The following is a 129,636-nucleotide window of genomic DNA, read 5'->3' as shown; positions in this document are numbered from 1 at the left end:
AAGCATGTGGACGTCAGCAAGTTAGACTGGCGGGAAGGATTTAAAAGGAAGAGAGTTTTATAGAGTGGGCAAGAGAGTAGAGGGAGACAGGGTAGAACGGCTTTGGCTCATTTGGGCTTCGGTGATAACAGGCCAAGGCGAGGTAAGTCACCTGTGAGGTATAGAAACAGAAAGTATATCCCCGAAGGCCAGCGTTCTGTACCGGGTGTCAGATGTGGGATGCCCGGGAGACTCCCAGCCTCCGGGACAGCCATATCTGCACCAGGTGCATCAAGCTGCAGCTCCTAAGGGACTGGGTTAGGGAACTGGAGACGCAGCTCAATGACCTTCATCTGGTCAGAGAGAGTGAGGAGGTGATAAAGAGGAGCTATAGGCAGGTAGTCACTCTGGGGCCTCTGGAGACAGATAAGTGGGTAACAGTCAGGAAAGGGAAGGGCAGGAGTCAAATACCAGAGAGTACCCCAATGGCTGTCCCCCTTAACAATAAGTACTCCTGTTTGAGTACTGTTGGGGGGAAGCGACAATGGCCATGCCTCTGGCACAGAGTCTGGCCCTGCGGTTCAGAAGCATAGTGCCTTTGTCAAAGGCAGGTCATGCCTTACGAGCCTGATTGAATTTTCTGAGGATGTGACTAAACACATTGATGAGGGTAGAGCAGTAGATGTAGTGTATATGGATTTCAGCAAGGCATTTGATAAGGTACCCCATGCAAGTGTTATGCCTGCAGCCCCCTCCTTTGTGAGAATCGCAAGATCACTGTTGGGTTGGGTCAGGGGGCCCAGGAAATGAGAGAGAGAGACGTGCGGAATGTCTCGTTCCCCGGCGATGTAAAGCTACGGGACATGGCCATTGTCTCTTGGAGACAAATTTGTGGATTGAGATACTATGCTACGTGAACGCCCTCAGGCAAAGTGGGCTGGTTGAGGGAGAGATTGCATCACCCCAACCTGATTGACATCTACGACCCTGCGAGTCAGGATAAAAGAGGGTCTGTAGGAACAGCCCCTCAGACGCACCAGAAGAAACGCTAGCGATCCCGTAATAGCGGGAAGCCATTTGAAGGAGGCCACGTGCGTTCAGTTCCGTTGCCTGGAACTGGTGGCTGGTACCACGGAAAACGGCTTTTAGCTAACAACGGGGAAACCAACTCCCCCGACTCAAAGGATTGGCATCATAAAAGACCTGGGCAAGTTTAAAACCGTTTCTCTCTTAAACCCAAAACGCTGCAGCTTGAACGAACTAACAGTGACTGTTATATTTCCATCGGACAATACATTATCCCCTAGACAACGATAGAGCTATTTCTTATTGATTATTATTATATCCGCGCTTTTAGATTTAGTATTGACGACGTATATTATCTGTATGTTTGCATTAATCTTATTTTTGTGCCCCTTTATCAATAAATACTTTTAAAAATAGTACCATCAGACTTCAATGGACCTCTCTATCTTTGCTGGTAAGTGACACAGTTACGGGGTACATAACAATTGGGGTTCTCGTCTCGAGATTTGATACCAAATTGGGGAGCCAGTGAATCGGGCTTGTAAGTCCAAACTTGGATCTGGTTACGCGGGTAGCCAGACGGGAAACCAGCAAAGATGGACGTGGGGGAATTTATAGAAAACCCAACTCTGGAGGCTCTAGAGGCGGCCACCAAATCAGAAGGAGTTAAACCTCGCAGAGGTGAGGTTGTCAATGAAAAAGCGGGAGGTGCGAAGGGCAATAACTCAGTATTATATTGGGAAGAATGTGTTTACAGCTGAGGTATTGGAAAATATCCCTGAAAAGGTACCAGCTAGTGGGACGGCTCAGTTAGAGTTGGAGAAATTAAGGTTGGAACATGCAATTAAGTTAAAGCAGCAGGAAAGAGCTGAGAAGGAGAGAGAAAGGGAGCATGCACTCCAGCTAAAGGAGTTAGAGGTGAAACGGGAGCAGGAAAGAGCTGAGAAACAAAGAGAGCACGAAATTCAGTTAAAACAGCTGGAAGCAGCTGAGAAGGAGAAAGACAGAGCCGAGAGAGAGAGAAAGAGAAGGAAAGGGCCGAGAAGGAGAGGGAGGCAGAGAAACAGAGGAAACATGACTTGGAGATGGAGAAGTTAAGGCAAGAGCAACGAGTTCAGGGGTCAGACCGAGAGGAGTGGTTTAATGTTAGTCGGGAGTTGAGGTTAGTACCTCCGTTCGAGGAGACGGATGTTGATAGTTATTTCTTGCTTTTTGAAAAGGTGGCCGTGAATCAGAAGTGGCCCAGAGAACAGTGGGTGGCGTTGTTACAAAGTGTGTTAAAAGGGAAGGCACAGCGGGCATATATGGCATTGTCCATGGAGGAGGAAGAGGAGTAGAGTTATGACAAAGTAAAGGCGGCCATTCTCCGGAGTTATGAGCTAGTACCTGAAGCATATAGACAAAAGTTCAGAAATTTAAAGGAAGGGTAGAATCAGACGTATACCGAGTTTGCCTATGAGAAGAAGGGTGTGCTCTTGGACCGTTGGTGCACAGCAGAGATAGTGGAAGAGGATTATTGGCGTCTCAGGGAGTTAATTTTGATTGAGGAATTTAAAGGTTGTGTTTCGGAGGATACCCGGATGTATATGAATGAGAAGCCGAATAAGTCCATCTCAGAATTTGCTAGGTTCGCAGATGAATATGCCCTAACCCACAAGACAAAGTTTTCCTCGAATAAAAGTTCCCAGAGAGACCGTGGGAACGATCGAGAAAGTCTGCCGGCTGAGGCAGAGGTCCCGCCGGGAGCTAGTGGTAAGGTTGAGGGGGAAAGGCCAGACGGCCAGAGATGTCCGGGCTTGACCTGTTTTAATTGTGGAAAGGGGGGGCATATTGCATCTAGGTGCTTTGCTCCAAGGAAAGAGACAGGAAAAGGGAAAGCAGCAGTCCCTATCGGATGTGCCGTGGTAATCAGTAAATCGACAAGAGAGCCCCAGGTAGACAGAGTACGAGAAGGGTCTGAGACTTGTCTGTCACACGGAACCATGTCTGTGAGGGAGGGAGACACACCAGTTCCCGTACGGATCTGGAGAGACACGGGGGCTGAGCTGTCGTTGATCAGCAGTAAGGTACTAGAGTTTGGTCGCAAGACGAGAATGGTAGCTGTGAAAGGAATAAGTAAAAGGACAGAAATGGTGCCCTTACATAAGGTCATTATGGATTGTGAGCTGGTGTCTGGACCAGTTGAAATAGGGGTGCGATCAGAATTCCCGAGAACTGACGCGGACGTCCTTCTGGGTAATGATTTAGCCGGTGGTAAGGTTTGGTCAGCAATGATGCTGACAAAACAGCCTGTGAGTGTTGAGGCTCCGCCCCTAGATTCCAAGAGTTATCCCGCATGCGCGGTCACTCGCAGCATGTCGAGAAAGGCAGCTGAGAACGAGAACAGTTTAAATCTGGCCAGTATTGATTTGGCCGGGATGTTTTTACCAACCCTGTACCACGAGGGTTTAGAGGGTGGTAAAACGAAGAGTAGTAAAGGGAAAGAGGGGTAAGGGAGAGGAGGTAGATCCTCCCTTAGCGAGGAGAAAGGTTCTAGAGGCAGAAAATAAAGATGAGGAACCATTAGAGCGGTTAAGAGGTCCAGAGTTGGACATGGATGATCTGTCTGGTTTGGCAGAACTGTTTGAGGAAGTTGAAAATTCTAAAGGTGTTCCCGATAATGAAATGAGGGCAGTCCTAGATGAAAAGGATGCCCTTGCCTTGAAGAAGTCTGCTGGGTTGGCAGATGAGGTCGTTTCAGCCCGTGGGGTTGAGTTTACTCCGGAAGGGAGTTGCCCAGAGAGTAACTGGGAGGATCAGGGGAATTTAGAATTTGAAAAGGGTACGGGTATTGAAAGCCTGGAAGAGGCCAATGTCCCGTTTGAGTGTGTCCAAGATGGGGATGCACGTGGTACTGAACCTAGTAACGGAGCTCAGAAAAAGTCTGAGGTATTTGATTCAGTTGAACGAGACGGCCGTCCTTGTGGGTCAGATAGACTTGGTTCAGTGAAGAAAGGGTTAACCTTGGTAATAGTGGGAAGTGAGAGTTCCCAGGTGTTTGTGCTCGAAGGTGTGTTAAAAGTTAATGCAGAGCTCAAAAATGGGGAGATAAATATTATTATTGAAGGAAACGGGAAATCTGTGGTTCCCAAATCGAATGAAGAAATTTTAAACCCTGCGGATCGCTTACAGATTAAGCCGGGAGATGACGGGGCCCCCCGTACTATTGTTATTTCAGAGTGTGGTGTGAAAAGGCAGAATTTGAAATGCTGCTTGAACAAAGAGTTCGACCTGAAAACACCTAGCCTGAAGGGTCCTGACGAGAGGGCTAGCCTCCTGTGTAAAATTAAAGAATTGGGTGGAAATTCAGAAGATGGTTTAAGTTTGGGACACGGTGTTGATAAAATAATTCCTATGGAAAAAGCGGGCGAGAGTTTATTTCGCCAAAGTACCCAGGCTCCCCACGTGGGAACTAACCGGAAAAAAGGCGACGATTAATGGGGACGCCATTTTTAAATAGCAAAGCCGGTTGTACGGGATTTCGACAAAGCATGTGAATAATAAAGACAACCCCATGGAAGCCTGCCTGTTAAGTTTGAAAACGACTGAAAGATTAGTATTTACATAAACTTTTGTAGATGCACGTAAGCTAAGATCACAACTCCTTAGTTTTGTTGCTGAGGGGAGGAAATAAAAATAGGTGGTTATTAAACTGAAGTCTGATGCTACAAGACGTTAAGATATTAAAGGAAGTGACACTGTAATCATTAACTGTTTAGATGCTGAATTGTCTGTATAACTGTATTCCTCGGTAGTGAAAAGGAAAAGCTTTTGTATTGTGTTAGATTCCACAATCCTGTAAGAGTCTGTACTACTTCGTTTTAACCGCTGGTAAAAACGCGTTGAAGAAGGGAGGTGTTATGCCCGCAGCCCCCTCCTTTGTGAGAATCGCAAGATCACTATTGGGTTGGGTCAGGGGGCCCAGGAAATGAGAGAGAGAGACGTGCGGAATGTCTCGTTCCCCGGCGATGTAAAACTACGGGACATGGCCATTGTCTCTTGGAGACAAATCTGTGGATTGAGATACTATGCTACGTGAGCGCCCTCAGGCAAAGTGGGCTGGTTGAGGGAGAGATTGCATCACCCCAACCTGATTGACATCTACGACCCTGCGAGTCAGGATAAAAGAGGGTCTGCAGGAACAGCCCCTCAGACGCACCAGAAGAAATGCTAGCGATCCCGTAATAGCGGGAAGCCATTTGAAGGAGGCCATGTGCGTTCAGTTCCGTTGCCTGGGCCTGGTGGCTGGTACCACGGAAAACGGCTTTTAGCTAACAACGGGGAAACCAACTCCCCCGACTCAAACGGATTGGCATCATAAAAGACCTGGGCAAGTTTAAAACCGTCTCTCTCTTAAACCCAAAACGCTGCAGCTTGAACAAACTAACAGTGACTGTTATATTTCCATCGGACAATACATTATCCCCTAGACAACGATAGAGCTATTTCTTATTGATTATTATTATACCCGCGCTTTTAGATTTAGTATTGACGACGTATATTATCTGTATGTTTGCATTAATCTTATTTTTGTGCTCCTTTATCAATAAATACTTTTAAAAATAGTACCATCAGACTTCAACGGACCTCTCTATCTTTGCTGGTAAGTGACCCAGTTACGGGGTACGTAACACAAGGCTTATTAAGAAAGTAAGGAGGCATGGAATCCAGGGGGACATTGCTTTGTGGATCCAGAATTGGCTTGCCCACACAAGGCAAAGGGTGTTTGTAGATGGGTCATATTCTGCATGGAGGTCAGTGACCAGTGGTGTGCCTCCGGGATATGTGCTGGGACCCCTAGTCTTCGTGATTTTTATAAATAACCTGGATGAGGAAGTGGAGGGATGGGTTAGTAAATTTGCTGATGACAAAGGTTGGGGGTGTTGTGGATAGTGTGGAGGGCTGTCAAAGGTTACAGTGGGACATTGATAGGATGCAAAACTGGGCTGAGAAGTGGCAGATGGAGTTCAACCCAGGTAAGTGTGAGGTGGTTCATTTTGGTAGGTCAAATATGATGACAGAATATAGTATTAATGGTAAGACTCTTGGCAGTGTGGAGGATCAGAGGGATCTTGGGGTCCAAGTCCATAGGACACTCAAAGCTGCTGCGCAGGTGGACTGTGTGGTTAAGAAGGCATACGGTGCATTGGCCTTCATCAGTCATGGGATTGGGTTTAAGAGCAGAGAGGTAATGCTACAGCTATATATGACCCTGGTCAGACCCCATTTGGAGTCCTGTGCTCAGTTCTGGTCACCTCACTGCAGCAAGGATGTGGAAACTATAGAAGGGGTACAGAGACAATTCACAAGGATGTTGCCTGGATTGGGGAGCATGTCTTATGAGACTAGGTTGAGTGAACTTGGCCGTTTCTCCTTAGAATGACAGAGGATGAGAGGTGACCTGATAGAGGTGTATAAGATGATGTGAGGCATTGGTTGTGTGGATAGTCAAAGGCTTTTTCCCAGGGCTGAAGGCTAACACGAGAGGGCACAGTTTTAAGGTGTTTGAAAGTAGATACAGAGGAGATGTCAGGGGTAAGTTTTTTTTGTGCAGAGAGTACTGAGTGTGTGGAATGGGCTGTCGGCGACTGTGATGGAGGCAGATATAATAGGGTCTTTTAAGAGACTCCTGGATAGGTACATGGAACTTAGAAAAATAGAGGTCTATGGGTAACCCTAGGTAATTTCTGAAGTAAGTACATGTTCAGCACAGCATTGTGGGCCAAAGGGCCTGTATTATTTGTAAGTTTTCTATGTTTCTAAGCATGAGTGGATTCATCATTGACAATCTATAAATTGGCAATGTGTAATTTTCAGAAGAACACAAGAAATTGGAGCAGAAGTCAGCCATCTGGCCCATCCAACCTGCTCCGCCATTCAATAAGATCGTGGTTGATCTGACATGGACTCATGTCCACCCACCTCCTTTTACCCATACTCTTTAATTCCCTTACTATCCAACTTTGTCTTAAATATATTTACTGATGTAGTCTCCACTGCTTCATTGAGCACAGAATTCCAGATTCACCACTCTCTGGGAAAAGTAGTTCCTCATCACTGTCCTAAATCTACTCCCCCAAATTTTGAGGCTATGTCCCCTAGTTCTAGTCTCACCCACCAGTGGAAACAACCTTCCTGCCTCTATCCTATCCATCCCTTTTATAATTCTATGTTTCTATAAGATCTCTTCTTATTCTTCTGAATTCCAGTGAATACAGTCCCAGGCGACTCAATCTCTCCTCATAGTCTAAATTCCTCATCTCTGGAATCAACCTGGTGAACTTCCTCTGCAGCGCCTCCAAAGCCAGTTTATCATTCCTCAAGTATGGAGATCAGAACTGCACAGTTCTCCAGATGAGGCCTCACCAGTACCCTGTACAGTTGCAGCATAACCTCCCTACTCTTAAGTTCAATCCCTCTAGCAATGAAGGCCAACATTCCATTTGCCTTCTTGATAGGCTGCCGAACCTGCAAGCCAAACTTTTGTGATTCATGCACATGCACTCCCAAGTAACTCTGCACAGCAGTTTGCTGCAATATTTTTTTACCATTTAAATAATAATGTAGTGTTCTCGCACAGGTGTAAAAGAACTCTGAACTAAACACCAAGCATAAACCAGTCAATGAGGCGGTCCCAGTAAGATTAACCATTTACTGTTCACTCTTCCACATTAACGTATGGTGAAAACTGTTGATAAAACAATACAAAATATATACAGTATTTGTTTCCTTCTTGACATCACATTTACATCATAAATACTTGCAAAAGTAAAACTACAACAACTATATTACATTAAAGTGCAACATACAGTCAGAATCTACCTATGCCATTGACTGGCTTTAAATACGCTTCAACACAAACTATCCGCAATTCTTTAAATAACAAAAAACATAAACCTTATCAACCGTCATTACTTTTAACAGAATCAGCGTTAACATTTTTAATTCAACATATTGATTATCTCATGAACTTACGGCATTGCTTCACTAATGTTTCTAGTGCGTAGAAAGAAAACTTTTCTCGCGCTGATCCTGCACACATAAGCCCCCTCCTTCCCATTTCTCCAAACCGGTATCTTCCCACAAGACGCGGCGAAACCGGGTGTGACGTCATTGCATGTCGTGATATATCACAGACAACGAATTTACTTTAAACAACCTTAACTTTAACTAGAAAACAATAACTAATGAATTACTAAAGCGAAAATATAATAAACTAAACAAATGCCTTAAAGGCAACACAAATAATCTACTTTCATTTTTCCTTCCAAAGCGGATGACCTTGCATTTGCCAACATTATACTCCATCTGCCAGACTGTTGCCCATTCACTTAACCTATCTATATCTCTCTGCAGACTCTCCGTATCCTCCACACAATTTCATATAATCAGCAAGCTTAGATATACTAGACATGGTGCCCTCTTCTAGATTGATAATGTATACCGTGAACAGTTGCAGACCCAGTACCGACACCTGCAGCACACCACTCACCACTGATTGCCAACCAGAGTAATACCCATGTATCCCAATTCCCTGCTTTCTGTTAGTTAACAAATCCTCTATCCACATTAATACATCACCCCCAAATCTATGTATCCTTATCTAATGGATAAGTATTTTAAGTGGCACCTCATTGAATGCCTTATGGAAATCCAATACCATCCATTTGTTCCCCTCTATCCACTGCGCTCGTTATATCCTCAAAGGACTCCAGTAAATTTGTCAAACAGGACCTGCCTTTGTTGAATCCATACTGCGTCTGCCTGATGGATCCATTTCTTTCCAGATGCCTCGCTATCTCTTCTTCAATGATAGCTTCAAGCATTTTCCCAACTACAGGTGTTAAACTAACTGGCCTACAGTTAACTGTCTTTTCTCTACATCCTTTTTTGAATAGTGGCATAATATTCACCTTCTTCCAATCCACCAGGACCTGTCCAGAGAATTTTGGTAAATCATCACCAAAGCCTCTAGTATATCTTCTGCCATTTCTTTCAGTACCCTGGAATGCATTCCATCAGGACCAGGGGACTTGCCCACCTTCAGACCCACAAGTTTGCTCAGTAGTAGCAGTAGTACTCTTTGGTGATAGCTATGGTATCGAGGTCTTACCTCCCATTGCATCCATAACATCTCTCTTTGGCATGTTAGATGTGTCCTCCACTGTGAAGACTGACACAAAATAGTCATTCAAAGCCCTTGCTATTTCATCATTACCCAATATCAATTCCCACTTCTTGTCTTCCAAGGGACCTACGTTCACTTCAGCCACTCTTTTCCATTTTATATAATAAAGTTTTACTGTCCATTTTAATATTTTGTGCTAGTTTATTTTCGTAATCTAGCTTCCCTGTCTTTAGTGCTCGCATTGTGGTTCTTTGGTGCTTTTTAAAGTTTTCCCAATTTTCCAGTTTCCCACTACTCTTGGAGCATTTAGTTTGATGCTTTAACCATATAACAATTACAGCATGGAAACAGGCCATCTGGGCCCTTCTAGTCCGTGCTGAATGCTTACTCTCACCTAGTCCCACCTACCTGCACTCAGCCCATAACCCTCCATTCCTTTCCTGTCCATATACCTATCCAAAAGACAAAATTGAACCTGCCTCTACCACTTCTACTGGAAGCTCATTCCACACAGCTACCACTCTGAGTAAAGAAGTTCCCCCTCATGTTACCCCTAAACTTTTGCCCCTTAACTCTCAACTCATGTCCTCTTGTTTGAATCTCCCCTACTCTCAATGGAAAAAGCCTATTCAGGTCAACTCTATCTATCCCCCTCATAATTTTAAATACCCTTCTTTTACTTCCTTAGTTATCTGAGGTTGGCTCTCCCCACCCTTACTGTCCTTGCTTTTAACTGGAATAAAAAATTTTTGAGCACCGTGAAAAATCTTTTTGAAAGTCTTCCACTGTTTCTCAACCATCCCACCATATAGTCTGTGTTCCCAGCCTACACTAGTCAAACTCTCCCTCATCCCATTGTAATCTCCATTGTTTAGGCTGATTCTTTATGTCCTTCAGTTTCTCATGGCAGGCAGAATTAAATGGTTTCAATATCTGTATGGTCCAGCTGCCCTTGGTAAGAAAATTTGGTCTTAGCTAAAAGGATGTTTCAAGTACAGTAAACTCCATTTGTCTGGCATGCTTGGGACTTGGTGCAGGACTTGCAAATTTTCCATAATATTGCATGTTATTCCAATTAATACCCCAGAAAACCTCGCTTTATTCTAAATAATACACAATAGTATAATAAATCTGCTCATCAAACTGGTAGGTTTGAAGGGAATAGATGAACCAGGGGTTCTGAGATCTTTGTGGGGGAAAGGGGTGCAGAAAGATGGAACCCAGTCAGTTTCAGGGGAACGTAGGAATAGGGGCAGTGCTGTGTTAAAGAGAACATTTGAAGCAGGTTCTGGGTGTGATGAAGTGATCACATGAATAAGAACCTGGTGGATCAGAAGGCCAAACTATCAGGATTTCCAAACAATTGATAGTGGATTATCCACATTTTTCTATATTATCAATATAATAGGAAGTTAGAACTGGTAACAATTTAAAAGAAAGACATCCATGCACAAACAATGAAAATAATCGCTAAATTAAAGAGGCTATTTGGCATTTACATCTTGAGTGCCAAGAACCACCCACAATACTCCAAATATGTTTGACTATTTAGTTGTAAGTAAAACATGTTTGGAGTATTGAGAGTAGTTCTAGGCACTGCACCTTGGCTTTGGACACTGTGCAGAATAATTTGTCGGCAATGGTGACAGGATGCACATTGTATTTCCTGAAATTTATCGGGTCAAGGGGTGCTTTAATATAATTCTAATATGTACCAAGAAGAACTTGATGTATAGATAACATCTCCAATGATTGGAGTCTTAAAAATTATAGTTGGGCTGGATGCATTAGAAGGGGACAGGCAAATTCTAAAAGTTAGAGCTAAGCCTTGCAGGAGTGAAGATATTAAATACCATCAGACTATAAGATACAAGAACAGAATTAGGCTATTTGGCCCATCGAGTCTGCTCCACCATTTCATCATGGCCGATCCAATTTTCCTCTCAGCCCCAATCTCCTGCCTTCAGCCCATATCCCTTCAAGCTCTGATCAATCAAGAATCTATCAACCTCAGCCTTAAATATAATGACTTGGCTTGCACAGCTGCCGATGAGTACCACCCTCTGGCAAAAGAAATTCACCCTCATTATTCTAAAAGGATACACCTCTATTCTGAGGCTGTGTCCTCTGGTCTTATGACTCTCCCATCATAGAAAACATTCTCTCCACATCCACTCTATCAAGGACTTTCACCATTCAATAGGTTTCAATGAGCTCACCCTCATTCCAAATTCTAGTGAATGCAGGCTCAGAGCCATCAAATGCTCTTCACATGACAAGTTCTTCATTTTCGTGAACCTCCTTTTAACCCTCTCCACTAAGGGACCCAAGCCTGCTCACAATACTCCAAGTGAGGCCTCACCAGTGCTTTATAAAGCTTCAACATTACATCCTTGCTTTTTTATTCTAGTCCTCTTGAAATGAATGTTAAGATTGCACTTGCCTTTCTCATCATTGATTCAATCTGCAAATTAATCTTTAGGGAATCATGCACAAGGACTCCCAAGTCCTTGTGCACCTTAGTTTTTTTGTATATTTTCTCTCCATTTAGAAAATAGTCAACACTTCCATTTCATCTACCAAACTGCATGACCACACACTTCCCAACACTATTACATCTGTATTTTTTTACTCCTTCTGCTAATCTAAGTCCTTCAGGGTCTCTCTACTTCCTCAAAACTACCTGCCCCTCTACCTACCTTTATATAATCTTCAAACTTTGCAACAAAGCCATCAATAAATTCCTTCATCTAAATCATTGACATAAAACATAAAAAGAATCAGTCCCAACACAGACCCCTGTGGAACACCACTAGTCACCAGTAGCCAACCAGAAAAGGCTCCCTTTATTCCCGTTCTTTGCTTCCTGCCAGTCAGCCACTGCTTTATCCATGCTTTAATCTTTCCTGTAATAGCATGGGATCTTGCTTGTTAAGCAGTTTCACTTGTGGCACCTTGTCAAAGGCCTTCTGAAAATCTAAGTATACATCAACCGATTCTCCTTTGACTGTCTTGTTTGTTATTTCTTCAAAGAATTCCATCAGATTTGTCAGGCAAATTTTCCCTTGAGGAAACCTTGCTGATTACGACCTATCTTATTATGTGCCTCCAAGTACCATGAGACCTCATCCTTAATAATAGACTCCAACATCTTCCCAACCACTGAGGTCAGACTAACTGGCCTATAGTTTCCTTTCTTCTGCCTCTCTGCCTTTTGAAGAGTCGAATGACATTTGCAGTTTTCTAGTCTTCCAGAACCAATCCACAATCTAGCGATTCTTGAAAGATTACTAATGCCTCCACAATCCAGACATCCCACCCTGCAAAAACTCATTTCATGGAGGTAGCACCACCACCCCCGGTCGACCTCCAAGTGTGTATGTATACAGGACATTTGATTATGTAAGAACACAATTTATTTGATCACGTATTGAAGCTATTTACAAATCCATCTCATTGGCATTCAAAAAACTCAAGATCCATTTCCAACCTGTTTCTCTCCAATCAACCTGCATGTTGAAATCTCCCAAAACTGCCCTTTTGATACGCCTTTTCTATTTCCCGTTGTAATCTGTGGTCCACATCCCAGCTACTGTTGGAAGGCCTGTATAATTGCCATCAGGGTCATTTTACATTTGCAGTTTCTTAACTCAACCCACAAGGATTCATTCAACATCTTCCAATCCTGTGTCATGTCTTTCTACTGCTTTGATGCAAGTCTTTACCAGCAGAGCCATCCCACCCCCTCTGCCTACCTTCCTATCCTTCCAATACATTCAGCTCCCAACTACAACCATCCTTCAGCCAAGATTCAGTGATGGCCACATCATACCTGACAATCTGTAATCGTGCAACAAGATCATCCACCTTGTTTCTTGATTAGCATACATTTTAACCGTTGCTTTGCTGCAATTTCCACAATAATGCATATTCGCCCATTAATGCAATTGCAGAGAACAGAGAAGTTGCTCCACGTCTCTGTTATTACCATCTGCATCTTAACGTAGAGACACACAAGGGTCATAAGTACTTCTCTTAGTGGTGGGGTGGAGAGAGACTAAAGAGGAGTTATAGTTGGGGATTGGATTGGCAAGAACAAAAGCTTCTGATGATCCAGTCACCCTTGCCCTCAGCTGTCACAGCTGACACCAGATTCTCAACAAGGAGATTCATTATGTCAGCTCACTCTCATACCAAATAAGTTGTTCCAATACAACACACACTGACGTGCTGATTGTATAATTCTTGGAAATTTCATTTTTACACTTGCAGCTGATTAGTTGTAATGTCATACTTGGAAAATAGTTACAGCCCAAGAAAGGATCACATGTAATACCCTCCACTCTCCCCCCACCACCACTGGTTAACATATTTCTCTTTTTTCTCTGCTCTGAAACTAGTAACAATGAAAAAATATCAAACACCACTAAATAGTGGTTCTGCCTTATTGCTCAACACACACCAGGGATTTTTGGATTGGCTCTGAGCCGAACTGGTGTCAACCATAACCAGTTGAGAGGCAACGTGTTTTCAATCTAATAGTCTTAAAAATAACTTAGCAATCTTTCTTTCTGCTCATCCCTTCCCCTTTTCAGAGTGGGCTTTGACTATTTTATCAAGTTAAAAGTTTTCTCAAGTTTGCAGGAGAAATGTCATGACTTTTTACAAAATATAGGCAAAGTCGACTTAAGCTTATGTAAAATTGGCTTCAATTTAACAAAGACCACATTAAACAACTTGTACACATAAGACAATATTTTCTTTAGTCAAATTGTCATTGTTATTGTGGCCAGAATTCAGCTCAAAATGAAGGTCAAACAGCCACAACTAATTCCCATCATGAACATTTCTAAGACAGATAATCTTGCTCAAAATCAGATCAATATTTAGCTTCATTGAATAATATGAATTATATCATGTTCACACATTAGAGCTAATGCAGTAAGAAAATCTTACTTTGACCCCTCTGATGAAAATGCATTCAAATGTTTCCAAGGCTATTGCCACTAAAATATGCACCAGTAGTGCTGACCCACTGAAAACTGATACCTTAGATTCTGAGTGTGCTCAGAACCAACTGAAATAGTGGGCTGGGATGGATAGATGTGTCATGGGTAAGTATGCATCTCAAGAAGCCATGGCGGGGATGAACTGGTGTTTTCAGGAAGTTGCACAAGAGATGACACTCAGGTACTGAGAATGCATTGGACAAGAACCTCCTACCCAAATTCACTGATATATGGTCCCTGTGGATTTCATTTATTTTTACATAATCAGCTCTTTCTATGCCATCTAAGCTGGTGTCTGTTCATAATGAAAAGGCACAACAGTGGAGAAACGTGGAAGCTATGTCCTACTCATTTAGGACATCTGTTGAAGTGATAGATCTTTCTTTGTGTTGTCCACCAATGCTGTCTCTGCTCTAACAAATTTATCGTACCTCAGTAATCTTCTTGTGAGTGGGAGTCCACAGCTCAGTGAGGAGGATTTAGTTTCCTGCTCCCATGGAGCTTCAGATTGATTTCATGCAGCAGAGACCAAACCTCTACTGGGTTGAGCAACACAACAGCAGATTAAGTTAGAGCCACTGCCCCTCAACTCCAGTGGCCTAGATTCAATCCCAACTGCAATAGCTGTCTACATGAAGTTAGCTCATTCTCCCTGTGACTGTATAGGCTTCCTCCCAGATCCAAATGATGTGCAACTTGTTCAGTTAATCAATTACCATAAATTGCCCCTGGTGTGTAGACGAGAACTTGAAAGTAATGTGGGAAAAAAATAGGATTAGTGTAAAGTCCTTAAGGGCAGCATGAACTCTGGGCTGAAAGACATGATTCCATGCTGCAGGAAAATAATACTGCAGAAAAGTCACAGAAGCTAGTAGGCACCGTGTGACTGAAATGTTGCCAATCCCTAACAAAGTACGTTTGACCTGCTGTGTGGAGGTTGCTGGATCCAGTCAGTATTGTGAGGTCGCAAGAGATGAACTCAATGCTCCTCCTCACTTCCTGTATTCACTTTGACAGGCTTGACAGCTTCTGACCTTCCTACTGCACATTCACACCAATCTTATAATACAGAATCCCTACCGTGGAGTTTATCCATGGGCTATAAAACCATGAGTTCATACACAAACCCTTTTACCTCGTCATTCCCAAACCCGTAAACCCTCGCACCATACTCCATAGCTGGTGCCACCCCATTCCTCAGTCTAATATGCTTGTCCTGTGCCAGTCTTTGACATCAGAGTCAATAATGCAACTATTGTTATCCTCATTCTCTTCTCCCTTCAGTACTAGAGAGGCAAGTGTGTGTGTGTGTGTCTCTCTCTCTCTCCAGAGATCTACAAAGGCAAAAAACAATAACTGTAAAATGTACCCAGAACACCTTTATGGTAATGAGGGCATTTAATCACTGATAAAACCAAAGAGGTCGTAATCAATGAGACATTAGTAATTAGTGTACCTAGAACTTATATCCCCTTTGCTCTTGAGATAGCCATTGGATGAGGATAAGGATGGTCTCATGCATCTCTGTAAAGCCCTGAATGCAAAAAGCCTCATGCCTTTGCCTCCTTCCAGTTTTCCCATTCTACCCTAAATGGAGGAAACAAGACAAAATCACTTTCGGATTATGCTATATATAAAAGGTTAATCTGTGTTTAGTGATTATGGATTGAAGTCGGTGCTGGACAGAATAAGAAATGGTTGGAGTAGAAGTGTGTGTGTGGTGTACAGCTCACCCTGGTATCAGCGATCATGAAGTTCCTTGTAAACTTTGTTCAGTTAAGCACAGATTATCTGTGCAAAAGTTCAGGGAAAACTTGTCAGTTTGCTGTTCTTTATTTCATTCTAATTTATATGGAGGCCTGCAGACTTTGATGTATTCAGAGAATTTTTGCTATTGGTTGATAGTACTTGCAGTATAATAAAGGAATCCTGTGGAATGTAGGGCTATCATGAGACAGCAAACACAAGTCATACGTTTCTGGCATGAATAACTCAAATCTATTTTCAGCCCTACAACACTAGCAGTATTATCACCTTCTTGCTTTGATGTATATTGGTCCTCTAGGTCCTCAATGTCATGAATTGCCTTCAGGAAAATTTCTATCTACAAAGCAAATGGCTGCAATGTTCAGAACTTTCGAACTCACCAGCATAATTACCACTCCATCTAGTGAATCCTGTTGCCTTTCCCCTCACACTTGATTACTGCCTTGCTACTCCCTCAGCAACAATAACCCATATAGGAACCATTATTCTGTTGTTTAGTATGAGCAACAAAGATAAATCTGTGACCACTTTAATAAAAACTGCTGCTGAATGACTGAGCCTAGACAGACCAAATAATCATCAACATTATAAATCATGTCAAGGATTAACTGGATTTGTAAAAACAACTTGGATTTATCAACCATTTTAACTAAGCAAAAGGCCCAATAATACAAGAATATAATTAAATAATTGGCAATCCCTGGAACTGCATATTAAAATTCAGGTAGCAGCCATGCATATTGCTTCTATCTTCCAATTCCATCCCTGGTGACGGTGGATTGAAGCAGAGCTTTATCAGCAATCTCCCCTGACAATAGCACATTTTTAGAGCTGGGTATAAGCACAATAGGTTAAATGTTCGTATGATTCTATGTCACAAGTTCCTGATGAGACTTCCTAATTACCTAGAATAATTGAGCTGGATTAGGTTGGACAGGAAATAAATTACAAATCACAACCTAATCCTGATCATGCCCATCTCCATTGCAGAGGTAGGTCATAAGGAGAGTGAAAGATGAGATTCGTTTGCAAGATGGAAGGAGGTTTCTTTAAATATGTATCTCATTGAAAATTTATTTAAAATTTAAAATTATAAAATTTATAAAATCTTATTTAAAATTTCATAATATATATTTAGAGATATTGCGCAGAACTTTTGGCTCAACAAACCGCACTGCTCAGCAACCCATCTATTTAAACCAAGCCTAATCATAGGACAATTTACAATGACCAATTAGCCTAAATGGTACATCTTCGGAAACTGGAGCACTCGGAGGAAACCCACACTCACAGGAAGAACATATAAACTTCTTACAGAAGGCGCCAGAATTGAACTCCGAACTCTGGAACACCCTGTACTGTAACAGTGACGGACTAACCACTACACTACCATGACACCCTTACAAATATTGATCCATTAGACACTAAGTGCACTTCTGAATCCCTTCATTTGCATATTCAAGTACTAATCATTGTATATTGCTTTAGTCTTAATGCCAACTGGCTAGATTTCCCAGTTTGGGTAATGCAGGAACCATAGGAAAGTGAGGAGTTTCATGGAACAATGCTTTCATATTTCTTGAACAACAATTCTACTAGACATGCTCCCCAAACACAGAGAGTGACCCTAGCCAGTGTCTGCATGGTTTAAAGACCACCACCCCATCTCCAATCACAATACAGTACACCCTTTTTTGACCCGTATCATTACTCCTGAAGGCTGGTAAATCTCTGATCTCTATTGATCACCCTCACCTTTCCAAACAAAGGAAAGGTGCAGACACTCACATAGTTGATATCAGATTTGAGAACATTGAACAGGTTGGAATTTTATTCTCTATAATTAGAGAATTTTTAAAAAAAAAAATCAATCATTCCTTTAAAATTGAAATTAGATAACAATAAGATCTTCATAAAGAGAATGACAGTTCCTCTTCCAGCATGTAAAAATGCTAAAAATGTGGAAATCCCTACCATGAAGAGAAATCAAGCTGAAGAATGTTTCAGTTGGGTTTAGACAATGGCTTGATCAAACAGGTGATAGAGGCAGTAGCTGCAGAACCAGATGTTTATCTTGGAAATTCTAGAGTACGGAAAGTTCAAGGCCTGGCTGCTGCTGATAAAGTGAAAATGAGGTGGAGAATGCATAAAGAACAGCCAGAGAATTAATTCTGGTGGAACTGAAGTATTCATAGAGACAGGGTGTGGTGTGTAAGTTTAAAACAGATTCAGTGGACTAGAATTACATTTATTAAAGATAAGGTTTGATGCAAAATGGCACCAGATTGGTTAAGATGAGTGATGGTTAGTGATGAGGTCCAGCAAGAAAGCAATTGAATAACAAATTTGAGAGCTTTTAGTGTCGTGGTTTCTCGTGCCCCAAACGACCAGGAGACGCAGAAGATTCTTCGAGAAGTATTAAACTTTAATTTGCAAATCAAAGCTGAGACAGTCATTGAGCTAGTCGCCGATTGCCCACTGATCCTTGTACATAGCATTTTTTATAGCAATCTCCTGGTTTAGTTGCATTATCATATCCAATCGGTCTACAGTTGTGTATCACAAGTACATCCGCCACTACTGTTTCTACCCATTGACTTAATCATGTTCTAATCTACATCTCTTAGCTAGCCTCTCATTAACACCCCATTATCTTCTACATTCTTAAGATTCTCCTACTAAATTGGATACATGCATAGCAAATAGCAAGCTCAAAGCTGACTACATAGTTTTGGTTACACAGCAAACAATACTACTTTTATACTCCAATATTAGTAAAACAATATTAGTAAATCTTTTAGTTTAACACATGGAGTAGAAATAACATTAGTGTATTCTACTGAGCAATGAAAATTTATTTAATAAAAAGCCCTCAATTCCAAATCAATATTAAATTTCTGAACCATTCCCAATAAATGTATAAGAGCCGTTGAAAAATCTATTTGGTGAATGAGCTCGCTCAGGAATCTACATTATAAACTTTCTCGTGAATGACAAGATAACTTGAAGTGAAAGCACCAAAATTAAGAAGAGTTCCTGACTCCAAGTGATTACTGAGAGTTAAGATTGTTATAGCTTTTGGAATTCTAGGGAATCAAAGGTTCTGGCTTTTCACCAGGATGTCAATGGCTATTTTCACATTGATGAAGAAGTGGTTTGAGGGGCAGTATACTCCTGATTCCATTTGTCTCCTGTAAATTGGCTGGATCAGGAAACAAGTGCCTCCTGCCGAACAGTCTCGGCCCAAAACGTTGACTGAACTTTTTCCCATAGATGTTAACCTGGCCTGCTGAGTTCCTCTAGCATTTTGTGTGTCACTTAAATGTCAAATACCATTTCCATTTCATAAACTGTTGACTCTGCTGGACTGTATTTTGTTATTGTACACAAGCTACTGCTTCTTAACAAATTCCAGCATTTTTCCCAATGACAAATTAAACAATCTAGTACTTGGTTTTCTTCACTTCTTAATTCAAAGCATTACTTTTGTGATTTTCAATTCACTAAGACTTCTATGATTCTAGGGAACTTTCCTAATTTCACAACCAATCCACCCAATCTCAGATCCCAGAATAAAGGCCAGGTTAAATGTATTCAAGAGAAAGCTTCATAACCATGAATAATAAATGCTAAAATTGAAGACAGTATAGTGGTGTGGTGTTTAAATGGTACTGGACTAGCCGTACCAAGTCTGTTATTTGAACTGCAAATACTATACAAGCATAGCTGCACTATTGACTGTCCACTGACTAGGCCTCTGCATCAAAACTCAAATAACCAACTCTATATACTACAACATACCAATGTTTTAGATTAAACAATACTTGCAGATGCTTTTAAGTCCATATAAAATGTTTAAGCAATGTTTTTTACCTATGGGTCCTACAAGTTCTTTACTGAAATATATACAAGATGGGGACAAGGCAGGAACCGGGTATTGATAGTAGATGATCAGCCATGATCTCAAAATGGCGGTGCAGGCTCGAAGGGCCGAATGGTCTACTTCTGCACTTATTGTCTATTGTCAAAGTTAACTAAAATTATATTAATTTAAGACAGCAACAGTTTGACAGACATAAAAAATGGAATGCTGATTTTAAAAATTTCTTTACTCTGTTCATGCTTCTTTTGTTATAGGAAGATAACAATGCCAAGTACAATTCATACACTTAAATTGCCAAAATAGTTTATTTGCATGTATTTCAAGCCTTGTATTATTAAGAATTCTTTTAGCTTTGTTTATAAAAGGTAAATGACACCCTGGTAAGAGAGCACCAAAAAAAGCAAAAAAAAACTAACAGAATTATATGCACTATTACCTGAACAGAATTATGCACTTTAATGTTCACTCTTGTATAATCACAAAAAGGGAAATTGACTTTGTATCAGTGCATATTTTTGCAAAATTGTTGTATTCATTGATCCACTATTCAGATAAGAGAAGACATTTTAATAGGAAGATTCCATGGTTACTGTATGGTTCATTCTTCCTCCTCCTATAATGCTCAGCAACTCACAAGTAGCCTTGTATTCAGTGCCAGTTATCACTCATTGTGTTCAACAGGTACTCCATTTTATTACTCTTAACTTCCACAGTGGTGATTCATCAGGCCAGAGACTCAAGCTACTTAAATTACAGTTGGTCAATCAGAAAATGATTTAAAGTGAACTCAATAAGTTTGTCCAATGCAGTCTTCTCTGCTAACTTCCATCTCATTCAAACTTATTAAGCATGGATTTGAAATAAATTATATACCCCCGGATCCATTTTAACTATGGATCTGCTTGGAACATTAGCAATCCAATGTGGCTTTCCAAAGTGGAAATACATGTAGTGTGAAGTCACAAAGTAGCATTACTGATACTCCTGGGGCTTTTCTTTGCTGTCTATAACTTCCAGCACAAGAACAGAATGGGTCATTAACATTTAGTCTTTGGCATCACCAACTCCATCAGGATTGATAGCAAACATAGCCTCTGCCTCAGGCAGACATGGGGAGTCGTAAATTTTACAGATTCGTGTTTCACCTCGCCCTTTCCTCAAGTATAATCTGAAAAAATAATGAAAAGGCAGATATTATGGAATTTTCTGGTAGATAAGTCTGTTGTTTTAAAATAATATAGGCAATGCATTTCATCTATTATTCTCCAAAATGATATGGTCTTAATACATCAAGGAAATAAAAACAGCAAATCTGTTTAGTGAGCAGCGGAACCATAGCAACTACAATGGTAAATATCTGTTTGAGAGCTAACTTGCTATCAAAAGGATGTTAAAATTGACCATGGCCAAAGGGTTGAGAAAATTATCTGCCAGTATCTATGCTCCATAATGTTATCCAGTAACAATTGCTGGAAATGCGTTCAAGAGCTGGGTCAACTTTTCTGGTGGACTAACTTACAAGGCATGCAAAAGTTTGGGCACTCCTAGTCAAAAGTTCTGTTACTGTGAATAGTTAAGTGAGTAGAAGATAAACTGATCTCCAACATTCATAAAGATAAAGATGAAACATTCTTTTCAACATTTTAAGCGAGATTAGTGTACTATTTTTGTTTTGAACAATTTTAGAGTGAAAAAAAGGAAAGGAGCACCATGCAAAAGTTTGGGCACCCCAAGAGATTTCAGCTCTCGATAACTTTTACCAAGGTCTCAGACCTTAATTAGCTTGTTAGGGCAATGGCCTGTTCAGTCATCGTTAGGAAAGGCCAGGTGATGCAAATTTCAAAGCTTTATAAATACCTTGGCTCCTCAAACCTTGTCCTAACAATCAGTAGCCATGGGCTCCTCTAAGCAGCTGCCTAGCACTCTGAAACTTAATATAAATGATGTCCACAAAGCAGGAGAAGGCTATAAGAAGATAGCAAAGTGTTTTCAGGTAGCTGTTTCCTCAGTTTGTAATATAACTAAGAAATGGCAGTTAACAGGAACGGTGGAGGTCAAGCTGAGTTCTGGAAGTCCAAGAAAATTTTCCAAGAGAACTGCTCGAAAGATTGCTAGAAAGGCAAATCAAAACCCCCATTTGACTGCAAAAGACTTTCAGGAAGTTTTAGCAGACTCTGGAGTGGTGGTGCACTGTTCTACTGTGCAGTGACACCTGCACAAATATGACCTTCATGGAAGAGCCATCAGAAGAAAACCTTTCCTGCATGCTCACCACAAAATTCAGCGTCAGAAGTTTGCAAAGGAACATCTAAACAAGCCTGTGGACTGATGAAGTTAAAATAGAACTTTTTGGTCGCAATGAGTATGTTTGGAGAAAAAAGGGTGCAGAATTTCATGAAAAGAACACTTCTCCAACTGTTAAGCAGGGGGGTGGATCGATCAAACTTTGGGCTTGTGTTGCAGCCAGTGGCACGGGGAACATTTCACTGGTAGAGGGAAGAATGAATTCAATTAAATACCAGCAAATTCTAGAAGCAAACATCACACTGTCTGTAAAAAAAGCTGAAGATGAAAAGAGGATGGCTTCTACAACTGGATAATGATCCTAAACACACCTCAAAATCCACAATGGACTACCTCAGGAGGAGCAAGCCAAAGGTTTTGACATGGCTCTCACAGACCCCTGACATCGAAAATCTGTGGCTAGACCTCAAAAGAGCAGGGCATGCAAGACGGCCCAAGAACCTCACAGAACTAAAAGCCTTTTGCAAGGAAGAATGTGTGAAAATCCCCCAAACAAGAATTGAAAGATGCTTAGCTGGCTACAGAAAGCGTTTACAAGCTGTGGTACTTGCCAAAAGGGGTGTTACTAAGTACTGACCATGCAGGGCACCCAAACTTTTGTTTTGGGCCCTTTTCCTTTTTTGTTATTTTGAAACTGTAAAAGATGGAAATAAAAAAGTAATCTTGCTTAAAATATTAAAGAAATGTGTCATCTTTATGCCTTTTGGAAATCAGGTAATCTTTTACTCGCTTAGCTATTCACAGTAACAGAAATTTTGACCAGGGGTGCCCAAACTTTAGCATGCCACTGTATAAGTGGACCAACTCTTTAATATACATTATTAACATTGAGATATCAAAGTAGTCCTTCTTTAACAAGATATAAAAGCTTTCAAGACAAGAGGAGAAGGCAAGAAATTAAAACTGTAAAAGCCGAGTGCCAAATTTCCTAATAAATAGTATTTACTTTACACTTTTAACATATGGAGGCAGTTCTATGACCTTTTGTGTCATGAGATAATTGAGCATCTAACCCTGGGCTACAGTTTCTTCCAGCTTGGCCCCAGGTGCAGTCTTCTGCTGGATTCCTATACATTTATGCAGCAGAAAAAACAGATGGTTGCACTCTGAAGAAATGGAAAAAGGGCAGGAATAAATTCTTGGCAGTCCCTCAAAAATGAAAGATGAGTGGGAACAAACCTTACTGTCCAATTTATTAACAGACTAGAGCAAGGGCAGTCCCTACCAGCTTGACAACAGAGGAGGTTGAAGGTATTGGAGAAAGTACATTAGCATCAGTTGAAAACAGGCTTTCAAAGAGAAAATGGAGGTAGAATAAGTGGGTCCCTTTTAGACTGGAGTATACCAGAGATCAATTTTTGCCTAATTACAATTTCCATTTTGGACTTGGAGGAGGGAATGAGATGCAAGATTTCTAAATTTGGCAATGACATAATAATAGATGGAAGGATATATTTTGATGAGGACCTGGTGATTCTGCAATAGGATATAGATAGATTGAGTGATTGGATGAATGTGAGATCAAGAGGACATGCACCTCATCTAGAAATAAAAGATTATTATTTAAATAGAGAGACCACAAATGAATTAAGTTTGAAGAATTGTTCTAGAATGTTTCAGTGCACGAATCACAAAATGCTTAGCAGGTAGATCCAACAGGTAGTTGAGAAGGCCTTATTGAAAAGAGTGGTAGAATGTGAGAATAAAAGAGATCTTGTTACAGTACTGATGAGGACACATCCAGAATACTGTGCACAGGTATGAGTCCCCCTATCCGTGCCCCCCACTAAAAATAGTAGCATCAGATGCAGCCCAGAGGAGATTTATCATGGCAATTCCTTAAATGAGAGGGCCACCTATCAAAAGGCTAGACAATTCTGAGCTATATTCGTTAAGAGTTTAGAAGAATGAAGGGTGACCTTACTGAAACAATAGATGTTGAGATACATCCACTAGTTGGAGAGTCACAAACAACAGGGCATACAGAACTACAGAATAAGGGGCTGGTTATTTAAAATTGAAATGTGTACGTAATTTCCCTCTCAGAATGAAGTGAATCTCTGGAATTCTCTCCATCAGTGTTGGAGGCCAGATTATATAAAATGCTGAAGGAAGGGATAAATATTTTAAAGAACTAGAAACTGAGCATTATGGAGAACTGGCAGAGAGGAGTGAGGACAGCAATAGATGAGCCATGATTACACTGAATGGCATGATAGACTTCAAAGGCTACGTGGCATACTCCTGCTCTGATTTTCTCATGACTGCAGACTCATAAAGAATAACAAGTGGTAGTATAATGACAAGATAGAACAGATATTGTGCAACTTTGATGGGACTAAAAATGTTTATACGGATGCTTACTTTAGTTGCTCATGAGCCTGCACTTTTGTTTACATTGCCAGCACATAAACAGCAAGTTTGACACATTTTTTCATTTCCTCTCTTTATTTGTAAGTTTGTTCCTCTAAAATTTTCAACATAGTTAAGAGCATTGTTTGGATTGTTGAAATGTTACTGCATGCTCACGGTTTGGTATTCATTCGTAGAAAGATTGGATAATTGTCATTTGTGGTACCATATCTCAACAAGGGAGGCAATGCTTCTAAGTGTGGATGGGAAATAAGTAAAATAAAACCTTCAAATGATTGAAAATAATTGGAAGAACAATTAAGTTTTGTAACAATAGCTGTGCTTGGACTTTGCAAATTCTAGATGTAAATGGTATGAAGCAGATGATCAACACTACCATCTAGAAACTCATGAAACAATCTTTACTGAACATCTTATCAATTCCACCTACCTCGTCGTCGATGCATGGGCAATAATGTTTCCACCTATTGGTTTTTTCGGATCTGCGGCAAACATGGCTGCCCCATCAACCTGGGCCACTACCTGGTTAGTTATTACAACAGCTACCCCAAACTAGAAAACAATTTTAACATTTTTTAAAATGACATAAATCAATTTCATTACAAATTATAAAAATTATTTTCTTTTAGTTTCACATCTTTTGGGTTAACTACTTATGTTCTAACTGGAAATGTTAACATTGTAGAAAAGCAAAGTAAACACAGTTTTGCCAGCTGAGTAAATAGCGCAAAATTACAGAACCCTCTGGCGCAGTTCATTTAAGAGTAAAACCTATTAAGTAACAAGGAATTGAAGCATCACGAACATGTTATATAACTATTCCACTGACTGCAAGAATCAGAAATGTGTGTGTGCGCATGTGTGTTTATATAAAATAATATCTTTGATAAGGATGCTGAAAGTAAAATTTCAGAATCTGCATATCAAACTTGCAATTGCGATAAACATTGAAGACCGGAAACTACAGGAGGACATTAATTGGCTGAATGTCCAAAAAAAAAATGGCAGATGAAATGTATTACAAGTAGAATGAAGCAATACCCTTGGACATCAAAAACAAAATACATACGCAAAAGGCACAGTTCCGAAATGATGCACAATAATGGAATGTCACATCCAGTTCAGTTCATGATCTTATAGGATGTGTGAGGATTCTAGGAAGAGTACAAAATAGATTTACTAAATTGTTCTTGAGTGTGGCGATTTTAGCTACAAGGTTAGGATGAAGAAGCCTAAGATATCCTCCTTGTAGCAAATAAGAGTTGACAGAAATATACTAGATTATAATAAATAAAAGTGGGTAAACAGAGAAGCTGAACCTTTTAGTGAAAGGCATAAAGATCAAGGTAAACAGATTCAAAGTGATAGACATGAGTGTAGGGAGCAAGGGATGCAAAGACAGGAACTTCAGTTTCAAAGAAAGATGCAGAGAACATTTTTGATCTGTAAGAATGCCAACAAAGTGATCGAACCTTTGCTTTCAAAACAGAATAAATAAGCATGAAGAAAATCATGTGTGGACCTACAAGGGAAGTATGGGTGAGTCCAACTGAAGAAAACGCACCACAAAAAGCATTTCAAATTCCAGTAAATGTGATTAGTACAGATAGGTACTCAGTTGTTATGATGTGGTGAGATGAAGGACCAGTTTCTGTCTATGAGTCTCTATGGAAATGTGGGTCCAAACAGCCTCTTGTTGTGCTGTAACCAATCAATGGAATATTTTAAACATTGCAGTTGATCAGATTTTGAGAATTCAAGGCACTACATTCTCCATTTCATAGTTGATCATTCATATAAAATTCAAACTCAAAGCAAAAGTAAGTTTCTTTTTTCCAGATTTGAAGTTAATGTCTACTTTTATACAGACATGTGATACAAACCTTCTCTGCATTGATACCACCCTATTTCTACCAATTTGATTACTAAAACACAAAATGAATCCAAATATGCAACCCATATGTTATTACAAAGTGGAAGGCTTACCTCATCTGCCAGTCGCAACAACATTCGTAGAAACCGTGCAAGATGCATCTGCCGAGCAGATAGCTCACCCCTACCGGAGTAGTCTGTCCTATACAAGGCTGTTGCACTGTCCACAATTAACAAGGCATATCTACAAAGAGGGAAGTCAACTTACAACTATTTTCAACAACCACAGTCTTAATAACAAGGATAGAAATATTCAAAGCTAATTGCCTGCACTATAATTCTCACAACTTCATGTGTAATGTAACAATCAAAACAAACCGCAGATGCTGGAAATCTGAAAAATAAAGAGAAAATGCTGGAAACCTTCAGCAAATGATAGAGCATTTATGGAAAGGGAGAAACAATTAATGCTTCAAAACAAAGGTTAACTCAGGAATTACCCAGGAGTTTTTGATCTAAAATGTTAATTATATTTCTTTTTCCATGGATGCTGGCTGACATGCTGAATATTTCAGGCATTTACTACTTTTATTGAATTTTGAAAACAATGGATTACTGTTCCACTATACTGTATCAAAGTGTTGGTCACTCAGTAAAGGTATATTTTAGTTATTTGAAAATTGGATCCTGACACTTAATTTGAAGTAGTTTTTGAGTTTGCATTGTCCACAGCTGTTAACTACATATATTATGAAATGGAATGCCTACCCTTAAGTAAATTAATTTTGGATAACATTATCCAGCTCACTGTGCTTACACTAGTTATGTGTCAACAAAGAAGTCACCAACTCCTTACTCTTTTCCCTCTACTTTTCATTTGTTATGTACAATTTCACTGCTTTTCAAAGTCCCTTATCTTGTAACAATACCCCTTGATCAATATGCTCCCACTGTTGGAAACATCTTATGCTCCTTCACGATCTTCTGTTTCTCAGAAAGGTCACTCCAAACCCCCAAGATTACAAACTCAAACAGTTTAGCCTCTTTTGATAAGACAGCCCTCTAATCTCTGGTTTTGATTGCACTGTTATACCTTACTCAGAGATCCAAAATATTTATTTTACTCATTGTATCCCATTGCAAATCAGTCTTGATAGAGTTGAGGGAAGAGAAATTATTATTTTCATGATTTCTTTAACTAAGACACTCAATTTTATCAAGATTTTCATAATGCAGTAATAAATAATCTTAACTTTGGAAAAGCAAAATTTTTGACTTCTATTATACTGTTAAATGTGTTTGACAGATTTAGACTGCCAATTAATAGAATTTTTTAATAACATAATGCTTGCCATTAAGATGATCTGGAAGTAGATCTTCAAGCTTGCCCATCATATAAAAGGATTGCACTGATCTGATTATAACTTCAATTCTGTATACTTTTTAATCAAGATAGCCTTTCACCCTTTTATCTAAAATATCGAAAATGTATTTACCTCTACATTAAACATGCTTAAGCAATCTGCTTGCCTCAAGAAGGCAGCATTCACCTATCAACATCCCTCATAATCATGTACGTTTCAATCAAGTCCCTCCTGAAACTTCAAAATCCCAGTGGACACAAATCTTACCTATTCCAAGTAAATCTCTTTGGCAATGCTTCAGTGCATTTACACCCTTCCTTAAATGAGGAGACCAATACTGTACACACCATTCCAATGTGGTCTAACTGGTAGTCTTGTACAACTCTAAAGTTTTAATTCAATTGTCCTCTCAAACAATTTAACTTTCTTCATTATTTGCTTTACCTGAATACTAGCTGTTTGTAAATTATGCATCAGAATACCTAGACTCTAACTCTGCAAACTCTCACCATTTCAAGAACACATTTCTCTATTTTTATTGCAAATTGTCAAATTCTCGTTTTCTCACACTGTACTTCAATTGGCAGACCTTTATCCATTCATTCAATCTGTCCATCTCCCCTTTAAAAGCTGTCTTCACAACTTACTTTCTTACTTTGTGCCACAACTCTAGCTTCAGTTAGCTCAATGAGCTCATTCAACTAATTTACATAAATTGTAAAAAAAAGAAAGGGCTCACTCCAATCCTGCCAATAAGCAAAAGACACATTTGTGTCTATTTATTTTTACCTCTCAAAATTTGCATTTAACAGTACCTGGATTCTGTCATCATGGCAGATGCTTGATACAACAGCTGGGTCTGATGATCAGTGTTGAAAGCACGAGCATATGCAACATTGTCAAGTACATCACTTCCTGAAAGATTATATCTAATAAAAAGACGAAATTAAGTTAGATTCAAATATGATGTACGTGTTAAAATGTACATCCACTGTATGGATAAAACCTGATTGCATAAACTGGTATCTATCTTCAGGCTTTTTGAAAATGAAAGGCTGGCAAATAATGAATGACTTCCTGTCATAAACCTCAATGTTCACAGATATCAGCAATATTCTAGTGCCAAACCAGGAATATCTACATATTTTGGTTAAGCAATCACAAACTTGTTCCACAGCAAAGCTTTTCTGGCACTGGATCTAAGATTTTGTTTTAATATAATTTCTTCTCTTAAAAGTAAGATTTTCAAGAAATTGTACAATATCCATCAAAACAACCATTAAAGTATATTGAACTTATTATATGTAGAGGAACCCTCACAACTTGCATACAGTAATTGCAGCTCAAATGCAGAACAAATACTTATGGAATTCTCTGCCATATAATATACCTAGCTGAGAAATACAGAGCCAGAATCAAAGACTAGTCTCTCTTTACCAAAGCAAAATAGATTGTCTTGATGGCACTGGTTCCAGTCCCCTTCATTGGAAGATTACTTATATACGCACATGGGTAAGAGGTAAGAGGCTCCAGAGATGCTTGGTAATTCAGAATGAGGAAGAGAAAATAACTGAAGTTCTGTCAAAAACATCTTAGAAGGAAATGTATATAGATTCTAAGTTAGCAGGGAGATACGATTCTGGAATTAACTTTACTATTGAGGCTTGCTTGGCCACTCAAAAAAACAATCCATTCTCTGTGAGAGCCCCAATTTAAATTCTACAGCCTTCCTTACATACAAACATCCAAAGATTATCTGAGAAAAATACCAACCCAAGGTACAAATGAGCAGATGTTCAAACTTATTTCCATGTTAAAACTTTGTGATCATCGTTGACTTGTACCCTTATTATCACAACCACATTTAGAAATAATTTATCAATATTTGCACTTTTTATTTGATCCACTGTCAGATCACTTAATAGTCTTCAAGACAAGATCTAACTTGGTAAGCCTACCTACATGTTAAAAAGTTATTTTCTTGCAAATCTCTCCAGGAACCATGTTGCACCACTTGAATTGCATTTACTCCATTTCAAATAATAACTCTAATCACAAAAACAGAAGCCAATTTGACAGAAAACTGCACTCCATCGTTACTATCTATTGCTATTTCCTATTTCCAGTTACAACAGAAAATGCCATTGCAAACATGCCAAAATACAATTTTATCCTACACACCTTGAGGATATATTGCAATGCAATGAATACAGTAAATTTATGGTGTAACCGATAGGATTAATACGTATCTAAGATTTAAGCACAATTTTAAGGTTCATTGAATTTGGCAGACTACAAGTTTAATCTTTGCAGTACTTACAAAAGGGGAAGGTTTACAATTTAACATCCTGCACTGCTGTCAAAGTTCAACATAAAATACATGTATTAACAATAACAATTTTGAAGTTCAAGAAATTCATAAATTGGTGTTTTCACTTTTATCCTGACATTTATTAGTTCTAAACTTAATTCAGATTCACAACATAGCTTCCATTCCCTAAAGAATCATAATTAAATTTAGGCAAGACCTAATTGTAAAGCTGCATTTTACCTTCTGTTTTTGTTATTTGCTTTGGATGAATAAAAAAAGTAATCACCAAAACACCTCAGGTATTTCCATGGCTTGCTTATATCCAACCTTCTCCATAAGAGACACATTAAACAAAAAATGTACTCCATTAACTTTATCACAAGAGGACAAGGAGGGGAAGAATAAATGTGTGCACATATGTACACACATGTAAACACCTTTACACCATCTGTGTGACATTTTACAATGTATCCCTAATTACTACAATATAGCACATTATGAGGTGGAATTTCTTGCAAACACAGTATTCTCTAATATCAATAAAAACTCAAGCTGCATTAAAAGGAATGCCACATCAAATCTTCTTGAAGAAGACAAGGACAATTGAAAAGACATACTCCTATTTATACTTAAACTACCGTAGATTCCGGATTATAAGCCGCTACTTTTTTCCCACGCTTTGAACAGCTTTGAACACTGCGGCCTTTACTACGGTGCGGCTAATGCATGGTTTTTTTTCATGCCGCCAAAAACATTTTGCCTCGTAACAGTAGACCAATAAAATTGATGAGTAGTTCACAGAGGTCCAATGAAATTGTACGATAAATCAAGCGCACTTTCACAATTAAATTATTGTAAATCAGTCATTTGTACTCACCCTCATCAACATGGAAAACACTCGAAGAAAAGCATTGTGCTGCCTTTATGGCAGTTATTTAGTTTATAATATTTTCGCTTAGTAATTCATTTGTTAGTATTTTCTAGTTAAAGTTAGAAGTGTTTTAAGTATATTTGTTTTCTGTACTACATCCCGGGATGCTATGACGTCACATCCGGTTTCGCCGCTTGTGGGGAAATACCGGTTTGCGATAAACGGAAAGGATGGGGCGATCGCATTAGACCCCCGCGATGATGCAGCTTTTAAGTTAAAGGCGATCAATAACTTTTCCTGGTAGGCTGCAGTATATATTTTTTTACCAGTCGTTAGGAGATATTGGAATGTTGTTCGTGCACTGTTCAGTAAAAAAGTATACGCAACGTAATTTGTGTGTTACCGATACGTATGTATATTTAAAAGTAGCCGTGTTACAGGCACGGTTCGAAAAAAAGCATTTGCAATATGTATTTGTTTATGTTACCATACGGATTTAATTAATAGTTAAAAAATCCTCACGTGTAATATCTTTCTGTGTAAATATCTCATATTACAATGCGGGACACCTGCGGCTTAAAATCCGGTGCGGCTTGTACAAGTACAAAATTGATTTTCTTTCTAAAATTAGAGCCTGCGGCTTTTAATCAGGTGCGCTCTGTAGTACGGAATCTATGGTAACACACATTCTGAAGATTTAAGGAACCACTGTATTGAAAAAAAGATAGAGCCAAGTTCTAGTTTCAGTTGAGTTACCATCTGCTATAACCCAATATAAATGATAATTTTTATTTCTTTGCTTTAATGTACAAAAATAATTTAAGGGAGGTAACAACCAACACCACCTACCCATTTGGAAGAATTCCCTTTTTTTTTAAGCATTGCCCTGAGTTTCCAGCCTTGTCTCAAAAAGTTAAAAAATAAACAAGTGACAGATAAGGTAATTTCAATTATCTTGTGAAACCATGCAGAATCCCAGTAATGCTTCAGAAACAGTCATTGCTGCTGCAAGGTCTCTGCTTTCCAGAACAAACACTCACATTGCCACTTATTCCTTCCCTTAATAAGGCCACCTCTCAAGATTCATCTCCCAGTCTCACAACTTCATCAACAAAAATGTACAACTTTCTTTGCTTGCCCTATAAGTATACTGTACACCAAATCCCACATCTTGCACAAAAACATTTTGTTGTCAAAATCAGAAGCTCTGTTTTTTTCACTACCAGTCAAATTGTCCTCTACATGAAAACCAAAAACACTGCAGATGCTGGAAGTCTGAAATAAAACTTGTAAACATTCAGGAGGTCAGCATCAACTTCAGAAAGAGAAACAGTTAAAGTTTCAGGCCTGAAACCATTCATTGGAACTGAGAAACAGAAACTAGTTGCAGAAATGATGGCAAAGATACTGTATAGGTACACGAAGGGAACACCATTTTGCATTTCAAAGGGCTCAATCTCTTTGCCACCCCCTAGTCTGCTCATCCACCAAATGTTTCAAAGCGATTCTCCACTTCATGATTCATCCACTCTTTCATCTCCAACAACCACTCTCTACGGCACATTCCCATGAAACTGCAAGGAATGTTACACTCGTCCAAATGTTACACTTTCCCCTCATATCCCTTGCTATCATCCAAAGATGTAGTCTTTTCAAGTAAACCAGTGAATTATTTGCACTTCTTCTGACCTTATGCAGTACATTCCAAGTTCACCTCATGGTCTCCTTTGTTCTGGTGAAACTAAACACAGATTGGGTGACAGGTTTATGCAGATCTCTGTTTCACTCTGATGTCTTTGCTAGTCTCCCAAGCTGTAACAATGAAGGCCCAGGTAAGCTTTTTGACCAGTATTTCAATTTCTGCCTGGGCATGCTGCAGTCTTCCACATTCAATATCAAATTCTCCAACTTTAGATAACTTGCCTTCTTTCGATCTGTATTAGAACTGGTTATTGCTGCCTGTAATTCATACATGATTTTGGCTTTTCTTCGCCCCCCCCCCCCCCCCCCCCCCCGGAGTGTAAATTGGCCTACTGGGTGCATCCCACAGCCCCGCTAAAAGCACAGCCTAAGCAGCAAAATTTGCCTTCAATAATCATTAGTAATTTGGCCTCAACCTAGATACATTACCATCACCCTTTGTGGTCTATCAAATTAACGTGATCTTTCCTTCCCAGTACTGATAAAGGGTTTCCAGTCAGAAACATTAAGTCCCTTTCTCTTTTCAGAGATGCTGACTGACCTACTGAGTGTTTCTGGCATTCTGTTTTTAAACTTCCCTTGTTTTCTTACCATATATTACCTATCAGCTTCATACAAAATCTCCCCAGTTCCCTTTACGTATCTCATTTTCAACATTTAACCTGGTCCTGCTTTATCCGTGACTGGCTCTGTTGTGTAACTCAACATAGTAAAATACACCATTCTTCTCTCCAACTACAAAGTTTGTTTATACTACTCTGCCCAGTTCTAGTATCACTAGCTTAGTAAACTAATCCAGCATGGTAAATTCTGATCCAGACTCACTGTTACCCTACATAGGGCCTTCATATTTTCATCTGTCAAGGAGGGTCAGTCTCTCTGACTACCATTCTGAATCAATTTGTCATCAAAATTGTCAGATTACCCAACATCTACTTTCCATTAAGCCCCAAACTTATCCAGCTGAGTAACAGGAAAACCAAATTCAGCTTATTGATCTGAACTCAATACACACCATACTCCTTCTTAACCAAGGTATCAACTTGCATTGCAACTCTGAGAGATCTATGGATGTGAACTCCAAGATCTCTCTGTCTCTCCACAATGCTAAGAATCATGCCATTAACCCTCAATTCTGCCTTTACGTTTGACCATCCTAAGTGAATCACTTCACTTTTCCAGATTGCATGCTGCCGTTACTTCTCAGCCTAGCTCTGCATCCTATTAATGTCCTATTGTAACTTACGATAACCGTTTGCACAATCAACATCACCAACCTTCATGTCATCTGCACACTTACTAACCCACCCTTCCACTTCCTCATGCAAATTATTTATTTATTTTTTAAAACCACAATGTGCAGGGGCTGTAGAGCACCTCTGGTCACCAAGCTCCAGGTAGAATGTGCGCCATTTACTACCACCCTCTGCCTTCTGCTAATTCTGTGCCCAAGTCTCCTGACTTTCTAGATGTGGCTATCATGAGGAATCTTGTCAAATGCTCTACTAAAATCCATATACACTGCACCCACCACTGTACCTTCATCAATTTGTTTTGACACATCCTTGAAGAATTCACTCAGGTTCATGAGGCATAATCACTAATATATTTATATTTAGCCCCTATTCACCCAAGGGAAAATATTAAAGATACAGCATAAGCAGATCTGGGATTATTTTAACAAGGAAAATGGGGGATGAGCCAAATATAATGGAAGACTAAATTGGAATGTTCATCCAATCTATAGACTGGTTATAAATTCATCATAACATAATTGCATTGCAATACAAACCTTTCAGCAACAGCAAGGAGGCGTTCTGGACGGAATGTACCTTCAGTATCAATGTACATGGCTTTTCCCTCTCCACCACCACGGTCAATGGGTAACTACAAGTCAGCAAGGCAGTGGGGGAAAGAAAATGTTTTCAAAAAAAAGTAGAAAGAGTTCCTTCAGCATCAACAGCTTTAATCTAATTATTTCTCACAAGTTGGAGGTATCTAAAGATTTTAAAAAATTTTGCCATGGCAAATATTATCAGAGATATATATAGATATAGAAAACTTCCCTATTTCCCACAGAGGTGATGTCATAAAATACTCCTTGAAAAATGCTCGAAGGAATAAAAACACTTGCCCAGTAAACGTCAGCCTTTTTTCAAAATACACTTTAAGTTGACTAGAGTTGTTCTTCACCATCTGAAATTTGCAAAATTGAACTGCAATGCCTGGAGGTGGGAGTAGTAATTGGCAATTGAGAAAGCTACTAAATAATTAAAATTAAAATAAACATATTAGGTACCTGACATGTCACTGCCAATGTATGACAGAGCTGGGTCTTCCCAGTACGAAACTCACCAAACATCTCAGTGATTGAACCAGTTTCTATCCCACCTGAAACACCAAGCAAAGTTCATAGTATCACAACATAAATGAAAACAAAATTTGAAAATAATGAAAGGGGAAAAACATTTAATTATCATTTAACATTGGAATCATTTTCATAAAAGCAAGTCACTTTTGCCATAGTTGTGTGTCCTGGATTGAATAGCCACTTTCAGTGAACTATTTTTGCCAAGGGATAATTACAGATACCTACATTTCTACAATGCTCAGATGCTTCCTTCTGTCACATTAAAAATGAAAGCACAAACAGCGCACACAAAATGCTGGTGGAACACAGCAGGCCAGGCAGCATCTATAGGAGAAGCACTGTCGACATTTCGGGCTGAGACCCTTCGCCAGTCCTTTGAATTTCCAGCATCTGCAGATTTCCTCGTGTTTGCACAAACAGCAAATAGTTTATGGAGGCCCACTGAGTAAACACATCATCTTATGTATTGTTAGGCTAATATACACCAACAACTATTATTGGAGCTCATGGCTTGATTTTGCTTTCAGCTATGAAGCCAAAGGAAGCATAGAGAACAACTGTGACCTTATTGATATAAAGTCTTCAATGTAGCATAAAAGATCACAAAGAACTTCACCTGAACATCGGTAAATATTATCTAACTTCAAGGATCCCAAGGAGATTTTAATAGGACAGTTAACCAGGATGGTTGAGAAATAAACTGTCATTTGGTCTATGCTATCAAAGCTCAAAGTAAATTTATTATCAAAGTATGTATACCACCCAGATGCAAACTAGAAGTCATAGGCTAAGGGTGCAAGGTGAAATATTGAAGGGGAATTAGAGGGGGAGCTTCTTCAAACAGAAGTGGTGTGAGCATGGAATAAGCTGCCAGTTAAAGTGGTGAATGTAGGTTCAACTGCAACATTTAAAATAAATTTGGACAGATATACGAATGGGAGAAGTATAGGGGGCTATGGTCCAGGTGTGGGTTGCTGGGACACGGCAGAATAACAGTTCAATATGGACTAGATGGGCTGAATGGTCTATAGTGCTTGATGACTTATATATTACCTTGAGATTAGTTTTCTTGCAGGTATTTACATGGGGGGGGGGGGAACAACAGTGTTTATGAAAAACCTTATACTGACGAACAACCAATGTGAAAAATAAGACAAACCAATTAAAAAAGTAAATAAATAATACTGAGATGTAAAATTATTGAAAGTGAGTCTATAGGCTCTGGAGTCAGTTCAACGTTGAGATGATTGAAGTTATCCATGTTTGTTCAGAAGCCTAATGGTTGAAGGGTAATAATTGTTCCTGGACCTGGTGGTGTGGGACCAATGGCTTCAGTACCTTTTAGCCAATGGTAGTAGCGAGAAGAGAGCATGGCCTGGATGATGGGGGTCCTTAATGACGGATGCTGCTTTCTTGTGGCGGCGCTCCTTGTGCTCAATGATAGGGAGGAGCTCTTTATTCTTTCTGCCAGTCATCACTTCCCTATATAAAATCTTATCTTCCACTTTTCTAACCATTCAGCTAACCAGTTACAGTCCTCAAAATCATCCAAATCTTTACTACTAAGTGTTGTAAACTGCACCAATTCTCATTCACTCATTGCATTTTGTGCTCGTCTCAATTGACTCAATTTAAAAAACCCAAGTTTTTATATCCTTGTACTCTGCCACTTTCTACAAGATGCTCTTCAAATGATCTGTAGACAAGTGGATAGTTGGGGTGGCAATATCCAGTGGGTTTAAAAGCTGAAAGGCATGCTTGTTTTTGGGAATTATCTTATAAATTAATTTTTGTTAGTTAGAATGCACATTTCATTGCATACTATAGTTTAATTGACCACCATGCCTTAAAAATATTTACTTCTTGCCATAACAGTTCCATAATATTGACCAGGACAGGGACCAGAAATGAGATTATTTAAGAAATATTATGGAAAAGTATCAAAATATGTCTTTGTCAGCAACACAAGTGCTAATTACATGCGTCTCTTCAGACTGTTCAGCAAGCTTCTGCTAAAACCATTCACACAAAAAAATTGCGGCCTTAATCACATATTTATAATTAATGTTAATTTAACTGCATAAAACTAAGCATCAAACATTCTGGAGTTAGATAATTTACTTTTAATTTGTGTACTTAACAGTCATATTTTACAATTTTTGCAGTTTCCTTATAGTGCCTTGTACATGAAGCCACTTCAACCATGAAGCCCGTACCAATTTGGGAAAACATGTAATTGCAGTAGGGGGAAATATAATGCTATTAGGCAGGAACTTGGGAACATAAGATGTTTTCAGCAAAATGCATGGCAGAAATATGGCAAATATTCAGGGAACATTTGCATGGCGTTCTGCATAGATATGTTCCATTGAGGCGGGGAAAGGATGGTAGGGGAAAAAACCATGTTGTACAAAGAATGTAGAAAATCTAGTTAGGAAGAAAAGCTTATGAAAGGTTCAGAAACTAGGTACTGTTAGAGCTCTAGAAACTGACAAGGGTGCCAGGAAGGAGCTCAAGAATTAAATTAGGAAAGCTAGAAGGGGCCTTCAGAAGGCCTTGGCGAGCAGGATTAAGGAAAACCCTAAGGCAAGTAAGTGATGAGCAAGGGAATGAGCCATGTGAGAATAGGACCAATCATGCGCAATTGTGGAAATGTGTATGGAGCTGGAGGAAGTAGTGGAAGTACTTAATGAATACTTTGCTTTAATATTCACCATTGAAAAGAACCTTGACAATTGTGGGGATGACTTGCAGTAAACTGAAACTCTCAAGTCTATAGTCATTAAGAAAGAGGATGTGCTGGAAGTTTTGAAAGATAGTAAATTAGATAAGTCACTGGGACTGGATGAGATATACCCCAGACTACTGTGGGAAGTGCAAAGGTACAAAGGGGATGTCAGAGGTAAGTTTCTTTTCCCCACACAGAGAGTGGTGGGTGTGTGGAATGCATTGCCAGTGACAGTGGTAGAAGCTGTGCAATAGGGTCCTTTAAGAGACTCTTAGACAGGTACATGGAGCTTAGAAAAATAGAAGACTATGCGATAGGGTAATTCTAGGCAGTTTCTAGAGTAGGTTACATGGATAGCATAACAGTGAGGGCTGAAGGGCTTGTAATGTGCTGCAAATTTTTATGATTCTATAATTAACTTGCAGGAAACACACTGGAAGAAAGTGCAATCTCTATGCAGACAGCACCATAGATAAATATTGAACCCAGGTTGCTCCAACTGTGAAGCATCAGCTCTATTAGCTGCACCATCTATTCCTCCCCCCTGCAAAATGTTAAGCCAGAATAAATTTATCCTTAAAAACTGGGTAACTTGGTTTTTCAACTGTGTAAAGATGCACCTTGTTTTTTTTTATATAAGTGATGGCAATGTGGATCAAAACAGGTCAGTACAACTCCACTGATTTCAAAATTTAAGTTTCACTCTTCCACTTATTGGATACAATGTTCTATGGCTATCACTAATTCACATCGAATTACTATGTAGAAGCAACCCACTGTATCACAGGTCTGCAGATGCTGGAAATCCAAAGCAACACACAGAAAATGCTGGAGGAATTCAGCAGGGTAGGCAGCATCTATGGAAAAGAGTAAACAGTTGATGTTTCAGGCTGAGACCCTTGTTCCACCAGATCACCTGTTCAGTTATGACAAGTAGACAGAAGATGGTGAGAGGGAAAAACTGTTAAATTAAAGTTCAGACAGTTCAGGCTTATGGAATCAGAATCAAATTTATTATCACTGACAGAACTTGTGAAATTCTTGTTCTGTGGCAGTAGTACAGTGCAGGCATATTGATTTATTATATGTTGCAATAAAGATAATTACTACAAGAGGAATGACGGATTAGTGTTCCTGGACCATTCAGAAATGTGATGGCAGAAAGGATGAAAATGTTTGGGTGTGAGTCTCAGGCTCCAGAACTAGATGAGGGATACTGCCTTCTGAAAATGTCTTTGATGGTGCGGAGGGTTCTAAAGTGGTGCAGGCTGTGTCTAAAAACCTCTGTAGCTTTGTTTGATCCTGTGCACCGGAGCCTCCATACCAGCAGTGAATCAAAGGGTCAGAATGCTCTCCGTGGTACATCTGCAGAAATTAGCTCAAATCTTTGGTGACATACCAAATCTCTTCAAATTCCAATACTCCTAGGATATATTCTACTCAACCAATTCTAATTCTATGCTACAATCTAATGAGCCAAAATTCTTTCTAACTACTGTACTGATATGATCCCTTATTAACAAATTTCCCCCAACTCCATCCTAAATATTAAATATCCTTCTTGGCATTACGATACAGCGGCAGAGATAACATCTCAGTTCTGGAGGTCAGGATAAGGTTTTTATTGCAAATACATGGTTTTCTCTGAAAGATTCCCTTTTTCTCACACATCCCAAAGATATGTGGGCTAATAGGTAAATAGGTAATTTACAATACAAGATGCTCCTGATGTGCAGTTGAATCATGAAATCAAAAGGAAGTTGATGGGAATGTTTGAAGGATAAAATGGGAATAGTGGAAGACTAATGCAAGGGGGCATGTAAGTCTATGTCAACTCAGTGGCCCAAAGAGCCCATTTCTGGGCTCTATGACTCAAATGTTTAGTTTCCAGCTGCAGTCACCCTGCAGCCATACTTCTATAATGGCAATTAGATCAAAACATCCATTTGTTAATTCATCCACTCTATTGGAGATGCAATGTACATTCAATATTGATGCTCTGTTGATCTTGAATAAGAGCTGACTGAAAAGTTACAAGTAAAGAAGTTACTATTTGAACTGCATTTAGTTACAGTATCTAGAGTAATACAGCACAGAAATCAGGGCCATTGGCCCAGCTCATTCATATAAAACACAATGTTGGAGGAACTCAGCAGGTCAGGCAGCATCGACAGAGAGAAATGAACAATTAACGTATCAGGATGAGGCCCTTCAACTGGTTTATGAAGTCCTGATGAAAGGTCTCGGTTCGAAATGTCAAATGCTTGTTCTTTCAGATACTGCCCGACTTGCTGAGTTCCTCCAGCATTTTGAATGTGCTGCTCCAGATTTCCAGCATCTGCAGTCTCTCTTGTCATACAGACTACATGCCCATCTACCCAGTCTCATTTGCCCACATACCTTTAAACCAGGGCTTCCCAACCTTGGGGTCCATGGACTCCTTGCTTACTGGTACTGGTCCATGGCATAATAAAAGTTTGGAACCCCTGGTCTAAACCTTTCCTTTCCATGTAACTGTGCAAATATCTTTTAACTGTTATTATTGTTACCCTTCTATGCTCAAGGAATAAAATGTAAGACTGCCCAACCTCTTCCAGTATCTCCTATAATCAGGTGACCAAAACTGTAAACAGTACTCCAAGCACAGATTCACTGACATCTTGTACAAGTTCATCATGCATTCCAAACATCATCTTCACTATTGGCCCCTGTGACACCATATTCAGAGAACCCCCGAGATCCCCCTGTTCCACAAAACACCCTAGGACCCTACTGTTTATTGCAGTAAATTAAACTCTGGTTTAATTTCCCAAAATGCAATATCTTGCACTTATCTAAACTGAATGTCATTCTCACCCCACTACCCAGCTGATCAGGCTCCCCCTGTAACTTTGTTTTAAGACCAGTCACCAATAGTCTCCTGCAAGGATTGGTATTGAGACAGGTGGTGTTTTGCACATTAATTAATATCCTGGGCAAACACATAGTCTGCAAATTTGGAAAGCATCCAGAGACATACATAGATGGGAAAACTCAGTATGTTTTTGATAGTTTTGAGCACATTTTGATACATTGGTTGCATGGTTTAAAAATTGGAGATATGCAACAGAAAAATACTTTAGGAAAAGCCTAAAGCTAGTAAAAACAAAAGAATTTTAATGCAAACATTATATAAAAGTATAATACACAACATTGTGAAGCATCAAATTAGGTAGAGTGTTAAGATTAATTGATAATTTATTTTTAAGATGCAAATACTGTTTTACATTTGTTTATAATTTTGACTTGGCTTCACAATGTCTTTTTTTGTTCATCCACTCACCATATATTTCGTTTTGAAACTCTGGAAAGGGTAAAGAGTCATTTGATTTATACACAGTTCAATTATTAAGAGAAAGGATCCTGTATTTAACAGAAGTAAAGACAGCATTATTTGATGATAGTTATAAGCAAAATGGAAGAGCCGGTTTCAACTTGTATCTGTTTTTAACTACCCTGTGATGAAAAAATAGGTGCTTCAAGGATTACAAAGAATGATTCCTTGGAGTAAATGGGTCAGATTTTGCACAAAGATTGATCTGGATTTTTGTCTCCACTTACTGACACCCCCCCAAAAAAATTATGTTTTTAGGTAAGGGGTACAGTCTACAGTGGCAGGCAAAAGTTTGGGCACCCCTGGTCAAAATTTCTGTTACTGTGAATAGCTAAGCGAGTAAAAGATTACCTGATTTCCAAAAGGCATAAAGTTAAAGATGACATATTTCTTAAATATTTTAGTTACTTTTTTATTTCCATCTTTTACAGTTTCAAATTAACAAAAAAGGGAAAGGGCCTGAAGCAAAAGTTTGGGCATCCTGCATGGTCAGTACTTGGCAACACCCCTTATGGCAAGTATCACAGCTTGCAAATGCTTTCTGTAGCCAGCTAAGCATCTTTGAATTCTTGTTTGCGGGATTTTCGCACATTCTTCCTTGCAAAAGGCTTCTAGTTCTGTGAGATTCTTGGGTCGCCTTGCATGCACTGCTCTTTTGAGGTCTATCCACGGATTCTCGATGATGTTTAGGTCAGGGGACCTTCAGCTTGCGCCTCTTGAGGTAGTCCATTGTGGATTTTGAGGTGTGTTTCAGATCATTATCCTATTGTAGAAGCCATCCTCTTTTCATCTTCAGCTTTTTTTATAGACAGTGTAATGTTTGCTTCCAGAATTTGCTGGTACTTAATTGAACACATTCTTCCCTCTACCAGTGAAATGTTCCCTGTGCCACTGGCTGCAACACAAGCCCAAAGTATGATTGATCCATCCTCGTGCTTAACAGTTGGAGAGGTGTTCTTTTCATGAAATTTTGCACTCTTTTTTCTCCAAACATACCTTTGTTCATTGCATCAGAAGTTTGCAAAGGAACATCTAAACAAGCCTAATGCATTTTGGAAACAAGTCCATGGACTGATGAAGTTAAAATAGAACTTTTTGGCCGCAACGAGCAAAGGTATATAATTTGATTTATTATTTTTATTTAATAAGTCTCCATAAGATATAGGAGCAGAATTAGGCCATTTGGTCTGCTCCACCATTTCATCATGGTTGATCCAATTTTCCTCTCCTGCCTTCTCCCATATCCCTTCATGCCCTGACCAATCAAATATCTATCAATTATAACTTAAATACACATAAAGACTTGGCCTCCACAGCTGCCTGTAGCAAATAATTTCAGATTCACCAATCTGGCTAAGGAAATTCCTCCTCATCTACTTTCTAAAAGGACACTTCTCCATTCCGAAGCTGCATCCTCTGGTCTTAGCCTCTCTCCAGTTTCAGCATATCCTTAAGACACAGGACCCAAACCTGCTCACAATACTCCAAGTGAGGCCTCACCAGTGCTTTATAATGTCTCAACATTATATCCTTGCTTTTATATTCTAGTCCTCTTGAAATGAATGCTAACATTGCATTTACCTCCTCACCACAGATTCAACCTGCAAATTAACCTGCAGGGAATCCTGCACAAGGACTCCCAAGTCCCTTTGCATCTCAGTTTTTTTTGTATTTTCTCTCCATTTAGAAAATAGTCAACCTTTTCATTTCTTCTACCAAAGTGCACGACTATACACTTCCCAACACTGCATTCCATCTGCCATTTCTTTGCTCATTCTCCTCATTGCTGGGACAAAAAGCTCGTTCAATTTAGGTTGGCACTTCCATTGTATACTGGATAACGAACTACCCAACTGGCAGACAACAGTTAGTGCAGCTTCAGAGCTGTGTGTCAAATATAGCTATAAGCAACACTGGGGCCCCACAGGGGACTATATTGGCTTCCTTCCTACTTACCCTGTATACATCAGACTAATACATATAAACTTTTCAAACAGTTAACCTTGATTTTCTACTTGAAAAGCTGTTCGATACACACAATTCGTCTTTTTCAATATACAAATTTTCAAAAAATTAATGTACACCTTGTAGAAGTTTATCAAGTTCCTTAGACCCTGTAGTGATCTGGATGATTTCTGAGCGCCTCTGATGAAACTCTGTAGCAGTAGTAAATCCCATTGGTACAAGCTTTGCTGCCTCAGCCTAAAGAAAAAAGAACAAAGATGTGACTATGGAGCTATCGTACATTTTCAGAGGGCATTTAAATCTGACTTCAAGGTTTACTTTTAATTATTCATAAATGTTACATTTTTCTTATAAATGCAAAAGTACCCAAATTCTACTAGCCTTGCTAGACGATAACGACCAGAAGAACAGGATTGCCCTTAAAATCCTAATTACGTCCAGAAAGCAGATTTCTATATCCACGTTTCCAGGGGCAAAAAAAAATTATATTCCAAACCCAAATCAGATAAAATGACACTTTCAACAACATTTCGTTCTTGGGTGTAATCTATTTTGTTTCAGTGATAGGCTCATGGATTTATTATGCTCTAGTACCATACATCACTAAAGATTAATATGATTATATGATTTTCAAGAGCCAGTTTCTTGGAATGAAACAGTTGCATAAGACTGCTAAACATGAGTTCATGCACTTATAATAATCAAAATATTCCCCAGTCAGGAAATTGTTTTTTTCTGCTCAGAATGCAATTTTTTCCCATCAAGGGCAACATTACCAAAATCCAGACCACGTCTAACACACTACTCAGAATTATCAGGCTAGATTCTAACAAAAAAATTGCATGCAATTAATGCTAATAAGTCAGCAGCCCACAAAACACTGCAAAAACTGTAGTCTTGTCCATGTGATGTTTGAAAACACTGTACTTGCTGATAAAGATTTACTAATAAGGTGAACCATTTAATTACAGTAGTGAGATGTTTCTCTTTCAAGAGGAATCTGAAGAGAGATTTAATAAAAGTCCTCAAAATAATGAGATATTTTGAGGAAGCAAAGAGAAATAATTTCTACTGATAGAAAAGTTAGGTACCACGGATCTCAGATTTAAAAAGCTGGGGGATAAAACACAGGAGCAAATCTGTGCTGAACATTTTGCCCAACTATGCTAATTCCATTTGCCTTGATTAGGATCATATTCTTCCATGCATTTATGTACTTCCAGCAGGACGGGCATGAATAAACAGTCAACATTTCGAGTTGAGACCCTTCTTCAGGGCAGAACGGATGAGGGTGGAAGATGCCAGAATAAAATGGTGGGGAGGTGGGGGGGGGGGGGGGGGGGAAGAGGAGAACAGGAAGGATAGTTTGAAGGAGATAGGTGAATAAGTGATGGGAGGGAGATCAGTGGGGAGGAATGAATGGACAAGGGAATCACAGAGGAAAAATCCCTGCAAATAGCGAAGAGTAGGAGGAAGGTAAAGATTTGGTTGTAGGATCCCATTGATTATTGCGAAGGTTGCAGAGAATGATGTGTTGGATGAAGAGGTTGATGGAGTGGTAGGCAAGGATCAGTGGAACTCTATCATTAAGGTGGTGAGAGATGGGGTGAGCACAGATATCAGGGAAATGGAAGAGACGTGGGTGAGGGCAGAATCTATGGGGGAGGAAGGGAGACCCCATTCTTTGAAGGAGAAGGACATCTTTGATGTCCTGGAAAGGAAAGTCAAGTCACATCCTGGGAACAGATGCAGCACAAATGAAGGAACTGAGAAAAGAGAATAGTATTTTTACAGTTGACAGGATGGGAAGACGTATAGTTAAGATAGTTGTGGGAGTTGGTAGGTTTATAAAGAATGCTGGTCGACAGTTTGTTTCCAGAGATGTTGACAGAGAGAGATCAAGAAAGGGGAGGGAGGTGTCAAAAATGGAACAAATGAATTTAAGGGCAGAGTAGAGGTTCGAGGCAAAATTGATGAAATTGTCTAGCTCAGCATGGGTGCATGAAGCAGCATCAGTGCAGTCATCAGTGTAGCAGAGGAAGAATTGGGGAACATTACCAGGGAAGCCTTGAAACATGGTCTGTTCTATATAGCCAACGAAAAGGCAGGCGTAGCTGGGGCCCATGGCTACACCTTAAGAAAGTGGGAGGACCTGAAGGAGAAATTGTTGAAGGTGAGGACCAGTTCTTGCAGAGAGAAGGGTGGAGGGGGAGGGGAACTGGTTGGTTCTTTTATTAAGAAGCGGACAGCTTTAAACCCTTCTTGATGGGAGATAGAGTATATAGGGTCTGCACATCCATGGTGAAAATGAGGCAGTCAAGCCCAGGGAATACAATTTTGACTCAAAGCTTAAAATTTCTAGTCCTGGCAACATACTTATAAATCTCCTCTGAATCTAGTGCAATCACATCATGATGACTACAAATGCACACTATACCCAAGCTTAACCATACTTGTATATTGTAAGCATTACCCTCCTGCACCAGTATCCAAACTCCACCAACAAGGGACAGCATTCTGTTTGTCTTTTTGTTTACCATATGAGGATTGAGATAGATAATAAATCAGCCATGGTGGAGCAGACTCAAGGGGCGAAGGTCCTAATCCTACTCCTATGTCTTATAGTCTCTAGTTCCTCAGGAGACTAAAGAAATTTTGCATACTCTCTTCGATCCTCACCAACTTGCATCAATGCCCCACAGAAAGCATCTTATCAAGATGCATTATTGCTTGGTATGAAAACTGCTCTGCCCATGACTGCAAGAAACTGTAGAGTTATTGGCACAGTGCAGCACATCACAGAAACCAGCTTCCCTTCAATGGACTGTCTACACTTTTTGCTGTCTCAGTAAAGGAACCAACATAAACAAAGATCCATCCACCCTTCTCCTCCCACCTACCATTGGGAAGAAATACAAAGCTTAAAAACACGTTCCACCAGACACAAGGATAGCTTCTATCCTTCTGTTATAAGATTATTGAGTAGTCCCCAAGAAATTAAGATTGGATCCTGATCTCACAATCTACCCCATTATGGCACTGAATATTATTGTCTGCCTGTATTTTCTCTGTAACTCTAACATTTTATTCTACATTCTGTTATTGTTTTCCCTTATACTACCTCAAGGCATTGTTGCAATGAACTGTAAGTGTGGCATCTAAATACCTCAGCACATGTAACAATAATAAACCAATTCAATTTGACCAAGGGCTGTAGCGATGGAACAGGACAAGACCAATTATTTATTTCAAACAAAAATACAAAACCTTTTCCATCGATGTGATGCGATCTGCTGAGTGCTTCTAGAACCCTCATTTAAAAAAAAAATTCACCCAATGATTTCTTGTTTTGCTCATCTTATTGCCATTCCCTTTTGAGTTTGGCCATCATTCCTCACTTTCACTCTTTAGTTTAACGCTCTTCTGCACCATTCTATCCTCTCCCATCACCCAACCTTCTCTGTCCCTTGCATCTTATCGAATGCCTTCTGAAAATCTAAGTAAATGACATCCACTGCCTCTCCTTTGTCCACCCTGCTTGTTACTTCATTTATTTATTGAGATATAGCTCAGAACAGGCCCTCCCAGCCCTTCAATCTGCATGTCCAGCAATCCCCTGATTAAATCCCAGCCTGACCACGGGAATTTATTCAGCAGTGATTTAACTTTTTCTAATTCTGAAGATGGGCAGTGAAGTAGAACATAAAACAGTGTTCTCTTTCCATTAGCAGTACCTAACGCATTGTCTATTTCAAGCATTTTCTGTTAGCTCATGTTTCCATTTCTTGATATTTTGCATTTGAACCTTATTCTTGGCCAATAGATCAACATTAATCAGATTAATTGATCAATTATGGATTTAGTTAGCTGAGTTTCCATGATGCAACACTCAGACTATAAAATTATAGTCGTGCAAAAGGCCTCTCTTTATCGGAAATCAACAAAATCAGAAAACAAATAAAAGATAATCCATTTAGAGAACCTATTAAATATAATTCTCTGCATCCAAAAATAAAAAAGTTCATTCTGACATTCATTAGGTTAACAGATGTTAAACCACAAGACCATTAGACCTATTAAGTCCGCTCTGTTATTCCATCATGGCTGATTAATGTTGCCTCACAATACTATTCTCCTGCCTTCTTCCTGTAATCTCTGATGCCCTTATTAATCAAGAACATATTTACCCCGGTTTTAAATATACCCAATGACTTGGCCTCCAAGCCAACTGTGGCAATGAATTCCACAAATTCACCACCACAGGCTAAAAACATTCCTCTTCATCTGTGTTTTAAAGAGATGTCCTCTTATTCCAAGGCTGTGCCCTCTGCTCCTAAAACCTCCCACTAATATAAACAGCCGCTTCATGTCCACTATTTCAGGCTTTTCAATATTCAGTAGGCTTAAATGAGATTCCCACTGTCTTCTAAACTCCAGCAAAACAGGCCCAGGGCTTCAAACACTCCTGATAAACTAACCCTTTAATTGCTGAGATTAATTTCACAAACCACCTCTGGACCCTTTCCAATGCCAGCACATTCTTTCTTATATATGGGACTCAAAATTGCTCACAACACTGCAAATGAGGTCTGACCAATACGTTAAAGTTTCAGCATTACACCTTTGATTTTATATTCTAGTCCACTCTAAATCAGGGGTCACCAATCTTTTTTGCACCGCAGACCGGTTTAATATTGACAATATTCTTGCAGACTGGCCGACGGGGGGGGGGGGTGGTGGTGGTGGTGTTAATCACGACCAGAATATAGGTGATAAGTCAGCTATAAGTGGCTAATACACTCAATTTCATTTCTAAAAGGGTTTATCTAACGGATTTAATATTAAAAACACAGCGCATATTTTCCTCGCATGAATATAGTGATAAGTCAATTATAACTCATTTATAAGTCAATAGCATCATAACATTTTAAGTAATGTTTGGATATTAAACATACAGCGCATATTTTCCTTGTATAAACATATAAAATCATTGCAACACACCAGTGAGAGGACAAGGTAAGAGCCAGAGGTCCCCGTACCAGAGCCACAGTGGTCGCAGTTTGGCTCGAGGGATGACTTTCAATAGATCGCAGCGAGGTAGCTGCTCTGCTACTTCCAAGACCCTGAGCCCAAATTAGGTCATCTGCAAATATTTTAGCACCGGGTTCCCCACAAACATTTGGTGTGCTAAACAGGTTCAGAGGCTGTGCTATCTGTCCACGCTCTAAGCCAGTATCAGTGGCACTTCTCGCCGGCTGCGCAAGGCGGCCGGTTACCCAAGGCCAACCAGTGATCCCTGGCATTAGGGTATCACTGTGTTTAGGCGACTGATGACCTCGCGTGCGCAATGACCTCACGTGCGTTCAAGTTCAACACTGAGCATGATAAAGAATGAGTAAAGGTGCAGCTGACTCATATCGTTTCATATCGCCAAATCATATCGTTTCCTCGCGGCCTGGTAGCACATGCTTTGCAGCCCAGTGGTCGGGGACCACCACTCTAAATGAAAGCTAATATTGCATTTGCCTTCCTTACTACTGACTCATCCTTAAGGAATCCTGCACAAGGATGTCCAAATCCTTTGCACCTCCAATTTCTGAATTTGCTCCCCATTTAGAAGAGTCTATGGCTTTATTCTTTCTATCAAAGTACATGACCATATACATCTGCACACTGTATTCCATCTGTTAAATCAATGCCCATTCTCCTAATCTGTCCAAGTCTTTCTGCAGACTCCCTGCCCCTCCACTTATTTTTGTGTCGTCTGCAAATCTAGTCACAGAGCCATCAAATCCATCATCCAGATCATTAACATATAACATGAAAAGTAGTAGATCCAACACCAACCATTACACCACTCGTCACTAACAGCCAACCAGAAAAGCCCCAATACTCGTTGCCTTCTGCCAGTCAGCCAATCTTGTTCATATTAGTATCTTTCCTGAAGTACTGTGGGCTCTTATCTTGTTTAACAGCTGCTAGCATGGCATCTTGTCAGAGGCCTTCTAAAAATCCAAGTAAACTCCGTCCATTGACTCTTTGCTTATCCCACCTTAAAGAATTAGTGGAACCTCTTTTGTCAGCCAAGACTTCACCTTAAGGAAACCAAGTTGAATGCTGATTTTATCATGTGCTTCCAAGTATATCAAAACCTCATCCTTAGTAATGGACTCCAACATCCTGCTAACCAGAGGTAAGGTTAGCTGATCTATGATTCCCTCTCTTCTGCCACCCCCCCCAAAAGAGTGGAGTGACACTTGCAATTTTCCAATCCTGCAGAACCTTTCAAAACAAAAATCACTAATAATCTGTCTACAATCTCTTTAGCTACCCCCTTCTGAACCCTAGGGTGCAATCTATCTGGTCCAGGTTACTTATCTAACTTCAGACCTTTCAGCTTCCCAAGTATTTTCCCTTCAGTTGACTATAGATAATTGACTACACATACTTCCGCTCCCCAACGCTATCAAACTTCTGGCATTCTGCTGGGGTCTTCTACGGTGAAGGCTGAAACAAAATACTTACTAAATTCACCCAGCATTTCTTTGTACCTTATTATTATCTCTTCAGTATCATTTTCCAATGTCCACTCTCTTACTCCTTCTATATGAAGAAACTTCTGACATCTTCATTTACACTATTTGCTGGCTTACCTTCATACTTCATTTCTCACCTTATTACTTTTTCAGTTGCTTTCTGTTGGTTTTAAAAAATCTTCCCAATCTTTTAACTTCCAACTAATTTTTGAGATATTGCATATCCTTTTACCTTTATGTTGTCTTTGAGTCCCATTCAGTCACAGTTGCCTCATGTACCCTTTAGAATGCTTCATCCTCTTTGGGATGGACTGATTCTACATCTTCCGAATTGCTCCCAAAAACTCCAGCCACGCTCTACCATTATGGCTGCTAGTGTCCCCTTTCAATCAACTTTGGCCAGCTCCACTCTCAGATCACTGCCATCTCAAGAGTCCTTTAGCTTAAGCTCCCTAATCAAAGCTGGTTGCTTACACAATACCCAAACCAGAATTGTTTTTTCCATAGTGGGCTCAACCACAATTAGAAATTTAGAAATTGTTCTAAAAAGTCACCTCACAGGTATTCTACAAAATCCTTTTCTTGGGATCCAGAACCAACCTAATCTTCAAGCGAGATGACTTTTTAAGAACAATTTACATACTAGCATTTTGAAATCTCCCATGACAATCATAACATTTCCCTTTTTACATGACTTTGATCTCTCCTGTTGTAATCCTGGCTATTGTTCAGAGACATACATAACTCCCATCAGGGTTATTTTTTTAATCCTTGTAGCTTCTTAACTCTACCCACAAGGATTCTATATCTTCAGATCCTATGTCACTTTTTTCTAAGGATTTCATTTATTTTTGAAACCAGGAGCCACCCTGTCCCCTTTGGCCCATCCTTTTGATGAAATTTGTGATCTTCGATGTTCAGCTCCCAACTGTGATCTTCTCTTAGCCACAACTCAGTGATGGCCACAATTTAATAGCACATTGACACAATCTACTTGTGTTTAACTAGGTTATATTTCATGGACATTCTTCGACAGCATCCATTTCAGATACAGACTGTTTGGGAAGCTAACTAAAGTAAAACTCTGGATATCAGGTTATATGGGATTAGTTACTAGATACATGTTAAAAGAGTTTTTCCATGTCCCAGAGGAACAAATTATCTCCTATAATTCACCTGCCTCTCATCTACTTACACTAAACTTTTGTCATTTTGGTTCATTGGTTTTAATTGCCCTGATGATGACAGCTGCATGAACAGCTCCACCAAGTCTAATGCTCATGTTGTCAACACAGAAGTCTATGCAGCTCCAATTGTAGAAAGCCTCGATCCACAGATAAATTGAAGGCTGCTTAATTATAGAATTTAGACTTAGAGAAGTTAGCCAAATTTAATGTGCTACATTTAAGCTCTCTAAAATGACTGTAAATATTTAATTCAGAGTAGGTTCACATATTTTACAATGCAGTCGGCCCTCCTTATCCACAAGGGATTGGTTCTGGGACCCCTAGTAGATACCAAAAAACGCGGATGCTCAAGTCCCTTATTTAACCTGTTCAGTGTGGTGGACTTTAGGACCCAGTGGAACCCCCAGACCTTATTTAACCTGTTTCAGTGCAGTGGTCTTTAGGACCCGGGGGAGCTCTGAATCTGCAGTGTTTCTGTTCACAAAAATATTCACGACTGAAAATAAAGTGGAAATAACAAAGCGATCGGAAAGAGGTGAAACGCCATTGGTCATTTGAAAAGCATTAGGCTACAGTCGGTCAACAATCAGAACAATTTTAAAGGATAAAGTGAGAAAGGCCCTGTCCCGATGAAAGCTACAGTTATTACTAAGCAACGCAGTGGTTTACCGTAGATTCCGGATTTTAAGCCGCTACTTTTTTCCCACATTTTGAACAGCTTTGAACTCTGCGGCCTTTAATACGGAGCAGCTAATACATGGTTTTTTTTCATGCCGCCAAAAACATTTTGCCTCGTAACAGTAGACCAATAAAATTGATGAGTAGTTCACAGAGGTCCAATGAAATTGTACGATAAATCAAGCGCACTTTCACAATTAAATTATTGTAAATCAGTCATTTGTACTCACCCTCATCAACATGGAAAACACTCGAAGAAAAGCATTGTGCTGCCTTTATGGCAGTTATTTAGTTTATAATATTTTCGCTTAGTAATTCATTTGTTAGTTAAAGTTAGAATTGTTTTAACTATATTTGTTTTCTGTACTACATCGCGGGATGCTATGACGTCACACCCGGTTTCGCCGCGTCTTGTGGGATACCGGTTTGCGATAAACGGGAAGGAGGGGGGCGAGCGGCGGAGCGAAAACGCTGCTTTTAAGTTAAAGGCGATCAATAACTTTTCCTGGTAGGCTGCAGTATATATATTTTTTTACCAGTCGTTAGGAGATATTGGAATGTTGTTCAGTAAAGAAGTATACGCAACGTATATTTAAAAGTAGCCGCGTTACAGGCACGGTTCGAAAAAAAGCATTTGCAATATGTATTTGTTTATGTTACCATATGGATTTAATTAAAAGTTAAAAAATCCTCACGTGTAATATCTTTCTGTGTAAATATCTCATATTACAATGTGGGACACCTGCGGCCGAAAATCCGGTGCGGCCTGTACAAGTAAAAAATTGATTTTATTTCTAAAATTAGAGCCAGCGGCTTTTAATCAGGTGCGCTCTGTAGTCCGGAATCTACGGTAATTATTGAAATACATATGTTTCTTAAGTGTTTTATATGCATAAAAAGGTAAAATATATACTATTTTCTAAGACAAACATTTGACTGACACTAAATAATACTGGATGTAGCTGTTCTGACTTACTTAGAAAGAGAACTTCTGATCTTTTTCCAATTCTGAACCACGATAACCTACGCACATCCTCCTGTATACTTTAAATCATCTCTACATTACTTATAATACCTAATACAATGTAAATGCTATGTAAATAGTTGTTATACTGCATTGTTTAGGAAATAATGACAAGAAAAAAAATCTGTACATGCTCAAACGAGTGCTGGAAGAGCATTTCAGGGTTTTCTCGATTTGCAGTTGGTTGAATTCGCGTATGCGGAACTCACAGATAAGGAGGGCCTTCTGTAGTTGTCTACACCTCCTTACACATGCAAACACGTCTCAGATTATAAGAGGGCATGAAGATAATTGAAGAACAAAATTTAAGTTAATGAGCTACATCAGTTTAATCTTTATATTAAACTCATGTCAACCTTAATATTTTAAGGGACAGCAAGTTGAAAACTACATAAAGTGCTTATGTCAACAGTGCTAAAACTGCTTATATTTTAAACTGCACACAGGCCAAGAGTCAAAAGTTAGAGGTGTCTTTTCCTCATTTGACTTAAAACAATGAAATTGGGGGACGTCACGTGATGACGTAGGATCGAGACGTAGAAATCCAGCTCTCCCGTAAAAAACCAGTAAAGTACCAGTGAAGTTAATACATACTTTCTAAAAATTAGTTATAAACTACTCAAGATTATTTTTAGATATGCCTCCTAAACTGAAACAGAAGAAAACTACTACTTTGAAGACAGCACGAGTTGGGAAGGAAAAGGGGCCTACTACTATGACGGAACCTCACACTCAGGTTGGACCTCTTTTCGGCGAGGCACATTTTGTCTCCGGCGGTGAAGAACAGGAAACTGTAGCAATGTCAGCAGTCCTTAAGAAGAAGCAACAGGAACTGCACATGCGCAAAGAAGTGGGCTTGTGCAAACAGGTGCAAACCAAACTACAAGTTCCAGCTACGATTGAAAGTGAATCGGAAGTAGAATCAGATTCCCTGGACAACGCAGATGAGGAAAAAGAAGAACAAGAAGAAATTAAATGTGGAGGACTTCGTGGTGACATAAGAGAAGCCTTAGTGCAAATAATGTATGAATTAAAAGCAATAAAAACAGTTATTAAAAATAAGATTATGTTTGATAAGGTTGTGAAAAAAACAGGAGAAAATGGATAAGAAAGTTAAAAAGCTGGAAGAAATAGCGGGAGACACCATTGATAGAGTGGACAAGATGAAAGATAATATCCTTGCCTGGACATCAGAAAGAAAACGGTTGTTGGAAAAAGTGGATGTGCTTGAAAATTTTAGCAGGCGAAACAATATTAAGATTGTTGGTCTTAAAGAAGGTACAGAGGGAGAAGATCCAATAAAATTTTTTCAAAAATGGATCCCGGAGATTTTGGAAATGGAAGAAGGAAATCAGTTAATTGAAATCGAAAGGGTTCATAGAGCTTTAAGACCAAAACCACAACACGATCAAAATCCGCGATCAATCTTGATAAAATGCTTAAGATATCAGGATAAAGAAAGAATCCTGAAGGCAACTGCCCAAGGTGCCAAAAAGAGAAAGGGCCATTGATGATAGAAGGGAAAAGAGTTCTTTTCTATCCTGACATGAGTTGTGATCTTTTGAAGAGGAGGAAGGAATTTAACCCAGTGAAAAAAGTCTTATGGGAAAAGGTTTATAAATTTATACTGCGCTATCCGGCAACACGGATAATTTTTTTGGACAAAAACTCTTGAATAGTCGCTAGACGCAGTGAAGAATTTATGAAGCGAGATGGATTAAAGATAAAGACTGGGATTGGGAATGGATTTGATGGATATTTAAGGGTAGAAGAATATATATATTCTTAATTATATGATGGGGGAGAAAGGTAAAAATTTGAGGAATACTAATCGGGAGTAGTGATATTAATTGTTTTTTCCTTCTCATATCCTTTTTCTCGTTACGGGGGAGCTTCTGATCGATTGCTATGGGACTCTCGTGTGTAATCATGGCGATTGCCATGACCCATAAAACGGAGGGGGATAATGTTGTGGCTTTTTTCATTCACAACATTAGTAGGGGGGGTATTTTGTAATCTTTTTCTTCACAATCTATCTTTCTTATCTTTTTTTCTTTGCCTGGATGATTGGAGGGGAGACACATAGCAACATGGAAAATTTTAAAGAGATTCCCCAAGGTACTATGAGAGCTGAGATATTATGTACTGTTATAGATTGGAGTAACCTCATTAAAAATAATGACTAATGTACTGAATTTTTAAAGTTTTAATGTTAATGAGCTTAATGGACCGGTGAAAAGAAAAAGATTCTTAACATACATTAAGAAAATGAAAGTAGATATAGCCTTTTTGCAGAAAACACATTTAACAGAGATAGAACATCAGAAATTAAAAAGAGATTGGGTCAGAAATGTTATTGCAGCTTCACTTAATTCAAAGGCGAGGGGAGTTGCAATTTTGGTTAATAAAACCATACCAATTAAAATACAAAATGTATTAATTGATTCTGCGGGGAGATATGTGATTATACATTGTCAAATCTTTTTGAAATTATGGACTCTTATGAATATTTATGCACCAAATGAAAATGATGCAAAATTTATACAAGAAGCCTTTTTGAATTTGGCTGACGCACATGATAAAATATTAATAGGTGGAGACTTTAACTTTAGTCTAGACCCAGTTTTAGATAGATCAACTAAGGCTGTTACAAAAATCGAAAGTAGTAAAATTAACTTTATCATTGATGAAAGATTTAAATTTGATTGATATATGGAGAAAAATTAACCCAAGAGAAAGAGATTATTCATTTTATTCAAATAGACATAAAACTTACTCAAGGATAGATTTTTTATTATTATCAACGAATATTCAGGATAGAGTGAAAAGTATGGAATATAAAGCGCGAATACTATCAGATCATTCCCCTTTGATAATGACAATGATAATGATGGATAAGGAGGAACCAATTTACAGATAATTTAATTCAATATTATTAAAACATCAAGATTTTTGTGATTTTATGGAAAAACAGATTCAGTTTTTTTTGGATATAAACTCGTATTCAGTTGATGATAAATTTGTATTATGGGAAGCGATGAAAGCATATTTGAGGGGTCAGATAATAAGTTATACTTCTAAAATTAAGAAGGAATATCTGGTAGAAATAGATCAACTAACTGGAAAAAGAGATTACAAAATTAGAAAAAGAATCTCAAAGATATATGACAGAAGAAAAAAGGAAGACAACTTGTCAATAAGCTACAATACGCTCCAGACATACCGAACAGAAAAAGCAATTACCGTAGATTCCGGACTACAGAGCGCACCTGATTATTAGCCGCAGGCTCTAATTTTAGAAATAAAATCAATTTTTTAATTGTAAAGGCCGCACCGGATTTTAGGCCGCACCGCTACTTTTAAATATACATACGTATCGGTAACACAAATTACGTTGCATATACTTTTTTACTGAACAGCACGAACAACATTCCAATATCTCCTAGCGACTGGTAAAAATATATATATTGCAGCCTACCAGGAAAAGTTATTGATCGACTTTAACTTAAAAGCAGCGTTTTCGATCGGGTCTAATCGGGTCTGACGCTTGCGCAATGCGATCGGGTCTAATCGGGTCTGACGCTTGCGCATTGCGATCGGGTCTAATCGGGTCTGACACGCTTGCGCAATGCGATCGGGTCCAATCGGGTCTGACACGCTTGCGCAATGCGATCGGGTCCAATCGGGTCTGACGCTTGCGCAATGCGATCGGGTCTAATCGGGTCTGACGCTTGCGCATGGCGATCGGGTCTAATCGGGTCTGACACGCTTGCGCAATGCGATCGGGTCTAATCGGGTCTGACGCTTGCGCATTGCGATCGGGTCTAATCGGGTCTGACACGCTTGCGCAATGCGATCGGGTCTAATCGGGTCTGACGCTTGCGCATTGCGATCGGGTCTAATCGGGTCTGACGCGCTCGGGTCTTGCTTCGAGTATTTTCCATGTTGATGAGGGTGAGTACAACTGACTGATTTACAATAATTTAATTGTGAAAGTGCGCTTGATTTATCGTACAATTTCATTGGACCTCTGTGAACTACTCATCAATTTTATTGGTCTACTGTTACGAGGCAAAATGTTTACGAGGCGGCATGAAAAAAAAACCATGTATTAGCCGCTCTGGATTATAGGCCGCAGAGTTCAAAGCTGTTCAAAATGTGGGAAAAAAGTAGCGGCTTATAATCCGGAATCTACGGTATGTGAACTAAACAGAGATATTATGAATTAGTTGAAAGATCACACAAGATTTTTGCTTGGCAGTTGAAAACAGAACAGGCTTCCAAAACGATAAATGCAATTAGAACAAGTGCAAATAAAATTACTTATAAACCTTTAGAAATTAATGAAGCCTTTAAAAGTTTTTATTCTGAATTATATCAATCAGAATCTCAAAATGATGTTGCTGAGATAGAAAGACTTTTATCACAAATAACTCTCCCAAAATTGAATTCAGAAGAACAGAAGGGATTAGATATGCCTTTTACATTAAAAGAGGTCGAAGAAGCTTTAAGATCACTCCAGAGTAATAAATCTACAGGAGAGGATGGTTTTCTGCCTGAATTTTATAAAAAGTTAAAAGATTTATTAATTCCTCCTTTTATGGAGCTAATATATCAAGCAGAAAGACATAAACTTCCAGAATCTTTTTCGACAGCAATTTTAACAGTATTGCCAAAAAAAGATAGAAATCCTTTAAAACCAGCATCATATAGGCCTATTTCTTTGTTGAACATGGACTATAGAATAATAGCAAAAATTTTACCTAATAGATTATCTAAATATTTACCAAAATTAATACATATGGATCAAACTGGATTTATTAAAAATACACAATCAGCAGATAATGTAACTTGGTTACTTAGCATAATTCATCTGGCACAAAAGAGGGAGGAAATGAGCGTGGCAGTAGCTTTGGATGCAGAAAAAGCATTTGATAGATTGGAATGGGATTTTTTATTTAAGGTATTGGAAAAATACGGGTTAGGAGTATCTTTTATAAATTGGATTAAAACTTAAAATACTAGTCCCAAAGCTAAAGTACTGACAAATGGCCAAATTTCAACACCTTTTCAGTTAACAGGGTCAACTAGACAAGGTTGTCCACTATCACCTGCTTTATTTGTATTGGCGATAGAACCATTAGCTGAATTAATTAGAACTGACTCAGATATTATGTGTTTCAGAGTTAACCGGGAGGAATACAAGATTAATCTATTTGCTGATGATGTTCTGATTTATCTAAAAAACCCATTGTATTCATTGCGTAAATTAGCTTTTATATTGGAAGAATATGGGAAAGTATCAGAGTATAAAATAAACTGGGATAAAAGTGAAATTTTACCCCTTACTAAAGGAGATTATAGTCAATGTCGATTAGTAACTCAATTTAGATGGCCGATAAATGGCATAAAGTATTTAGGTATAAGAGTTGATAACAATATAAAGAACTTATATAAATTAAATTATTTACCATTATTGAAAAAAATTCAAGAAGATCTTGATAAATGGATGATGTTACCAATAAAATTAGTAGATAGAGTCAATGCTGTAAAAATGAATATATTTCCTAGATTACAGTATTTATTTCAAACATTACCAATACAACTGCCACAGAAGTTTTTTTCAAGAGTTAAATAAATGTGTGAGGAAGTTCCTTTGGAAAGGTAAGATGTCAAGAATATCGTTGGAAAAATTGAGATGGAAATTTGACCTAGGAGGGTTACAACTTCCAAACTTTAAGAATTATTATAAAGCAGATCAACTTAGATTTATTGCATCTTTTTTTGATGAAGATAAACCGGCATGGATTAGAATAGAATTAGATAAGATAGGAGAAAATATAACAGATTTTATATATAAAAGGGAATCTAAATGGATATGGGAAAAGAAAGAATCCCTTATATTAAAACATTTGATTGATTTATGGAATAAGACAAATGTTGATGATGAGATAAATAAATCTTTATTAGCAAAGAGACCTCTAATTCAAAATAGACTCATTCCTTTTACAATGGATAATCAACTTTTATATAACTGGTTTCAAAAAGGGATTAGATACATAGGAGATTGTTTTGAAGGAGGTATATTGATGTCATTTGATCAATTAAAGAATAAACATAAAATATCAAATAACACTCTTTTCTGTTATTTTCAACTAAGGGCTTACTTAAGAGATAAACTGGTTCAAACAATGTTAATGCCGAAACCTAATGAAATAGAAACTTTAATTCAAAAAGGAAAAATAAAAAAATTTACTTCTTGGATGTACAATTTGATTCAAAAACAGACATTTAAACAAGGAATTCATAAGTCAAGACAAAAATGGGAAACAGATTTGAATATTAAAATTGATTAAATAAAATTGGTCAAGACTATGTCTTGACAGCATGACAAATACAATAAATGTCCGACTTAGATTAGTACAACACAATTTTTTTATATCAATTATATATTACACCGCAAAAAAAAAGATTAAACCCAAATTTATCTGATCAATGTTTTCAATATAATCAAGAAATTGGTACTTTTTTACATTCTACCTGTCTTGTTTTAAAATTCAACCTTTTTGGATAAATTTAAGAGTTTTATTGGAGCAAATTATTGGAACACAACTTCCACATAACCCAATATTATTTTTACTAGGTGATATTGAAGGGATAAAACCGAAACCTAAATTGAACAAATATCAGAAAGAATTTATAAAAAATTGCATTGGCAGTAGCCAAAAAGGCTATCGCAGTTACTTGGAAATCGGATTCATACTTAAGTATGGATCATTGGAATAATGAAATTTTTAGCTGCATTCCACTTGAAAAATTTACTTATAATTTAAGGAATAAATATGATACATTTCTGAAAATTTGGCACCCTTATTTACAAAAGATAGGATTATATATATAGGTGCTCTGAAGATAAAGTTATTGGTCCTTTGGGGAAAGAAATAAATATATATATTAAAGCTATTTTGAATTCCATGGAGCACGTGTGGATCTTCCAATATCCAGGCAGTCTTTCTTTCTTTTTTTTCCAGATAGGTATGTTAAGGGAGGAGGGGTTAAGGGAAGGGGGAGGGCTGATATCATATTATTCTACTATTCTATTCATTCTATGTAACTATTTTAAAAATTGAATTAAAAAAATTATTAAAAAACAATGAAATTGATAGATGATTTACTTCACTCTTACCAGAATCTTCTCTGCTTTTGCTTCACTGATACCCTTGATATTTAGCAGTTCCTTCTTTGGAGCATAAGCCACTGCCTCCACAGTATGGAAACCAGCCTCTTCGAGCTTCTTCACATCATTAGCACTGATCCCACATTGCTACAAACAGAAGCAAAGACAGTTCAATTACACTGAATCCACGTACTACAATTTAATACAGACTCAAATAGCATAAACCAATGACATACCTTTAAACAGCATAATACATCCAATGTGCTCAAAATAGACAACATATAGACATCAAGCAGAAGAAAACAGATAAAATGGAATCAAGTGTAGAACAATACAATTATGAATAGCAGTGAGTAAGGGGATAAGGCAAAGTCTAAGAGAACAGGGCATGGTGATTACAATAGTGATTGGAACATGTAGAAACAGGAAGAACAAGGAAAAGTTACCGTAGATTCCGGACTACAGAGCGCACCTGATTAAAAGCCGCTGGCTCTAATTTTAGAAATAAAATCAATTTTTTAATTGTAAAGGCCGCATCGGATTTTAGGCCGCACCGGATTTTCGGCTGCAGGTGTCCCACGTTGTAATATGAGATATTTACACAGAAAGATATTACACGTGAGGATTTTTTAAACTTTTAATTAAATCCATATGGTAACAAAAACAAACACATATTGCAAATGCTTTTTTTCGAACCGTGCCCGTACGCGGCTACTTTTAAATATACGTTGCGTATACTTCTTTACTGAACAACATTCCAATATCTCCTAACGACTGGTAAAAAAATATATATATTGCAGCCTACCAGGAAAAGTTATTGATCACCTTTAACTTAAAAGCAGCGTTTTCGCTCAGATCCAAAGCCGCTCGCGTAATGCGCTCCCTCCCTCCGTCCCGTTTCATCGCAAACCGGCATTTTCCCACAAGACACCGCGAAACCGGGTGTGACGTCATAGCATCCCGCGATGTAGTACAGAAAACAAATATAGTTTAAACTAAGTAGGCAGCACAATGCTTCGAGTGTTTTCCATGTTGATGAGGGTGAGTACAAATGACTGATTTACAATAATTTAATTGTGAAAGTGCGCTTGATTTATCGTACAATTTCATTGGACCTCTGTGAACTACTCATCAATTTTATTGGTCTACTGTTATGAGGCAAAATGTTTACGAGGCGGCATGAAAAAAATCATGCATTAGCCGCTTCGGATTATTGGCCGCAAAGTTCAAAGCTGTTCAAAATGTGGGAAAAAAGTAGCGGCTTAAAATCCGGAATCTACGGTAATTGAATTTTAAAGTACAACTAAGCTATGGATCAAATTTAAGGTGTAAATGAAAACAATCTCACAGCTCTCTGTCCTGGCATGACATTTATAACTTTGACAATCTTTTTTAGATATCACAGAGTATCCTGATTGTTTGCACTTCATCCTTGTATGGAACACCAATGCCTAAGAACGGAAAAGCCTACATAAACATGATAGATACAGCCCAGTCCATCACAGGAAAAGCCCTCCCCACCATTGAGCACACCTACAAGGAGCGCTGCCACAAGAATGTAGCATCCTTCATTAAGGACAACCACCATCTGGCCCATACTCTTCTCAATGCCGCAATCGTAAAGGAGGTACAAGAGCCTTAGGTCCCATATCACTAGATTCTGGAAGTTATCACTCTTCAACATTCAGGCCCCTGAACCAGCATGGATAACTTCAATCACCTTACCTCTGAACTGATCACTGAACACAAGTTATTGACTCACTTCCAAGGACACTACAACTCATGTTCTGTTGTTATCGTTTGTTTTTTTTTGTATTTGCACAGTTTGTCTTCATTGCATATTGGCTGCTTATCAATCCTTCTGTGTAGCTTTTCTTTGATTCTACTGTATTTCTTTGTTCTAATATGAATGCCTGCAAGAAAATGAACCTCAGGATACTAAATGGTGACATGCATATACTTTGATAATAAATTTACTTTGAACTTTGAGGTTAAAGAATATGATTAGTAAAGGACATAGAATGACAAGTTCATAAATAACATGTACAATACTATACCAGTGAATTGGTTAGACTGGATAGATTTTTATTTTGACTCCATGGGCTAAATGGCCATCTGCTCTGACATGACAATTCTAAGATTCTGGGTCAATATGGGATGATTGTGTCAGAAGAAAAATGATCCAGAGTAAGGTGTGTTATGAATGTACCACAGCTCTGAGGGGCCGAAGGGTGCGGGACCAGCCCCCTCCTTCAAGAGAATCGCAAGATCGCTATTAATTCGGGTCATGGACCCAGGAAATGAGAGACAATGCAACGGAGTTGACCATTGTTCTTAGAGGCACCTGTGTGAATTGCAACTCTATAGTATGTGCCAGCTATCAGGGACATGGACACCCTCGGGCCATGTGGTGTGGGGATGGTATCACCCTACCTTGATTGACATTTACAAATCTGCCAGCCTTGATAAAAAGGAGACTGCTGGAGGCGGTACTCCAGCGACGCACCAGACGGAGACCATCGCTCATGCCTCTCGTAATAACGGGAAGCTGCTCGGAAGCCACGTGTGATTTGGGTTCCCTAGCTAGGGAATCGAGTGGCTAATAACCCCGAAAAGGATTTCGGACTGACAACGAGGAACTCCCGTTCTCGACTTCACGCTTTGAGTCCAGAAGGCTGGCAAGTTTATTTTCTCTCTCCAACCTGTGAACACCCAGTGGTCCCTCAAACGGCAAAAAGCCTCCATGAACTGGCAAGACTTTTATCTTTCCATCGGACAAATCGTTTAACCCCTAGACAACGATAGAGCTTATTTCTTATTGAGTAGTACTACCCCTGCGCTTTAGATTGAGTATCGACGACGTGTGTTATCTGAATGTTTGTATTAACCTTACGTTTGTGCCCCTTTATAAATAAAAACGTTTGAAAATGGTACCATCAGACTTCAGCGGACCTCTCTATCTTTGCTGGTAAGTGATCCAGTTACGGGATACGTAACAACGTGGGAGCCTCGTCTCGAGATTTGAAACCAAAATTGGGAGGGCAGTGAATTGGGTCTGTAAGTCAAAATAAATAAATAAATAAATAAATTTGAATCTGGTATGCGGGTAGCCAGACGGGAAACCAGCAAAGATGGACGTGGATGAATTTATGAAAAACCCGACTGTAGAAGCGGCCACCAAATCAGACTTGTTAAATTTGGCAAAGGGATTGGACCTCGCAGAAGTGAGGTCGTCCATGAAAAAGCGGGAGGTGCGAGGGGCCATAACTCGGTATTACATTGGGAAGAAAGTGTTCGAAGCTGGGGTCTTGGAAAATATCCCTGAAAAAGTACCAGCGAGTGGAATGGATCAGCTAGAGTTGGAGAAATTAAGGCTGGAACATGAATTTAAAATGAAGCAGCTGGAAGGGGCTGAGAGAGAGAAAGAACGGGCCCAGGAGCTCCAACTAAAGGAGTTAGAGGTGGGAAAAGAGCGGGACCAAGCTGAAAAGCAAAGACAGCATGAAATTCAGCTAAAAGAGCTAGAAGTAGCCGAGAACGAGAGGGAACGAGCCGAGAACGAGAGGAAACAAGCCGAAAAGCAAAGAGAGTATGAGGAGAGATGAGAACAGAGGGAACATGACTTGGAGATGGAGAAGTTAAAGAAAGAGCGAAGAGATCTAGGGTTAGAACGAGAGGAGAGGTTTAATGTTAGTCGGGAGTTGAGGGTAGTACCTCTATTCGAAGAGTCGGATGTTGATAGTTATTTCTTGCTTTTTGAAAAGGTGGCGGTAAATCAAAAGTGGCCCAAAGAGCAGTGGGTGGCGTTGTTACAAAGTGTGTTAAAGGGGAAGGCACAACGAGCATATGCGGCCTTGGCCGTCGAGGGAGGGGAAGCGGAGAATTATGCCAAAGTAAAAGAGGCCATTCTCCAGAGTTACGAGCTAGTACCGGAAGCGTATAGACAAAGGTTCAGAAATTTACGGAAAGGGTGGAATCAAACGTATACCGAGCTAGCCTATGAAAAGGGTGTGCTCTTGGACCGTTGGTGCACCGCGGAACAGGTGGACAGGGATTATGGGCGTATCAGGGAGTTATTTCTGATTGAGGAATTAAAAGGGTGTGTTCCGGAGGAGATCTGGATGTATTTGAATGAGAAGGCGAATAAGTCCATCTCAGAAATTGCTAGGTTCGCAGATGAATATGCCCTAACCCACAGGATAAAGTTTTCCTCGCCAAAAAGTTACCCGAGAGACCGTCGGAACGGTAGGGAAAGCCCACCGGCGAAGGGGGAAACTCCGCCGGGAGCTAGTAGGAAAAGTGAGGATAGCAGGTAGGAAACCTGGAGATTTCCTGGTTTGACCTGTTTTAATTGTGGGAAGGTGGGACATATTGCATCAAAATGCCCCGCTCCGAGGAAGGAGCCAGAAAAAGGGAAAGCAGCTATCCCTATAGGCTGTATTGTATCGATCAGGAAATCGCCGAGAGGGCCCCAGGTAGTTGGAATACAGGAGGGGCGGGAGACGTTTAGTTCCGAAGGAACCGTGTCTTTGAGGGAGGGGGACCCACCAATTCCCGTAAGGATTTGGAGAGACACCGGGGCGGAGCTATCATTAATTAGCGGTAACGTGTTGAAATTCGGGCCTCAGACGGGAGAGGTAGCCCTGAGAGGCATAGGAAAACGGACCGAAGTGGTGCCTTTGCATCGGGTCCTTCTAGATTGCGAGTTGGTGTCGGGACCAGTGGAGTTGGGGGTCCTGCCGGAGTTGCCGGGGGAAGGCGTGGACATCCTTCTGGGTAACGACCTAGTGGGTGGGAAGATGGGTGCAGACGTGAAGCTGACAACCCAGCCTGCGAGGGTTGAGGCCACTCCCTCAGATCCTAAGGTCTATCCCGCATGCGCGGTCACTCGCAGCATGTCGAAAAAGGCAGCTGAGAATGAGAGCAGTTTAAATTTAGCCAGTTTTGATTTGGCCGAGACATTTCTACCGACTCTGTACCAGCGAGGGTCAGAGGAAGGTAAACCGGAGAGTAGGGAGGAAGGAGAGAGAAAAGGGGGGGGGGGGGGAGGTAGACCTGTCCTTAGGGAGAAGAGAGTTTGTACGGGAACAGGGAAATGACGAGGAGCTGACAGCCTTGAGGGAGTCGGTTCTTTCTGAGACCGAGATTGAGACAGAACCCGAGGGTTACTACTTGAAGGAGGGGGTGTTGATGAGGAAATGGAGGCCCCCCGCGGTACCGGTCGATGAGCACTGGGTAGTGGTACATCAGATAGTAGTTCCGAAAGTATATCGGGACGAAATTTTGAACTTAGCCCATAAGGGACCTTTAGGTGGGCATTTGGGAATAACGAAGACAGTGAATCGGATTCAGAGAGAGTTCTATTGGCCAAACCTGAGAAAAGATATTACTGAGTATTGTAAAAGGTGTCATACATGCCAAGTGGTGGGTAAGCCGAACCAAGTTATCCCTAAGGCACCCCTCCGACCCATCCCCGCATGCGAGGAGCCTTTCTCCCAAATCATTGTGGATTTTGTGGGACCCTTACCTAAAACTGCGAGTGGGCGGCAGTGCCTCTGGGTAGTATTAGGACCTCTGTGGTGGTGAAGGCCCTTATTAAATTCTTTACCACAGTGGGGCTGCCTAAGGAGATACAATCGGACCAGGGAAGTACATTCACGTCTAGCGCATTTCGGCAGATGATGACACGGTTAGAGGTAAAACAGATTCTGGCCTCTGTGTATCACCCGGAGTCCCAAGGAGCATTGGAAAGGTTCTACGCTACCCTAAAGACCATGCTTAAAGCTTATTGTCAGGAGAACGTTCAAGACTGGGATGAGGCTTTACCCCTTTCGTTATTTGCCGTAAGGGATACAGTCCAGTGCTCCCTGGGGTTTAGTCCATTTGAGCTCGTTTTCGGTCACAGGCCCAGGGGACCTCTAACCCTACTGAAAGAAAAGTGGTCTAGCCCGACCATCCAAGTCAGTGTGATCAACTATGTTCTGAAATTCCGGGAAAGGCTGCATAAAGTATGCGCCTTGGCAAGAGAAAACCTTAAAGACTCTCAGGAAAAAATGAGTCAGTGGTATAACCTGAAAGCGAGAGCCCGAGAGTTTCACATAGGCAACCAGGTCTTGGTCCTATTCCCGGTAGTTACCCACCCCCTGCAGGCGAGGTTTCAAGGACCATATACAGTGCGTAAGAAAATAGACTTGCTGAATTACGTGATCTAAACCCCCGACCGGCGAAAGTCGACCCAGTTAGTTCACGTGAACATGATAAAAAGGTACCATGAAACCACCCCCGCGGTGGTCGGGGCGGCCATGAAAGCCGATGAGGTAGAGGAGGATGGTAAGGAGGGACCAGAACGGTTTGAAAAGATAGGTATGGTCCCCACCAGATTGGAGAACTCTATAGTATTGGCAAGCCTTGCGGAGAAAGTTAGCCACTTAAAGCCTGAACAGCGGGAGCAGGTAATACAGCTTATTCACCGGCATGCAGACTTATGTCCAGATGTTCCCCGAAGGTGTAGTGGGACGAAGCATGATGTGATAGTTACCTCAACCCAACCTATAAAACAGGCCCCGTACCGGATGAATTCTGAAAAGAGCCAGCTAGTAGAAAAGGAGATTGAACATATGCTAGCTGCTGGGATAATCCGCGAATCCTCTTCCGCGTGGGCTTCTCCTTGCGTGGTTGTCCCAAAATCGGACGGTACCATAAGATTCTGTACCGATTACCGGAAGGTCAACGCGGTCACCCAGACAGATGCTTACCCTATCCCCCGGGTGGATGATTGCACTGATCAAGTGGGGAAGGCGAGGTACATCACAAAAATTGACTCGTTAAAGGGGTACTGGTGCGTTCCGTTAACGGACAGGGCTCGAGAGATTTCAGCCTTTGTCACTCCGTCCGGGTTGTACGAGTACAACGTTATGCCGTTCGGGATGAAAAATGCCCCAGGGACATTTCAGCGGATGATAAACGCTGTGATAAAGGGGTTAACCCACACCAAGGCTTATCTTGACGATGTGGTGGTTTGGAATGACACCTGGGGGGAGCACCTGGAGGCTGTAGAAAATCTGTTTACCCGCATGTCGGCAGCCCACCTTACAGTAAACCTCGCAAAGAGCGAATTTGGTCATGCCACGATCACCTATTTGGGGTATGTGGTGGGAGAAGGGCAGTTGGCCCCTGTGCAGGCGAAGGTCCGGGCTATTTCCGAGGTCCCTGTACCCTACAATAAAAGGGCCCTGAGGAGATTTTTGGGCATGGTGGGATACTATCGGAAATTCTGTAAAAATTTCGCGGACATTGCGCTCCCCCTTACAAAACTCCTACGGAAGGAGGAAAAATTTGAATGGGGTCATTCTTGTCGGGATGCCTTTGAAAGATTAAAAGCCATATTGTGCCATCACCCTGTGTTAAAAGCACCCGATTTGTTCGCCCCTTTCTCCTTGGCGACGGACGCCAATGATGAGGCTGCAGGAGCAGTCCTCTTACAGCAAGCCGGGGATGGAGTGGAGCACCCGGTAGCATATTTCTCTCGGAAGTTCAATGTACACCAGAGGAATTACTCTACCGTGGAAAAGGAATTGTTGGCACTTGTGTTGGCGATACAACATTTTGAAGTGTACATTTGTCCAGCGCAAAAACCCCTAGTGGTCTATACCGATCACAACCCGTTGGTATTCCTGGCCAATATGAAAAATAAAAACAGGAGGTTATTAAGCTGGAGTCTGATCCTGCAAGAATTCGATATTAAGATACAGCACATTAAGGGGAGTGATAATGTGCTAGCGGATTGTTTATCTAGATGCTGAATTAAATGTATAACTGAGTAGCTCTGTAGTGAAATGAAAAGCTTGTGTATTGTGTTAGATTCAAAAAAAAATCCCGTAGGACTCTGTATCACTTCGTTTCCACCACTGGTGAAAACGCTCTAAAGAAAGGGGGTGTTATGAATGTACCACAGCTCTGAGGGGCCGAAGGGTGCGGGACCAGCCCCCTCCTTCAAGAGAATCGCAAGATCGCTATTAATTCGGGTCATGGACCCAGGAAATGAGAGACAATGCAACGGAGTTGACCATTGTTCTTAGAGGCACCTGTGTGAATTGCAACTCTATAGTACGTGCCAGCTATCAGGGACATGGACACCCTCGGGCCATGTGGTGTGGGGATGGTATCACCCTACCTTGATTGACATTTACAAATCTGCCAGCCTTGATAAAAAGGAGACTGCTGGAGGCGGTACTCCAGCGACGCACCAGACGGAGACCATCGCTCATGCCTCTCGTAATAACGGGAAGCTGCTCGGAAGCCACGTGTGATTTGGGTTCCCTAGCTAGGGAATCGAGTGGCTAATAACCCCGAAAAGGATTTCGGACTGACAACGAGGAACTCCCGTTCTCGACCTCACGCTTTGAGTCCAGAAGGCTGGCAAGTTTATTTTCTCTCTCCAACCCGTGAACACCCAGCGGTCCCTCAAACGGCAAAAAGCCTCCATGAACTGGCAAGACTTTTATCTTTCCATCGGACAAATCGTTTAACCCCTAGACAACGATAGAGCTTATTTCTTATTGAGTAGTACTACCCCTGCGCTTTAGATTGAGTATCGACGACATGTGTTATCTGAATGTTTGTATTAACCTTGCGTTTGTGCCCCTTTATAAATAAAAACGTTTGAAAATGGTACCATCAGACTTCAGCGGACCTCTCTATCTTTGCTGGTAAGTGATCCAGTTACGGGATACGTAACAGGTGTTAGTAGCAAAGGGGTTAGACAGGGCCCAAGATGGCTAACATTGTAAACTGGTTGTTACTTTGATGACTGTTGTAAGGAAAGAAACTTTGTTTTGGAATCAGATATACATTCACAGTAACAATCAAGCCTGTGGTATATCGAATTATCAGGTTGAACAATTGTTTTTTTGTTGTACTGCATATCATGGTCTTTCTTGGGAACTCTTCTGTTGCTTGCTTAGTGGGTGGAGGGTGTTGATGCATTTTTTTTGCTGAAGTAAGTGGGGAGGGGAGGGGAGGGTCACTGATTTGCTGCTGCTGTGCTTGGGGGGGAGTGTAGGAGGGGCTTTGGGGTTCTGATGTTTTTACTGTCACATTGTTTAAAGCACTCCTGTTTTTGTGGATTTCTGCAATGAACAAGAATTTCAGGTTGTTTATTGTATACACTTCTCTGATATTAAATGGAACTATTGAACTACTGAGTAACCTTCAAAGGATACAAAGAAACTATTCTGATTGTTTTACTCAAGAGATTGTGATGGATTAAATATCTGCATAAGTACATTATACAACAAAGGTTAAGAAAAGCATATCCATCATCTGCAAGACAAGCAAAATCAGAAACTGTGATTTGTATAGACATCCACATCATCCAGGTTGTTGGGTTACCTGCAATACTGACAGACACCATCTCTTAAATAAATTTTAGAAATCTATGTAGAGAAGAAATATGCTTTTCTCCCCAATACCAAACAGAAAGTTGCCTGACAAACTTAAAATGTGCAAATCAGCTGATGTATTTTGCCTACAACAAGATGACAGAATAAATGTGAAATTTGAATGGTTGCAATTAATTTTCAGTTTCAAATACCTGTTATGTATAAATTATACAACCTTGCGATTTGTCTGCTTACAGGCATTCACAGAACTAGAAACCCAAAAGAACTCAATTTTTAAAAAGACCAACATCCAAAGTATAGAGAGAGAGAGAAAAAGAATCATGCAATGAAAACAAGCAACAGCATTCAGAACAAAGCGAGTTCATAGACCTGAAGCCCTGAGCAGGCCCATAACCTCAGCCTCAGTTCAACACACAGCAGGGCAAATCATCACAAAGCTCGCAGACACAAAGTCTGCAGCAGCTGGAGCAGGACACAGCCTCAACCGGAGCAGAGTGGAGAAAACATCACAGAGCAGCAAGCAGAACCAGCTTCATCCACGCCTCTTAGCTTGACATTTAAACCCACTTCTTTTTTCAACCCACCTGGCCTGGCATTTAAACTGTTTAAACATCAGGCAGTCCTCGCTGCATTGACATGCTTGGGCTTGGACCCACCGTCATGATCTGGACCATATCCGATCTTTCCAAGTCAGCCCTGCGCTCTCGGTTTGCAGTAGGTGGATGGGCTTTGAAACTCCTCCACTCTGACTTTTCTCTTCTCCACTGGCTCCAACTCTGTCTCGAACAAGCCTTAACCTCACTCCAACCACTCCCCCTTAACCATGCCTCGAACTCACTCTAACTTTGCATTGAACCTGCACGCCTTGATCCTCAAATTAGCCTCACCTTCACTCACCTCTTCATTGTTTGTGGTGATAGTTTACAACAATTTTTCACAGAAAAAGTTTTATTAACAAAGTATTGAGTTGCATATCTTTCATTATGAACTGCCAGTAAGCTGTTGCCCATCTTCAGCAGCGCCACCTTAAACTGGGAGAAAGGTAGTAATAAGGCTACAAAAATGCATGTTTTACCTTATTTCACTGCAATAGGCCACACTAACCCACTTGCCTAAAGGTACTAGATTATGAATTAATGTCAAACTTTGGACCAGTTATACGGTCTCAGAAATATCAGGAAATGACTCGTTTTAAGATTGTTGCACAAAGAATGCAATGAATCATTCCATCTGTTTTTTACCATTTGAAATAGCATCCTTGCTTGCATAAGAACTAGTTAATATGGGCTGTCATTGCATGGCAGTGGGGGAATATTACAGTGCCATGAGTACCATCATTTCTGTCAAATTAAGGCCCAAGCATTTATCCTCAGAAATAAGATTCCCTTGGACCATTTCCCAGAGAAGTGTAATTCTTCCCAATATCTTGATCAATATTTTAACAAACTTTGCCTAACTATTTCTGTTTGTGAGGCTTTAATTTAATTTGTTTCCTGCTTTACAATCACGACAATTCAAAATTTCTTCACTGTTGGTAGTATCAAGTTTAGGTTAATTGTCATTCAACTGAACAAAACATACAACTAAACAAAACAATTTTCCTTTTGACCAAACACAGTACATCAAATAATATGAATGCAATAATACTAACAAAAATAATTAAATTCTGTAGATGGACAAGCTGACATTAGTGTATATATGACAGTTAAATATACCGTTTGTATAATAGTATAATGCATACGATGCCATACTAGATGGTGATACAGCTGATGATCACTCTTAACAGTGCTCTGGTAGAATGTGGTTAGAACGAGAGTGGGGAGCCTCACTTGCCTCAATCTCCTCAGAAAGTGGAGGCGCAGTTGTGCTTTCTTGACTGAAGAGGTTATGAACATAGCTACATAAATGTAGACCTTTCATTGAATGGTCTCCAAATTCCAGAAACAGTGATTCACTGCCACGGATTTTGAACAAATCAAAGATTCTCCATTTGGTAGGAATTTAGGAAAAACTAGATGTACATACAGCAACATTGGATAAGAAAAATCTTGTGCAAGTGCTTCAACAGAAATTTGAGCCATGTTTCCACGTTGTTATTTGTTCAAATTTCAGAGTGTAATGCAGAATAAAGAACTTCAGATTTAAAAAATAAAAATCACCTTAACTTCCTCTGAATTGTTCTCAATACATGCTCAGGGTTGGATAAGAGTAATATATCCAGGGTAAATACTGATGAGCCACTGTCTCAGTCCCTATCTCATGTTCCACTCTCTAGCCACCAAAATACAATAGCCTAGTGGTCAGCAAATGCTTTACAGTACCGGTGATCAGGGTTCAAGTCCTATCGCTGTCTGTAAGGGATTCATCTTGTCATTTTTTACAACATTTGTTTTTCTTGGCAGATTTTCCTGTGTAAAATCCTAAAATTATGTTACAATGTTGCAACATGCAAAATTGCAGCTGCAGGAAAATTTCCAACCAATTCTGAAAAATGACAGTCCTTATTTATTGCTGGAAGAGGGAAATAGTAGGTTGGGAGCAGAGAGAGAGGCCCTCGCTGAACTCCCGTCAGATAAAAGATCTGAACTTCTTCAGTGTAGGAAATAGTAGGTTGGGAGCAGACAGAGAGGCTCTCCTGATGAAGGGTTTCGGCCCGAAACGTCGTCACTACCTCCTCCCATAGATGCTGTCTGGCCTGCTGAGTTCTGCCAGCATTTTGTGTTTTTATTTGTCCTTATTTATTGCTAGTGTTACATACCAGCAGCAATAGATCACAAATTGAGTCAGGTTTTAATGTTAAAACCACTATATTTATTAGTATCTACTCAAAAATGTAGAAAATTAAATGAAATAAACAGAAATTAACTGTGTTAAATGTGTGTGGCTCCCAAACTGTCAATTTTAGGAACAGTTCTTAAAGTCTTGAGATGGCAAACTAGAGGTCCGGTAATTCACGGAATAAATGAGGGGAGGGACTGGTAAATCCACGGTAAAATGTAGAGAAGAGGCAATCACGAAGAATTCCACAGGTTCCACATAAGGAAGACGAAGTATCAGTCGCTGAAGATCTTATCCGTCAAGTCATCCGGAAATCCACATGGAAATATCACAAGGTGACAGTCATGGAACATTCCTTAGCACAAGTGGTTATCACATAACAGGCCTGAAACCATATAAGGGTCAACAAAAGTGGTCACCACAGGATACTCAAACAAAATCCACGTATGGATCATATGAAGTGACAGTCACACATTCAATGTGCACTGTGTGCCATTAGTCAACCCAATCCTTTGGGCATGGGAAAGTATCAGACTTTACCCATTGTTGTAGCAAGCTCCTGCCAGCAGCTTGTGGTCTAAAACTTCTATTCTCTCTCTCCTTTCCGAAAATCCCAGCGGTCTGTCTCAGCTTGTTATACTGATGTCATAGTCCTGCCTCATCCAGGCGTTTTAAAGTGACACCCACAGTAAATAAAACTGTGGTCACGTAATACTAGAAGAGCTAGGCTTTAGAAACCCTATTCCCTGAAATCATGCTAATAAGTCAACAATTGAACTGAAATCTTTTTCCTCTGAAATCTAGAATCCCTTGCAATCTCAAATCTGACTTCATGTAGACAGTTTTTTTGCCATCCAGTCACTTTCAAATTCCTTGTTCCTGGATCATCCTGGCTACTCACTATTCCATTAGGGAAATGTTACAAAGGAGAGCCTGTTTTGTTCCATAGAAGGCTAATTGGTTGCATGAACTTTCCTGCAATGCAAACTGCATGCATATTCTTACAGAGACCCTCCAGTCATCCTGAAATATCTGGCTACATGATTACACGGCCTCCAGAGCCCCCTTGCATAAAGAACTTGCCTCCTGCAGATATTCCCCGTCTGTTCAGATCTGTCTCCCAAATGCCCCCAGTCTTTCAACTCTTAGATACAGCATCAATTCACATAATAGGAGCACTCACTTAACACCTCTTTTGTGGTACACAGTACCTGCGCTAAACAAGGGTTCTGTTTCAGATAAATGCCTGTACATTGATTTTGCTGCAAGTCAGGTACCCATACTATATTACTCTATACCAGTGGTCACCAACCAGTCGATCACGATTGACCAGTCGATCTTTAAGACTTTCCCAGTAGATCCCGAGGAAATTTTAAAAAAAATAAATACAGGTGGCCCCCGTTTTTCGAACGTTTGCTTTACGACAACTCGCTGTTATGAAAGACCTACATTAGTACCTGTTTTCATTAACCAGAGAAGATTTTAATTTTTTTGAAAAAAAGATGCCCACTTTTTTTCTCAGTTTCAGTTTATTGTCATTTAGAAACCACAAATGCAATGCAGTTAAAAAATGAGACAACGTTCTTCCAGAATGATATCACAAAAGCACATGACAAAACAGACTACACCAGAAAATCCACATAACGTTTGGCAATCCCCAATCCAGAGTCCGGAGAGGCTGCTGCATATTAATATCGCGCTACCATCTTAGCGCGTTCCCTGGAAAGCAGCTCCAACCGCACCACACAAAACAAGACCAAAAGCTAAAGCTACAAGACCTGCACAAAACCACATAGTTACAACATACAGTTACAATAGTGCAGACAATAGCATAATTGATAAAAAAGACCATGGGCTCAGTATAAATAGTCCAAAGATGTTAAAAGACTATAGGTTTGAAAGAAACCACCACACAGTTTCCACAAGTCCTCAGGGTCCCAATAGACTCGTCATCCCACGCAGACGGCAGAAGGGAATATCCCCGCTATGGACTTCCACAGCGCCGCTGGACTCATATGTGTGCTTACCCCGAGAAAGACTACCACGACCGTGAAGTCTTGTGCGGGCAGTTGTATGTGCATGTGTGTACGTGCCGATTTTTTCCTCCAAATAGATTTTGGCTCGCTGTCTTCCAGATTTTGATAAGTGAAACTACACCGTACATACAATATTTCTACTTTATATAGGTTGTATATTTATCATATCATTCCTGCTTTTACTATATGTTCATGTTATTTTAGGTTTTATGTGTTATTTGGTATGATTTGGTAGGTTATTTTTTGGGTCTGGGTACGCTCAAAAATTTTTCCCATATAAATTAATGGGAATTGCTTCCTCGCTTTACGACATTTCAGCTCACAAATGGTTTCACAGGAACGCTCTACCTTCGGATAGCGGGGGAAACCTGTACACAAATACATTATGCCTGATAAACCTTTTGATGCAAAAGCAAATTTTACCCCTAGAGCTCACATGTAGTAACTTCTACTTTGAAAAAGGACCACTCAACAACTTCATGTCCAAAGGAACATCTTTATCTAGGACGACAAAACCAATATTTAACATAGAGGTTTTCACAGAACCGCAGTGCATGGAGGAGGGTCTATACACACATGCGTACCAGGCGGAAAGAACAGAAGTAAAACCCCGCAACCCCGGAAACAACCTCTCTTTACAAACAGCTTTCCGTAGCATAAGTATTGCTATGTTACCATTATCCTAATTGGTATTAACTTACCTTTATAATGCTCACATTACAACACCTCTCCCCCTTTAAATTCCAACATTCCCCAAATGTAAAAGAACTGGGAAACAAAATACAGTTGTGTCATTAGCTTGCATACCCCTGAAACTTACACTATTGTCTCAAAAACATGGTAGATTCAACATTCAGTCTAACAAAGGAAACTGTCCATTCAAATATTCAGTCTGTTAGGAAGTTTGCGAGGGCACTGGGCTGCAACGATTTGTTGACTTGCTGCCTGAGATATAGAAATGAGGAGAACGAGGAACTGTCAGATGATGCGTGGCTACTGGATTTAGGGTTTCTGACAGACCTAATGGCGAAATTAAACACACTTAACAAAGAGCTCATGGGAAAAGACCACGTGATAAGCGCAGTAAATGCGTTTCAGGCCAATCTTGGTGTTTGGATTTCAAATTTAAAGAACGGGAGGCTGACACACTTTCCCAACTTGGTGAAACTGTTACAGGCCATCAATGAAAAAATGCTTTACGCCCTGAGCAGTACTGTGCTTACCTAGACAAACTGGCAATAGAGTTCAATCGGCGTTTTGGGGAGTTAAACATCATGAAAGATATTGCTGCATTTATTTCAAACCCATTTTTGCGGATCAATATAGAACAGATAACAGCCAAATTCCAGCAAGTATTTGGTATGCCAAGTGATAATTGAAATGGAAATAATTGATTTGCAAAATCACATTAAGCTTAAAGCAAGATGAAGGGACGGTGACTTTTGAGGGCTTGTCAGCAGGGAGAAGTTTCCTCATCTCACCATGTGTGCACTAAAAGTCAGTGCCTACTTCGGGTCACCTTATCTGTGTGATATTGCATTTTCACAGATGAAAATTATTAAATCTAAGTACAGGAGCTGTCTTACTGACGGACACCTCACAGACTGTTTCAGACTGACAGTCTGTAGTTATGAGCCAAATTTCAGGGAACTAGCAGAAAGTATTCAGCCCCAGTCATCACATTGAGTGCAACAGTCAATTTTTATTAATTTATTTTTCATGTTGAAATAAAATTAAATAATGAAACCTAGAATTAAAGATGTTGTAATGTGAGCATTATAAAAATAAGTAATACTAATTGGGATAATGGTAATATAGCAATACTCCCGCTAGGGAAAGCTGTTTGTAAAGAGTTTGTTTCTGGGGTTGCGGGGTTTTACTTCTGTTCTTTCTGCCCAGTGCGCATGTCTGTATAGCCCCTCCACCATGCACCGCGGTTCAGTGAAAACCTCCTTATGTTAAATATTGGTTTTGCCGTTCCAAATAAAATTGTTCCTTTGGATGTGACGTTGTCAAGTGGTCCTTTTTCAAAGTAGAAGTTATTACAAAAGATATGAAGTATTGTAATATTCTTAAAGAAAGACAGCTGTGGCTTGTTTGATACGCTAGTTACAGTGTTTTCTCGGTTGAATTAATTTGAAAGTTTGACAAAAGCATTTTATGTACTTCAAATACAATTAGCCCAAATAAAAGGCCTCAAGTTGGAAGTACAATCTGAGCTGTTTTTTCTCTAAACTATTTAGTAGGTCGATCTTGCCTTTCACCAAGGCTGAGGTAGGGGATCTTGGGCTTAAAAAGGTTGGCGACCACTACTCTATACACTCTTAATATAGTATTTTCATTTCATGCAAAATTTATCATAACACTTTCCAAAATTAAAATAGTGGAATATATACTGTATCCAGTTATTAATGGATACAAAACTTTATTTTAGAACTTGAAAAAATGCTTTAAAATAATGGTAGCAGTTGCATAAAGTAGGATATCCTTAAGTCAGGTCACGAGTAACCCATTTTAGGCAGCAGAAATCAACTACTTGCAAAACATCTGAAACAAAATGAGCTTCATCTTACATGAAAAAGTCAGCTTCAATATGGCATTATACAAAGAAACAACAGCTCATAGAATCCTATAATTTAAGTTCCCTCAAAAAAATGGCCAACATTAACAAAACAGTCTAGTTTAGATAAAGTTGATGTCCTTAACAATTAGTTTAAAAATGTAAAATGCGCCTTATCAACATTTTACTGTTTGACTTAGGACACAGATTAACATTTTTCTATAATGCAAGGAATGATCAGCTAATTCTTAAAGATACCGAACACATATTCCTACAAATGAAAATAAGTGGTCAAATATTTTAACTTTTTGTAGATATGCTGTGAAATGAAATAGAACTGATAAAACAGAACTGACAAACAAATATGAAAACTACTCAGACTTGCTTTTTCCATCTTCACCAGCATTCTTTAAACTCTTAGGTTGATACACTTCAACCTATCTTTTATCATGAGGAAACTCAGACTTGGGGACTATTTAACCATCATCCAACTCTGTATGTATAGTGAATTCCCACCATGACTGATCTTTGCAGGATACCTCTAGCAATACCCATTTCAGGCTACAGTTTACAATCACACCCTCAGTACAAGATGGCACCAGCAATCATTAGCAACATTCTGTGGGCTGCAGGAAATGGTTCGATAAATTCTCTTAAATACACTTTGAATTACTTTCACTGCATTCTGCAGCATACATCTTCCCTCCAACAAATGAACTTTGAAAACAACTCAATGATCTTCAGAACTCATTATCGATTGAAGTACTCAGACCAGACAGGCACGGCACCTTTAAGATTCATCACCATGGCCATAAGCAAGGCGGTGGGGGGGAACACACCAAGCCAGGCTGAAATGGAGAGGAATGAGGCCTCCTCTACCCAGCATCTTGTTGGAAAATGTAAATGTACAGTCTCTGGAGAGCAAAATTGAGGACACGAGAGCATCACTTGGCTGTCCTTTTCCTACCTGCATACAGACAGAGGATAAAGAGCAAAGCTCCAGAGTTAGGACAACAAAGGGAGGCAGGGGAGGGGTTATGAGATTGCTTTGAGTCAGTGGACTGGGCCATGTTTAAGCACTAATCTAGGGATCTGAATTAATACACCGTGGTTGTAATGGACTTCATCAAAACAGCTGTAGACAAGGTTGTCCCCACCAAATCATTCAGAGTCTTCCCCAGTTAGAAATCCCAAATGAATCATGAGATCCAAAATCTGTGAGGGCCAGATCTGAGGCTTTCAAATCTAGAGACCAATAAAGTTACAAGAGGTATGATCACCGGAAAGCCATCTCATAGGTGAAGTGGAATTCAGGACCAAACTTGAATAAATGAGGGATACTTGACAGCTGTGGCAAGACTTGAATGCTATCTCCTACAAAGTTAAATCAAGTGACATGGGAGACAGTTGGGCTTCACTTCCAGATGAGTTCAATGCCTTTTATGCTTGCATTGACCATCAGAACATGAAGGAACCATCACAAGCTCCCACATTCTCCAATGATCCTATGATTTCAGTCTCTGAAGCCAAAGTGTGGGCTGCCTTTAGGAGGGTAAACCCATGAAAAGCATTTGGACCAGATTGGGTACCTGGCCAAGTACTATACACATGTGCTGATCAACTGGCTAGAGCATATATGTCAAACTCAAGGCCCGCGGTGGAATTATCTTTGGCCCGTGAGATAATATCTAATTACTATTAAAGCTGGCCCCAGTAATCGAAGCGCCTATGGCGTATGATATGGCTAATGCTAAGTTTATTCAGGTACCAGGTTTTCAGGGTTTTTAGTGTTTATTCGGCAGTCTTCTTCATAAGAAATGGAATTTGTAAAGTGAAACACTTTGTAGTTATAGCAGAGACTGAGACACATGAGAGCAGGCTGAAAAAACGGAGGCAACGAAAGCTGCGTTCGCACGCGTCCGACTGATCTGGCCCGCATGAAGCTGCATTTTGCTCAATCCGGCCCGTGACCTAAAATGAGTTTGACACCCCTGGGCTAGAGTGTTAACTGAGATCTTTAACACCCCACTTCAGCAGTGTGGTACCACTTGCTTCAAGCAGGCTTCAATTATACGGATGCCCAAGAACATAGTAACCTACCTCATTGACTATCACCCTAGTTGCACTCACATCCACAGTCATAAGTGTTTTGAGAAGTTGGTGATTAAACATATTGGCTCCTCCCTAAGAGGTGACATGGATCTGCTCTAATTTGCCTATCAGAACACAGGTCCACAGCAGATGTCATTTCAATAATGAATCCTAGAACATCTAGTCAACAAAGATGCATGCATCAAGATGCTTATTAACTACAGCTCAGCATTCAATATCATTGCCTCAAAGCTAACCATTAATCTCCAAGACCTTGGCCTCAATACCTCCTTGTGGAACTGGTCTTGAAGTACCCAGTCAGTTCAGATTGTCAACAACTCCACGATCTCCATTAGCTCAGGTGCACCACAAGGTTGTGTGCTTAGTACCCTGCTCTCCTGGCTTTACATTTATGACTGTTGCATAAGTACAGCTCCATTGCCATATTCAAGTTTGCTGATGATACCTGCTGTTGTGGGCCAAATCAAAGGTGGTGATGACTCAGCATATAGGAGTGAGATTGAAAATCTGGCTGAGAGTTGTCATAACAATAACCTCTCAGTCAATGTCAGCAAGATCAAGGAACTGATTATAGACTTCAGAAGAGGGAAACAACAGGTACACGAGCCAGACCTCAGTGGATAAGAGATGGAGAGGGTTAGCAACTTTAAATAACAAGGTGTTACTATTTCCGAGGACCTGCCCTGGGCCCAGCACATAAATGCAATTGCAAAAAAAAAAATCACAGCAGCACTTCTACTTCCTTAGGAGTTTGCAAAGATTTAGCATGACACCTAAAAGGTTGACAAACCTTTATACATGGAGAGCACATTGACTGGCTGCATCACTGCCTGGAATAGAAACCCTTGAATGGAAAATCCTACAAAATGTAGTGGATTCAGTACACTACATCACAAATAAAGCTGTCCCAACCATTGAGCACATCTTCATGAAACACTGTTATAGGAAAGCAGCATCCATCATCAGGGATCCACACCACCCAGGTCATGCTCTCTTCTCACTGCTGTCATCAGGTAGAAGGTACAAGAGCCTCAGGACTCTCACCAGGTGCCACTCAGGGCTGCTGCTGACTCACTGTCAGATCCAGCTCAGACCAAGTCCAAAACGTCGACTGTACTGTTTTCCATTGATGCAGCCTGCTCTGTTGAGTTCCTCCAGCATTGTGTGTGGATGATCTAACCTGAATCTACATTTCCTCATTAGTCAAGAAGGCACAACAGTATTAACACTTCGAAGAGATGGAGGCATACAAGGCTCCCTGCCCCCATTCTAACAACTTCCTACAGGAGCAGCATTGACTGTTCCTTCTGGCTGCATCATTGTGTAGTACAAAAGCTGCAAAGCATCAACCCTATAAAGAACAGTAAAAACTTGCGAGAGGATTACCAGGGTCTCCCTACCCCCCCCCCCCTTTTTTTTTTACAATGACATTTACTGGGAGTGTTTTATACAAAGGACCCAAATCATTGTTGAGGATCCCTACCACCTATCCCACAATTTCTGATCCACTTCTGTCAGGAAGGTGGTACAAGCGCAACAGGACGAAGACTGCTAGACTGGGTTATAGCTCCTTCTCTCAGGTTGTGAGACTAATGAATACACTGCCACCACAGAAGTCTTGTCAGTAGCACAGTGAACTGTTTACTGTTAACCTGTACTGTGCACTACCTGCACCTCAAAATATATTTTGTTAACTTATTTTGTTTTATGTGTTGTGTATTTTGTGGGTGCACCATGGTCTGAAGGAAAGCTGTTTCATTTGATTGTACATATGTACAATCAGATGACAACGTACATGAACTTGAACTTGATTTTTCAGTGGCCCAATATCCACTCTTGCCTCTCATTTATTGATTTTTGAGTTTACTCATAAACTTTTGGTATCCTCTTAAATTATTGGCTAACTTGCCTTCATATATCATCCTTTCTCTCCTTGTTTTTTAGTTGCCTTTTGCTGGTTTTAAAAAGCTTCCCAATCTGCTAGCTTCCACTAATTTTTGCTATACTGTATTTCCTCTCTTTTGCTTTTATGCTGCCTTTGACTTCCCTTGTCAGCCACAGTTGCCTCATCCTCCCTTTAGAATACTTCTTTGGGATGTATCTATTCTCCGCCTTCCAAATTGCTCCCAGAAACTCCAGCCACTGCTGTTCTGCTGTCATCCATGCTAGTGTCCCCTTTCAATCAACTTTGGTTAGCTCCTCTCTCATGCCTCTGTAATTCCCTTTACTTCAATGTAATAATAATAATACATCTGACTTCAGCTTCTCCCTCTCAAACTGCAGGATGAATTCTATCATATTATGATCACTGTCTCCTAAGGGCTCCTTTACCTTAAGCTCCCTAATCAAATCTTGTTCATTACACAACACCCAATCTGGAAATGCATTTTCCTAATGGACTCAACCACAAGTTGTTCTAAAAAGCCATCTCACGGGCAATCTACAAATTCTACCCTTGGGATCCCGCACCAACCTAATCTTCCCAATCTACCTGCATATTGAAATCCCCCACAACTATCTTAACATTTCTCTTTTTTCATGCCTTTGCTGTCTCCTGTTGTAATTTGTAGTCTACCATCCTGGCTACTGTTCAGAAACCTGTATATAATGCCCATCAGGGCCTTTTTATCCTTGCAGTTTCTTAACTGGGATTAATCCACAGGGATTCCATATCTTTTGATCCTTTGTCACCTCTAAGGATTTGATTTCATTTTCTTTTTAAACCAACAAAGCCACACCATCCCTCTGCCTAACTGCTTATCCTTTCAATACAATGTGTATCCTTGGATGTTAAGCTCCCAACTATGATCTTCTTTCAACCATGACTCAGTGATGCCCACAATGTCTAACTATGCTACAAGATTATCCACTATATTTCATATACTATGAGTTTTCAAATATAACACCTTCAGTCCTGTATTCATCACCCTTTACAATTTTGCCTGTATAACTGGAAATTCAGTTCTTATCCTTTCTAAACTACACACTGCATTTACTTATATAGAAACTGCCCCAATCCTCTGTCCTATCACTCTGATTCCTACCCTCATGCCAAATTAGTAAACCTGCCCACAAGAACAGCGATTCCCCCTCAAGTTCAGATGTAACCTGTCCTTTTTGTACAGATCACAGCTTCCCCAGAAGAGATACCAGTGATCCAGAAATCTGAAACTCTGCTCCAATTCCTTAATAAGAATTCCATGTCACTCTACCTGATCTTGTACACAAGGATTCTGAATCATTCCCTTGATTTATTGTATGTGTATGCCAAGCTATTTTCCCTCAGCAGGAAAGTATTTGCTCTCTAGGTCACTCTCCCTTCTGAGGTCTTTGGAAATACTGCGTCATTCCCTGATAAAGAAATTCATATTCTGATCTGAAGTACCGTAGATGTCGGATTATAAGCCGCTACTTTTTTCCCATGCTTTGAACAGCATTGAACATAGCGGCTTATAATAAGGTGCGGCTAATAGAAGGTTTTTTCCCATGCCGCCAAAACATTTTGCCTCGTAACAGTAGACCAATAAAATTGATGAGTAGTTCACAGAGGTCCAATGAAATTGTACGATAAATCAAGCGCACTTCACAAATTATTGTAAATCAGCCATTTGTACTCACCCTCATCAACATGGAAAACACTCGAAGAAAAGCATATGATGCAGCTTTTAAGTTAAAGGCAATCAATCTGGCGGTTGAACAAGGAAATCGAGCTGCTGCGCGTAATCTTGGCATACATGAATCGATGGTGAGACGGTGGAGACGCCAGCGCGAAGAACTGAATCAATGCAAAAAGACGACAAAAGCTTTCAGAGGTAATCACAGCAGATGGCCCGAACTTGAAAACTTTCTTGAAGACTGGGTTAACACACAGAGAGCAGGCGGCCGCGGTGTTTCCACCGTGCAGATCAGACTGAAGGCTAAAGCAATCGCCACCAAAATGAAAATCGAAGATTTTAGAGGTGGGCCATCGTGGTGTTTTAGATTTATGAGACGAAAAGGCCTGTCCATCAGGGTACGCACGACTCTCTGTCAGCAGCTCCCTCCCGACCATGAGGAAAAACTTGCTAACTTCCGCACATTCACTCAAACAAAGATAGCGGAGAATTCCATCGGGCCAGATGAAATCATAAATATGGATGAAGTACCTTTGACGTTTGACCTGCCTCTCACTCGGACTGTTAATAAAAAAGGTGACTCGTCCATCATACTGAAAACAAGTGGCCATGAGAGAACGCATTTTACTTGTGTTCTGAGCTGCACAGCATCCGGACTAAAGCTTCCACCGATGGTGATTTTTAAGCGGCTGACAATGCCAAAGGAAAAATTCCCAAAAGAAATCATGGTGAAAGTCAATAAGAAAGGTTGGATGATGGAGAGTCTAATGAAGGATTGGCTCAGAGAGTGCTACGCCAAGCGACCGGGGGGATTTTTTCACATAAAAAAAGCGTTGCTCGTTATGGACAGCATGAGGGCTCATATAACAGATTCAGTGAAAGCTGCCATCAAGAGTACAAACTCAATTCCAGCTGTGATTCCTGGGGCACCACGAAGTATTTGCAGCCACTGGACATCAGCGTGAACCGGGCATTTAAAGTGGCACTACGCATTGAGTGGGAGACTTGGATGACGAGCGGCGAGAAATCCTTTACCAAAACAGGCCACATGCGAAGAGCATCTTTAACTCAAGTCTGCCAGTGGATCCTAAATGCTTGGAGCCATGTCACAACATCCACCATCACCAACGGGTTTCGAAAGGCTGGACTGCTGCGTGATGAAGAGGATCGCGTGCGCTCAAGTGAGAGCGACAACGAAGAGATTGAAGTGAGTGATGAGATCCTGAGGTTGTTCAATTCGGACACTGAAGAAGAGGACTTTGATGGTTTTAGTGCGCAGGAGGAAGATGAAGAAGGCGATCAATAACTTTTCCTGGTAGGCTGCAGAATATATATATTTTTTAACCAGTCGTTAGGAGATGTTGGAATGTTGTTCATGCACTGTTCAGTAAAAAAGTATACCCAACGTAATTTGTGTGTTACCGATAGGTATGTATTTTAAAAGTAGCCGTGTTACAGGCACGGTTCGAAAAAAAGCATTTGCAATATGTATTTGTTTATGTTACCATACGGATTTAATTAAAAGTTTAAAAAATCCTCACGTGTGTTAGGATTTAATATGGGACTGCCGCTTCAGGTCAGGAATGGCTCACGTGATATTAGACAGCAGTACAAGGGAGGGAGGGAGCGAAACTGAGGATTCCGCTGCACCGAAACTGCTAGCGATTCAGTAAACAAAAAAACAGTAAAACTCGTGTGTGAATGGTATCGGGCCAATAAGGACACAAGTGTCCGATGTTACCAAATACCGGTAGGTATAACAAAGTTTAGCCTTACCAAATATGTGTAGCGAGGGTTTGGTTTGGGAGAAAAAGGAGTATAAATAAGAGCAGAATGTAAGGGGAAGGCAAAACGCGTTCTGCAATAAAGCCACGCTGCACTGTAATCCGGTGTTGGTTGTCTCTCTTCCAAAACGAACACAGGGCAGAATTTGAAGCCCAACACGTGTAATATCTTTCTGTGTAAATATCTCATATTACAAGCGGCCGAAAATCCGGTGCGCCAAAAATCCGGTCCGCCGGAAATCCAGTGCGCCGAAAATCCGGTCCGCCGGAAATTCGGTGCGGCCTAAAATCCGGTGCGGCCTGTACAATTAAAAAATTGATTTTATTTCTAAAATTAGAGCCAGCGGCTTTTAATCAGGTGCGCTCTGTAGTCCGGAATCTACGGTATTTGAATCCCAAGTCATTCTATTTTATCTAAAGTTATGGATGCTGTCAATTTCTCTTACAGAGTGTCTATCAAGACAGTCTGTGCAATATTAGACACTGCAACAAGAAAAATCACCCGAGTAAACTGTGAATGTGTATTTAATGTGGCCATTAGACACGAGTGAATCCATCTCCAGCTGATTCATTTTAGCAGAACCAAAATGCTTAAATTAGCCAATTTGCAATCAGCAACAAACACCAATACCAATAGTGCAGCTATATATGATTTACAAAATATGACATTTGATGGTAGCAAAGGCAGCACTAAACCAAGGCATTACAACTTAATTTATTTGCTAAGATAGAAAACAAATCCAGAAATGAAATATAAACAATTTATCAAATTGTTGTCAACATAAAGTCCACATGAAAAAAGCATTGGTTTAAAAGTGAATTTCTCAAGTTATTTCCAATTCCTCAAACTTAACGAACATGACTCAATATTTCTTTCCAAGTACTGGAGTGAGCCAAACACAGATTAAAAGTGAATTGATTACCTCCAAACGTGATATAGCTTGTGGCCCAAAATTTTCCTCTTCAGCTGCAGCATTTTCCTCAACTCGTGTCTGCATTGCCATTTTGGAACTGAAATTTAAAAAAAAAGTTTGCAATGGGATTCTGCAAGACTTTCATTATTAAAATTAGACTGGTGTGGAAGAGGACTGTGCATTTTGATTAAAGAATCATAGATACTGTTAATAAAGATAAACTGAGTACCATCAGCTTTTAAAGGTGTTGGATATTCAGCAATTTCATCCAGTTGCTCTTCAGACAAATCCAAGATTAAAGGAAAAGAGGTTGGAGCTTGAGTGGCTGTTGAAGAGGATGAAGACAGGTGAGAAAACAAGGTAAAGATGAAAGGAGATATGAAGATCAGCCTGAAGAACAGGTCTTGAAAAAGAAGGTACACAGATTAACAGACAAGGTCCAGGAGAACACAGCTCTGGGAGTAGGGAAAAAAAGAGAATGTTATGCTGATCTGTGGTCCTAGGATCATCCATAAGCTAGCTTTATGTTTGACAAACAGACATACTTTATTGATCCCAAGGGAAATTGGGTTTCGTTACAGTCACACCAACCAAGAATAGTGTAGAAATATAGCAATATGAAACCATAAATAATTAAATAATAACAAGTAAATTATGCCAAGTGGAAATAAGTCCAGGACCAGCCTATTGGCTCAGGGTGTCTGACACTCTGAGGGAGGAGTTGTAAAGTTTGATGGCCACAGGGAGGAATGACTTCCTATGACGCTCAGTGTTGCATCTTGGTGGAATGAGTCTCTGGCTGAATGTATTCCTGTGCCTAACCAGTACATTATGGAGTGTATGGGAGATATTGTCCAAGATGGCATGCAACTTGGACAGCATCCTCTTTTCAGACACCACCTTTAGAGAGTCCAATGAATTGGGCAAATTCAACAAGGACAAGGTTCACTTTTCCAATGTCTGCAGTCCACAAAAGACTCTCCCTCATGGAATACAATCTAACCTTGTAGATGATGAAGCAGCAGAAGCTCAGATCTTCATAGTTTCCAAAGACCACAGAAGGTAGCACTATATTTAAATTAAACAAACACTGGACTCAAGCACGAAAATAAGCACAAATACGTATCATCTTTTACTCAGTATGAAGAACACCAGAAAGAGAAGTAGGTCATTCAGCCCCTCGTGCACACCTTACCATTCTATGTTAAGGCACATCTTTTACGTCAGCCTACTTTCCTGAACTGACTTCATATCTCAGGGTTCTCTTAATACTCGAAAATCTCCCTGGTTCCTACCATACAGGTCACAGAGTGGTTGTCTACAGAGTCTCTGTAGGTGGAAGTTATGAATAGGAAGGGGTCAATAACTCTACTGTGCGTTTTTTATTGACCACCCAATAGTAACAGGGACATCGAGGAGCAGATAAGGAGACAGATTCTGCAAAGGTGTAATAATAACAGGGTTGTTGTGGTGAGAGATTTTAATTTCCCAAATATTGAATGGTATCTCCCCAGAGTGAGGGGTTTAGATGGGGTGGAGTTTGTTAGATGTGTTCAGGAAGGATTTTTGACACAGTATGTAGATAAGCCTACAAGAGGAGAGGCTGTACTTGATCTAGTACTAGGAAATGAACCTGGTCAGGTGTCAGGTCTCTCAGTGGGAGAGCATTTTGGAGATAGTGATCACAATTCTATCCCCTTTACCATAGCATTGGAGAGAGATAGGAACAGACAAGTTAGGGAAACATTTAATTGGAGTAAGGGAAAATATGAGGCTATCAGGCAGAAACTTGGAAGCATGAATTGGAAACAGATGTTCTCAGGGAAACGTACGGAAGAAATGTGGCAAATGTTCAGGGGATATTTGCTTGGCGTTCTGCATAGGTACGTGCCAATGAGACAGGGAAAGGATGGTAGGGTACAGGAACCATGGTGTACAAAAGCTGTTGTAAATCTAATCAGGAAAGAAGAGCTTACAAAAGGTTCAAAAAAACTAGGTAATGATAGAGATCTAGAAGATTATACAGCTAGCAGGAAGGAGCGTGTGATAAACTATGTGTATACCTGCCTGGACACGCCCCTCTGCTGACTGCTCCTGTGGCTCCTCCCACAGACCCCTGTATAAAGGCGATTGGAGGCACTGCTCCTCCCTCAGTCTCCAAGATGTCGTGGTCACGTTTGCAGCTAATAAAAGCCTATCTTTTGCCTCCCGTCTCCGAGAATTATTGATGGTGCATCAGAGCGTAAGACTGAAATTAGCAGAGCCAGAAGGGGCCATGAGAAGGCCTTGGTGGACAGGATTAAGGAAAACCCCAAGGCATTCTACAAATATGTGAAGAGAAAGAGGATAAGACGGGAGAGAATAGGACCAATCAAGTGTGACAGTGGAAAAGTGTACAGTTGGCCCTCCTTATCCGTGAGGGATTGATTCTGGGACCTCTCGCGGATGCTCAAGTCCCTTATTCAATGTCTTAATGCGGTGGTCCTTAGGACCCAGCGGAACCCCAGACCTTATTTAACTTATCTCAGCGCAGTGGACATTAGGACCCGGTGGTGGGCTCTGAATCCGCAGTGTTCACGAAAATAATCATGATCACAATTGAAAATAAAGTGGAAATAATAAAGCGATCAGAAAGAGGTGAAACGCCATCGGTCATTGGAAAAGCATTAGGCTACATCGGTCAATGATCGGAACAATTTTAAAGGATAAAGTGAGAAAGGCCCTGCCCGGATGAAAGCTACAATTATTACTAAGCAACACAGAGGTTTAATTATTGGGTTTTGGGGTTTGGGGTTTTTGATCCTCTACATGAACCCGGAGAGCGCACTCGGGAGCGGTCTGTTACTGGATCGAACTCGGGAACTTCTGTTCCCCAGCCGGCGCTGAAATATATGTTCTTAAGCGTTTTATATGCTCGGAGGTTCGACAGACTCAGGTCACTTTCGGTGTGTGTTGTGTCTGCAAGGCTGGTTTCGACGGAGCTTCCATTGTGTGCTGCGTCTGTGAGGCTGAGTCGGGCGGCGCCTTGGAAGTCCATAGCGGAGTACCTCCCTTCTGCCGCTGTTGTGGGATGGCGAGTCTGTCGGGACCCTGGGGACTTGTGGAACCTGTGGTGATTTCTTTTGAACTTACAGCCCTTTAACATCTTGGACTATTTTTACTGTGCCCATAGTCTGTTTTTTTTTTATCAATTATGCTATTGTCTGCACTATTGTAACTGTATGTTGTAACTATGTGGTTTTGTGCAGGTCTTGTAGCTTTAGTTTTTGGTCTTGTTTTTGTCTGATGGATTTGGAGCTCCTTTCTGGGGAACGCGCTAGATGGTAGCGCGATATTAATACGCAGCAGCCTCTCCGGACTCTGGATTGGGGATTGCCAAACGTTACGTGGATTTTCTGGTGTAGTCTGTTTTGTCATATGCTTTTGTGATATCATTCTGGGGGAACATCGTCTCATTTTTTAACTGCATTGCATTTGTGGTTTCTAAATGACAATAAACTGAATCTGAATCTGAATAAAGGTAAAATATATACTATATACTAAGACAAATGTTTTGACTAACTGATGCTAAATAATACCGGATGTACCTGTTCCGACTTACTTAGAAAGAGAACTTCCAATTTTTTTCGATCCCAATCCACGATAACCCACGCACATCCTCCCGTATACTTTAAATCATCTCTAGATTACTTATAATACCTAATACAACGTAAATGCTATGTAAAGCAGTTGTTATACTGCATTGTTTAGGGAATAATGACAAGAAAAAAAGTCTGTACATGTGCTTGACCAACAAGTGCAGGAAGAGCACTCCCGGGTTTTCTCAATTCGCAGTTGGTTGAATTCACGGATAAGGAGGGCCGAATGTATATGGAACTAGAGGACATAGCAAAGGTACTTAAGGAATACTTTGCTTCAGTATTCACTATGGAAAAGGACCTTGGCGATTGTAGGGATGACTTTTAGCAGACTGAAAAGCTTGAACATGTAGATATTAAGGAAGATGATATGCTGGAGCTTCTGGAAAGCATCAGGTTGGAGAAATCACCGAGACTGGATGGGATGTACTCCAGGCTACTGTGGGGAGCGAGGGAGTAGATTGCTGAGCCTCTGGCAAAGATCTTTGCATGATCAATGAGGATGGGAGAGGTTCCCGAGGATTGGAGGGTTGCGGATATTGTTTCCTTATTCAAGAGAGTAGAGATAGCCCAGGAAATTACAGGCCAATGAGTCTTACTTCAGTGGTTGGTAAGTTGATGGAGAAGATCCTGAGAGGCAGGATTTATGAACATTTGGAGAGGCATAATATGATTAGGAATAGTCAGCATGGCTTTGTCAAGGGCAGGTCGTACCTTCAGAGCCTGATTGTATTTTTTGAAGATGTGACCAAACACATTGATGAAGGTACAGCCATTGAAGTAGTGTATATGGATTTCAGCAAGGCATTTGATAAGGTAACCCATGCAAGGCTTATTGAGAAAGTAAGGAGGCATGGGATCCAAGGGGACATTGCTTTGTGGATCCAGAACTGGCTTGCCCACAGAAGGCAAAGAGTGGTTATAAACAGGTCATATTCTGAATGGAGGTCAGTCACCAGTGGAGTGCCTCAAGGATCTATTCTGGGACCCTTACTTTTCGTGATTTTTATAAATGACCTGGACGAGGAAGTGGAGGGACGGGTTAGTAAGTTTGCTGATGACACAAAGGTTGGGGGTATTGTGGAGGGCTATCAGAGGTTACAGCAGGACATTGACAGGATGCAAAACTGGGCTAAGAAGTGGCAGATGGAGTTCAACCCAGATCAGTGTGAGGTGGTTCATTTTGGTAGGTCAAGTATGATGGCAGAATATAGCATTAATGGCAAGAATCTTGACAGTGTGGCGGATCAGTGGGATTTTGGGGTTCAAGGCCATAGGACAGAAGTAAGTGTCACGAAGTGTCAGAAATAAGGCGGATGAGCTTGAAGCTCAGGTGCAAATGGGTAACTATGATGTTGTTGGGATAACGGAGACATGGCTGCAGGGAGATCAGACCTGGGAAATGAATGTGCAAGGGTATACGTGCTATCGTAGGGACAGAAATGTGGGCAGAGGAGGTGGGGTGGCCCTGTTGGTGAGGAATGAGATTCAGTCCTTTGCAAGGGGGGACACAGGATCAGGAAAAGTGGAGTCTGTGTGGATAGAATTGAAGAACAGTAAGGGCAAAAGGACCCTAATGGGTGTTGTCTATAGGCCACCAAACAGTAGCATGGATATTGGGTGCAAGTTAAATAGGGAGTCAACATTGGCATGTGGCAAAGGTAATGTCACAGTAGTTATGGGGGATTTCAACATGCAGGTGAACTGGGAGAATCAGGTTGGTGCTGGACCCCAGGACAGGGAGTTTGTAGAGTGCCTACGGGATGCATTCTTGGAACAGCTTGTACGAGAGCCGTCCAGGGACAAAGCTATTCTGGATTTAGTGTTATGTAATGAACAGGATTTGAAAAGCGATCTTGAAGTAAAGGAGCCATTAGGAGGTAGTGATCATAATATGATAAGTTTTTATCTGCAATTTGAGAAGGATAAGGGCAGCTCAGAGGTGTCAGTGTTGCAGTTGAACAAAGGAGACTATGGAGCCATGAGGGAGGAGCTGGCCAAAGTTAACTGGACGGATATCCTAGCAGAAAAGACAGTGGAACAGCAATGGCAGGTATCCTTGGGAATAATGCACAAGGTGCAAAATCAGTTCATCCCCCGGAAAAGGAAGGATTCAAAGGGGGGAAAGGGGCCACAGTGGTTGACAAAGGAAGTCAGAGATTGCATAGCATTAAAAAAAAGGAAGTATGACAGAGTGAGTGAGAGGACAGATGACTGGGAAATTTTTAAGGAACAACAGAACTTAACTAAAAAGACAATATGGGGAGAAAAAAATGAGGTACGAACACAAGCTAGCCAGAAATATAAAGGAGGATAGCAAAAGCTTTTTTAGGTATGTGAAGAGTAAGAAGATAGTTAAGAACAATGTTGGGCCCTTGAAGAATGAATTGGGTGAAATTGTTATGGGAAACAGAGAAATGGCAGAAGAATTTAATAAGTACTTTAGATCTGTCTTCACTAAGGAAAACACAAGCAATCTCCCAGATGTATGGATGGGCCAAGGACATAGGGTAACAGAGGAAATAAAACAGATTGACATTAGGAAGGAAACAGTGATGAGTAGACTGATGGGACTGAAGGCTGACAAATCCCCAGGTCCAGATGGTCTGCATCCTAGGATACTAAAGGAGGTGGCCCTGGAAATTGCGGATGCATTGGTAATCATTTTCCAATGTTCCTTAGATTCAGGATCAGTTCCTGAGGATTGGAGAATGGCTAATGTTATCCCACTTTTTAAGGAGGGAAGGAGAAAACAGAGAACTATCGTCCTGTCAGCCTAACATCAGTAGTGGGGAAGATGCTCGAGTCCATTATTAAAGATGAAATAGTGGCATATCTAGATAGCAGTGATAGGATTGGGCCGAGCCAGCATGGATTTACCAAGGGTAAATCATGCTTGACTAATCTATTGGAGTTTTTCGAGGATGTAACCAGGAAGTTAGACAAGGGAGATCCAGTGGATGTAGTGTACCTCGATTTTCAGAAGGCATTTGATAAGGTCCACATAGGAGATTGGTGGGTAAAATCAAAGCTCATGGCATTGGGGGGAAGACATTGACATGGATAGAAAACTGGTTGGCAGATAGAAAGCAAAGGGTAGCAGTGAATGGGTGTTTCTCGAAATGGCAGGTGGTGACTAGTGGAGTGCCACAGGGCTCGGTATTGGGACCACAGCTGTTTACGATTTACATAAACGATTTAGATGAAGGCATTGAGAATAACATCAGCAAGTTTGCTGATGATACTAAGCTGGGTGGCAGTGTGACATGTGATGAGGATGTTAGGAGAATTCAGGGTGACTTGGATAGGCTGGGTGAGTGGGTAGATACTTGGCAGATGACGTTTAATGTGAATAAGTGTGAGGTTATCCACTTTGGGAGTAAGAACAGGAAGGCAGATTATTATCTGAGCGGTGTAGAGTTAGGTAAAGGAGAAATACAAAGAGATCTAGGAGTCCTTGTTCATCGGTCACTGAAGGTGAATGAGCAAGTGCAGCAGGCAGTGAAGAAGGCTAATGGAATGTTGGCCTTTATTACAAAGGGAATTGAGTACAAGAGCAAGGAAATCCTCTTGCATTTGTACAGGGCCCTGGTGAGACCACACCTGGAGTATTGTGTACAGTGTTGGTCTCCAGGGTTAAGGAAGGACATCCTGGCTGTAGAGGAAGTGCAGCGTAGATTCACAAGGTTAATTCCTGGGATGTCAGGACTGTCTTACGCAGAGAGGTTAGAGAGACTGGGCTTGTACACGCTGGAATTAAGGAGATTGAGAGGGGATCTGATTGCAACATATAAGATTATTAAGGGATTGGACAAGATAGAGGCAGGAAATATGTTCCAGATGCTGGGAGAGTCCAGTACCAGAGGGCATGGTTTGAGAATAAGGGTTAGGTCATTTAGGACAGAGTTAAGGAAAAACTTCTTCTCCCAGAGAGTTGTGGGGGTCTGGAATGCACTGCCTCGGAAGGTAGTGGAGGCCAATTCTCCGGATGCTTTCAAGAAGGAGCTAGATAGGTATCTTATGGATAGGGAAATCAAGGGCAGGAACTGGGTATTGATAGTAGATGATGGGCCATGATCTCAAAATGGTGGTGCAGACTCGAAGGGCCGAATGGTCTACTTCTGCACCTATTGTCTATTGACACTTAAAGCTGTTATGCAGGTTGACTCTATGGTTAAGAAGGCATACCTGGTCAGACCCCACTTGGAGTACTGTACTCAATTCTGGTCGCCATAGGAAGGGTCCAGAGGAGATTTACAAGGATGTCACCTGGATTGGGGAACATGCCTTATGAGAATAGGTTGAGTGAACTCGGCTTTCTCTCCTTGGAATGACAGAGGATGAGAGGTGACCTGATAGAGGTGTACAAGATAATGATCATGTGGATAGTCAGAGGCTTTTTCCCAGGACTGAAATGGCTAGCAGGGGAGGGCATAGTTTTAAGGTGCTTGGAAGTAGGTAGAGAAGAGATGTCACAGTTAAGTTTATTTTTATTTTTTTATTTTTTTTTACGTAAAGAGTGGTGAGTGTGTGGAATGGGCTGCCGCCAGTGGTGGTGGAGGCGGAAACAATAGGATCTTTTAAGAGACTCCTGGATAGGAACATGGAGGTTAGAAAAATAGAGGGCTATGGGTAAGCCTAGGTAGTTCTAAGGCAAGGGCATGTTCAGCACAGCCTTGTGGACCGAAGGGCCTGTATTGTGCTATAGGTTTTCTATGTTTCTGTGCCAAGAAAATTCCTTTCACTTCAATTCTGAATAGTTAATACAACATTTTGAGAATTTGACTCTGGTTCTAGATACCCTAGCTGGAGAACAACATCCCGGTATCCGCCCTGTTGTGTTTCTTAATCCTATACTTTTCAATGAGATCACCTAACTCAAAAGAAATCCCAGGGGACTATCACTTGGCCAACCAGTTGCTGATTCGAAAACTTCCTTTAACACACCAGACCCTGGTACCTGTAACTCGCTTTAAATCCACTTGGTTGTTTATCATGCTCGCATGACACTCACCAGGGCTCCATTTCCACTTTCTCTGTTTCCCTGGAATGTTATACCACTGTGCAACGACTATAAATGACTTGAAGGTGTATATGAAAATTAATCTGAATAACATTCTATAGTCTGGAAAATATGTTGATGCAGCAGCCTCAAACATGCTATATTACCAGAATTTTACCGTATCACATTTATTTTCCTCATTCAAATTGATGTACAATGTGAACAGCTGGGACTTCAACACCCAATACTCAGGTACCACATTAATATTATAAACTACCAAGGAGAAAATGACCCTTACAATAAGAGACAGGACCATCATCAACATGACACAGCATCATCAAAGTCCATCACAAGACAGTCCATAGTCAGTAGTAAAACTCAACTTTAAGCTGTGTAGGAGCATCTGAGTCAATCGCTCACAGTGCTTAAATCCATGAGCTCAGAAGTGAATTTTAAAATAAGGCTTCTTTATTTGGGATCTGGTTCTCACTTGCAAGGAAAGCCATTTATTATGCACCCCCAATTGTTCTCAAGGTGCTGGTAAGATGATACAAAAACCTGAGAACATAAACCACAAGGCCAAAGGGCATTTCTATACCACTTGAATGGACTTTTCATATGCCAGAGATCTAGAGCTCCCAATCTCATTTCCCTTTGGATTTCACTTGTCAACCTCCACTGCACTAGAGGTGTACGTATCTATGTTACAAACTGGTGAAAGAACGTTTCAGTAATGATGACCCGCTGTTCACCTCTGGTCATTTTTAAACAGTGAAATGCAGGCACTGCTATTCACTGAGGGATTCCAATGCCATTGTGATTACACCCCTCTCTATGCTACTGTTGAGAAAGCGCTGAGAGCACCATCTGTATGGCACCATCAGTGACCGGCATACCACACACCCTGACGATTTCTTTATTGTTACTGGCAACTTCAATTATGCTAACCTGAAAATAGCTCTACCTAAATTCTATCAGCATGTTGACTTTGCTACCAGAGGTGAAAACATGTTAGACACTGATGCATACATGTCTGCTCATCAGCCCTACGTGGGACACTCTGACCACTTAGCAGTTATGTTAATTCCAGCATACAGACCACTTATCAATGGAGTCAAACCAGATCAAAGAGAGATAAAGACATGGCCAGATGGAGCAACCTCAGCATTATGGGACTGTCTTGAAAACATGAATGGGAACATATTCAGGGAGGTGGCTACCTACAACCGTCATATTAACATCAATTAATATGCAAAATCTGTGTCTGGCTATATAGAGAAGTACATTGAGGACGTCACCACACAACACAGGCGTGATGTGATCACTGCTGAGAGATCAGGATGCTGCCTTTAGATCAGGGATAAGACATAGTCAGCAAAAGCTGCATTTTCCCATCAGGAAAGCAAAATGTGATTATTCATAGAACAGATAGCCATTTTTGTGACACCAGAAACACGAGGTACATGTGGAAGGGCATCAGAGCATAACAGACTACAGGTCCACCTTGTGTACCAACGACAGTGACACCTCTCCTACTGATTGGGTCAATATCTTTTGCACATGGTTTGATGCAAGGAACGATGTGCTGGGAAGGAAGACCCCGTCCCCCTTCCTCCCAATGAGTAGATAGATAGATAGATACTTTATTCATCCCCATGGGGAAATTCAACTTTTTTTCCAATGTCCCATACACTTGTAGCAAAACTAATTACATACAATACTTAACTCAGTAAAAAATATGATATGCATCTAAATCACTATCTCAAAAAGCATTAATAATAGCTTTTAAAAAGCTCTTAAGTCCTGGCGGTTGAATTGTAAAGCCTAATGGCATTGGGGAGTATTGACCTCTTCATCCTGTCTGAGGAGCATTGCATCGATAGTAACCTGTCGCTGAAACTGCTTCTCTGTCTCTGGATGGTGCTATGTAGAGGATGTTCAGAGTTTTCCATAATTGACCGTAGCCCACTCAGCGCCCTTCGCTCAGCTACCGATGTTAAACTCTCCAGTACTTTGCCCACGACAGAGCCCGCCTTCCTTACCAGCTTATTAAGACGTGAGGCGTCCCTCTTCTTAATGCTTCCTCCCCAACACACCACCACAAAGAAGAGGGCGCTCTCCACAACTGACCTATAGAACATCTTCAGCATCTCACTACAGACATTGAATGAGGCACACTGTCTGGCTGCAGCTGATGCGAGAAAAGCCCCAGCCAGGATCAACCCATTTAAAGCTGTAGGGCCCTGATAACTTACCTGGTTGGGTACTGAGGTACTGTGCAGCCCAGCTAACAGAGGATCTAACAAACATCTTCAACATCTCTCTGCAACAGTCCACTATCAAGGTAACCAAGAGGGTGATAGTAACCTGCCTTAATGACTACGTCCTGTGGCATTGATCTCAACAATAATGAAGTGCTTTGAGAGGCTGGTTATGGATTGCATTATTTCCTATCTTCCTCCTACAATAGACGCTTTCCAGTTTGCTTATTGCTGAAATTAGTCCACTGATGATGCCAAAGCGTCTTCACTCCATTACGTCCCGTCCCAAGTGGAAAAATTATGCTTCATATGTCAGGATGCTGTTTATCAATTTCAGTGCAGCATTTCATACAATAGTCCTTCAGAAGCTGGTGGGTAAACTGTCCATGTTCTACCTTATTATTTGTTAATTCATTTGTGGTAATATTACCACACATGTTGTGTGTGTGGGCTATATGTACTAGTGTTGTGCACCTTGGTCCAAAGGAACGCTCTTTTGTTTGGCAGTATACATATATATGGTTGAATGACAACAAACTTGAACTTTCCCTGTAACTGTAGCACTACATTCATGATCTTTCTGGTTGGCATACAAAACTAAAAAGCCTTTCACTGTTTCTCAGTCTGTGACAATAAGAAACCAATATCAAGCTTTCCCCACAGACTGGCCTTCAGGATTCACACAGCAGTGGTGCTACCAAGTCACCCTTGGTGATGGATTTTGCAGTGCCTCTCAGTTCAAAGTAAATTTTATTATCAAAGTACATATATGTCACCATATAAAACCCCCACATGTAGTGGCGCTTATTCATTATCTGAATAGGTTTGCTTGCCCCCATCTGAATTTGAAATCATGCTGTGGGCCACTCACATCAAAACACCTGATGGTAAGGAGTAGAAATGGTGAGCAGCTTAAATTTCTTAAAATTAAGATCGATCCGGTGCCCAACATATTGATTAGGTTCAAGGAAATTTAGTATGGCACCAAAGATTGTCGGTGATAATTGACCAGAGTGAGGGGCACGGAACCTCATTTATCAGACCATAAAAAGACAGCCCCGCCCCCCACCCGTGCACCTCACAAGCCCGAGTTCGGCTTGGCCCACTCTAAGCCGCGTCTCAGCCCTTTGAAAGATGCCGACATTACCTCAAAATAACCGACCCAACGAAGCCTCAGGCCCACGCCGTCTGTTCACCCCGTTACTCGGCTTCTTCTTCTCCCGTCACTTTTGCGCCTTAGCCATCCGCTGCGCAGTCACTGTGGCGCTGGCCCTGTCCGTCTCTCGTCGCTGTCATTCGTTAGCCGCTACCCCAGCCCTCAACTTCTTCCTCCTCCTCCGCCGCCACCTTCGCGCCAACACTCTCGTCGTCCTTTCCAAAAACCGCGCCACTTGGCCAATACGTGATGACGTGTAACGCGTGCGCGGGCTGGCGGGCAGGCGTGCGCGCTCCCCTCCGACAAAGATCGAGTGACGGCGGCGGGGTGTTAGTACGTTTATTTGCTCAGCCTTTTGCTAAAGGAAGGGTGATTTCCACATGGAGTTAACAAGGGAATGAGTGAATGAGGTTATCATTTTAACAGTGCCAGCTGAGTTGGTGCCTCTAGGGTAGTACTGCAGTGATGAAGATGCTGAACTCGCTTTACTGCCTCAGGTGGGCACAAAAGATCCCGGGAAACACACACAAAATGCTGGAAGAACTCAGCAGGCCAGACAGCATCTGTGGAAATAAATAAACGGCCGACATTTCGGTCCGAGACCTTCATCAGGGAGACACATGAAACTGCAGATGATGGAGTAACACAAAATGCTGGAGGAAAGCAGCGGGTCGAGCAGCATTTATAGAGGAAAGGAGCCCCACAGGCGCTGCTCCACCTGCTCAGTTCTCCAAGGTTGTTGTCAAAGAACCCAAGATATTGCCTCAAAGAGAAACACGAATGTTATTTATTCGAGGTGGGGTGGTCACTGTTTATTCCTTATGTATTAATGGAGCAAGGTTCTATTAATTTAAGAAATGATTTGGCATACTCAACAATTCAGGCAGCACCTGTGGACAAAAGACTGTGCTAACTGATGACAGAAAACAGGTGAATGACTCTGATCAAAGTAGATTATTGCACCATTACTGTTGCTGAGTTCATCTATTGATCATCATTTGATAGAAAGTGTGGTGGTGGAAAAGAGGAGGTGAATCTCAGGGCAGAGGATAACTCAATCTCTGATCTGCTCTTGTAGCCACAATATTTATTTGGCTGGCCCAATTGACTTTCCAGGATTTTGATGGTGGGTGAACATAGCAAGTGCCAATGTTAAATAGTAGATGAATATTGTCATTGTCTGTAATGCCTGGACAACTCTCAGGCCATGATTTCATGAAGAGTAGAGGAGCCATGCAAATCTGATGTCTGATTCCTGGTCCTATTTGTTTTCATATTTTTAATGTGGCTTTAATAAGATTTGCAAAACTGTACTGGACCAGCTTGCCTTGAGGCACAGATACTTATCATATGCAAGTCTTTGTTACTTACAGCTGTGATGTTTTTGTCCAATACCTTCTATACTCATTGCTATTGGGCATTTCTTGATTTTGTGGATTGGAATTGAATTCCCATTGAATATCAAGGTAGGTTGTTGAAGATCACCTAAGTTCAGCCTCAACTTTTACATATGATGGGAAAGGCTCAAATCAACCACAAACATCATGCTTTATATAAATTACAATCTCAAGTGATTAAATATTTCCTCCAGATGCACCTTGTCCAGTTTTTGCAGGGCTCTTTCCTGATGTCAACGGCTTTTTGTTCCTCATCTTCTCCTTCTTTCTTTTCTTAAATAAAGAGATGTTATATTGGTGACCATTCAATCTACTGCAATCATGACAAAAAATCTGGGAATATTCTTAGAGATTGCAACCATTGAATAACTGCTGATTTGTGTTCTTCCTTTGCTTTCACACTACTTTTTGACCATTTTTGATATGCATATTGTATTTACCATTTTTAATGTTTGGTTGTCATGATATTTCTCTACCCCCTATTATCATTTAATCTGTTTCTTGGGAAATGTTTAATTTTGCTCCTCCATGGATTTTAAACAGGACTTTAGTGGCAAAACTATTTTAGCCAAGTCCCCAAATTAAAATAATAGGCAGTTATGTAATGATTAACTGGGAATGCTGGCAAAATAAACTGTTGTTTCAGCAACAATGCAATTTGCTGAAACTTAGCTATATTCTGAGTTACTGACCTGAAAGAACTTTGCAGACAAATCCTGGTTGAGAAGGTACAACAAAAGTTATATGTACTTATGAATCTGTATACAACTGACTGGTTTAAAACAATCAGATACTACTTCCTGCTTTCCACAATGGATGCAGTTTTTATTTTGGCTGTATTTTTACATGGTGGAGCCCTTCCAGATATTAACATTGTGGTTTGTAGATATTACTTGTTTTGCATCTATTAATATAGAAACAAAGGGATATTTACAATAAAATACAGATAGTTGTTTGACCACATTAAACACCATTTTAATATATTTTTAAAATTCTTCCAACTGTAAGGAAGTGACATTACAGCTGTGGTTTATCTTCGGCTATTTCACAGATAGGACATCTTCTGGCTGGTCCCTGTGACAGTAATGTTGTGCAGAATCTCGATCATTAGAAATGGCAGTAACCTCCCAGAGGTTCCCAACCTGGGGTCTACAGACCCCTTGCTGTATGGTATTGGTTCATGGCATAAAAAACATTGGGAAACCCTGGTCTAGCCTGTTGTGATACACTATCTGCCATAGCTTATGGATGACAATGTGAATGAACATCAATGATTACAGTAGATCATGATCTCCCTCTATTGCTGAAACCAGGCAGAGCTCACAGTGGAAATCAGCTATTTTTTGGTATCATCAATATATTTTAAAACAATTATATAAATATAAAATAATAAGTGTGTATGTATATATATATATATATATATATATAAAACAATTAAAAGTCAAGGCATATTGGGAAAGATACCTACAAAATTTTCAGAGTGAATTAAAAATAATTACAACAAAAACACTCCTTATTCCAAACAGTGTGGTAAATCTCAGGATTATGTGCTTAGTCCACTGCTCTACTCTCTACATCCATGACTGTGTGGCTAGGCATAGCTCAAATGCTATCTATGAATTTGCTGATGATACAACCATTGTTGGTAGAATCTCAGTTGGTGACATGAGAGTGTACAGAAGCGAGATATACTAGCTGGTTGAGTGGTGTCACTGCAACAACCTTACATTCAGAGTCAGTAAGATTAAAAAACTGATTGTGCGAGAGACGAGGGAGCACACACCAGTCCTCAGGAGGGATCAGAAGTGGAGAAAGTGTGCAATTTCAAGTTCCTGGGTGTCAATACCTCTGAGGAGCTAACCTGGTCCCAACATATCAATACAGCTCTCAAGAAGGCAAGACAGCAGCTATATTTAAGGAGATTTGGTTTATCACATAAAACACTCACAAACATCTACAGATGTACCATGGAGAGCATTTTGACCAGCTGCATCACCATCTGGTATAGGGGGATGGAGGAGGAGGGAGGGAAGGGGCTACTGCACAGAATTGAAGTAACCTACATAGTGTGGTTAAATTATTCAGCTCCATCATGGGTACATGCCCCCACAGTATCCAAGACATCTTCAAGGAGTGGTACTTCAGAAAGTGGCATTCATCATTAAGGACCCAACATCCATTCTTTGTTATTTCTTATTGTTAACATCAGAGAGAGGTGTATGGGGTGTCTAGGGAAGGGTAGCACCTCTGATGGGGGACAGCCATGCCTTTTTCAGGGCAGCTTGTCCACCTTTGGTCCCCACTGGACGCTCACCTCTCACCTGTGCTCCAAGTAGCTGTAGCACGCATAGCAGCCACACACAGGTAAACCATCTCAGCAGACAGGCCAAACCAGCTGAGGGTAGCTGACGTGTCTTTGACCCTCGGTGAGGTAGGGGATTTGCCTATCCCAGCGTGTGAAGTCTGGCCCTGGCAGATTGAGCAGAGGAGACCAATTAATGGTCCAACGGTCAAGAAGGCAGGCCAGTCGGCATTTGTGGAGCGCTAAGAGCACGACAAGGCACTTAGATGTCCTGGTCATCCACTGCAAGAGGTGGTGGTCTCATATAACCTGCCGAGTATATGATTTCCTAATATGTCAGAGCGGCATGGGGGGAAATTGACGCCAACTGGAATTTCCAGATGCGACCTAACAACCAACAGGGAGGAGGTACAGAAGACTGAAGGCACACACACAATGGTTCAGGAATAGCTTCTTTCCCTCTGCCATCCAATTTCTAAATGGACATTGAAGCCATGACCACTGCCCCTCTACTTTTAAAATTTGTCTTTGCACTACTTATTTTAATTTAACAATTTAATATACATGCTTACTGTAATCTATTTTTTCCTAATATTTATCATGCATTGCATTGTACCGCTGCTGCAAAGTTAACAAATTTCATGATATATGCCAGTGATATTAAAGCCAATTCTGATTCATATTCCACATGCACTTGTGTTCTATATCTAGAAATGCTTTTGTACCATAACCTCTGAGGAAGATTTTAAAAAAGCATTGATGATACCAGTATTTCACACAGAAACACATGGACATTAAAATGCAATATAATTAAAGAACTTGAATTTCATAGAGGTTGAAAGTGTGCATGACAATAGACCAGACAAATTTCAGGTTAGATTAAATCTGTTGAATCATTGGGATAACATTTGAAATCCTATCTATAGTCATAGAAAAGTACAGCACAGAAACAGGCTCATCAACCCATCTATTCCATGCCTAACCATTTAAACGGCCTACTCCCATCGATCTGCGCTGGGACCATAGCCCTCCATACCCCTACCATCCAGGTACCTATCCAAACTTCTCTTAAATGTTGAAATCGAACTTGCCTGCACCACTTGTGCTGACAGCTCATTCCACACTCTTGCGACCCTCTGAGTGAATAAGTTTCCTCTCGTTTCCCTTAAATTTTTCACCTTTAACCCATGACCTCTGGTTATAGTCCCATCTAACTTCATTGGAAAAAGCCTGTTTGTGTTTTCTCTGTCTATACGCCTCATGATTTTGTATACCTCTTATCAAATCTCTTATCTTCTATGTTCCAAGTAATAGTCTTAACCTTTTCAATCTTTCATCATCTTTTCTTCAGAATCAGCAACACCCTTGTAAAAATTTCTCTGTATCCTTTCAACTGCTTCATATGTTTCCTGTAGGCAGGTGACCAATACTCTACACAATACTCCAAATTAGGCCTCACCAATGTTTTATACAACTTCAATACAACATTCATCTCCTTAACACTTTGATTTATAAGGGCAATGTGCTAAAAGCTTTCTTTATGACCCTATCCATGTGTGATGCCACCTTTAATGAATTATGGACCCGTATTCCCAAATTCCTTTGCTCTACCACACTCCTCCCTATCATTCACTGTGTAAGATCTACCCTGGCTGGCTCTATTGAAGTACAATACCTTGTACTTGCCTGTATTAAATTCCATCTGTCATTTTTCAGCCCATTTTTCCAGTTGGTCCGGTTCCCGCTGCAAGCCACAATAGCCTTTCTCGCTATCCACTATGCTCCCCAATCTTATGTCATTTGCAAATTTGCTGATCCAGTTAACTACACTATTACCCAGATCATTGATAGCAATGGCAATCAACAAAGGACCCAGCACCAATCCCTGTGGCATTCCACTAGTCAGGGAGGCAACTGTCTACTACCACTCTTTGGCTTCTCCTACAAAGCCATTGTCTAATCCTACTTACTCCCTCATCTTGAATGCAGAGAAACAGAACCTTCTTGACCAACCTTGCTTATGGGACCTTGTCAAATGCCTTACTAAAGTCCATGTGGACATCCACCACCTTGCCTTCATCCACTTTCCTGGTAACTTCCTTTAGAAACTAGCATTGGCAAGTCATGTCTAACCATGAAATAAGCCATCCTTGACTATCCTTAATCAGTCCATGTCTATCTAAATATATCTATCTCTATATCCGGTCCTTTAGAATACCTTCCATAACTTTCCCACTACTGATGTCAGGTTCACTGGCCTATAATTTCCTGGTTTATTTTTATAGCTTTTCTTAAACAGCTGAACAACATTGGCTATCCTCTGATCCACTCCAACCTCATTTGTCGCTGACGATGATTTAAATATCTCTCCTCGACCCCAGCAATATCTGCACTTGCCTCCTGCAGGTCCGAGGAAACACCTTGTTGGGCCCTGGGGACTTATTGACCCTGATTTGCCTCAGAACAGCAAACATCTCCTTCTCTAATCTGTATAGGGTCCATTTAGTTGATGCCACTTGTATGAACTCCTGAGCAAATGCAATGCAAATAATATTTAAGATCTCCCCTTTTGGTTCCACACATGGATTGCCATTCTGATATTCCAGTGTATTAGCTTAGCTGTATAAGAAAATGATGGGTTGCCACAACCTCAAGGTGATGTATCATGTGATTACTGATTGTAATACTGTTATACCACACTGCAGCTTGATTTAAAGACTATTTTCCACAATAAATCAAGTATAGTATCTAGAGGACACCATAGAGCAGGGATGGCCAGCCTGTGGTGAATTGGATGATTAGAAGTGGCGCATTGCACCTCAGTGATAATAAAAAAGTAAGCCTACTCATGCAAAAAGTGTTAATCCGATTTGTAGAAAAAATATCTATAACAGGAATTCAAGTAGCTTAGAGCTAGAAATGGGTTTTACTAAGAATAAATCTAAAACTTAGCAATTATGTTTAGCGATTTTATTATTTTGTGTACATCTTTTGGCAAATGTTATCTTCTTTCATGTTAATCTGTTTTCAATTTTAAAAAAAGTTCAATGAGTCAAACTAGGAAAGAAGGACTTTTGTTCAGCAGTCGTTCCATAACTGTTCAATACACATTTGATACTTGTTTGATCCTGAAGTGCCAGGCGTCTGCATCAGCGGTGCGTCGCAGGTTTTTGCCACTCAGTTTACAATTGACACTCGTGCGCTATGGAGTTGTGCTTTGTCCTTTGTGAACATTTGCAGTTTTGCACTTTTTTGAAAATTAAGCCTTGTTTTTACATTCAATTACCCATCACAGTGCAAAACCAAATGAGCAAAAGAAAAGCAGAAAGTGATAGCAAGCGTCAATTCAATGAACAGTGGGAAAATGAGTTCTTATTTATAGCGGGTCTGTCAGGAAAACCATTGTGTATTATTTGTGAAAACACTTTCTCACATAATAGAAGACATGATCTTAATAGACACTATAAAACACAACATCAGACTAAAATAGAAGGAAAACTGAAGCTAGTGCTTGGGTCTGAGTTACGGAAAGAACATGTGATTAAGAAAAAGGAAGAAATCAAAAGTAGACAAAATATATTTGTTAAAAGTCTAATTAAGGTAAGTAATGTTTATCTTGTTTTTATATCAATATATCATGTAAAATGCTAAATATGTCTATATTAACATATTTTTACAAGAATTGAATGGGGGTACAAGAGTTGTATAGTGCATCTGAACTCGTGCGTGAAAAAATTGACACATGGAATGTAAAAGGTTGACCACCCCCACTATAGAGCGTGCAAAGGAGATTTACAAGGATGTTGCCTGGATTGGGGAGCATGTCTTATGAGAACAGGTTGAGTGAACTTGGTCTTTTCTCCTTGGAGCGACGGAGGATGAGAAGGATGAAAGGTGAACTGATAGAGATGTACAAGATGATAGACAAGACCTACAGCACAATACAGGCCCTTCGGCCCACAAAGTTGTGCTGAACACGTCCCTACCTTAGAAATTACTAGGCAACCATAGCCCTCTATTTTTCTAAGCTCCATGTACCGATCCAAAAGTCTCTTAAAAGACCCTATCGTATCCACCTCCACCACTGTTGCCGGCAGCCCATTCCATGCATTCACCACTCTGAGTAAAAAAACTTGCCCCTTATATCTCCTCTGTACCTACTCCCCAGCACCTTAAAACTGTGTCCTCTTCTGGCAACCATTTCAGCCCTGGGAAAAAGCCTCTGACTATCTACACAATCAATGCCTCTCATCATCTTGTACACCTCTATCAGGTCGCCTCTCATCCTCTGTTGCTCCAAGGAGAAAAGGCCGAGTTCACTCCACCTAGTCTCATAAGGCATGCTCCCCAACCCAGGCAACATCCTTGTAAATTTCCTCTGCACCCTTTCTATGGCTTCTACATCCTTCCAGTAGTGAGGTGACCAGAACTGAGCACAGTACTCCAAGTGGGGTCTAACCAGGGTCCTGTATAGCTGCAACATTACCTCTCAGCTCCAAAATTTGATTCCACAATTAATGAAGGCCAATACGCCCTATGCCTTCTTAACCAGAGTCAACCTACGCAGATGCTTTGAGCATCCTATAGACTCTGACCTCAAGATCGCTCTGTTCCTCCACACTGCCAAGAGTCTTAACATTAATACTATATTCTGCCATCACATTTGACCTACCAAAATGAACCACTTCACACTTAGGTTTGTATCCTATCAATGTCCCACTGTAACCTCTGACAGCCCTCCACACTATCCACAACACTTCCAACCTTTGTGTCATCAGCAAACTTACTAACACATCCCTCCACTTTCTCATCCAGGTCATTTATAAAAATCACGAAAAGTAGGGGTCCTAGATCAGATCCCTGAGGCACACCACTGGTCACCGACCTCCATGCAGAATATGACCCGTCTACAACCACTCTTTGCCAGTTCTGGATCCACAAAGCATTGTCTACCTGGATCCCATGCCTCCTTACTTTCTTAATAAGTCTTCAGTGGGGTACCTTAACAAATGCCTTGCTGAAATCCATATACACTGTATCTACTGTTCTTCCTTCATGGATGTTTAGTCACATTATCAAAAAATTCAATCAGGCTCGTAAGGCACGACCTGCCCTTGACAAAGCCATGCTGACTATTCCTCATCATATTACGCCTCTCCAAATGTTCATAAATCCTGCTTCTCAGGATCTCCTCCATCAACTTACCAACCACTGAAGTAAGACTCACTGGTCTATAATTTCCAGGCTATCTCTACTCCCTCTCTTGAATAAAAGAACAACATCTGCAACCCTCCAATCCTCCGGAATCTCTCCCATCCCCATTGATGATTCAAAGATCATCGCCAGAGGCTCAGCAATCTCCTCCCTCGCTTCCCACGGTGGCCTGGGATACATCTCATCTGGTCCCAGCTACTTATCCAACTTGATGCTTTCCAAAAGCTCCAGCACATCCTCTTTCTTAGTATCTACATGCTCAATCTTTTCAGTCTGCTGCAAGTCATCACTACAATCACTAAGATCCTTTTCCATTGTGAATATTGAAGTATTTATTAAGTACCTCTGCTATTTCCTCCAGTTCCATACACACTTTCCCACTGTCACACTTGATAGGTCGTATTCTTTCACATCTTATCCTCTTGCTCTTCACATACTTGTAGAGTGCCTTGGGGTTTTCCTTAATCCTGCCTGCCAAGGCCTTCTCATGGCCCCTCTGGCTCTCCTAATTTCCTTTTTAAGCTCCTTCCTGTTAGCCTTATTATCTTCTGGATCTGTAACATTACCAAACTCTCTGAACTTTTTGTAAGCCTTTCTTTTCCTCTTGACGAGATTTATTACAGCCTTTGTACACCACAGTTCCTGTACCCTTCCATAACTTCCCCGTCTCATTAGAACGTACCTATGCAGAACTCCACACAAATATCCCCTGAACATTTGCTGCATTCCTTCTATACTTTTCCCCTGAGAACATCTGTTCCCAATTTAAGCTTCCAATTTCCTGCCTGATAGCCTCATAATTCCCCTTACTCGAATTAAACGCTTTTCTAACTTGTCTGCTCCTATCTCTCTCCAATGCAATGGTAAAGGAGATAGAATTATGATCACTATCTCCAAAATGCTCTCCACTGAGAGATCTGACACCTGAATAGGTTCAGTTCCCAATACCAAATCAAGTACAGCCTCTCCTCTTGTAGGCTTATCTACATATTGTGTCAAGAAACCTTCCTGAACACACCTAACAAACTCCATCCCATCTAAACTTCTCGCTCTAGGGAGATGTCAATCCACATTTGGGAAATTAAAATCTCCAATCACAACTCTGTTATTATTACACCTTTCCAGGTTCTGTTTCCCTATCTGCTCCTTGATATCCCTGTTCTATGGGCGGCCTATAAAAAACACCCAGTAAAGTTATTGACCCCTTCCTGATCCTAACCTCCACCCACAGAGACTCTGTAGACAATCCATCCATGACATCCAACTTTCCTGCAGCCGTGACACCATGTCTGATCAACAGTGCCACGTCCCCATCTCTTTTGCCTCCCTCCCTGTCCTTTCTGAAACATTTAAAACCCGGCACTTGAAGTAACCATTCCTGTCCCTGAACCATCCAAGTCTTTGTAACAGCCACCACATCATAGCTCCAAGTACGGATCCATGCTCTAAGCTCATCCGCTCTGTTCACAATGCTCCTTGCGTTGAAATACACATCTCAAACTGTCCGTCTGAGCGCATCCCTTCTCTATCACCTGCCTATCCTCCCTCACACACAGTCTCCAAGCTTTCTCTATTCGTGAGCCAACTGCCTCTTCAGTTTGGTTCCCACCCCCAACAATTCTGGTTTAAACTCTCCCCAGTAGCCTTAGCACACCTCCCCGCCAGGATATTGGTCCCCCTGGGATTCAAGTGCAATCCGTCCTTTTTGTACAGGTCACACCTGCTCCAAGAAGTCACAATGATCCAGAAATCTGAATCTCTGCCCCCCTGCTCCAATCCTTCAGCCACACATTTATCCTCCATCTCACTCTATTCCTATACTCACTGTCGCGTGGCACAGGCAGTAATCCCAAAGTTATTACCTTTACGATCCCTCTCCTCAACTTCCTTCCTAACTCCCTGTAGTCTTTTTTCAGGACGTCTTCTCTTTTCCTACCTATGTCATTGATACCAATATGTACCATGACTTCTGGCCGTTTTCCCTCCTACTGCAGGGTATCTTGGACACGATCTGAAACATCCCAGACCCTGGCACCCGGGAGGCAAACTACCATCCGAGTTTCTTTCCTGCGTCCACAGATTCGCCTGTCTGACCACCTAACTATAGAGTCCCCTATCACTACTGCCTTCCTCTTCCTTTCCCTACCCTTCTGAGCCACAGGGCCAGACTCTGTGCCAGAGGCATGGCCACTGTTGCTCCCCCCAGGTAGGCTGTCCCCACAAACAGTACTTATTGTCAAGGGTACAGCCACAGAGGTACTCCCTAGTACCTGACTCTTCCTCTTTCCTCTCCTGACTGTTACCCATTTGTCTGTCTCCCATGGCCCCGGTGAGACCACCACCTGCCTATAACTCCTTTCCATCACCTCCTCACTCACCCTGACCAGGCGACGGTTATCGAGCTGCATCTCGAGTTCCCTAACCCGTCCCTTAGGAGCTGCAGCTCCACACACCGGGTGCAGACATGGCCGTTTGGGAGGCTGGGAGACTCCAGGACCTCCCACATCTGATACCGAGCACAGAAAACTGGGCTCACACACATACTTCCTTTCCGCAATTAACACAAGTAAACCTACCTCGCCTCGTTACCACCTAAACCTGTTGAGCCAAAGCCTTCTCACTCTGCTACCTCTCACTCCGCTGCCCGCTGGATATGGCAGCATTCTTTTTAAACTCCCGCTTTACTGGCTGACATCACGCGCCTGTGCAGTCTTGCCTCTTTTTTACCCCGAGTAGTAAAATGCCTTCACTCCGGAAATCCTTTGCCGTTCCACTCGCTGCCTTCTTGCTGTGAATCATTGATGAGAAACATTGATCGCGTGGGTAGCCAGAGGCTTTTTCCCCCAGGGCTGAAATGGCTAACACAAGGGGACATATTTTTAAGGTGCTTTGAAGTAGGTACAGAGGGGATGTCAGAGGTAAGTTTTTCCCACACAGAGTGGTGGGTGCGTGGAATGCCCTGCCAGCAATGGTGGATACAATAAGGTCTTTTAAGAGACTCTTAGATAGGTAAATGGAACCTAGAAAAAGAGAGGGCTATGCAGTAGGAAAAATTCTGGGCACTTTTAAAATAGGTTATATGGTCAGCACAACATTGTGGGCCGAAGGGCCTGTAATATGCAGTAGGTTTCTATGTAATAAATTGAGACCAAGAGACTGCAGATGGTGGAATCTGGAGCAACAAACAAGATGCTGGAGAAACCCAGTGGGCCAGTCAGGCAGCATCCATGAAGGGAAATAAGCATTGACATTGGGGATTGAGACACTTCATCTGAGCTGAATGATAGCCAGTATAAGGAGGTGAGAGGAAGGAGTAAAGCAAGAACTGGCAAGGTGATGGGTGGATCCAGGTAAGGAGGGGTGATAGGCCAATTGAAAACAGAAGATCAGAAACAGTGACAGAGGCTAGGTGGCTGGACTTGCCAAAGGGCTGCGAATGATGGAATCTGACAGAAAATAAAGGTAGAGCATGTTTTTATATATTACCAGAGGAAAATCTGAACAAATGCTGGCACTATACTTCACCTCTATAGGCATGAATGAAAGCACCACAGTAATATACTGCAGAATATCGTCTACTTATTTCAGGAGTGATGAAAATGCATTAATTTAGAAAGTTTACAAGATCTGGAAGGGCCAGATTAAGCAGGAAATGTCGGACAAGTAAGAACAATTGAAGACCCTACCGATAAATAATGAACAGACAGGTATGAAAATAATGAGCAGCATCAAGGAAACACAGATAGCTAAGTAAACAATAGCCAGTAAAACAACAAGAAAAGCTAATGAAATCAAACTAATAATTTTGCTTTAATTTGAAGTATTTGCAAATTAGAATGCAAATGACAGTTTAATTCATTTTGTAACAGCCTGACTTCAGAGCAGGTTTAAGATTCAAGCATCGTTTCAAGAACTGAGCAAATATCTGTAGCTGACTCAGCATTGATGGTTTTGGGTGAGAAATTAAACCGAGGTCCAGTCTGCATCTTCAATGTGTACATAAACAATGCTGTCATACTAACAGAGTGAGCAAAGAATTTCCATCGATGTACATAAATATGTTAAAAGGAAGAGATATCATAAAAGGTACAGATTACTGGTAAGTTGTCCATCCCAGGTCTACCCTTTTAAGTATCTGTGCCAATCATATAAACTTAAAAAGCACAAGTATTAGGATCAATTGAAAATATAAATTTAATTTCAGAATAAAAATTAAAACATTTTACACACTTGTACAGTTACTGTATATTTTGCACTACTTCATCTAAAAGAGATGTGCTGTGGAACAAAGGACATCAAGTTCTTCGGTCCACAGTCCAAGTCTCATTGTACACTGAACTACAATGAGCAACCCATATATTGTGCTGTGTAGAGAGCAAAATTTGTGATGAATAATACCACAACCATCCTTAATCTGTGGTCTAGATGAAACTCAGTTTCAATATTACTGAAACAATAAACTTCCAGAATAGAACAGCCAATATTTAGGGCAGGTTGTTCTGTAGTCCTGTGAACACCAGGAACGGTCTGTTACCTATTTACACTGACAAGGAGATACTTTCATTGCTTCAGTCTGAGTTGTATTCTTCCTCATTCCTTGACTTTCAAGGATTGGATGCCAACTCACAGCATCATCTTATAGTATCATCCTTGGTTGCTTTACCATATCACGCTCATTAAAAGGCCCAGTAGTATAAATGGGGATGATTTGGGTACAATGGTGAATGAACATCAACTTTTCCTGCTCAGGGAGAGGCAGGCTGTAACTGGAATCTGTTAGCTCCTGGTCTGATGAGCAGCGTCAGGAAGAGACTCTTCATGATCCTGATTAGGTACTTGTGTCCAGGTTTTACAGTCATCAGGACTTCCTTAATATGTTCAGCACTACAAATAAAACACATTTCTTAATATTAAATTAAAATTAAATTCTAACCTTAATATATTTAAAGCAACTTGCATCAGCCATGCAACATAAATTTTCTTTACAATTAGAACTATTTTATAATTGGAGGTGATTTAGTTATCATATTGATGTTGCAACTTACAATAAATAATTTAGTTATGGTCTAGAAAATCTTTTGATCACAAAAGGTGTTGTATGTGTGTTTTCCGTGCTTTAGAATTTGAAATGTTTGTTATACTTCCAGCACTTGCAAACTTCTTGAGTAACGTTCCTTTTAAATAAGCATCAAATGTTTACAAAATGCAGGCACAAGCCAGTACAAAAACAACCTTTTGCTCACACAATCTCTCTGATGTACTCATCCACACTAGGAGATTTCAGTTTTTAAATTTCTAGCATATTAACCAGTAGACTGTACTGAAGCATGATTCAGGCTAAATTCAAGGTGGGGGTATTTTGGTTGATCTGCCACCAAGGTCATGTCAATTCAGAATGTGTGGGACACTTTATTGGTTGGTAGGACAAATAGTAACCCACAAAATAAAGGCTTAATGTTTAACCTCAAAAAGTTTTCAGGTTGATCCCAATTGAAGCAATAGCATAGATATCAAGCATACTCGGGTTAAAAAAATGATGGTGGATGATACTGAATTTCAACAGAATAATTAACTTTTAAAGTGAGCCCTGTCACAAAATGTGTGCAATACGTAAACTGGATAAAGTTAGATTTGTGATCACTTCTCCATTTTTATATATCCTACTGTTAGTAAAGTAACTAACAATACTATGCTGTTAGAGTAAGTCACACAGCTGTCAGACTGTATAAAGTGAATCTCCATCAGGACGTGTGTACATTGAGGAGAGAAAAAAAACAAAAATCAGAACACTGTTCTTGATTAGAATTTACACTCGCCTGGTGTGTGCAAATTGATGTTATGTGGGGATAGTACTCAACCTGGCTTTGAAGCCCATATGGTTAAATAGACTATTGAAGCTCACTGGAATTTCACTATGGTGTCAGTATCTGTTAAGCTCTATTCCTTCCAGAACAAATTTGGAAATTCTTATGGCTGGACCCACTTGTTCTGTAAGATGCATTCTTACACAATCCTTCTGCAAGAACCAAGTATCTAATTTAGGGCAGGCTGAGTTTTTTTTTTAACCAATACATGGGATGTGGTTTTCACTGGGAAGGTCAGCAATTACAGTCTATGATTGTTCTTTGAATCCAGTGGCTTGTCACCAAGTCGATAAATTATTTTCAAGGGGAAAGAAATGGATAGTTCCTTTCTCACTATTATCAATTATTTTTTATTCCAAATGTTATTACTTGAATGCAAATTCCCTGGCTGCCATGACAAAGTTCAAACTTCTGATTTATTTATTTTTTAGAATCCTGTTGGTTATTTTTGTGACATTTATCGTTCATTCTTATTTTGCCCTTTAAACCTCTGAAAAGGCCTTGCAAAGAACTCAGAGTCACACATAGACCACACAGAACAAAGATGCCAGACTTCTTTCCCCAAACACCAGTAAACCACATGCCTTTTTACAGCAATTTTTTTTGTCACTGCTACTGACTAGTTTTGTTTAAAGTTGCAGATTATTAATTAAATTTAAAGAGCATAGCTGTCACGATGGTATTGTTCTTCCCAGTCTCTGGATTAATAGTCTAATAATTTAAATGCTGTACCATAATATTATCTCCAGATTAAGTGTCATTTGTATATTTCTATAGATACTAGAGGAACAATTCAGTCAGTACTATTCACTGTGCCAAAGCAAGACAAAGAATATTTAAAAAGAAAACCCTTCATAGAATACATGATATCTCACCTGATGTTTCCAAACCAAGAATTAAATGTGAATTGCAAAGGAAGCCATGGATAACCTGGCGTAACATGAAATGCAACTTCAAACTTCGATAATGCTTCATAGCTTGAAACAAGGAACTTCACACTATAAAAGAAAAGTCACTACATTGAGAAAGATCAGAGTACAGTAGTGAACCCAAAGTTAGGGCAGATGAACGTAATACTAAGTCAAAAGGAAATTTGAGTTACTGCACAAGTCAAATGTTACACTTTGCTCTGGTGTCTTTTAAGTACTCTGCTCTGTGAAGCCACCCATTTCAGAATATGTAGCACACATCAAAGCACAGTATGAAAACACTTACAAAGTTCTGGTAAGATGGCAGCATGTTTGGTCACAGCAGCTTCTATAGGGTCAGCAAAAGGTGCTACTGTCCTATTTAAACGTTTCTGATGATTGCAAGATCCTGCTATACAGTAACTTAAAGTACTGCAGGTCTACACCATCAACGAGTTGCTCACTGATGGAAATAATGAAGGAGCACCGCAACGTTCTGCTGCCTGAGTCAACAGAGGCTTACTGTTTAATAGTGAGTGGCCGCCTTGGTTGGTTTTCTTGTGATCGTAAGATCCTTTCAAACATTGTTAGACTGGTATGTTGCAAGTTCAATTTGTTCACTTATTGGCTGACAGCAGGGGTTTATTATGGGGATGCTGCATGGCCTCACTCATAGCACGGACTAGGCCTTGAGCCACAGTGTTGCACGTTTGTAGCTGCCAAGAGAGAGAGGTGAAGCCGGTGTGCTCCACCGGGAACAGTGTGGTGTCCAAGATGGAGTCTGTGCACACCTCCCAAGCCCTTCACTCAGCAGAAGACAACCTCTGTTGTGGTCGACTGCAGTTTTTGGCAGTACTGAATCCAGTCAGGAGCTCAAGCCACAGGGATGCCTGTTTTACAGCCGCTGGTAGAGAGGTGCCTGAGTTGTTGCACTCCACCGGGGGTAACGTGGTGCAGTATCTGGCTGGAGTCTGGGCTGCCTCCCCTTCCCACTCTATCTTTTGTGGTTGATTGGAGATTTCAATGGACTAAAGGGTCTGGACCATATACACAGATATATATTTTTTGCGGTTGAATCTTGCTGTTATTCTATATGTGCTTGTTTATCTTGTATATGCAAGGACTAGGCTCGCATCTGGGAGGAGGTGGGTGTCGGGGCCAACGCGCTCCACTGGAGGAGGTGTGGCATGGCATCCAGGCTGGATTTGGAGTTGCTCCCCCCCCCCCCCAGGTGTTCAATGGCACAAGTTCTCGACTCTTTTATTGAGTGATTGTAATACCATTTGTGCTTGCTATCTTGTGTGTGCTTTGTGCTGTGTGACACTGTTGGCACTGTCTCTTACACCTTTACCCCAGAGTAATGCTGTTTCCTTTGGCTATAATCAAGGGTATTCATGTACAGTTGAATGACAATTAAATTTGAATCGAATTTCCCCTCCCCAAATAATATTATATGGCCATCCATGCACTCTGCTGCAGATGTACTTACTCTGTGTGTTGAATCTCCAGTTTCAAGATATCAAATTTTGATCCCCAGTTCATCAAATATTCCAGTTCATCACCAAGTAATCGACATCGACTCACCACAAGCGAGAGATCAAGTAAGAGCTAGAGTGGCAAAGAAATAAATGATCCATACCTAAAAAGACTGCTCAATTCTTTTAACTTACCAGTATACATATGCCTAGAAGCCAGAAGATGTCTTGCTAGGGATATTAACCAATTAGTTCATATTGAATCAATTAATGGTTTGTTTAAAGCTCTTGTAGCCAAAAAATTCAGGACTACAAAATAAGGTATCAGGCAACATTAAACAACCTTGCATGAGGCATTGGGTTCAAAAGTCGAGAAGTTATGTTGCAGCTTTATCAAGCTCTAGTTAGGCTGCATCTGGAGCATTGCATACAATTCTGGTCACCCCATTGAAGGGTGTCGAGGCTTTGGAGGAGCTGTAGAAGAGATTTACCAGGATGCTGCCTGGATTAGAGGGCATGCACTAAAACTAAAGGGTAGACCAATTAGGGGTGTTTTCTTTGGAGTAATGGAGGCTGAGGGGAGATCTAATAGAGGCTTATAAGATTATAATAGGCATAGAGTAGACAGTATCTTTTTCCCTGGGGTAAAATGTCTCGTGCCAGAGGGTATGCATTTAAGAGGGGGGGGGGGGGTAATTTCAAAGGAGATGCAAAGGCAGGTTTTCTTTCCTCCCAGCTTGTAATGCGCTGACTGGGGTGGTGGTAGAGGCAAATATATTAGAGACTTATGAGATGTTTAGATAGGCACATAAATGTGAGGGATATTGACATTTTGTAGGTAGAGGGGAATGGTTTAGATGGCCATTTGATTACTAATTTAATTGGTTCAGCACAACATTGTGGGCTGAAAGATGTTCCTGTACTGTCCTGTTTCATGTTCTAAATCATTGGTGTCAAACACAAGGCCCGCGAGATCATTTTAGATAGATCTATTATTTTAATTATTAATGGCCCTGCGATATGAAGCGCTGATAACACACAAACTACAGATCCCATAATGCAGCGGAACAGCTGCCGATAGGCTACCCGGGAACATTCCCGCGTCAAGCGTCTGTTGCTGTATACAACGCTATTCTGAAGTCAAAGCTAACCCCTAACAATGGCGAAGAGAAAAGTTGATTCTGAAAAAAAGTCTTTCAAAACCGTTGAGTATATGTTTACTGACATTGCCGGTAAACCCGTGTGTCTTATTTGTGGAGCTAATGTGGCTGACATAACAACACATCTCAGCGTCTTAAACCTTCAGCTCCAGGGACGTGACCGCATGATCACTGACATGTATGATGCAGTGAAGGCATTTCAAGTGAAGCTGCTCTTATGGGAGACACAAATGCACCAGTGCAACTTGCCTCATTTTCCCTGTTGCCAAGTAATGTTGAACCAGGTCGGCGCAATGATGTTCCCAAATGCGCACTTTGTTGATAAACTGAGCGCACTTCGCACTGAGTTCGCACGGCGCTTTGGTGACTTTGAAGCACAAAAAATTAATTTCGAGCTGTTTCGCAACCCATTTGCCGTCGACGTGGAAACTGCACCTGTACAGATTCAGATGGAGCTGATAGAGCTGCAGTGTAATGGGACACTAAAGGCAAAGTACGACACACAGTACAGTTTATTCGCTCCATTCCTGAAGCAATGGCTTAGCTCCATCTACATGCGGCTCGAACCTTGTGCATGTTTGGTAGCACATATCTGTGTGAGAAGCTTTTCTCAGTGATGAAGATTAACAAAACATCACACAGGAGTCGTCTCACTGATGAACACCTGCAGTCCATCCTGAGAATCTCCACAACACAGAACCTTACACCAAACCTAAACAAACTTATTGCCAAGAAAAGATGCCAAGCATCCAGCTCTGACAAGACGGCATAAGAGCAAAGAAAACTGAGTGTTTTGATTTGTTGTTGTTTTAACTTCTGCTGAAAAGCACAAATTTTATTTATATTTTCAGGGTTTTTTGCAGCATGCTCATATTTCTAACTTGTATAATACTGACAGGAGATATTTTTATGGAGAGCAAAATATTTAAGTTATTTAAAGTTTTAGTTTATTTTTTCTGGAATAATATTCCTGTCTGTTTTTATTCATATTTATGTTCAAAAAATGTTTAGTTTTAGTGTGTTCAATAAATGTTTATCCTGTTCGGCCCGCGACCTAAAGTGTGCTTTGAGTTTTGGCCCCATGTGCAATTGAGTTCGACACCTCTGTATGTCTTGGCACTGGGATTAATATTTTATGCAGTTTCAGGATGATTTCCTGCTCCTGAAACACACCTCACCAAAAGTATTGCACTTGCTTCAGATTTTACACCCATTTTCCCCTTAATTGCAATTTATAACACACAAGGACTAACCTGATGGTTCCTCTGTAAATCCAGCAAGTAACATTTATATCACTATTGGAACATTTCATAATCAGAGAACATGATTCAGAGATGCAACTCATTATGCCTCTGCAGTGCCTTTGAAAAATCTTTCTGCTAAATTTAATTCTATTGAAAAAAAACCTTTACAGGTGTTTTGAGTCAGTATTTCCACTTTGTATTAGAAGACAACCATTCCATTTGTTCTTTGTGTATATTAAACTTATATTTGGAAACAAGCAGTCAAGATTTAAATAATTTGATATTATAATTTGACAGATTTATGTGCCTTATTGAACCTTTTTCCACACTGTCTTTTTCAGCATCACACACAATCAGAAGAACTGGGACAACGACAGGGTGACCTGTTAGAGTTAAATAACATCATGAGAGGCATAGACAGGGTGTCTTTTTCCCTAGAGAGGGTTTGCTAAAAACAAAAGGGCAAAGGTTTAAGTTCAGAGGTGTTTGATTTAACAGACAACAGAACACCTTCTTCATGCAAAGGGTGGTGTGTATTTGGAATGAGATGCCAGAAATAGTGGTTGAGGCAGGCACATGAGCAACACTTCAAAGCTATCTAGATAAGTACATGGATAGGAAGTATTTAGAGGTGTCTGGATAAAATGTGGGCGGATGAGACTAGTTAGCTGGTTAACACAGTCAGCATGAACGGACTGTACTGAAGGGTCTCCTTCCATATGGTATGACTATGACTTCAGCTCTGATACAGACTTCACCAAAGCCATCAATATATTGTCCTGGATAACTGACACTTATTAGTCCATTGTGATGTCTATTCTCAGTTTTTCCTTCAGTAACAAACTGCAAGGTGGGATATGAGTCCTTATCAAAAGTAAGCTTATCAAGTGGTTAAAAAATCCCACAAATCATATGAAAATCAAATCAGACTACAATTTCAATGACATACTCTAGGGCAGACAAAATTTACAAATACTTTAATCACAGAATTCTGTCTATTTGTTCCCCCTAGAAAAGGACACTGTAGTGACAAAGATTCATACAAATGAAGTTGAAAGTCCAAATTAGTAAAAGGATTTGAGGTTGATAGCTGATCATTTTCTGTCTGTGGAGGGAGAAACCGAGTTAACATTTTAGGTTGGTCAATGACCTCTCATCAAAACTGTAGGTAATAAAAGATTTACCAGTTCACAAAGCAGAGAGAAAAGTAGCAGGGGCAATGCAAGGTGAAAAAAAAAAAGTAGAAGATGAAAATCAGGAACAATTTAAGTACAAAAAGGTGATGCTATAATTTTATCCATACCATGGGGACCTGAGATTCATTTGAGTGTTTACTATGCCAACTTTCTCGATTCTTCCAACACATCATAACCAGCTCATGAACAAGCTTCGAGTGTGCAGGTGATTCTTTCTCTGTAAAATCAATAACAATGATTAAAATAAAGCATATATTCGAAAATCAGATTGTTATAAAGCGGAATATTTTGTATGAAGATCCAAGAGAAAGTATAGTTAGTTCAAAAACCCGGTAAGTACTTTTAAGTTTATTTATGAGATGAGATAAAATCAGAGTTCTACAGTATAGAAACAAGCCATTTGGCCCATCTTGTCAATGCTAACATCTGCAAATTAATACTAATCCCATTTTCCTGTGTTAGGTCCATATCCTTCTATGCTTTGCCCTCTTAGTGCTATTTGCTGTAATATTACCACCACCTCTAGCAGCAGGCTCCAGATATCCAAAAAAAACCTTCCTTTCAAATCCCTTTTAAAACTCTTTTCTCTCACCTTAAATCCAAGTGATGTTGCTATAAAGGTCAATATTTATAGTTAATTTTTGATTGACTCTAAAATACTGTCTTAATTTACTGGCACTCAACTTGGCAGATAGTGCAGGCCAGAGCAATTAAAGATGAGAATTTCTATCCCATTTAACATTTATTGTTTGCTTACTTATGAAACCCAAAGCCAGGAGAAAGAACAAAGCCAGGTTACAAAATATACATTTATTCAGTAAAACCACACAGCCAAAAAAAACCCTAATAGTGCAACCAGAGCACGACTATTTATATGGTTAACAAAGAATATTAGATATGTTGTTGGGAACAACAACCTATCAGTGAAAGTCAGCCTAGAATTGCTTGTTAGTCAGCCAATAGGCATTAGTTGTTTCAGCTCGCTGTAGCAACACTAAAGGCACCAAACACCAAATAACTTTGAAAACATTTTTTGTTTCAATACTTGACAGTCTTCTCACTATACTATCAGTAAGATTGGGTACCAAGCCTGAATTCAAGGTTATTTGAAGTGCTAATACAAGAAATTGTGCTGGTGAAACAACACTTAAATAGCCCTTCGGAAAAGGACAAATCCCATTTGCCAGTGTTTTAAACACAGCATGTTCATAACGAAAGTGAGCAATTTGAACAAACTGGTCATATGATGACTATGATATATACAAGCCTCCTCAACCTCTCTTCATTATATAGTTCTATTTTTTCTCATTCAGTTTATCCTTCTTCCATATAAATGCTTTCCAACTATTCATAGAGCTGTTAAATTTCCAATTGTACTTGTTCATGACTATCTTGTACTTACAGACTCCAGAATTCCATTTTCCAAACAAATGGAATTTTTAAAAACATCTGACCAATCAAAACTTGCCAAAATTCTACATAAAATAGTGGGGAAACAATAACATAGCAGTTACACTAGAGGTGGGAAATTTAAATTAGCTAAATAAAACTGGAATTTTAGAAAACCAGTATTAATATTCATGACCATAAAAGTAGATTATAAGCATCATTTGTTTTAGTGATACTCGAGTGGGAAAACATCTTTGTATTCTACTTCAGTGAAGTCAATTAATGTGGGAAAAGTGTGAAGCATCAGATGGTGCAGAGTATGCAATTTAACGTAGAACTGGATTATGATAGGGTTAAGGTGCATTACAACACTTCCCAATTTAGCCACCAATTGTTATTTAAGTAAAACATCTGAAAAATCTTAAGACTGATCACTAGTGGTAGAAATACAAGGAATCTCACATAACACAAGGAAACACAGAAAAGAAAGAGAATCTCAGATTTTAAGGAGGACAGATCAACAACCGAAGGTTCCAGCTTAATGAGAGTGATAAGGTCTCTGTATCTCTCCCCATTTCCTCATGAGATCATGATGTGCAAGCTGGAGTGGAAGACAGGCCAAGAAAAGAGAGTGGGTGATATTATCCTACTTAGCTGGATTCATGAAGAATAGCTGAAGGAAGACCTAATCCAATAGTTTCTACTAAATTCAGAGTAAACCCAAAAATGAACAAGTTTAAGAAAACAAAATATGCAAACTTATCCAAATAATTAAGGCCTTTTAACTCACCATCCAACTCAGAGACTAGCTTTATGTCAATAATTTTCCTGTACTTCTCACCAGGGGAAAGTTCAGCACCTACATTTAGAACCAAAGTAAATAAATAGCCCTATTAAAAAAAAAGTTTAGAGTAAAACTTTGATTATGTTTTTTAGTTTGTTCTAAATCGAGAGATAGGACAGAATTGTATTTTTCATAACATAGAACAGAATAGAACGCTCTTCAGCTCACTCCAAGATTACAAATTCCTAAGTTGTGGTTTAAAATTTCGTATAAATGGCAAGATTGCCAATAATCAGAGCTTCAAATAGTTTAGAAAAAAAAGAGCTAAAGGGAGTGTACTATTAAGTGAGCTAATCTGACAACCAAACAAACCCAGGATGCATGCAATCTGTTTTAATGTCTTTTAGGATCAAGGGTCAAGTGCCATCATCTCAGTAATATAATGCTTTTCCATATTGCATCTTCTTGATCAGTATACTTAAGAGAAACTACTTAAGCATGATGGAGAAACTGAAGGATACATTTTAAAAGAGTCAGATCAAAAGGGATGGGAGCAGATTCTTGTTTAGAAGCAATGTGCAACAATATAGCCCTGGTACCTGCTCTCTACAGTCTCCAACTTGCATTTAAATACAGGAGGGAACACACATTGTTCTGAATTACTTATTATGTAGGAGGAAACCACTTGGTCCAGTTTCTAGACTGGATTTCAGAGTATTCCAATCAATCATGCCCACAAACCAAACTCCATCCACCAAAGGCAACTTATAGTAGCCATTTAAGCTACCAACACATCTTTCAGATATGGGAGAAAGCTGTAGTAGCAGCCTTAACTGCTATACTAGTGTACCAGTCTCATCAGCTTCTTTTTTAAAAAAATGAAGCATAACAAAACATTGAGACTTCCTGCTGAAAAGCAAACCAATCAACCTGAAATGTTTCAATACCAAATAATCTACTTATTGTCAAAACTGCCAACAAACCCAAGGCTCTCAAACGTTAAGTTGGTTGTACCATTATTATTTTAAAATGAAATCACCAGAACAAGGAGTTGATTACCACTTGAAATAAATTAAAATGCCAAACCTCCTATGAATGAGACCGCTGGGAAACTGTAGAAGATTGGAGTTCCATGACAGAAAACCAACAGGCATCAAAAGAATGGCTAAAATTAAATGGCAAGGATCTTTGGGGGGGTGGGGGGGGGGCGGGTGGGAGTCAGAGGCTTCTGCATTCATAAAAGTGACCCTCAGAAGTAAATTTGATCACCAGTCTGGCCCTGCCTACAAAAATTTATGTAACACTAGTTTTCAATTGGGCTGAATGGCCAAATCCCACCAGAACTGCTGAGAATGCAATTTTAAATAAATTAAATCTGAATAAAATGGGTAACCACAAAACTAACAGAATTCTTAAAGACCCATCTGGTTCATAAGTTCTTCAGGCAAGAAAATCTGCCATCCTTATTTGGTCCAAATGAAGTGACTCCAAGCTAACAATAGAAATGCTTCTTAATTTTTCTCAGTTGCTCTTGAGCACATCATTCAGTTCAATGACAATTAGTAATGGGGAAAGATGTTCCAGCCTTGACAATTATGGTTACACCCTTTTGAGTGAATAAAATCAAGTCTTAGAGCTCAAGTTAAAATTGTATTTTAACCAATTATTATTTCACTAATAAAAGATATGCATTTTCTTTTAATTTTTGCAGTTCAAGGCAACTAAATTATAGTCTTACATTCAGGCTCCCCATACTGCAAAGTCAACTCCAAGGAGTCATACAGGAATCTGTAAGCAGCTTGGTCATCTTGGCAAGGCACTAATGTCCATTCTAAAAGTCTGAGAAACAAAAAAAGTTTGTTAATGTAAGAAAAGGAACAAAAACCAATATTCAGAAGTTCAAATGTCATATGCCAGAGAAGTAATATTTGAATAAAAAGAGAAGACAGATGGGTACACTTAGTGCTAAATTTGAATTGCAGTTTTCTGCAGTTCCACCTCGTGAGAGGGTATCGTAATTTTCTGTTACACAGTAGTAAAAATCCCATAAATGAAAGATTAATGCAAGAATTCCAATTCATTTTTCCCCAGGTTAATTAATTCCATTCTAGTTCCACCCTCTCTCAATTTGATCGGGAAAACTTTGGCAAGAGTAGTATCAAAATTCAAATTTTGTACAACCAACTCCATGTAGCTATATTCAATTCCCACATGCAAGTTGTGGTCTGTTTCAATGTTATAAATTCTCTTCACAAATAATTAAATATCTAACATGTCTGTCAACTCAGCTACTCTACATGTAGATTTGCTGACGATACAACCATTGTTGGTAGAATCTCAGGTGGTGACGAGAGGGCGCACAGGAATGAGATGTGCCAACTAGTGGAGTGGTGCCATAGCAACAACCTGGCATTCAACGTCAAGAGACGAAAGAGCTGATTGTGGACTTCAGGAAGGGTAAGATGAAGGAACACATACCAATCCTCATAAAGGGATCAGAAGTGGAGAGAGTGAGCAGCTTCAAGTTTCAGTGTGTCAAGATCTCTGAGGATCTAACCTGGTCCCAACAAATTGATATAGTCATAAAGACGGTAAGACAGTGGCTATACTTTATTAGGAATTTGAAGTGATTTGGCATGTCAACAAATAAACTCAAAAACTTCTATTGTTGTACTGTGGAGAGCATTCTGACAGCTGCATCACTGTCTGGTATGGAGGGGCTACTGCACAGGATTGAAAGCTTCAGAAGGTTGTAAATCTAGTCAGCTCCATCTTGGGCACTGGCCTACAAAGTACCCAGGACATCTTTAGAGAGCGGTGTCTCAGAAAGGCAGCGTTCATTATTAAATACCTCCAGCACCCAGGGCATGCCCTTTCCTCACTGTTACCATCAGGTAGGAGGTACAGAAGCCTGAAGGCACACACTCAGCGATTCAGGAACAGCTTCTTCCCATCTGCCATCCGATTCCTGAATGGACTTTGAAGCTTTGGACACTACCTCACTTTTTAAAAAATATACAGTATTTCTGTTTTTGTACATTTTTTAAATAAGCTATTCAATATACATAATTGATTTACTTATTTATTTATTTATTTATTCTCTCTCTGCTAGATTAGGTATTGCATTGAACTGCTGCTGCTAAGTTGACGAATTTCACGTCACATGCCAGTGATAATAAACCTGATTCTGATTCAATAACAATACAAACAATACTACACTCAATAAATTCAAAACGGAGATAGACATTTTCCTGGATAAAAATGGCATTAGGGGATACGGTGAGTGAGCAGGTAAGTGGACATGAGGCTAGGTTTAGATCAGCCACGTGATCTCCTGGACCAGTTTTCGATAGCCTGGATGGGTCGGAGAGGAATTTTCCAGATTTTTTCTCCTCAATTGGCAACTCGGTTTTCTCCCCCGGGTGATCACATGGGTTTGGGCGGGATGCATAATAAAATAAAATGGGCGGCATGGTGCCCTGTTGGTTGGCACTGTTGCCTTGTGGGATTCGGTGAAAACTAGAGTTAAGATTGGATCAGCCATGATCTTGTTGAATGGCGGAGCAGGCTTGAGGGGCCGATTGGCCTACTCCTGCTCCTATCTCTTATGTTCTTATGTACAAACACCATGTCAGCACTCCTCTTCCAGGAGAAGTTGAACCCTATTCTTTGAGGTGGTCTTCTACTCATTCCATTCCATTCTCACATCTCAAGTCAGACTTACTATTGAGCCTCCTGCCAAAGGCTAAAAACATTTTTCCTGTTTAATCACAATTTTACAGCGCACTAAAGCAATCATCATGCCTCATTTGAATTATTTCCTTCCATTTTACCAACATAGGAAAAAAGTCATTACTGTCAGTCTCTGACCAGAGCCATGAAGAAAGCCCTTAGGAGTTTTTCTACAAAGGAGAAACTCTCACGTGATGTCTCCCTCTGGCAGTATAGCAGAGATTTTCAACCTCCATCTTAAGCCACAACACATGGTACATTGCAAATATGTTGGAGAAAATTATCTCCTGGGACAAATAAGATGAGTAGTTCAATACTCACTCTTGAAATTCTTCATTAAGTTCCAACATATTAACAGCCTTTTCTTGCATCAATTTTTCATCAAGTACTTTAGCAAGTTGACTGAAAAAAACATGAACTCATTAAAAGGAAGCATTAAAATGAAAAATACATACTTAGAATAAAAATGAGCTACAATACAGAAGAAATCAAGTTGAGGGTCACTGATCAACTCAAATGAAGGGCTGCAACCCTTACGTGGTGGGTGACCAGTGTTATATTGAATGCAAGTCAGCAGAACAAAGTCAGAAAACTACAAGATATGCAAGGAAGAGAAAATGTAATTTTTAAAGGAAGCAAATTATCTTCTTGGATTCACAGAGAAGTACAGCACAGAAACAGGTCCTTCAGCACATCTAGTCCATGCTGAAACCATTTAAACCGCCTACTCACATAAGGGGCCATGAGAAGGCCTTGGCGGGCAGAATTAAGGAAAACCCCAAGGCATTCTACAAGTATGTGAAGAGCAGGAGGATAATACATGAAAGAATAGGACCGATCAAATGTGACAATGGGAAACCGGAGGAAATAGCAGAGGTACTTAATGAATACCTTGCTTCTGTATTCACTACAGAAAAGGATCTTAGTGATTGTAGTGATGACTTGCAGCAGACTGAAAAGATTGAGCATGTAGATATTAAGAAAGAGGATGTGCTGGAGCTTTTGGAAAGCATCAAGTTGGATAAGTCACTGGGACTGGACAAAATGCACCCCAGGTTACTGTGGGAGGCGAGGGAGGAGATTGCTGAGCCTCTGGCAAAGATCTCTGCATTATCAATGGGGGGGCAGGAGAGGTTCTGGAGGATTGGAGGGTTGCGGATGTTGTTCTTTTATTCAAGAAAGGGAGTAGAGGTAGCCCAGAAATTATAGACCAGTGAGTCTTACCTCAGTGGTTGGTAAGTTGATGAAGAAGATCCTGAGAGTCAGGATTTATGAACATTTGGAGAGGTATAATATGATTAGGAGTAGTCAGCATGGCTTTGTAAAGGGCAGGTCGTGCCTTACGAGCTTGATTGAATTTCTTGAGGATGTGACTAAACACATTGATGAAGGTAGAGCAGTAGATGTAGTGTATATGGATTTCAGCAAGGCATTTGATAAGGTAACCCATGCAAGGCTTATTGAGAAAGTAAGGAGGAATGGGATCCAAGGGGACATTGCTTTGTGGATCCAGAACTGGCTTGCCCACAGAAGGCAAAGAGTGGTTATAAACAGGTCATATTCTGAATGGAGGTCAGTCACCAGTGGAGTGCCTCAAGGATCTATTCTGGGACCCTTACTTTTCGTGATTTTTATAAATGACCTGGACGAGGAAGTGGAGGGACGGGTTAGTAAGTTTGCTGATGACACAAAGGTTGGAGGTGTTGTGGATAGTGTGGAAGACTGTCAAAGGTTACAGCAGGACATCGATAGGATGCAAAACTGGGCTGAGAAGTGGCAGATGGAGTTCAACCAAGATAAGTGTGAATTGGTTCATTTTGGTAGCTCAGATATGATGGTAGAATATAGTATTAAAGGTAAGACTCTTGGCAGCGTGGAGGATCAAAGGGATTTTGGGGTCCGAGTCTATAGGATGCTCAAAGCAGCTGCGCAGGTTGACTCTGTGGTTAAGAAGCCGTATGGTGTATTGGCCTTCATCAATCGTGGAATTTAATTTAGGAGCCGAGAGGTAATGTTGCAGCTACATAGGACCCTGGTCAGACCCCACTTGGAGTACTGTGCTCAGTTCTGGTCACCTCACTACAGGAAGGATGTGGAAGCCATAGAAAGGGTGCAGAGGAGATTTACAAGGATGTTGCCTGGATTGGGGAGCATGCCTTATGAGAATAGGTTGAGTGAACTCGGCCTTTTCTCCTTGGAGTGATGGAGGATGAGAGGTGACCTGATAGAGGTGTACAAGATGATGAGAGGCATTGATCGTGTGGATAGTCAGAGGCTTTTTCCCCAGGGCTGAAATAGTTGCCACAAGAGGACACAGGTTTAAGGTGCTGGGGAGTAGGTACAGAGGAGATGTCAGGGGCAAGTTTTTTTTTTAACTCAGAGAGTGGTGAGTGCATGGAATGGGCTGCCAGCAACAGTGGTGGAGGCGGATATGATAGGGTCTTTTAAGAGGCTTTTAGATAGGTACATGGAGCTTAGTAAAATAGAGGGCTATAGGTAAGCCTAGTAATTTCTAAGGTAGGGATGTGTTCGGCACAACTTTGTGGGCCGAAGGGCCTGTATTGTGCTGTAGGTTTTCTACTCTCATCGACCTGCATTGGGACCGTAGCCCCGCATATCACTACCAACCGCGTACCTATCTAAACTCCTCTTAAACGTTGAAATCAAGCTCGCATGCACCACTTGTGCTAGCAGCTCATTCTACACTTCCATGACCCTCTGAGTGAAGAAGTTTCCCCTCATGTTCCCCTTAAACTTCTCACCTTTCATCCTGAACCCTTGACCTCCGGTTGTAGTCCCAACCCTACATCAGTGGAAATCATTCTTGCATTTACCCTATTGATACCCCTCATAATTTGGCATACCTCTATTAAATCTCCTCTCAATCTTCTACATTCTTTCATTACTGTTAGACAGTTGTAGATTTTCTTTTAGCAGACTTGAGATGTTATATGTTGCTCAGTTTTTTGACAAAGTCTGACAAGAGTTTGAAGAGGTTGATTTTAAATCTTTGTTGTCCCATTTTGTGTAGATCAAGGGAGCATTGGCACTTTCTGGGCCATGATCAAATGCCCAATAATACAAAGGCTTATTTACTGTGTTCTTTTAATAGTCTCCTCACACCACCCCCGCTTAACTGGTAATTTGGCCAGATGAGTCAAGTTCCTTTATTGATAAAAGGAGGGAACAACAGGGAATCTTCCAACCGGAGATATTTACATTACAGGAATGATCTACAAAGTTGGGTCAGGCTTTTATGTCATTCATTTCATGGGATGTGGGTTTCACAGACGGAGCCAGCAATTAACTGTCCATTTCTTGTAGCTCTAGAGAAGGTGGTGGTGAGCTGTCATCTTGGACCACTACAATCACTGAGGTGTAGGTATACCCATAATGCTGTTAGGAAGAGTGTTCCAGAATTTCAATCTAGCAATGGTGAATGAGCAGCTATTTATTTTCAAGTCAAAATAGTGGGTGGTTTGGAGGGCAACTTCCAGGTTGTGGTGTTCCGAGAACCTGAGAACACAGTTCATCTGCCAGAGGTAGCAAGCCTCATTATAGTAGATGAGACCCCCAATTAAAACAAAATAAGATGTAATTATTAGAATAACCATTATTCCATACAGACTTTTGTGATCATCCTTGTCATAAGTCAATGGTACACGAAAGATGGCGTGCCAGGCTAATAATAGTCAGGGTGTCTGCTCAACAGGCAGAGAGGAGATGCCACAGTGCTTGCTTTTGTATAAATTTAATTACAACTACATGGTACTTGTGCTTGTGCAGAACCAATAGTAGACTGTTGTAATTAAAATCTCATTGCATTCTGTTGGGGATAAGCTTCAGGGCTGATGAACTAGCAAGACAAAAAAAAATCTCCCTTGCAAATATTAATCTCAACCTCAAAGTCTAAATCAATATCAAGCACAATGCTAAGATGTGCTATCACTAGTCAGCAGATGCATTACTGCAACCTTGAGTTCTCTTCCCTTGAATGCTGCTAGTCCCTCTTCAATTTTTTCCCACCTTCAGTCTTGGTAAAGGCTGCTAATTGGCAAGATAGCTTGCAGTGTTCAGTGAAAGTTTCTAGTTTTTGTTCACCTTTGATATACATTTCCCATCCTATAAAAGTGAGTTACAGATAAACTCCTCCTTCTAGTTGTATCAAACTATATCCCAATTTACACCTAGCATAATTAAAAAATCTTTTATAATGACCAATTCGAAACAAATGTCAATATGTAAACAAATTTGGAAATGCAGCAATGAAAATGATCATCTGTATAAACACACATTAGGTCCTGAAAACTAAACAATGGACGAATGCTGAAAAAACTTTCAATCCTATCATATGAAAGCCAAAATACATTGTAGAATGTACAAATTATCAATTAAAATATAGATACCTTTCCATCTTACGCCGTTCTCCCTGAAGATTTTTCAAATCTGCAGAAAAGGGACAAAATTAACAACAAAGCAAAGTGCTATGCTTTATTTATGACCAGTATATCAGTTCTCTTCAGCAGTTAACAGAAGTCTATATCCAGAATTCAGACTGGGAGTGCTGATCAACAGAAAATCCTGTAACAAAATAGAGGTAAATTGCACATTTCCATTCATTCTGATTACATACAAATCCAGACATAATGATACCATTTTGACAGACCCTTTAAGCCATTTACATGGCTCTAGAGATAACCAAAAGCAAATAAATTAATTTAACTAGATGAGCTATATTATAATATCAAAAGTGAAGTTCAAGCATACAGAATCACAATATGGTAGCGTAGTGGTTAGCGCGAAGCTATTATAGGTCAGAGTGTAGGAGTTTGGAGTTCAGATGAGTTTGTACATCTCCGCCGTGGAATGTGTGGGTTTTCTCTAGGTGTTCCAGTTTCCTCCCAAAATCCAAAGACATACTGGTTAGTAGAGTAATTGTAAATTGTCCCATGATTAGGCTGAGGTTAAATTGAGGGCTGCTGGGTGGTGTGGATCAAAGGGCTGGAGGGCTTATTCCACACTGTATCACAATCAATCGATAAGTAACTATCCAAGCTCACTAAAACAGCTTAAAAAACTTTACAAGTGAAAAAGAGTAATATCTTTGCAGCACACACTTAAACACAGTTCTCCCCACATAACTTTTCTGAAGTTATATTGTGAAAAAAATTGTTTAAGGTACACATCAGAATCAATCATAAAGAGACAGGTATTCAGCACATAGCTCCCTCTACATCTTGAAATGCATGCCTTTAAAAAAAATCAGTCTTACAACACTTCTAATTTTCTTTTTTCTCCTTTGTTTACACCTGCCCAATTTTGGGCTGAACCACTTTTAGATGCTGTAGGCTACAATCCCCAGCAGATTGCCTTTTACAGCTCTGGAAGGGTGGGGGAAGAAGAGGAGTAATGAGGAAAATCAGGAGGAGGAGAAAAGGCAAATCAGAGAAGGGTAAAGTTAAATACCTTTGTCAAATTAACAACACATGTTTTTAAAAAAAATACAATTATATTAAAACCTTTCACTTGTGTTTAAACATGCTATACACAAAACGGGTGGTTTTACCCATGTCATATATAGTTGGAAAGTAGCAATGGAAACTTAAAAGTCAGACCAACCCATACAAACATTACCATTTTGAGAATTTTTGGGAAGCTTCCTTCACGTCGGCCAGCTATGATATCAAATTTCTTACCCTCGTTTTTGTTATACACAATCTGCTTCAGCTGCATCAGGCCCTCACAACTGTCAGAGACATCCATGTTACACTCTCCTAGATGATCCAAATTTGCTATATTTAAAAAGACAAATCAATTTTCACCATAATATTTTCAATTGCACCATGAAACAAAAGTCATACAGACAGACTAAATTGCTGGAAATACCCAGCATGTAAAGTAGCATCCATTGAAAGACAGCATCAGTTTTTCTGGTTGAAGACCCATTGTCAGTACTAATGCAGAAGCATCAAGATAAATATTACAGGGGCCTATTGCTTTTTATTCAGTAAGTCAGGCAACATCTTTGGACAAAGCAACAGTTGATGTT

The 129,636-nt window shown here is 40.3% G+C and overlaps 2 protein-coding genes across 2 annotated transcripts in view; both read right to left on the bottom strand.

Moving 5' to 3' along the window:
- Positions 1-20,036: 20,036 nt before the first annotated feature.
- rad51 (RAD51 recombinase) lies at positions 20,037-97,140 on the bottom strand. Its single transcript, XM_073040341.1, has 10 exons — positions 96,914-97,140; positions 84,875-84,962; positions 59,676-59,813; positions 43,184-43,301; positions 34,927-35,018; positions 34,420-34,514; positions 28,560-28,673; positions 26,495-26,624; positions 24,939-25,060; positions 20,037-20,999 (listed from the first exon to the last, which is right to left on the bottom strand). The coding sequence occupies exons 2-10, from the start codon at positions 84,953-84,955 to the stop codon at positions 20,876-20,878; spliced, it is 1,014 nt and encodes a 337-aa protein (XP_072896442.1). The 5' UTR covers positions 84,956-84,962; positions 96,914-97,140; the 3' UTR covers positions 20,037-20,875.
- Positions 97,141-109,621: 12,481 nt separating this feature from the next.
- Positions 109,622-129,636, bottom strand: part of knl1 (kinetochore scaffold 1) — a 68,928-nt gene continuing 48,913 nt past the window's right edge. The window contains exons 18-26 of the mRNA XM_073040340.1: positions 129,284-129,379; positions 127,994-128,033; positions 123,909-123,989; positions 121,594-121,694; positions 119,862-119,930; positions 117,790-117,899; positions 114,097-114,215; positions 112,575-112,697; positions 109,622-110,719 (exon numbers count right to left, since the gene is read on the bottom strand). Of these exons, the coding sequence (XP_072896441.1) occupies positions 110,581-110,719; positions 112,575-112,697; positions 114,097-114,215; positions 117,790-117,899; positions 119,862-119,930; positions 121,594-121,694; positions 123,909-123,989; positions 127,994-128,033; positions 129,284-129,379 (878 nt within the window). The 3' untranslated portion in view covers positions 109,622-110,580. The remainder of the gene's footprint in view (positions 110,720-112,574; positions 112,698-114,096; positions 114,216-117,789; positions 117,900-119,861; positions 119,931-121,593; positions 121,695-123,908; positions 123,990-127,993; positions 128,034-129,283; positions 129,380-129,636) is intronic.

Source organism: Hemitrygon akajei, chromosome 3 (assembly GCF_048418815.1).
Source record: "Hemitrygon akajei chromosome 3, sHemAka1.3, whole genome shotgun sequence".
Taxonomy (NCBI): Eukaryota; Metazoa; Chordata; class Chondrichthyes; order Myliobatiformes; family Dasyatidae; genus Hemitrygon; species Hemitrygon akajei.
The sequence above is the reverse complement of the archived record's forward strand: the minus strand, read 5'-3'. Positions and strand labels throughout refer to the sequence as shown.

Excerpts from the sequence above, each read along its gene's own strand:
- rad51 (XM_073040341.1), bottom strand. The coding sequence starts at position 84,955 with ATGGCAATGCAGACACGAGTTGAGGAAAATGCTGCAGCTGAAGAGGAA. Across the intron at positions 43,302-59,675 it reads CAAAAGCAGAGAAGATTCTG|GCTGAGGCAGCAAAGCTTGT; the intron begins GTAAGAGTGAAG and ends TTTTTTCTTTAG. Across the intron at positions 35,019-43,183 it reads ACTTGATAAACTTCTACAAG|GTGGGATAGAAACTGGTTCA; the intron begins GTGTACATTAAT and ends TTGGTGTTTCAG.